This window comes from Dipodomys spectabilis, unplaced genomic scaffold (assembly GCF_019054845.1).
Source record: "Dipodomys spectabilis isolate Male_0828 unplaced genomic scaffold, ASM1905484v1 ptg000002l, whole genome shotgun sequence".
NCBI classification, from domain to species: domain Eukaryota; kingdom Metazoa; phylum Chordata; class Mammalia; order Rodentia; family Heteromyidae; genus Dipodomys; species Dipodomys spectabilis.
In genome coordinates this window covers 13392785-13536963 of record NW_024870679.1, presented here as the reverse complement: position 1 = coordinate 13536963, position 144179 = coordinate 13392785, and the positions used below count along the sequence as shown (strand labels likewise).

Below are 144179 nucleotides of genomic sequence, written 5' to 3'. Positions count from 1 at the left end.
AAAATGAATCCATGAAAGTCTGAACTCATGCTTAAACAACCTACAATATAGCAGAGTCAAGGAACAGGAATATATGTGTGTGTGTGTGTGTGTGTGTGTGTGTGTGTGTATGTGAGTGTGTGTATGCACACACATATACACATATATGTATATCTCTCTTGTTCTAATCATTTATGCATTCAAGAATAAGAGAGGTGATAAAAGACAAACTCCAGCATATTGAAACTTTAAAGAGTTTGAGTAGACAGCTATTCATAAATCAGGCAGTTTCTAGTGAGAAAGTAATTGACGGATTCCAACACAGGGGTGAAAAGGGGAAGCTTTAATAGGGTGATCATTTTCATAAAGCAAAGAAAATACTTGATGGTTAAAGTAGAGCAGTGATCTATTTGGATTATTCTAGTGGAAACCCCTTAGTTAAAACTCGGTTGATTACCACTGGCTTCTCTTTGATTTCCTTTTCAGAGTCTTCTGCCCTCTACCCTGATTTGAGCTACGCTTGCTTACCTGGGAATCCAGGGGCCAGAGATGGCTCCGTCTAATGCCTTCCCACATCATTATTTTAACACTACAATGAAGGAAACATTTTCCTTTTTTCTCTGTTCTATAGGGAAAAGAAAAAAAAATAGACTCTGGGAACAAGCTTAAATGAAGATGGAAGGCTAAAGAGCTTCATCTCTGTCTCTTGTACTTCTGTTTTCCCAACTGAATTCCCTCACTTCTCAGATCCCATCGCTCCGTGGGCCTACCTCTAAGGAATACCATCACTGAGAGAGTGTCAGGTCAGGTCTGGCATTACTTCATTGGGTGACTGTTGCATGATGGCATATGAAGAATGAAGTCTCACTGATTGGTAAATGTGGCATCTTGAGCTGGTCTCACCTTTCCTGACACCGTCCCCCAACTTCATGTCATACCTGATTTGAAAAACAAATTCCAACTTTAGGAGTCTTGAACTTGGACTTGTAGTAGACCTTTGGGGACTGTCTCATCCAGAGATCCTCACACTCCGTTGTGCATAATAATTGCTAGGCTGCTTTTTGAAAATGCAAATTTTTGTGAGTCTTACTCTCAGAAATTTTGATTAGATCCATCTAGGTGGAGACTGGGGAACGTGCATTTGTAATAAGGGCTCCAGGAATATGACTTTTTAAGAAGGCTTCTCAGGAGAGGTTGTTTGCATTCTTTGAGAATCCCTGTCTAGTCAAAACCTTGAGTGCCCCATATGCCTTTGAATGTTAATAATCTGTTGTCTTGGTCAAATTAAAAGTATTAGACCTATTAGTGGCAGCACAAGTTGAGAAAAATAAGAATAAGTCCACTCAACTATTTTTAAACTGTGGGAATGTGGGAACACAAATTATTTATACACCGTTTTCTGTGCCAGAATTGGGCCTTGAATTTGGGGCCTAGGCATTTTTCCTTTGCTTTGGCATTCAAAGCTATTGCCTTAACAATTCAGCCACACTTCCATTTCTGGTTGGGAGTGGGGGTTCTGGTTAATTGGAGATAAACATCTCACTGCCATTTCTGCCCAGGCAGGCTTTGAACCAGGGTCCTCAAATCTCAGCCTTTTGAGTTAAGCTTGTCAGGGTGAGACACCAGCTGCCAGCTGATGAAATGCAAAATTTGAGAGGTTAAGGGGGAGGAACACTGTTGCAAAGTCAAACATGGAAACCTGGCTAAATATCACCAGAGTAAGGTTCACTACGTTCAGCCAAATGTACTCCCCCAAATTAAGACAATCTATAAAGAAATGTTCATTTATTAGCAACTTGTGTTTGACAGTTTATTTCATGTCAGCCTCCAGCTTTCCTTTGCAAGCTTATTTGCATAATGTGTTATTATGTCTAAATGGAAAACTAAATGCCTCCATGTGGTCTTTAAATGACAAGTGCTTGTCAGCTTCATGCAATATTCAGAAGTAATGGATCCAAACACAACAGCACTCACTGAGATGTTAAGGGGGGAAAAAAAAAACTTGTGTATCCTTCCTTGACAAATTTACACTTTGGTACCGAATTGTCAATTAGACATTCCATGTGTTAAACAGTTTAGTTCAACTGTGAAGGAATTTACTGTAGCTTTACTCTGCTGTGTTTCTAAGTAATTACAATTCACATTACGATTTCTTTTATTATTTCTAAGCAGTTCCGTGAATAATCTCCAAATGACCTTGACAAGATATCTCCAACAATTTCTGTTTAATTATTTTAGAATACATGGAACTTCATGATGGTGTTTTGAAGGACCCTGGGGAAAAAAAAGCCACGGTGGGAAGGAGAAATTATTTTAGTCTCATACTTGACGCTTCACAATCAGCAAAAGGGTGTGAATTTGGGGTATTGAACAAGAACCACACTATTTTCAAGGGGCGTTTGCTGCATCATGTTTTCTCCTGCATATTATTTAAAGGGAGTCTCATTTTGGCATGTTGACTTAATATCCACGTTTAAGTTGGCGTCAACAAACTGAACAGAGGAAACAACTTTGTCCCCAGAGCTCTTTGCAATCATTTGCTCTCAAAGGGCCTTTTCAATTGAGAAGTAACAAAGCAGAGAATGTAGTCCCAAATTAGACATTTATACTGCCTTCCCAACTCCAGGCTCTACTCCGACCCTTCCACTTGGAAGCTGTTTGAAGTTTAAGTCTGAAGTCCTGGTTGGTCCTCAGTAGGGTGGATCCTGGAAGATCTGTGTAGAAGAAGGACATGAAAAGGTTACAGAGGCCTAAGACCTCTGTTTTGGGAAGCCTCAGACCTTCCACCAAGATAGAGAAGGGAGACAAGATAGGACTGAGCACCAAGGAAACGAAAGAAGAGACAACCTGTTTTAATCTATGCACATCAGTCAGACGCCCTCCACACACTGAATGGCCAGGAAAAAAAAAAATGAGAGGACTGCCAGTGTGAGCGATTTCCCCAGTGCATCCCTCAAGATACAGAGGAGATAGGACTTTGAGTGATGAGAGCCGGTACACCAAGTCAGATGGTGGGAAATGTGCTTTTAGGGATGTGTGACCCCAAGCCTGACCCTAGAGAGTGATGATGTATTCAGGAGGTTTTGTTTGGAAGGGCTGGAGACTGGTGATGGATGGAAAATGAGTGGGCAGACGCTGACCTCAGAATAACAAGGAGGACCCAGTGAACCCAGATAATGGCCTATTGATGTGAGCTCCTGAGAGATCTCAGAATGTGGGCACAGAGAAGGAATTCAAAACAGTGTGATGGAAAGTAAGCCTTGGAGAATCTCATTTATAAAGAAGGAAAATAACTGATCTAGAACTATGGAAACTATGAAATGCATAGATGAGACGGGCTAGCCTCACTCCCTCATTTTATCGACAACAAAAGAAAGGCCCATAAATGTGAGTTATGCAATAATTTACTCAGCTGTTTACTGCCAGAACTAGACTTGGATTTAGATCCTATGGCATTTAGTCATGGTTTCTTTTATTGTGTCTTGGGAAAAAAAATCAGCTTTTCTAGATCCTCTCCAGGGTTTTTAGTAATAAACTACACTTGGTGGATAGATAACAAATATAATCCTACCTTATTTGTTGTCCAATAGAGTCTTTGCAGTTTATTCTTTCTTGTTACTTTCACTAATATTTATAATACTATTATAATCATAGTATCATCCAGAAAAATATTATAGACTGAATGGTGGAGAAATTGCTTTTTGGTAAATCCTATGAAGTTCTTGTGATTAGAGTACATAGATGCGCCCTTCTTCCTTTCACTGAACAAGAATGTAACATTCATATGCTTAAAATTTACCTAGTAAACAAGTCTCTGTTGCTTAGCATCTATTCCAGATTTCATTCAATAAAATATATTTTTATTACTCAGTAGGTACTAAGCATTGTTCCAGAAAATAGAGGTACAGATATGAATAAAACCCAGTACAGCCAGGCACCAGTGGCTCACACTGTAATCCTAACAACTCAGGAAGCTGAGATCTGAGGAGCATGGTTCAACTCCAACTTGGGCAAAAAATGTCCATGCAACTCTTATCTTCAATAAACTGCTCAGAAAAACCTGGAAGCAACACTGTGGCTCAAGTGATAGAGTACAAAGAGGCTCAGGGACAGCATCCTAGGCCCTGAGTTCAAGCCTTAGGATGAGCAAAAACAAAAACAAAAAACAGATACAGCCCTGCATCCATACCACTTGTACTCAAGGAAGAGACAGTGACTACACCAAATAATTGATAATATCATTGTAGAAGAGGGAAGTGCTGTTCAGGAAAATAAGGGCAACTAGATGTGGGAGCAGTAATCTCATCTAGAATCATCACCAATTTGGGCCACATGTCTGGGTGAACTCATTGTAAAACATAAACAGCTAACTAACACTGCTGTATTTCCTTCTATGTGACAATATACCAGTTCTGCTGATAACAATAATAGTTTTATTAAAAAATAGCAGGACACAGTAAAGCCACCAGCAAAACTATGATTATTGAAGCATTATTCACCAGAGCCAAAGTATGGCATTAGCCCAGCTGACCATCAATGGACAACTTGATCAAGAAAATGTGGTATATCTACATAATGGGATTTTACACATCCATTAGAAAGAAAGAATGTACCATTTGTAAAGAACTGGAAAGATTTGGAAAAAAATTATGTCAAGTGAAGTAGGTCAGGCCCAGAGAGACATGTAGAAGCTTATATGTAGAAGCTAGATTTGGCTTACAAATTCATAAGTAAATCTGTTGGGTAGTTTGCAGGTATATACAAATGTATCAAGTGAAATATGATAGACTCAAGAGAGAACTCAAATAGTATAATTCTTTAGAAAGCTAAAAACCAAAATTCAGCAAAATAAAGCAGGTATTTGAAAGGGGTGGAGTGAGGTCAAGGGAAAAGAATTAAGTGAATGAAGAAGATAAGAAAGGGTAATTTTTCGTTGCTTTGTATGTTCCTCCCCCACAGGAAAACCCTGTTTTCACTGTATTTGATGTCAGTGCCCTGCATCTTGTATATATAATTCTCTAATTTGGGGAGGGAAAGGGAAAAAACAAAATGCTTAAATAGGGATACAGGTTGACCCATTGTAACAATGAGATGTACAAGACATTATGTTGAAAAACAAACTATACAATTTAGGCACGGGTTGCGGGGGGCGGGGGGGTGTAGTTGTGAAGGTGGGACGGAAGGGATGGTAGGGGAAAAACAAAGGAGGCAACAATGCTTGATAGGAAATGTACTCATTACCTTGCTCATGTAACTGTAACCCCTCTGTACAGCACTTTTACCATTTTAAAAAAAACGTAAAAAAGAAGGGGGTAAATGCAGACAAGAATCTAATATATATCCTACAAAATTAAGAAGCGCGAGGAAAGCATTCATTCACCTACCCTTTTCCCCTTCATCCCTTCCTCCCCCCCCCCATCCTTTTGAGTACCCAGTTCCTGGTGTTTGTTTTGTTTTGGGTTGGTTTTTTGTTTTAAAGATCACATCTATCTTGATGACACTTAGTACTATGCTTGGAAGATATAAATAGGTAGAAAATATCTGAATGCATCAACAAGTGAACAAGGCATGACACACCTTCCATAGAAGTATTTCATGACTTACTTTAATCCTTACAGTTGACTTGTTGCTATATTGTGTTAATGACAAAGGTTAAATTCATAAAACATCAAATTTACCAGTTTAAAGTCAGCCTATCCGTGGCCTCTAGTATATTCACAACTTTGTACAACCACCATGTATATAGTTTGAAATCCTGTGCCATTATTCCCTGTTATGATTTGTTGTTGGTGGTGGTGGTGGTTGTGGAGCTTGAACTCAGAGCCTGGGCACTGTCCCTGAGCTTTTTCACTCTATCACTTGAGCCACAGTGCCACTTCCAATTTTCTCGTGGTTAATTGGAAATAAAAGTCTCACAGACTTTTCTGCCCAGGCTGGATTTGAACTGTGATCTTCAAATCTCAGCCTCCTGAGTAGCTAAGATTACAGGTATGAACCACCAGGGCCCAGCTTAAATGTTCCCCAAAGGCTCATGTTCTGTGAAAGACTTAACCCAAGTTGATGATGCTATTGAGGGCTAGGTCTCTCACCCTAGCAAACTAGCTCATTAAGGCTGCAACCCTGAAGGGGATCTTGGGCCTTTCACTCTCTTCTCCAGATGACCATAGAATGAAACCATGACACCTGAGCCATAATAAACCTTTCTACTTTATAAGTTATTTTGGGCATTTTGTCATAAAGATAGAAAGCTGAATAGCATCCTTCCCATTTGTGCTCCTATTCAACTTCTCAACCTCTCATATTTTTACCTATTTTAGGTATTTCACAAATGGAAATATACAGTATGTGACCTTTGCTCTCTTCTTATATGTAGCATGTTTTCAAGTTTCAATACTTTGTTCCCTTTTAAGGCCAAAGAGATCCCTTGTGTTTAGCTATCGTAGAGCATCTATCCATTCATCTACTGATGGGCACTTGGTGTATAGCTTCCTTTTGGCTTTTATGAACAGGTAATTGTAGGTCAAGGCGTATTTGAATCTTATTTCATTTACTTGGGGGTATCATGTTAGCTAATACATCTCATCCCTGTGACAGAATACTTGACATAAACACTTTACAGAAGGAAGAATTTGTGCTGTTGTTGGTTTCAAAGATTAGCATCCTCTCCTGGTTGGCAGGGTGTGGGGAAGTTGAGCAGCTCACATCATGACAACTAGAAAGAAGAGAGAGAGGAAGACTGTGCACTACAGAGCTTTTTCCCTTTCCTTCTCTTGTTCCAGCCAGGTCCCCAGACTGCGTGATGATGTTCCCTGCTCCCAAATTCAGAGTCCAGTTTCTCTCTTAGCTAATTCTTTCTAGAAGCATCCTCTCAGATACACCATTGGTGTGCTTTACTAATGTCCTACACACTTCTCATTCCAACCAAGTTGATAATCAAGATTAATAAGACCAAGTATGTACTTAGGAATGGATTTGCTAGGTCCTGTGGTAGTTTTATGTTCAACTGTTGAGCAACCCATCAGTAATATTCTTGTTAATGGAACAACAAAAAAGAAAAACTTGCGTACTGAAGCTTACCTAAATTTTTGCTATTACCCATTTTTTAATGACAATTTTAAAACAAAGAAACAAAAACCAAAAAAAAGTACAGAGTGAATGAATCTGAGGCAAAATGTTTACGTAAGCCATTGCCGCCTTCTCATGAGAAGTTGTTCTACCGTTTATAATGCATTTATTTCAACTTAGTACTCTTAAATCCAACCACAGCCCCATTAAATCTTTCTCTGATTGTGGAGTTAAGTTCTCATGTTATTTATATGTGTTTTTGCTATCTCACTAGCATGTAAGATTTTTAGCAGCAGTGATTTTTCCTCTTCATTGAAGTGTACCAAGATCTAGAGATTGGTGAGCAGATAGTAAGTGTTCAATAAATATCCATGCTCTCTGTGTTATGAAACACAAGCTCCTTGTGCTTATTAAAGAACTTCAGACACCAACAAACAGCTGTTGGCATGAATGGAACATGTGTCTTTAAAGGGAAAGGAAAGGAAACTAACATGTCTATGTGGGTGAGGGTATACTCTATATGCAGCCAAAGAGACACCACAATCCACTCTCGGCCAGCTTAGTCACCCACGTTGTTCCTAGTCTTCTTCACCAATGAGTTACCAAGTTTGGAAACTTCCATATTTGGTTGAAAAAAGAAAATGATGGAGGCTGCTATTCTCGAAAGTGACAGTGATTTATATGTGTCGCTCCCCAGGTTTCAAAGAGAAAATGAACCCCAGGTTGTCTGATAATAACAGAAATAAAAAGGCTTTCTAAGGCATCTGTACATAAGCTCCCAGCCAGATTTAATTACCTGGAGAGATAGCAATCAGTCTGCTTCTTAAGGTAAGAGAAAAGTGAAAGGTAACAGAAAATTGTGTAAATACTGCCATTCGTTGTTGTAATCTATTGTAAAAACTGGGGTGAGAACAAATACAATTCTTCACCCTTGCTAGGCACCCCTCTGGGGGAATAATTACGCCTGGAGGTATTGGTTACACCCTTCAGGGCATTTGGGGTAGATTTCAGTGGTTGATAAGGTCCAGCGGTATTAAAATGAAGCAGGACCCTCAAGACAGCTTGGTGGGGGGCAATTATGACCCATTACTGTGTGAATCACACACTGTGATTAAACTCGTAGGAGGCACTCAGCAGCCACACTTGTTGTGAAAGGGCCTTGATTAGCATTTGTACTATGCATTTTGGTAATCAGAAATCATTATAGAGAATGTGATATTAAATGAAGGAATATGGCAACCTCCCATGCATTAAATAGGCTAATTTTTAAAAAGAAATGACTTTGTATCTGCTGCAAATAACATCATTTCTTTTCCTGCAAAGCATTAACACTTGGTCAGAGGCTCCATGCTCTGGTTCTGTAAGTAATGCCTCAATGATCATTTGGTTTGAAGAGCAGACATGCCACTCTGCATGGTATAGAGGTTGTGTTTGCTTAAATGTTGAGTTCTCTTTATGTGTGTGTGTCTGTCTGTCTGTGTGTCTGTGTGTCTGTGTGTCTGTGTGTGTCTTGAGTCGCATAGAGAGTTAAACAATGAATTAAAGTAGCCTGAGACAGAAACAGCAAGAAGTTTTAAATTCTTAAATCATTCTAACAAATTAGGTCAAGATTCAAAAAGGCTTCTGACAGAGGCATCAGAAATATTTTTCATTATATAAAATATTAACAGGGATGAAAGCTACTGATATAATATTTTTGGCATATTTTGACACCACCTATTGTCATTTCGAGAGACTTGAATCTACCTATCATATTAAAGTTTTAAACAATTGTACCAAACCATTCTGTGTATGAATTTTTAAAAGCTTTTTCACATTTTTGCAAGAAAATACACTCTGTGAAGTCCTTTGAGTAGTCAAATCTCCTGCCTGCAAGTATTCGATTCCATTTGTTTTAATTATATAGATTATTTTGTGAAAGGTTTAGGGGAAAAGGGCATTCTCAAGAACTGAATAGGACAAACTCTTCATTCACTCAAAAGAAACTTTAAATACTTCATTGTTAGCAAGTATAATTTGAACTAATTATTAAATGACCATTTACTCATTATTTTATGTCATATGATTAAAGGAACTTTTAATGTGGACTATAATGTTAGCAAATTAATTGACTTAAGTCTTCATTGCCGCCTTTTAATACCTTTTTGTGGCACTCATTTGGATTGATTAACCAAAGAGCTAATGCTGGCCATAAAGTAATTATCACTTATTTCAAAGTGCATTAGGCAATAGCTAAATAAGGAAAAGTATTAGCATTTATTATAATAAGATCAAAATATGATGATTATCCAACATTTTCCTTTACTTTGTTTTAACTGATAATAGTCTGTAATTATTCTGTGGATAGTGTAAATGAATTTAGTGTTGTACACTTAAACTTTAATAATTTGTGTTTTCCCTGCAAACAGTTGTCCTGATCCATGATTCTACATTACTTTAAGACATTTTCTTGTGTTCTATTCATGTTATTTCATGTAGAATAAAATGTTGGCAGCACAGTCTTGAGGTATGCTAATTATGAGAAAAAAAAAGTAAGCATAGGAAGGGAAAAGATAACAACTATTGAAGCTTCAACGTCTGCCCTTACATATATTCTTAAACATTATTATAACAATCCAACATATGATTACATTTTCAAAGCCAAAATGTGCACTGTGTGTGAAAATGCAACATGAACCATATGAATACGATGATGTCACCAACTATGACATCACCCCCTCCATCTTCAACCTTAGCTCCCATGGGAATCCTGTCAACATGAATCCAATAAGGGATGTCACTTTGGCCTCACAATGACAATATTAAATATAAAAAGTTTATCATGGGGGCAAAAGCCTAACCAATAGAGGAAAACACTAAACCAAGTTTTACTCACAGAGTACTTGACCTAGCTAGCGTTATTAGATAATAGAGGTCTCACAGATGATGGATATTTAGGTTAAAATCTTTGGCTGAGGTTTCAAGGAGAAATGTATAGAGATGTGAAATTGTCTGTTAATTTGTGTGAAAAAGAGCTTGAAGAGATTACTTGGTGTTCTTAAGGTAAACAAGAAGGCAAACTCATACAAGCATTGAGTCTGGGTTAAACTAGGAGAGGATCTTTCAAAGTCCATACAGTTTGATCACCTGATGAGAGAGATACTTGGTGATGGAGCTCTCCCCAGCCTCTGGGGCAGGGAGATACAATCAACATTTACTTATTGAGACCGTATGGGTACTATAAATTTACCCCCAAATAAGTAAATGTTTTACCTTCAAAGAGGTTGCAGTCTAGTTGGTGAACCACAAAGTATATATTCTAGAAATCATTACCTCTTGATCTAGACCAGCATTCTATCCATTCCAACACTGTGCTAAGTGCTTGTGCCGAGATTAATTCCTTTACATTTACTCAGTTCTAGGGTGGAGCTAAGCTTTAAAATCCTAAACTTGCTTCTATTCCAGATGGTAAGAGTACATCTCTAAGCCAATCTGTAATAAATTTGTTAGCCCCTTTCCTTTAAAGCACTAATTGTTCTCAGCTAGTTCTTACCACATGCCATGCAGGACCTCATGGGAAAAACATTAGGGTGGTTAGGAGGCAGAAAAATGTTTAGACCAGGATCTTTTAGTGAAAACAACCACAGAGTCACACATGGTGGCACACAATTGTAATCCCTAGCATGGGAAGCTGAGGCAGGAGGATGGCTGTTCAAAGCCAGCCTGAAGTACATAGCAAGACCCTTTCTCAATATGAGGAAGGAAAGGGAGAAAGACTGGCAGCAGGACACGCAAACAAGTTTCGGCAGGCTCCAAATGATAGAGGGTGCTCTAGTTGTCCAGTACCACTGCCCAGGATGAGTGAAGCAGAGGAACGCTGGTTCCTGTAGTGTGTGGGCCTGGTGAAGGAGTATGTCTCAGGCCTGGTTAGTTTGTATCTCAAAGCCATGCTCCCGGCTGAGATACTTGCTCTCTCTGGGAACCCAATAGCCCCAGCAAAGGCAGTTTTGCCCATCCAGAAAGACTGCTCTTGTTTTCTTTTTTTTTCTTTAAAATGCTAATTAACTAGGTAGATAGATGATGGATTTGTTTGAAGTTAATCTAAGTAGTACATAGAGATTATGTGAAGATACATAATATAATAAGTATTTTAAAATTACATATTCACACACATATATGAAAATAGCCTAATGTGTGAACATAGATATGTGTATGTATACTGTATTGAACAAGATATCTTGAAGCATTCTTTTCTCCAAACAATACTGACAAGCCTTCAGCTGGTCATTGAAATCATGTAATGAATGAACTCATTTTCAGTGACAAGAAACTGGGTGATTTTAAGTTCATCCCTCTGTTGAAACGTTATGAACATTTTCTAATTAGGCTTTATTTACATTTGCCTTACTTTATAAATGTCCATCTTTCATTCCGCCTATTACTGCTGTGACCTCGGATGGAGTCAGGCAAAGGAGAGCATAACTTCTCCCATGGGGGAGAGGGGAGAGGACCCAAGGCCAGGACAGGGCTCAGCATACCATCTTGCCTGATAACCCTCCATTTTCCTTATTGAGACCAGTTCTGTCAAAGCTGTCACTGTTCAAGCGTGACAGAACATGACCTCCACAAAACTCAAGAGAATTCAAGACAAATTGAAATTTCAGGTAATTTATTTCAAGTTAGAAATGTAACAAAAAGCCCTTTCATGATAAAGAAGTTCTCACAGAGAATCATAGACATTAATCTTCTAAGGCTCAAGTGAACCAAAAGTGTTATTCTCCTAAAATACAATATTCACTTTTGTGAAAATGGTAGATGCAGAAATCATCCAAACTTCAATTATTGCAAATATACTCACTAATGGAATAACTATGAGAGCCAATGTCCTGGACTAGGTATTGTATAATATAGAAGCTTACTTAAGTCATGGTCTTTATATTACAATATCTGAAGTCTTGAAAGGCCCAAGTAGACAAGATAAAATGATCTACAGGTTCCTCAACCTAGAAAAATCATGAGTCCCTGCTCAGTTCCATTACCCCTTACTCTACTTCTCTTCCACAAAAACTCCAACTCAGTTTCCAAAATTCTCTTCTTTCATAACCCCAGTTCTTCCACAGTCTCACCTTACTTGGTGAAACTTTCTCTTCAAGCCATGTGTGCACATGTTTCTTTCAAAGAACTCACTGTGTAATGACAGACATTATACTCCTCCAATGAGAACATGAGCTCTGCAAGTCACAGTGACTCTTTGCATGAATATGCAAATCCTCCTGCAACCCAGTTACCTTCCAGCTCCTTTCCCCTTTGGGAGCTCATAACCACTGGTGAATCAATGACCACTCCTATTAGCCAATGAGCCCCATGGAACTGCAGAAGGACCATTTCATTTGACCAGAGGACTGGATCTCACTCTTGGGTGTATTCTGCTTATGTATTGCTGGTATTTTGTTTACACCTCAGATTTTCCTATTTCTAAGCACTGGCCGGAGTGTGTTTGCTGGCCAAGTGGAGAAGAACATGCCAGCTACCCACCAAAATTTGCATCTGGAACAAAGCTGAAGCAAAAATGACTTCTGACAACTGGAAGGAGTTCATGCTCAAAGAGGCAATTTTCAGATACCTTCAGTGTTTAAATGATTCACATAGCTAGAATAGACAAACAACAACAACCAAAAAAAAATATTGGAGACTCCACCAAGGCACTTAGGCTTACAGATTCAAGCCAAAAGAATTAAAGTATTCAAATCTCAACCATTGTTGGCTTGACAACCTGTCAATCCCAATGCTTGGGCTATTCATTGAACAGCTTGTGTTCTATATGGTTACCAGGGAGACTGAATGCCATGTAAATCTTCCAAATCCCTCTGTTGAAAGACTTGATCCTACCTTCTCTGTTCCCCCAACAAAATAAAATCTGAATGGTGGATGTCAAGTAGCTATCTCCCAACAAGCTGTTGATTTTTAATGTCTCAACGTATAAGACAGAAGTGTCCTTTTTTATTGAGAATCTCACCCGTAGTTTAGATTTTGATGTCTTGTAAAATAGAGTGATTTCCTTAGAATTAAAACAATCTGACTTTTCTCATTTGACAGAAGTTTCTTGTAAAATATCTTTAAAGAAACACACTGATACATTTCTGGTAATTCGGTTAAATGTATAAATTTTAAATGTTTAACTTAAAAATAAAATGACTTAGCTAGTAGAACCATTCATTTCCTTCACTCTGGATTAAAAAGGACAGTTTTGTGTTGCTCTGCCTAGTGTCTTTAATTGTCAGTCAACACTTTCTCCAGGGATCTAAGCAACTGCTATTTTTAGTGTGAAAGATTTGTAATTTTTTTCCTCTATAATAAAAAAAATTCACATATACACCAATGAGAAATGCCATATTGGTGAACAACTCAGCTTTACTAGCTGGAGAATTCTGGTCCTAAAAACAGTTTAAACAAATGGTTTGTAGGAGGGTATGTTTACCCTCAATTATGTTAATATCAGAATGCTAAGACATTTCCCTCATAATTCACCAGAAACCTATTTCCTATGCTTATAGTTAAACCTCCTAAAATACATTTTATTTCAACCTACAGGAAGACCCCATATCTGCAATTGTACTTACCATGATCAACCAAAATCAGTAATAAATGACAAAATAGAGAAATCAACAATTCACAAGGTTTAAATTGCTCACCATCCTTAGTCACATGGTAATTCTCAACCTAATTCCCCTCACCTGTGCATGAATCATCTCCCTTTTTTAAGCATCTGTGCTGTACATGCTACCCACCATTAGTCACGCCACTGCCATCTTGGTTATCTGATCAATGGTTACTTGCTGGTTGAAATGACCCTAACAAAGTAGACTAAGGGCCTCTGTCCGTTACTTCCCTTTACCACTTAGGATTTTACTTTTCATACCATCACAAGAAGGGAGATTGCAGTGTGCTAAGGTATTTTAAGAGAGAGACTATAAAGTTATGTATGTATAGAAAAAAAAAACCATAGCTTCCATTGGGTTTGGTACTATCCACACTTTCAGGCATTCTTTGGAGGTCTTAGAATGTGTCTTCCACAAATTAAAGGATGTTGGAAGGATATCTCTCCATCATTTATATGTTCAGTATCATTTATATCTAGTATCATTTATTTGTTTTTACATTTTTCTTCTTGTAAAACTCAGAATATGTCTCCATTCTAGTTGCATAGGTACCAGTGAACAAGTCCACATGACTTGTCCTTTTCAGATATTTCAGATTATACCTTTTGATTCAAACTTTTCTTACCTTTGAAGTAGTCTGTGTGTTTCTCTGTTTCACAGTCTCTATCGTTGATGACCTCATAAATATTGACCTTAGCCCTTTTCAGTTTCCTTTCTTTACTTCTCCCCACATAGGATATTCTTAATCATATTCAGTTCCCATTCTTCCCTGCCTTGACTCTGATAACCCAGCAGTGTTTGGACTCCTATTTATTCTTCACTCTGTAAATATTCCTTGTGCTTTCTTGGCTGCTCATAAGATCGAAGTCCAGAACTTGACCACCATTTATCTCAGCTTCTGTTCTCTTCCTAAATATGCTTCTGAAAAATGACTCTGGAGTTCCAAATCAAAAAATGAGGAATTTCAGACTGAAATAATGTAGGTATAGGTATATGATGACTTTCCTCCTGTGTCTCTATTGAAAAATAAATAAATACTTCATGACCTACACAGTAAGTCTTTTCAAAGTTCATTTGCAAGTTTACTTTTCCCTATGTGGGTGAGCTGAGCACTCTGTACAGAATTTGTGATCCTTTTATCACACTCTTTCTCTGGACCATTTACAGATATGTCCAATAAGTTCCAAACCCAATCTTCAGGAAGTTTAATAACTTACATGGCTCCTAGTTTCTTTTTAGACAGGCAATCGTGGCAACATTCAGCGAACTTTATTTGATATTTAATTGATTTTCTTGATCACGTGAACACCTTCACTAAGATACTCTAAACTCACTACACGTGCCCACTTCCCTGACAAACGAGACCAAAAATTCTTACCCACAGGAAGCATAAATGATACAATCTTGGGGTCTCCAGGTTTGTTGTCTCAATCCCACAAGAATTGAAGGAAAGGACACAAGAAGATAAGGCTGAGAGCTTTATTACAAGAGCCAAAGTGAAAGTAATAGACTCCTCCAAAGACACACAAAACTTATTTGAAAGTAGTAGTGAGGCATCAGGTGAAACTGAGGAAATTACTCTTAGCTGGACTCCCAAACTGTAGACTGAGAGGGTCAAATTATGCCCTATGAGCTTTCATTCACCTGCTTCCTGGTGAAGAGGAAGACGGGGAATGGGAGGAGAGGGAGAGTTCAGACTTCCTGGTAGAAGAGAATGAGAACTGGGGCCTGGAAATTGGAAATCAGTATAGTCCACTAGAGGCTAGTGGGGTCCCTTTTTCATAGTCCCTTTGGCCAGTCTCAGTTGGCTATGTCATCGGGTTGAGTCACAAGACGCCCTAATCCCAATGGGAGGAAGTTCCTATCCCCTGTGTGAGTCTGCTGCAGAGTCACCAAGATCTGTGCTGTCTCAGGAAGAGGAGGTGAGTCACCTCCATGGGGTCACTGTCTCCCTCTCTGCCTACATAGTGCTAAATCTCCCTCACATGCGGGCTTGGGCATCCACTGATTTAACTAACTGCTTTGCACGGTAAGAACTGTTCACAGAGGTGGAGATCCTAGAATTCTGGAAACTCCAACAAAGAATTGAATGAGCATACATGCACACACACACACACAGAGGTAATGTGGCCAAGCAAGGAGTTTCAGAGAGAAAGAGCCAGAGAGCCAGAGACTGAGAAACATTTACTGTTCCCCATTCAGGAAAAGGGATTTAGTCTAAAATTGGCAGCTGTTATTTGCCTGCTTTATTCTTTATGGTGGGGGCCAGTAATACATGCGATCCTATGGCAACCCCTAACCTTTAGGCAGTGGTTTTGGGTAGCTTTTTTAAATTAAAGTATTGAAATTATAGAGATATCTCTGGGCCTACCCACAACACAAGAACCAAAGGTGAGCGTTAAGGTTCCTTTGCTCAGATAAGCTTTTCTACTTAACAGCTCTACTCTTTGTCAAATTGAAAGAAGAGGTTAAGGTAAGAATACCAGTCCTTTTTACATCTCTTAGACTTGGTAACTTAGCATTTACATGAAGTGGAACTATGCTCTTTAGTAGCTTCCAGATTTCAACTTCTGAGTGGGGCTCTTTTTATCGGTATCAAAAATAATAAGATCTCCATTCTCCTTACCTATCAGCCCTGTTCTATTTTCCCTCAAAATAACTTTGGTTATGGGGAAGGAGGAGGGATCCACTGGGTATCTCCTAGGTAGTGACTAGGAAAGAGAGTGAGTTTCACAATTCTTTTTTTTAAATTTTATTGTAAAGATGTTATACAGAGGGGCTACACAGTTAAACAAATAAGGCAATGAGTATGTTTTTTTGTCAAACATTGTCAGAATTATTTCTGTATAGCTAACCTGCCTCACTCTCAGGGGCCTTTGTGTGCTCCCACCTGACCCCTGACCTCTCTATCACTACTGAACACTCACGAGGCAGAAATTATGATTCATTCACTTTTTCAATCTGCATTGCATTTCTGATACATCTTTGGTATTTAATAAATTTTTAAGGTAGAAAGAAAGAAGGAATGGACCAAAAGCATGTATAGATGCTGTACACTGATTTGTCTGTTTTCCTGTAAGGAAAAGATCAGGAGAGGCTTTAACTCGTATTTTATTTCATTTACTTGAAGCCAGTGGCCTAAAAGACTAAAGTCATGGTTCAAAGCCTGGAGGCAAGAATCTATCTCTGTACAAGTCCTTACATTTTTATCCAGAGAGTTACAGATAACCTTTGATTAGAAGATATGACCTTGTATAATAGAAAGGGCATGTGCTTTTACAGAAACCCATTAATGGCTAGTCTACCTCTGCAGGTGTCCTGTGAATCCAGAATATATGGGACACTCGGATATGCATAAAAAAGTAAAGAGCTGGAGAAACTTACTTAGCTTGTTTTTCTCCAGAATTTCTCTCTGGAAAAATACTGTCATCCTTTGGAAAGAATCCACTCATATATAAATAATTGTTTACATATTAAGGAATGTGAGGATATTACAAACTAGATGATAAAAAAAAATTACCAGCTTCATCAGAAAGAGGAAACTGTAAACACTCGGACTCTGGTTTAAATGGGAGTCTGGGACTTCAAGGCTAGGAAGAAAAGGTGGGTACTCTTATTAGAGCATCTTTCTCCTCATGGCTTTCTTCCCTCCCTCCTTCCCTGAAATCTCCCACCTTCTCTGTTAAACAGATTTTGGTGGTATAGATGGAGAACACAGTTAGAATGGTCCAGACTTCTGTTCAAATCTTAATTTGTAGAAAAAGGGCTTAATTTTTCCAAGCAGGGAAAGCTCTGTGAACTGGAAGCCCCAGTGGGAGAAAAGAAAAAAAGGAGCTCCTCATTCAAAAATTAAGGAGTTTTAGTAAAGCTAGAGGAAGTGTGTGAAGGGGTGAAGGGAGGTCTCTTCTAAGTCTACTGAGGGTAAGGCCCTGATGCCTTGTATTCTTTGTTCACGTTCCATTCCTAGAACAAATACCTGAAATATTAACATAGGAAAGGTTTATTTAGCTCACCGGTAGGTTTGAACATTTCAGTCATGGTCAATTGAGCTCATCACTTTGTGCCTGTAATGGCATGGAACATCCTGGACAGAGTGTGTGGCAAAAGAGGGTCACCTTAGGGTTAAGATATTAAAAAGTGGAAAAGGCCAGGATTCCACAATCCCATGGGAGGAATGCCCACATGACTTTACAACTTCCCACAATCCCATTGGAAGAATGTCCACAATGACCTAAGAACTTCCTGGAGGCTTCACCTCACCTAAGGAGAGGCAGCACTCACCTAAACACCAAGTCTATAACGCCCCAGCTTTGGAAGAACACTTCAGATCTAAACTGTAGCACCTTGTCTCTAGATTTCTGATTCCTCATGCAAATCTTGTAAGGAAATAGCTCTACCACAAGGCTCTTGTGAAGGTTACCTGAATGAGGAGGTGAGAAGTGCTTCCAACTCTCTAAGTATTCAGTAACTTGTAGTTCCCTTCTTTCCCTCTACTCTCCTTCTTTTCCTTTTTTCTCACATCCTTTATTATAATAGAGCTAATATGTTAAACACACCTCTGCTATTCATTAAATTAACTGTCAAAGAAACAAATATAATGTACATGTGGATAATGTTAGAGATAATTTTCTATAATAACGAAGATGGTACAGGATGATTGAAACCCATGAATTATCTCAGATCACCTTCTAAGCCATAACATAAAACTCTCTCCATCAATTACTTTTTAATGAGAATTAATAGGAATCAATTTTTCTCATGCCATATTTTACAATTACACATATAATGCTTGAATTAGAATGAAGATCTTTTCTTAGCTCAAGCCCATATACATCAGGGCACTGTGTTTTAGTTATCTTAAAATTCATGGCACAGTCACAAATGTCATCTCTTTTCTGTATGCTTTTAACAAACTATATATTGTAGGAATTTGTTTTATTTTTATAGTCAGTTCAGACAATAGCAGATATACCCTGCCTGCCAAGTGTTCTGTGTATAGAACTTAAATTTGTTTTTTTAAAATAATTTTTCCTGGAAATATGGAGAAAAATGCCAGTGTCTGTTATGTAAATTAAATGCCAGCCTTGGGCAGCTCTGAGTTATGGGTCATTCACATTATACAGTCAAATGTTTTACTTTCTCTTAACTAGCATGAATTCCCTCTAGAGTCAGGAAAAGAATCACTCACAATCACATTTGAAATACAGAAAATGGAAAGAATGTGCCTGCCATCTAGTTATGTCAGAAAAGAACATATATTTGGCAAACATTCCAAATGATAGCTTCACATCAGTCTGCTAATGTCTTTGTTTTAATTATCAGAAAGGTTGATCATGTTTTTATTCTTAAGTGTGTTACAACATAGAATTAAATCTTAAAGCAACAAGAATATATCCAATACATGAACATGTCCATTTCTGTTTATAGCAGCTCATATCTGAAAGATTAACTCTCTTAGCTTCATAAAACTTAACATTTAGATTTATGTATATATTATAGTGTAGTCTATGTATCATTAATATTACATATGTTATAGGTTAGCATAACTATATGAATTATATAACTATATCACAGATGTTATATGTTATATAACTACATTGTGAATGTATAAATATTTAATAAATGTATGTGTTTCCAAGAAAAATGAAAATTCTTTGATATTTATCTTGCTATTGCTTCTTGGTCTAAGTGACCCCAAACGTCAGTATTTTGTTCTCCTCTGGTGTTATTATAGAATGAAGCTTTTCCCAGTAACCTCATCACAAGCAGAATGAGTGGCACAAGGGCTTTTCTGCACTACACAACTATGAATGCAATCACTTCACTCTGTGTAACTTAAAATAAGGATAACGATCCCTGTTCTGCCTATGAATGTTGTGAGCAGGATCAATGGGGATAGCGTGCAGGAAAGCTGTCTTCAAGCTCTAAAGCTTTTTACAAGTGTGTGGAATGCAGGTGGAGAATGATATTGCCACTCCTAAGTATTGTCAAACACACTTATTAAACGCATGGTTGCTCAGAAGACTGTGTGAGGTATAAAGTGCTGTACAACAGGTGCACCAACAGTATCTATGCAAACAAGGGACTGTGCATTCCTAGTAAGACATAACAATCCTTCATCAAACACACAGCAATGTCCAGTTATATATGTTAAGAACTGAAAAAATTCGTTTTACTTAACATGTAGAGCTACTATTCTACTTTTCTTGAGAACTACTTAATTTAATAATCTTATTTTGACAGATGACTGTTAGTTGGGCTCCAGTGGCTCATGCCTATTATCCTAGCTACTCAGAAGGCTGAGAGGTAAGGATTGCAGTTCAAAGCCAGCCTGGACAGAAGGTCTGTGAGACTTTTAACTCCAATTAACCAACAAAAAAGCCAGACATGAAGCTATTACTCAAGTAGTAGAGCAATAGCCTTAGGTACAAAAGCTTAGGGACAATGTGCAGGACTGAGTTCAAGTCTCAAGACTGGCACACACACACACACACACACCCATACACACACACAAAGGTCACTGTTATGCAACAAATACCTTGATTTTCTAATATTTCTAAGTGTCCTATGTTGTTCTTTCATAAAAAACAACTTAGAAATATGTGTCCATACAATGTACATTTTGTTTTAAACTTCTATTTCCTTTCTTTTATCACCACCCCATTTTAAACTTTTTAATTGGGTGCCAGGTGCTGATGGCTAAAACCTGTAATCCTAGCTACTCAAGAGGCTGAGGATTACAGTTCAAAGCAAAGTCTGTGAAACTCTTATCTCCATCAAAAAAAAATGAAGTGGAGCTGTGACTCAAGAGGTAGAACACTAGCCTTTAGCACAAGACTTAGGGACAGCGCCCAGGCTCTCAGTTCAAGCCCCAGGACCAGCAAACAACAACAAAAACTCTTTATAATTAGAAATATTAGTTTAAGGATTTTGAAATATCTCCCAGACCTTCACCAAAGTTTTAAGTCATTTGTCTGAAAATATTAAAATATTAGTATTTTACTATTATTGAGAAATGTCTCTCTACCTATACACATACTTACATAAATATATATGTACATATACTTGCTATGTTGCTGCTTGTGTGACTTTTCTTGAAATTGTTTTGCTCTTTAAAAATAGTAAAAATGTTGAATTTTATCATATACTACATTTTCTTCTCTGAATGGTGCTTTGGCATTTTGTGATCAAGATGGTCTAAATGTACAAGAAAATTACAGCCATTTTCATGCTATATTTGAGTTTCAGGTCATGCTTAACGTTTTCCTACAGAAGTTTGCATTTTACCAGAAAGCACATTTTTTTAAGTTTTCAACCTCACCTACTTCCAATGACTAATTAGAAGACATAGATGTGTTCTTGTGATATTCTTGATGATATAACTGAACACATGAAAAAGTATTCCTGAATTTGGCAACAGAAATGATATATAATCTGTTTATTGGACAAAATAAAACAACATTCTCAGGTTAATGTATCTGGAATATAAAAAAAAGACCTTGAGCAAATTACCAAAAGGCCCAGAGTTCAAGCCCCGAGATAAAAAAAAAAAAAGATTCAGAAGAGAAATCAAGGTGTGGCAAGTGTTTTGTAAGCACGAAAGGGGACAGAAGATTTGAAAGGTGATAGAGGTCGCCGCTGGAGGTAAGTTCAGGAAAATAGACACCAAAATTATCATTTTGTTTAGTGAGATTAAAGTTAAAACTGAAAGTTTTGACATAGAAGCGCTGTCGCACTCATTTATTGTCCTTTTCTTTCATCTTAATAATCAAACTACTTTAGAATGTAAAGCTCTAGTCCTTTTTCTTTTGTTTTAAAGCATACGGTACTTGACGTTTGAAAATCATACCATTATTTTTCTCTAAACATTCCTCTTAAAATTCAAAGCATCCTTTTCCAACGGGCAGTATTTATTGCTCTAGTGTCTTTATTCAGTGGAATTTTTGTCGAAGTGTCTTGGCACCTTGGAAGTATAATTGGCTTGCAATTTCAATTGCTTCTTTCTGTATAGTAAGCTCCTCAAGAGGTCCAATAAGGAATAAGGATGTAATCTCTAAATATTTTTTTCTCTGAAAAGTGTTCTTTAAAATTCTACATCCTTCTTGTAAATAAAAGGTGAAAGTAATGACGTAAGAAAACTGTATGCTTGTGGTATAGAAGGCAAGGATCAGTTCCTGGATGAATATTCAATGTACCAGATTATAGACATAGGTGCAGCCACCATCACAGCAAATGGACTGCAACTACATCCTTTGAATTACTGAAGCAGTAGCTTGAATCTATTCCATAGATCAGATGTATTGCTTTCCCTCACGCGAAGGATGAGAATTCAGTTCTGCTTGGCACACTCCAGTGCAGAAGACCTGGAGGGCATGCACCATGCTGAGAAACATCAGCTAGGAATTCCAAACTCCTTGCTACCCATGAAAATGAATGAAGAAATACTGTGTTTTTGATGTGTTGCATCCCAAAGATTTTGCTTGAGGCCTAAAGGAAAGAAACTATGGTGCTCAGGCATGAAGAAGCTTGTTTGCTACCTTATAGAGCATAGAAAGGAGCAAAGGGCTGTGTGCCTTCTTATCCCAGAAATATTTACTATCTTAAAAGTGATCTGCAGCTTAAGTAATAGAGATTCCCACATAGAAAATACATTAGTGCACTGGGCCCTTCTTTTCAGCAGATGTTCTGAAAAGCAAAACAGCCAAAGGATTTGCTATTCAAATTGAGTGTGAAATGGATTTTTCATGCAAAAGACTGAAGTTAAATTTAACCATAAGCAATAGTCTACACTAATTTTGCAAGATAGTAGGCTTCTGAGAAAACATTTCCACTAGTGACCAAATACACTACACTCAGAAGTTGGATTTTATTCTTTGACTAAGTCACAATAGTTGCAGTTAAATCCGTGAGATAGTGCTTTTGGTCAAGTCTGATAAATGGTTATTCTTCAAGGTTAAATCAGTGTGGATTTGATCAAAAGGGCGACATAGTCGGGCACTGGTGCCTCACACCTGTAATCCTAGCTACTCAGGAGGCTGAGCTCTGAGGATCATGGTTCAAAGCCAGCCCAGGCAGGAAAGTCCATGAGACTTATCTCCAATTAACCACCAGAAAAAATGGAAGTTGTGCTGCGGCTCAAAGTAGTAACGTGCTGGCCTTCAGCAAAAGAGCTTGGGAACCGCACCCAGTCTTTGAGTTCAAACCCTATGATTAACGAAACTAAAAAGAAGGAAGACAACCTGCCTCCTGCTTATTGGTTTCTTATTCTCAAACCTGATTGAGCAGGACTGTAATTGCACCAGTTCTGTGCACATCCCCCCCCCTACACCCTTTCTGCTTCCCTGTAGCAACAGAAATCACAAAGTTTCCCACATTTGTTAAATAATTTTGCTTCTAGACAAAGGAAATGTGATATGAAAGTTGTGCATGTATGTACATGCACACATATTAATCACATAATTTCTTCTAGAGCTCATGTCTGACATTCTGACCTCTGTTTTCCAAATTAAATATGAAGTTCAAAATAGAATCTGTATTTAAGAACCAATGATTGGGATTCTCCCAGAGAAAGTGAGAAAAGTATTCATTGGAAAAGTCCGCAGTAATAAAAAAGGGCAAGCCACCCCTGCTTTCACTATATTTGATGTCAGTATAACATGTGGAGGAGACGGGGACAAACAAGTCGTTTAAGGATTCAGGTGGACCTGTTGCAACAATGAGAAGTACAAAATGTCATGTCAAAACCAGCTTTACAATGTCGGTGGGGGGGGGAGGGGGGGTATGATTGGGTGGGAGGGAGGGGGGAGGCTGGGAAGGGAGGTGAAGGGTAAACAAAGGAGGAGGATGCAATGCTTGGTAAGAAATGTATGCATTATCCTGCCCATGTAATTGTAACCCCTCTGTACAGTATGTTCTCAAATAAAATAAAATAAAATTTAAAAAAAAAATAAATAAATAAATAAAAATAAAAAAAAAAAATAAAAAAGGGCAAGCCACTGTGGTTTCTCCTGCTTCCTTTTCACTAATTAATATTTGAGACCTACACACGAGAGAGTATCACAAGGTATTTATGAGATGTGAAAACTGAAGTTACCGTATTATAACTCTATTATAACTCATAAACTTAAGAACTTCATCAATATGATGCATCCACCTGTGTACCTCTTTCCAGTACCATGTCTAGATTTTTCTCCTGCTCCAAGAGGTAACCGTTATTCTGAAGTTTATATCTATCCATTCCTTGATTCCTCACTCTAAGATTTTTATTGCAGGTTTTATTTCCTTCTCCTCTTTCTCCTATTCTTCCTCCTCTTTCTCCTCCTCCTCTTCCTCCCCCTCCTTCCTCCCCCCTTCCTCCCTCCTCTCTTCCCCTCTTTTCCTCTTCTCTCCCTCTCTTCCCTTCTCTCCTCTTCCTTCTCTTTCTTCTCTCTCTTCCTCTCTCCTTCCTCATTCTCTCTCTCTGTCTCTCTCTCTGTCTCTCTCTCTCGTCATTTTTTTTTGCTGGTCATGGGGCCTGAATTCTGGGCCTGGGCACTGTCCCTCAGCTCTCCAGCTCAAGGCTAGTGCTCTACCACTTGAGCCACACTGCCACTTACGGCTTTTTCTGCTTATGTGGTACTAAGGAATCGAACCAGGGCCTCATGCATGCAAGGCAAGCACTGAGCCACCTTTCCCACTTCCCTCCTTCTCTTTTGTTTTTTTCTAAATACAAGTTTGGTAGTACTGAGATCCTGCCTCATGTTTACTTTAAATGAATGTGCTCTGCATTTGGGAACCTAGGTGGAGAGATAGTGTCCATATTGGACAGTTTTTATCTTGAATTGAATTTAAATCCTGATTACCATTTGAGACTTTTATGGATAATTTAACTTCCTCATCTTTCATATATATATACATATATTCATATATGAGCATATTTATATGTATAGTCACAAGAGTGATGCATTATTAAATATCACAATACATTAATATCTAACTTTCTGCCAGGCACATAGAAGGCACTAAAGTGTTCAGGGAATATAAAGATGAAAGAATGAACAAGCGTGAGCATTAGAGGCAACCAAAATATGTTCAAAGCAAAGATGGTACATAAATGTGTGAACCAAGAGTGAGAAAGTACCTAGGTTGTGCAGGTGTAATGAGGAGAGGACCCCAGGTTCCCATATCTTATCTTATACCCAGGTGGTGGTCTCACACTGCACAGCCTAGTAGCTCCCTGTACATCATTGTCACCTGGGGACCAAGAATGGCCTGGTGTGTGTGAAGACAATGGAATGATTTCCATTGCTTCCACCTTGTGTGCCTACTGCCTGCCATGTACAACCCCCAGTTGAGAATGGAAAGGAAAACACTGATGCACAGACTCGGTCCTTTTGCTTAGGAATCTTAAACTTTCACCTGGTCTTTAGGACCGTTTCTCCACACAGCTGCTTACTTGGACAGCCGAGGCCAAAGGTCTTCACCATCACAATGTGTATGTTTCTCCAAAACAGATCTATATTTGATGTTCTTTTCTATTTTTGTTTTAATTTTTATCTACTCTTTACCTAGAACTTTGCTGTATTTTTTAATTTTTCTATCTAAAGCCCGATTCCCTAAAACCAAGATATCCTGAGCAGCGTGTCTCTGCCCCATTCCCATTTTCCCACTTCCTAGGAGTTTAATTGAATTAATTGGTATAATACAACTAAACTAATTTTATCCATGTTGCCCATAGCCTTAGTACAATGAAATCTTCCTCTGCTGTGTCATTAAGTCAAGTAAGTTATGAACACTCAGACAGAACATAAAGCTGTTGTTTTAAAGACAAGATTTACTGGGGGGAAAAAATATATTGGCTATATCCTACCGGGTTTTGACTTAGGAAGTAAACCTTGAAAAAGATGGACCATTCTGGCCTCTTTTTTTTTTTAATTCTCTTTGAAACTTGGTCTTATTTACATTGTTCACTGCTGCTGCCAGATTCTGAGTGTAGGTTTGCTACCAATCTGGCCTGGTTTCCTCTTCTGCCTGAATGATTTTATTTAATTTTGCCTTAATGACATCATGGGGGAAAAAAAGTCATACCACCCTGGCAGTTTCACATAACATTTGTCAATTTTCTCATCACTCCTAGGCCACTCTGATATACAGAGCAGGATTCATGTAACCTACCAAAATAATACCAGAAATAATCAACAGACACATTGGTGCCATATGATAAATAATATATATAACTTGTAAAGTTCCAGTCTTTGGGGGCATGCTATGCTTTACTCAGATTGGCTAGAAACAAACAGCCCTACTCTGGCTTTCCTGGGCCCACTGTGGCATGCTTTCTTTGGTACCATTCTAGAATTTTCAATTTTTATATGCCAGTTTCATCTCCAGTCTTTCTAGAACCACAGACAACTTTCTGATCTATTGGTGATTCTCAGTTGTATGCTTCATTCTCTTGATGACTATGATACCCATCAGGAAAAATTCTGTACCTACAAGGAAGGGATGAAACAAACCCCTTTTCTTTTCTAAGAAATGTTGTATCGCATCTCTGCTCAATAGCATGCTTCAACGGATTCTATGCTCTTGAAAGGAGAAAAGCAAAAGTTACTCTCTGACTGGGGGATTCTAGATCATACATACCAGTTAAAATGAAAAGGAAACATTTCTGAAAGTGGTTTAGGGAAATGGGATCTTATTTGATGTAACTATAAATTTAGAATCAGGAAGTCTTGTTGCATCTCTATAATGCCATCCAAGATTAACATTCATTTTATCTTTCTGCTGTGTATTATTATTAAATTAATTTGCTTTATTATTATTATAAAGGTGATCACAATTACATGCTCCAAGTAAGAAGTACATTTTCTTTCATACAGTATCTTCTATTACCTCATTCCCTCCCAGCCCTTCCCTCCCATCTCCACCCATGCTTGTATATAGTTCATTTCATCAAGTCCAATGAGCTCCACTTTTAGCAGGTAACTTTTGTTCTCACATTTATAAAATAATCGTGGTGCTTCTATCCATGACATCTGTGTCTCAAATAAGAAGCAAGCAGGAGAGACATGTACCATTTTCTCCCAGAATTTCTACTTGGACTTTCTTTCCTTTTAGATCTCTGTTTGCATTTTCTATTGACCAAAATTGTGTCTTCTGGTGAATCCAGCCTGCAAACATTTTGGGAAATCAAATATTTTAATGTTCTAGCTCTTAAAATAGAAAAATAAAAACAAATTTTACAGCTCTATTATCCCTTCCAATGAGGTTAAATCAGGGAATTTTCCTAAAAGTTACAGGAAGTGATATTCATGAAATGTATATACTGCTATGTAAATTTGCTACATTTGATTTTGGTTTTGTCTAGGGCCCCTAAGGCATTATTAAGTACAAACATTTCACATAATGACTTTCCTAATGATCATATTGCAGGGTTAAAAGTGTGGAAAATGAGTAGGAGAAAATAAAATGGATGGGATAATAGGAAAAGAAGCTCGTTTTGCAAAGGAAGAAGAAGGGAATAGTAAGTTAACTAGCATCCTCAGTGCTTGTTCTCAAAATCAAAGTCAACTCACACTTAATCTCATCTTCTCAGGATGCTACCAGCATATCGTGGGGAGAGAGAAAAATCCAGATGTTTCATTACTTCAATTGCAACACATACATAATATTTGTCAATGGGAAAATGAAATTACTGCTTTTATAATAGTAAATAAGAGTTCATAAGAGTATGAGATCACAAACATAATAAGAAAAAAAAAAGAAATAAAACGATAACATGATGTTTTCTCCTTTTTCCCCATCCAAGGAATTTAAAACAACTAATTGATTTTAATACATGCAGAAAAATGTGCTAATATCATATATATAGAAAGAGAGAAATTACAGCATATCAAAGATCCTGTGCTTATTATTATTCATTTTTCTCTCTTTCTCTCTTTTTTTTTTTTTTTTTGGTCTGTTGTGGGGCTTGAATGCTGGTCCTGGGTGCTGTCCCTGAGCTCTTCAGCTCAAGGTGAGCACTCTACCACTTGAGCCACAGCGCTACTTTTGGTTTTCTGGTGGTTCATTGGAGATAAGAGTCTCATGGACTTTTCTGCCCAGGCTGGCTTTGAACCACTATCCGTAGATCTCAGCCTCCTGAGTAGCTAAGATTACAGGCATGAGCCACTAGTGCTTGGCTCATTTTTTCTCATTTATCTTTTCTTGTGCCTGTACCAAACTCAGGACCTTACCCTTTTCCTGGGTCACTTCACTCATGGCTAGAGCTTTACCACTTGAGACACACTTGTAATCTGCCATTTTGCTGGTTATTGAAGATAGAGTCTCATGGACTTTTTCTGCCCAGGCTGGCTTTAAACCTTGATTCTCAGATTTTAGACCCCTGGGTAGCTAGGATTACAGACAAGAGCTACAAACACACAGCCCAACACTTCATTTATACCTGAATTCAATTTTTTGGTTTTTTTACACACACACAACACACAAACACAAATCCAAGTCACCTTACATTTCTTATAGTATTTCAATAAAATACATATACATTTTAAAAACAAATATGTAGATTTCTAAATAAAAGATACTAAATACTAGATCAAATAGTTAAAGAAATGTTTTCAAATTATTCTCTTTAATTCTTACATTGTTTTAAAACTTAGACAAAAATGACAAAAACATATTCTAGCATCTAGTTCCTTCCTTTGTCTTGGTTTATATCCTCACACATTAAAATATACATATTGTTTGCATATACTTTTTATGCAACCTTGAAATAGTTAGAAAAATAGTCTTTGTTTTCTGTTCAAGGTTCATATCTTCACCATCTCTTCTCAATACTATATTAATATTTTTCATTATCACTTTCTTTTTCTTTCTTTTTTTTTTTTTTTGGTTGTAGTACTGGGGCTTGTACCCAGGCTTGCTAGGCAAGCTGTCAATCACTAAGCCCAACTCTTAGCACTTTAGTTTATATTTTGTTTTTGAGATAGAGTCTTACTAACTTTATCCTGTCTAGCCAGAAACTCATAAGGGTCTTGCCTCTACCTCTCTTCTAGCTAAGAGTACAAGCCTGCTTTATTATGCTTGACCCTTCCACTTTCAATAACATTTTCAAAATTCACTTGTAATATTTGTACATAGACCACTGATTCCACAACTGCAAATACACTTTCACTGTGCTATTTTAAGCTTATAATATTGCTTACATTATAGCTAGATTCTTAGTGTCTAATATTTTCTCACAGTAGGATAGTCACATTTTAAATTCATTTATTCCTCAGGCTTTTGGGGTTTTGAATACCTGCTATACAAGTACCTGGTGTTATGACTGACTACTTTCGCTCTTCTCTGTGACTCCTGTTGGACCATAAGAATAGAGTCTGGCTGAGTGCCAGTGGCTTATACTTATAATCCTAACTACTTGGAGGCTGAGATCAGAGGATCAGGATTAAAAGCCAACCCAAGCAGAGAAGTCTATGAGATCCCAACTAACCATGAGAAGTCCAAATAACCACACACACACACACACACACACACACACACACACACACACCTTTATTCCTATAGACTTGGAAGGCTGAGAGAAGAACTTAGCAACACCTAACAACTTAGCAAAATCATATCTCAAAATAAAGTAAAATGTTAGGTCAGTGGTAGTGCCCTTGGGAAATGGGTGAAAAACTATGGTTTTTAATCCCTGGTAGTGCAAAATTCAAAAGTGAGCCTCAGATCTCAGCCTCTCGAATGGACAAGAACAAGCCAAACCTCAAAAAAGTAGGAAGGAAGAAATAATAAATGACAGGAAGAAATGAGATGGAAATGAAAGAAAGAAAAAGAAAGAAAGTAAGGAGAAAGAAAGAAAGAAAAAAAGAAAGAAAGAAAGAAAGAAAGAAGGAAGGAAGGAAGGAAAGAAAGAGAGAAAGAAAAGAAAGAAAGGAAAGAAAGAAAGAGAGAAAGGAAAGAAAGAAAGAGAGAAGAAAAGAAAAAAAGGAAAGAAAGAAAGAAGGAGAAACAGGGCTGGGAACGTGGCTCAGTGGTAGAGCGCTTGCCTTGCATGCTCGAGGCCCTGGGTTCGATTCCTCAGCACCACATAAGCAAAAAGAAAAAAGCCGGAAGTGGCGCTGTGGCTCAAGTGGTAGTGCGCTAGCCTTGAGCTGCAGAGCTGAGGGACAGTGCCCAGGCCCCGAGTTCAGGCCCCACAACCGGACCCCCAAAAAAAAAGAAAAGAAAAGAAAAGAAAGAAGGAGAAACAGAATCAGCTGGGCATCAATGGCTCACGCCTATAATCCTAACTACTCAGGAGGCTGAGATCTGAGGATCACAGTTCAAAGCCAGCCTGGGCAGGAAAGTCTGTGAGACTCTTATCTCCAATGAACCACCAGAAAACCAGAAATGGTGCTGTGACTCAAGTGGGAGAGGGCTAGCCTTGAGCTGAAAAGCTCAGGGACAGCACCCAGGCCCAGAGTTCAAGTCCCACGACCAATCCCCCCCCCCCAAAAAAAGACTAAACAGAGCTCCCTTATGATCCATCAATCCCAATCCTGGGCATTTACCCAAATGATCACAAACAAGGCCACATTAAAGCTAAAAGCACAACTATGTTCATTGCATCATTATTTACCATAACTAAGAGATGGAACCAACCCAGATGCCCCTCAGTAGAATGAATGTGTGTGTGTGTGTGTGTGTGTGTGTGTGTGTGTGTGTGTGTGTGTGTGTGTGTGTAGATCTACACAATGGAATTCTATGCTTCCATTAGAAAGATTGATACTGCCTCATTCGTAAGGAAATGGAAAGACTTGAAAGAAAATTATATTAAGCGAAGCAAGCCAGACCCAAAGAAACATAGGCTCCATGGTTTCCCTCATTTGTAATAATTAGTATATGTCTAGGATAGTCCTAGCAGAGGATCACAAGAGCTCAAGTTTAACTGATTTGAGGAAGGGAAGGGAAATCACAGAAAATGTGGGACAAAGGGAGAACCAAAACAAAAGTGATACTCACTAGACACTATGTCGGAAATGAACTTTACAACTTGAGGGGAGGGGAGTCAGGGGGAAAGGAACATGGGAAAGAATAAGGAAGGGGGTAACACTGAAAAGAAATGCAGTAGCTGCGGGTGCTGGTGGCTCACACCTGTAATTCTAGCTACTCAGGAGGATGAGATCTGAAGATCATGGTTCAAAGCCAGCCTACTCAGGAAAATCCATGCATCTCTTACCTCTGATTAACCACCTGAAAACTGGAAATGGTGTTGTGGCTCAAAGTGGTATAGCACTAACCTTGAGCAGAAGAGCTCAGGGGCAGCACTCAGGCTCTGAGTTCAAGCCCCATGGCCAACAAAAAAGAGAAACAAAAGAAATGTACTCATTACCTTACTTATACAACTGTAACTCCTCTGAAGGGATATGAATTATCTGTCATCAGAAAGCCTTCCAGGTCAATTAACTTCTAATATCACCTTCTGCCTCATATAGTTTGTGGGAATCCTATTTTATAAACACCCATCAATGTTATCACACACTGTGAACTTGAATCTTGTCTTATTTCTAACTTGCTTTGCAATCTTTTCTCCCCTGACTTTTCTTCCCTGGATAAAAAAAAATGCATATTCACATCATACAATTTCTCCCTAGGATGCTATTAGGATTAAGTAATCTATGTATGTAGAATATCCTGGGAAACTCAGGGAAGAGATATTATATAAGATTATTGTATCATGCTAAAGTTTCAAAGCTGACTTTACACGGAAATGTATGTTTTTAAGGTAGAGATCTTAATTACTTGTTTTCTGTACTGGGACTACAATCTAAAATAATTATAGTTGTTTTGCTTTCTTTTTAAAAAGACTATTTTTCCTGAACCACCCAATGCCACTAAATTTCATGGTTAAAATGATAGCCCTAGGAACCAAAAGCCATATGTAACAAATGCAATGGGGGATGGGCATAATGGCACAGTGGATTGGGCTCTGGACTTTTTAAATTATATACTGGCACTATCAGAGATACATTATTGTTCTGGAGTTTGCTTATCTACATAAAGAACCAAACTTAAACTTAAAGCAAATGAATGAAGTAACATCTGTGGAGAGAAAAAAAAATAAGGCAACAACTTAAATGAGTGGGCAAAACTCTGAATGTCTCAATGAGAGCCTTAAATTTTCTTTTGTTTGCTCCACCTAGTTGAAAGCAATAAGAAGCCATCATCCACCTTGTATGTATTCATTCCTAGCACTATAATTGTCCAACCACTTAAATATTTCTAATATGTACCAGCAAGCAATGACAGTGTCAAATTCCCCCAAAGTATAGAATCTATGATGTTAGGATTCAATTCCTTTTCCTACTGACTCTCTCATGCATATATATTTAAAACCTACTTCTAATAGCAGAATTATTTGAACTCATACAACCCATCATCTTTTATTCTCAAAGCATTTTGCTAATAATTGATAACCTATGAAATTTGTCTCTGCTCTAGGTATTACTAGTTCTCTTTCAACATCACATTCCTGATGTAAGTCTTGTCTACTTGTGCTAAAATACCTGATTAGAGGAATTAGGTGTAAAACTGGAAGCCGGAAACAAGGTTATGGTGGGTGGGTGGTGATTCTGGGTTATGTATGTGTGTGTGTGTGTGTGTGTGTGTGTGTGTGTGTGTGTGTGTGTGTGTGTGTATAGAGAGAGAGAGAGAGAGAGATTCAACTATGGCTCCAACAGAGATCAAGTATGAAGAATGACTCTACAAGACAGCAGTACCCATGCATTCAATGACACTCAACACACATACATCTGGCTAAGAATAGAACACTGCTCTAAAACTGCCCTAATTTCTACCTTTCCATAACTTAACCTGCAGTTGATTTGGTTTTTCTTAATCCAGTGTTTTTAGTTACTTTCACTTAAGAAGTCGTTCAAAATGACCATCAATTTGTCGAAAATGGTCAAAGTATATATCATAATAATCTTGGTGTGTTGGCATCAAGGGCAATGTGTTAGTTTTTTTCACTATAGTAAGTATGTGAGGGTAGTCATGGTTTAGGAAGATTCAGTCTATAATTGATTGTCCGTATTCTTACCTCAGACCTCTTTTATTCCACTCAGAGTCATTATGGCCTAATCACCAAAGGCTCCATTCTTAGTACCATGACCTCAAAGGTGCAGGGGTTGGTATCAATGTACAATTGAAGGTTGGGGTGAGATCACAGTTCTTCAGACCATAGCAAGTTTCCATACCCCTCTCATCACCCATGTAGTCATTACACGTTTCTTTTTTAAAATTTAGTTTAATTTTGTTGTAAAGGTGATGTACTGAGGGGTTACAGTTACATAAGAAAGGTAATGAGTACATATCTTGTTGAACATTGGCACCCCCTCTCCCTCATTTTACTACAATTATCCCCCCCCCCAATACCCCCTCCAAGTAGTAAAGTTCACTTCCAACCCAGTGTCTTGTGAGTATAGCTGTTGTATTGGTTCACCCTTTGTCCTTGTTTCAGCATTTTGTTATTCCCCTTACCTTCCCCAACTCAGATAAATGTATATGCAAGATACAGGGTACCAGAATCAAAAACAGTGAATACAGGGGATAAGCCAAAGGGTGGGGGAAAGAACTTCATACAGTACATTAAAAGCAACAACAAGCCAGGCCCCAGTGGTTCACAACTGTAATTCTAGCTACTCAGGAGGCTGAGAGCTCAGGATCACAGTTCAAAGCCAGCCTGGGCAGGAAAGTCCATGAGATTCTTAACTCCAATGAACCACCATAAAACTGGAAGTGGCTCTGTGGCTTAAGTGTAGAGTTCTCACCTTGAGTTGAGATGCTCAGGGACAGTGCCCAGGCCCAGAGTTAAAGCCTCATGACCAACCAAAAATCATAAACAAAAACAAAAATCAACAACAACATTAAAAATCCTGTTGTTTCTATATCTTGGAGTTCATTTCTTTTATATATTTTTTTTAATTGTGAAAATACCGTACAAAGGGGTTACAATTACATGGGCAAGATAACGAGTACATTGCTTATCAAGCATTGTTGCCTCCTCTTTTGTTTCCTCTTCCCATCCCTTCCCATACCCCCATCACCCTACTCGATCCTCCCCCACCCCACCAAAGTTGTAAAGTTCGTTTTTCAACATATCGACTTGTACATCTCATTGTTGCGATGGATCCACCTGTATCCCTAGTTAAACAATTTGTTTTTTCCTTCGCCTCCACAAATTATACCAACATCAAATACAGTGAAAGCATGGGTTATATCATGGGGGAGGGACATACAAAGCAGCAAATAAATAATCTTATAAATATGTTAGAAACAATTGCATGAAAGAAAAAAATATTTGAATACTTATCTTGGGGTTCATTTCCTTAACATCAACTTATCTGACCATTTCTGCTTGTCTCAGACATATACTAGTTATTGCAAATAAGGGAAACCATGGGACCTATGTTTCTTTTTTTTTCTTTTTTTTATTGTGAAAATACTGTACAGAGGGGTTACAATTACATGGGCAAGACAATGAGTACATTTCTTATCAAGCATTGTAGCCTCCTCCTTTGTTTCCCCTTCCCATCCCATCCTCCCCCTACTCCCCCACCCAGCCCTCCTCCCCCGGCCCTACCAAAGTTGTACAGTTCATTTTCGACATACAACTTGTATGTCTCATTGTTGCCATGGGTCCCCCTGTATCCCTATTTAAACGATTTGTTTTTTCCCTTCCCCTCCACAAATTATACCCACATCAAATACAGTGAAAGCAGGGTTATACTGTGGGGGAGGGACATACAAAGCAACAAAGAAATAATCTTATAAATGTGTTAGAAACAATCGCATGAAAGAAAAAAACATTTGAATACATATCTTAGGGTTCGTTTCCCTAACATCAACTTATCTGACCTTTTCTGCTTGACTCAGACATATACTAGCTATTGCAAATAAGGGAAACCATGGGACCTATGTTTCTTTGAGCCTGGCTTACTTCACTTTATATATTTTTTTTCCAAGTTTTTCCATTTCCTAACAAATGGGGCAATGTCATTCTTTCTGATGGAGACATAGAATTCCATTGTGTATATATACCACATTTTCTTGATCCACTCATCTACTGAGGGACATCTGGATTGGTTCCATATCTTAGCTATGGTAAATAATGCTGCAATAAACATAGTCATGATGGTAGCTTTAGTATGGTCTTGTTTGTGATCATTTTGGTAAATGACCAAAAGTGGGATTGCTGGGTCATAGGGGAGCTCTATGTAGAGTCTTTTGAGGAACCTCCATACAACTTTCCAAAGTGGTTGAACAAGTTTACACTCCCACCAACAATGCAGTAAGGTTCCCTTCTGTCCACATCCCCTCCAGCATCTGTGGTTATTGGAGTTCTTGATTCTAGCCATTCTAACTGGGGTGAGGTGGTATCTCAATGTTGTTTTGATTTGCATATCTTTTATGGCTAGGGAGGTGGAGCATTCTTCTTTTGGAGTTCATTTCAATTACCATCATCTTATATGGTCATATGTAGATAGCTATTGAGCTCTTGTGATCCTCTGCTAGGACTATCCTAGACATATACTAATTATTACAAATGAGGGAAGCCATGGAGCCTATGTTGCTTTGGGTCTGGCTTACTTCACTTAATATACTCTGGTTTCTCTTCATATCTTACACATGTTTCTTGAACACCTTTCTGGTAGTTTGATACATAGAGAAATATTTCTGACTAAAACCTAGTTTTCGAAGAGTTTACCTTCCATTCTCTAAGAACATTCTATCATCACTCATTGAGCATCTAGAAATTGCCTCTTTATACTTACTTCTACTTCTGTTCTCTCTCCATTTACAATTGTTCCTTATGCAGCAGAGGGTAGCATGCTTAATAGTGAGGAATACTATCTAACATATTGCTCCTTAATCACTTTTATTTCTTAATTTTCCTCATGGCCTTTGTGGCTATCTAAAATATTCTTATGGGTTCATTTGCCTACTATATGGGGTGACTGGGTATGTGTGGTGTTGGAAATCTAATCCATAGCTTCATACATGGTAGGTAAGTGCTGTAGCACTGAACTATGTGCTCAGACCCTCCTTACCTTTTTTATTACTGCTCTTTCTTACTAGATAATAAACTTTATAATGGTGGGGACTTGGTCTTTTTCATTTCAGTATTTTCAACTTCTTAAGTAGAACCTGACACATAGTATAGAATTAAATGTTTGTAGAGTGCCTATATTACCAAGGATGTCACAATATACAGTATGAAAAAAGAACTTAAACTAGGTACAGGTTAATTTCTCCAGGAAGTGCTCATGCAGATATTAAGTATGCAGAGTAAAAGAAGCTATGCGGGGAAGCAAGGCTATTTTCAAAGGGATTGTCTATAGAGTATGAGCCATGGTGGTCATTTACCTTTACTTGCCCCATATACTGCATGGTTTACACCATTCTTATTCCAAAATTACAATAAAGTGTTACCATATAAAGAAAATGAGAACTCCCCTCAGAAATATCTATAATTCTTAATATAAAGAAAGAAAGCAGAAACCAGAGTAAATATGGACCTTTGGAACGAAGAGATAGAGAAAGCAACTCCTTCCAAGGGAAATATTCTAGATGAAACAAACTGCTTATTTCTTCCAGTGAGAATAAATTAACTTGCTTCCCTACATTGATTCCATGTAAGATCCATTATGATATAAAAATAAATAAATTCCAAAAAGTATAGCAAGAAGATAAATGCTTTAAAAACAACCAAGTAGTTAACAAACACCAAGAACTTATCCATGTGGTCCATAATTATTAAGAGCTCATGAAAGAAAGGGGGAAGAGAAGGAAAGCAGCAAGGGAAGAAAAGAAATATCAGGAAGAAGGAAGAAAATTGAGACAATATATTTATTAACAGAAAAAATATTAGGCAATGATAGAACAAATTAAAGCATGAGTTTATATTGAAAAAGCTTAGACTGTAGAAGGATGAAAAATATTACTTTTTTAAAAAAGTGCATGGAGCCAGGCACCTGACACCTGTCATCCTAGCTACTCAGGTGGCTGAGATCTGAGGATTTCTGCTCAAAGCCAGCCCAAGCAAGAACCTCATGAGACCCTGAAAGTGGCTCTGTGGCTCAAGTGGAACAGTGCTCACCTTGAGCTGAAGAGCTCAGGGACAGCACCCAGGCCCAGAGTTCAAGCCCCACGACTGACAAAAAAAAAGTACATGAAGGAAAATTCACAAAATATAAAAATTCTTGAGTCCAGGGGGAAAAAATACTGAAGTAGAAAAAGTAGAAGCCCTTCCCTGCCCCACCACCAAAAAGTAAGAGTTACACTAACTCAAGTATTAGAAAAAAAGAGAAGGCTTTAAAAAAGTTTAAAATCAAAAACGTAACATCTAAATCTAATCAAGATTTGAATGCATGCAACAATTTTTGTTTAGAAAACTTTTGAAATATGTATGCCACAGAATCTGGTAGTGGGCTAGTCAGCTTTCTGTCATTGTGACAAAAAAATACCTGAGATAAACTACTTACAAAGAGGGAAGATTAGTTTTGCTTTCATAGCTTCAAAGTGCTAAAGGATGTAAAAAAGTGAGAAATCAAGAAACAGAAACAGTCTTTGAAATTATAAGAACCCCTACAGTCATCAATATAGTAGAGTGGGGAAGGAAAAAAGAGGAAGAATTACTCAGTAATATGATGGTACACACTTTTAATTTGAACAAAGATCCAGCCAATATTATGGAAATTTTAAAGTAATGATCTATCCGTGGAACTCACCAAAGATTGTTGTAGAGGAGGCGGGAGGAGAGAGTGGTTAAGAAGAGAAACATGGATGAGGTGAATTTGATCGAAGTACAATATATACAACTTGTAAATATCACACTCAAACCTCTTTAGACCATTAATGTGTGCTCATATAAAAATATTGATGAGCTGAATTCTAGTGGGAATGCCAGTAATCCTAGTTATTCAGGAGATGGAGATCCAAAGAATCAAAGTTCAAGGACAACTCAGATAAAAAGCCTGTGATTCCCAATTCCCACAATAATCAGCACACAACAAAATGATCAGCCTGAGAGAGGTGTGACTCAAGTGGTAAAGCACCAGCCAAGCAAGAGTGATACAGAATTCAAACCCTTCTATCAAAAAACATATATCATATACTTAAAGACAACCTTCAGAACTATTTAAAATATAATGTATCATATTAGTTAACAAAAACCCCAATAGCAATGTAAAATAATAAAAGTTGATATGAGAATTATGAAAACCTTGATATTATGTTGACACTATATGGTTAACAAACAGTGAATCTGATTGAAATGAGTGTGAATTACTGGTCTGTCTGTCCTATTCCACTGTTCTATTTGTGTGCTTATTCACTAGGACATTGTCTTGATTACCAGAGCTTTCCGGTGCGTCTTGAAGACAAAGAGTATCAATATCCCAATTTTATTTTTTCTCCAATATTTTGTCAGCATTTTTTGCCCCTACTAAAAAGAAAAAACAACATTAGAATCTATTTGTCAATACATACAAAAATCATTCAGTGGCATTTGATTGGAAATGCATTGCATATACAAGGTCAAGTTTTAGCAGTCTGGATGTTCTTCAATAATAAGTAGGGTATATCCCAATAAACACATCATCATACATTGAAAACATTGTAAGTGAAAACATATCTAATGTATCTAACTTCAAATATCAGAGCTTATCATAAAAAGTACATCGTACAGTATTGTTTATGCCTGTAACTGAGTGGCTACCCGGGACTTCCAGCTCACTACTGATAGTAACATCATGAGAGAGTACCATCAAAGCCAGAAGTGAATGCCATATGCCTGCAAGCATTGTACTCAAGGTGGTAAGGGAAGAAGAGACTCCTACAGAATATCATAAGCCCAGAGAAAGATCGACATTCAAAAGGGAAAGTGTGATTTCTATTCAATATACATCATTTCAGAGCCATTCTAAAATTGAAAAATGTAAGTTTGAACCATCATAAATTGAGGATCATCTGTGTTAGCACTTCCTGTCCATGAAAAATGAAATCATTTTCTAGTCATTTGGTTTTTCTGTGGTTTTGTTCAAAAGAACATTAGTTTTTTTGGATGGATTTTGTACATATCTCTTTTAAGAAAATACCTGAGTGTTTCATTTTAGGGGATAATATCATGTGTTCAATTTCAAATTCCATTTAAGTTTTGGACTTTTTTCTGTACTGGTTGGATAGGCTCTCTCACTTGCCAGGGAAGTCTGCAACTTGAGCCATGCCTCCAGTCCTAAATCTGTTTCTTCATTGTGAATTTATAGGAACGTGATTGACTGTAAACATTACCATTATATTTTAAAACATTACTATAATTATTCATTAGTTCCAATGTTTTGTTATTTAATTTTCCACATAAATAAGCATGTAATTAACAAAAAAGATAAAAGTCTTCTTTTCTGATAAGTATACTTTCTAAAATGCCTTTTCATGTCTGATTGCATTAGCTAGAATTTCTAGTACAATGAGGGCATGAGAGGAGACATAGTTACTTTAAACATGATCTTAGTGAGTTTCTTACTGTTAAGTACAGAATTTGCTTTAGGTTTTCTGTAGGCATTCTTAATCAATTTGAAAGAAGTTCTCTCTCATTTACTAATAATTTTGGTTATGAACAGGTGGTAGATTTTGTCAAATTCTTTTCCTACATGCATCTATTGATATGACCACATAATTTTTCTTCTGCTGTCAATGTGGATATTACATTAGTTATTATATATATATATATATATATATATATATACAGAGAGAGAGAGAGAGAGAGAGGTATTCAGCTTGCACTTTGGAACTTTTTTTTAGGATTAGGAAGGCAGCTAAACAACGTGAGCCCAAAATAGAAATTGAGCTAGGCTTGCATGCCATTCAAGGCTCCTAGGTTAGGAGAAAGGGGCTGAACACAGAACAAGAAAAACATCAAGAGAAATATGACCTACTTCTCATTTGGCCCATTGTAATCCCTGCTTTTGAAAGGCTTCTAAATGTGAACTGAGGTTGTAGAATATGAAGGCCAATCAGCTAAATCTAGGTGAGACTGCCATATGTCTCAGAATCTAAGAAGTATGTTTTCGCCAATCTAAAATACGTTAAAGATGTCTTAATGGTGATTTATGCTTGATTTGTGAAGTTCAAGGCAAAGTTTATGTCAAAAGATCTATAAAACTACACACTTTTAACTAGTCAGGGAATGAATTTTGTCAAAAAAGCAGCATTTCTTATATCTGAAAATTCTCAAATATATGCTTATATATCACTTAATTTCTGCAGTTACCCAATGATTCTAACCTTAACTAGACCCACAACAGCCCTTCAAATGTAAAAACTATCTTTTTTGTTCATAATTTTATATAAAATATATTTCATAAAGTTTTTGCTGTTATTTTATTGTCATAAACATGAAAATAATTTGAAATAGAATAAGTTACCTTGAAATAGAATGAGTAACCTGCAAAAAAGTAGCATAAATTACAGTAAATACTGTAAATAAGCTTACAAAACAGAGAAAACATTCAAAGTCATTACAATTATGTACCTGCAATAATGCAAGAACATCAAAAAAAAAGATAAAAAGCTCTTAATATGAACCATCAAGGGACACTACTGAGAATCTGTAAGACAAACTAGAATAAAATTGCTGGGAATTATCAGAAAAAAAAAAGAAACAAATGGAGAGGAACCATGGTGAAGAATCTCTAAGATAGCTAGGTTCCAGTGGCTCACTCCTGTAATCCTAGGTACTCACCAGATTGAGATTATAGTTCAAAGCCATTGCTGGTAGGAAAGTCATGAGACTCATCTCAGCATAAAAAAAAAAGGTAGGAAGTGGAGCTGTGGCTCATGTGGTAAAGTACTAGACTTGAGCAAAAAAAGCTCAGCGACAGCACCCAGGCCCTGAGTTCAAGCCCTAGGAGAGACAGACAGACAGACAGACAGACAGACACACACACACACACACACACACACACACACACACACACACACACACACACACAATCTCTAATGTAACAAATTCCCAGGTTCTAGCCATATCAAGGTCTTCTACAAGAATAAGGTTGATTCCTTAGTCCAACAGAATGTCCTCTACACACTCTACAAGCAAGACTATATTGTCTCACCTACCCACTTCATTGCCTTTGCTTGCCATGAAAGAGTAGGGTCCAGATATCAGGGAAATAGAGCAAATGGAAGGAAATTAAGGCATAAGGTAAACCATATGAACTCCAAAGGTTACTCCCCAAGGTAAGTGCTGAGTTAAAATATGATAATCAGTAGTTCACTGTAGTAGTAGTTCCCTGGCTTTAAATATTTTTAACATTTTTTATTATTATCTTTAAGTAGTTGTAAAAGAAGCTCCTATTCTACAAAACAGTTTATGAATACAAGGTGTCTGACAACATTGTCACCCATTGCTCCGAACCCATCCCTTCTCTCACTTTTCTTTTCCTGGCTTTAAATTGAATGAGAATATAAACTCCCTAAGGGGAGGTATTTCTTTTTTTCAGACGTTGTTCACTGTTATATCCCAAGCACCAAGTATATTACCTGACACAGAGTAGACACACACACACACACACACGCACACACACACACACACACACACACACACACACACACACACAGAGTACAGGTAGATTCTCTTTCCCCAGGGTAAATCAGTGAGCAGAACCCCTTTCTCCAGGACACTGTGAGACCCTAGAACTCTGTTTAACCTATCTTTGCAGATCTAGTACCCAGCTTACTGACTGAGACCTTGATGGTATTGGTTGAGTTAGTTGATGCTTTACAAGTAGAACTACTAAAAATAAATAACCTTGTATTCCACTTCAGAAATAATGAATTAGAAGCTATCATAGGGTCTCATGTGTATAGCTTTTGTTTATCAAGTGTCCTGAAAACTCTTTCAGCCAGCTAGGAGAAAAGAGAATATAATTCATTTTTCTAAAGAATCCTCACGGAGCTGATGTAGTTCTTCAGGCAGAGTGTGACCTGGGGCAGTATTGCCCAGACCTCAAAAGTCAAGTTTTTCAGAGCTACCGCTTTGCCCTGTAACTCACAGCAATGTTATGTATGTTTTACAACTACTTTGAAATAATTTTATATTTTCATAAGGGTTATAAAGACAGTACAGGGAGGTAGGTGCTGGTGGCTCACATCTATAACCCTAGCTACTCAGGAGGCTAAGATCTGAGGAGCCAGTTCAAAGCCAACTCATAAAGACAAGTCTGAGAGACTGTTCTCTCCAAGTTACACACACAAAAGGGGGAGCTGTGGCTCAAGTAGAAGAGTGCCAGCCTTGGGCATAAAAGCAAGGGAGAGCAGAAGGCTCTGGCTTCAAGCCCCAGATTCTCCCAGGTTCAAGTCTTCATACACACACACACACACACACACACACACACGTAAGACAGAGAATCTGCACTACTTCTCACCAGTTTAATGTTGACATCCTTCATAAGTAATCAGGGTATGTTTGTCAAAACTTTGGAATTAACATTGATACAACACTGTTAACTAAGGTACTATTTCACCAAGCTGTTCACTAAAATGCTTTTTTTTCTGTTCCAGTACCCAACCTAGGATGCCCATTGAATCATCATGGTTTCTTAGTCTACTGTGGCCTGTGAGTGTCTCAGTCTTTGTGTCTTCTTATGATCTTGACTGATAGGTATTTCCAAAGAGTCATGGCCAAGTTTTCATTTTTATGAACTGTCCATCACTTTGAATATGTCTATTGTATCATGCTTAGGCTGAGTTTATAGGTCTTTAGGAAGCGTATCCCCCAGTGGTAGTATGCACTTGTCCGTTAAGGTTTGATATTTTGAATGATATTGCTAGTCTATAATTCAATGCTGACATTTCACATCACATGCTGCACTTATCAAAACTTATGCCAAATATAGTTGAAATACTTCATTCACATGTATGAAAATAGAGTAATGAAAGTCATTAAAAATAGTTTAAAAATGGAAAGTAGGAAAGAATAAGAGTGGGTGAATTTGATCAAAGCACATTATATGCCTGTTTGGAAATATAACGAAACCTCTCTGTATGCAATTAGTATATGTTAATAAGAAGAGGGAGAGAAAAAAAAAAACAAATGGTAGGTTACATTTAGAAACCCTGATCTATAGTTCATTTGTTTACTTGAACAAATGAATGCTTCCTCTAACTATACAGATATAGGCGCTAGGAGCTAGTCTGGAATGAAGAGGTCAAAGACCAAAATTAAAAGATGGGTGAAAACATCTCCTGTTTTGGCCCTTCAGATTCTGATTCTAGTCGCTATTGAAGTAAAAGAAAAGGATAATTGACTCTTTGATCAGCAGATACCCATTTTTTTATTGTGTGGTCATGGAGGATGATATTTGGTAAAACACTCGACACATGGTAACAGTAGTAAATATTTGTTAAATAACTATTGAAATAAATGGTTCAATAAATGGTCCAGGTCACAAAAGCATATTGCTTGTTACCAATAATAGACTACTAGGCTCTGAGGACAATGAATCTGACCTGGTACATCTGGAAATTTAGATACCATGGTAACATGACTAAAAAAAAAAAAAAAGCTTTAACACTGACAGTTGAAAAGAAACTGCCAGTATGATTTTATCAGAGGTTATGTGAAGAATAAAACCTAGAAATTAAGTTGAGGCATATATTCTAAGTTCATTCTCACTTTCTTTATGAACCAAAAAGCGGATTCTAGATAAACAATGAGTTTGTTTCCAGTATTTTAATTATGCATGTATATTTAACAACCTTAAATCAGGGCATTTGTTTCCAACATTATGAACTATGCATTATGAGCTGTGCTGACAAGAATTTCCTTTCTGTGTCCAAACTGAACTGCTGTATGTGCTCTTGGTCCAATCTGATTTTCATTATTTTTAAGGACTTGACTTACAGAAATCCAAAATTGTACGTATAACTGAAGAAGCAGTTTCTCTATTTCGGAAATAATTTCTCCTTTAAAAAAATGTCCCTGGCTTAAAGAAAATTTGGAAGAAGGTTTTCTCTTTGAAAAAACTCAGATGATTGAAGAGATTTCACCTTCAAAGAGTTTCACTCCAAAAGGAGCCCCCTTTGAGAATTTTAAGCATTGCATGGGAAATGTATTCTTTGAAGATTCTCATGTTAAAAAAAAAAAAAAAAACAGTTGCATGACTTGGGTATCCTCTTTGAAGTTCTTTTAAAAAAACAATATTTAAAGGATTTCCCTCTTTGAATGTTTTCATAATACTGAAGGCTGCTTTTCTGGAAAAAAATGTTATTCTTTATTCAAGAGGTTTGCTTCTTCTTTTCCTCCTTTATTACTATATCTTGGATTATTTTGGGGTAATAAGAGAAATTGAAGCTGATAGTTTGTGAGGACTTCCCCTAAATTAGGATTTTTCTAACTAAGATTGGTTTTCTCGGCCTCTCCCTATGTCAGATTAGACCGAGAGATATTATAAAAATTATCAATTCATATAAGTAACAAATACAGAAATGGGTCATCACAGAGGTTGTCTGAGAATTGGAAGTATCTGGTGAGTTCCTTTAGAATATTATAAGTGGATTATTGATAACAGAGAGCTTCTCAATGAATAATATCATCACATCCCTAAAGCAGATATTGTGCATTATTTCATGATTGCGCTTAGCTTAATGTTTTTGACACGCATCAAGCTATATCATAGTTCACAATTTCACTCCTTTTTAGGGCTCACCTATGTGTTTTACCACAGCATCTTATTACAGTGCTAGTATAAGAACTCCTTAAATGTTTACATATAGCCTCTCAAGTTTGATCCCAGCTCTTTTCAGGCTAGCACCCAACTCTGTCTTTGCCAAATTCCCTAGAGATGCTTTCCAAAGCTTTCTTCTCAACACCTGCCTTGCACTGGATCATTGCTTATACAGTCAATAAACAATTGCAGGGTCGGTCTGCTAAGATGAGTGGAATTCTTTTTTTAAATGTAATAGTCACTGAAATATCATTGGCCACTTACTTCAGAGGGATGTTTGATGATTGTACATTTCCAGCTCCAGTCAAGCAGTTTTAGGCCATTCTCCATCTGTCTAGGATGGATGGATGCTGAGGAGATGCTCAATGTAAATATCAAATCATTGAGGTTTGAGTTTCAAAGAGCAAAGTGATACATTTGAAAGACCAGAGGAAGGTAACTAACGGAGATGTGTTGTCTTTTCTGTTTCTTTTTTTAATCCTACTTTCCACATGCACAGAGATACTACAAGATCTCTTTTGTTTGTGTGCAAGATGAAGGACTATGATACACTGTACCTTGCCTGTCATGGCATTTATGGCTTCTGATGGTGTTGGTTTCACCCATTTCCTCTACCCTAGGCTACACTCTACATGAAGATATGTATGCTTTTTTAAAACGCAATTCTGTAGCAGGAATCTAGACCTCATACAAATTCAGGCCTATCACATGTGTGTTGTTTAAGTTAATAAAGGGAGCACCTGGCTAGACAAATGTAGTGGTGTCTTTGCTTTGCCCCAGCTTTGCCTCGTTGCTAATCTAGAAGTAAATAACTGTGCAGTGCCCCAGCACTGAGCAGTCCTTCTGACTTCATCCTACCAGAGATTAGTTCGTGAGTGGAAATATGATCTAGGCTTGGCTAGGTCAGAATTACTTTAGGACCTTTCCTGGAGCTTTCAAGAGAAAGGAATCCTCTTCTTTTTGAATCTCCAGTTGCTGAACTCTGAGTGAGACTGCCAACCTTGAACTTCAAAAGATTCCCACAAATGAAGCCAACACGGAGAGAGCAACTGCCAGAAAGAATGGAAGAGGGAGACCAGCTGACAGATTTCGAATCCCTCAGTGCCACTCGGCTTGACCTTGTCCATCTTTATATTCACCAGCTTTATGATAATAAATACTTTTATGCCAAATAAACACATTCTCTTTCATTATTCACACCTTTGAATTGTCTATCATTTGCAAAGAAGAGTCCTGCTTGAGAAAGCAAGCTTAAAATACATGGCCCATTTGAAAACAACTATTTGTAAAATTTTCTGATATACAGATAATGAAGTCTCAAGCTGTTGTTTTTCTGATGGGGATGAGACTTATTGATTGATTGATCAATTGATTGATTACTGGTTTTATGGCTTGAACTCAGAACTTCCAACTCATGTCTGGAGGATGCAGACTACAAATACATGGTTTGGAGCTACAGCAGTCATTTTGCTATGCTGAGGAAAACTGAGTCAACACATAGAGACAATTCAACTGCTAAAGTCAAAGACAGGTCCAGTCTGTTTCCTAATCAAATCTCCTAATCACCTCTGAACTTTGTAGGTTCATGCATCAATATGTTTCTTTTAATTGCTGAAGCCATCTGAGCTACATTTTCTTAATGGGTGGGTTTGGAAGTATTCTATCATAATGTCTCAATCAAAGTAAAAGTCAGTCAACTAATGAGACAAGACAAATTCCGGACAAAACACTTTAATTTGTTAAAATATCTTTTTTGAGGAGCCCAACCACCTAGTAGAATATGGAACATAATTGTAGCCCAACACATGTTGATTAAATTGGAAATGAGCCTTATTCTTAATAATAGGTATCATTTTAACCAGTTATGGCAGGCTGTACTAAGGGCTTTACATGCATTTTCATTAAATCTTCACAATTATAGTCTATTATTAATCTTTATTTTACACAGGAAGAGACTAACCAGTCAAAAATATTCTGATTTGGGAACACTTTTGTTCCATTTTTAAGCTCCAATGTGCCACTTATAAAAAGGTTTTCATGTTCCGAATCCTGGGTAAAGAATAGGAGCTCAATTGTCTACATACTGAGATCATTGAGAAGCGGGAAGTTAAGGGAAAGACTGTGCTATCCAGGAAGTCCTCAGGGATGTTGGTGGGGACCCATTACCAATCAAATCCCTGTGCATCCTCTAACTCTTCTCTACAAGAGCAGTGAGTATGAGGTGATGAGGTAAGAAGAAACAAGAGCGAGAGTGGAACATGTATGGCCTAACATTAATGACATAAACGAAGAACAGTCTATCCTAAAATGCAATATGGAAACCCCACTAGGAGCCTCTTACAGCTGAGATGTCTGTTCTGCCACTTGAATATGACATGTTTTTTTGATCCCGTTTCTGATCTAATCTAGCATTACTTACCGGCTTTGTTGTATGGTTTTTTTCCCCCACCTGCCAGATATTCATGTGTTGGATAGGAAATGATAAGACAAAGTACTAAACATTACTAGAGAATAGAAATGGAGATTCAGACTGTGGTAGATCAAGCAATATCCCATTCACATACAAATGTATATGCATGTGTACTGGAACTTGTCCTTTAAATATACGTTGTTTTACACGACAAAGGGCCTTCTCAAATTTGACTATTCAGTATCTTAAGATGAAAAGATCATCTTGGATCTTTTTTTCTTTTATACTGACCTTAATAAGGTCAGTATAAAAGAAAGGCAGGAGGGCCAGAGAAGTACAGAAAATGTAGACTGAAGCAGAGATTGATGTTCTTTGAAAACCAGGAAGGAGCCACAAGCCAAGGAATGCAGATACCTCCTAGAAGCTAGAAAACACAAGGAACCCTATTGTCTCCAAAAGAAACACTACTTTTCTTTTTTTTTTAATTTTTATTTATTTTTTATTGTGAAAATACTATACAGAGGGGCTACAATTACATGGGCAAGATAATGAGTACATTTCTTATCAAGCATTGTAGCCTCCTCCTTTGTTTCCCTTCCCATCCCTTCCCAGCCTCCCCCCCCGCCCCCCCCCCCCCACGAAACACTACTTTTCTAACAGCTTCATTTTAGCCTTCAAGACTTATTTTAGATTTTCAAGCTCCAGAACCAAAGGATAATCAATTTGTTGTTTTAGGCCACTAAATTTGCAAGAAGCCACTGAGTCTGCGATAATTTGCTACAGCTGCTAAAACTATCTAAAAGTATGACAGCTAATGTCAATGGTCATAAATGGGCAGGGCAGTAAATATATGTCTTGACCTAATAAAATCTTATCTGAGACTTCTACCATCATACACAAAAAAAGTAGAACTCAAAGAAAGGAAAAGTAGATTTATTTAAGAAATTAATTAGTGCATAATAATTGTACAAAAAGATTTCATCATAGTATTTCATACATGTATATAGTGTACTTTAATTGCATTAACCCCTTCTATTTGTATCTTTTTTCCATATCTCCTTCCCATCTAATTTTTAGAAAAGTCTTCAGTGAATTTCAACATCCCATCTTCCTAACTAGACACATAGCGTGAGGGTTTGTGGGTGGGTTGAGTTGATTTTCATTCAGTAGTACTGGGATTGAGCTCAGGGCCTTGCACTTCTTAGGCAGGAACTCTCCTGTTGAGTCATACCCCAGTTTTTCAAACACAGTACTTACTGAAGCTGTTTAAAGTTACTACGTCCACTTTTTTCAAGTGTGTTTTATCCGACGTGTTGCTTTATAAAAACAACACAAGCACTTATTCTTCTTCTTATGTTTATGGATCATTTAGATAGGTCTACAGATCTTGTCATGATTGTATGTTCTTTTGTTTTGTTTTGTTTTTCTAGTCCTGGGGCTTGAACTCAGAGCCTGTCCCTAAGCTTCTTTTGCTCAAGACTAGCTCTCTACTACTTGAGCCACAGAGCCACTTCAGGCTTTTCCAGAGTAGTTTACTGGATATGAATCACGGACTTTTCTGCCCAGGCTGGCTTTCAAACTGTGATGCTCATATCTCAGCCTGCTGAGTACCTAAGATCATAGGCATAAGCCACCAGTGCCCAGCTTTGGCTTTTCTCCTGTATTTGTGATCACCTAGGGGGCTAACTGGTCTATCATATCCTCCATTTACCTATCAGTTGGTTAACTGCTTACAGGCCGAGCTTGGAAGAATACAACTGGTCTATTACCATTTGGTAGGCTATCCTACTCCTATTCAGAGGACAGTGCTAGTGAGTATTTCAAGAGGGGAGTTTTGCGCAAGGCCCATCACTTCTGCTGAATTCTGTTGGCCAACACTGGTCACAAGAAAAGTACAGATTTGAAAGAGCCTGTAACTGACTGAGTCTTGAAGGAAGGTGTTGCCAAGTTACATTAGAAAGAGCATGGAGGGCTGGGAATGTGGCTTAGTGGTAGAGTGCTTGCCTAGCATGCATGAAGCCCTGGATTCTATTTCTCAGTACCACATAAATAGAAAGAGCCGGAAATGGCGTTGTGGCTCAAGTGGTAGAGGATTAGCCTTGAGCTAATGTTTGAGCTCAAGGGCAGTGCCCAGGCCCTGAGTTCAAACCACAGAACCAGAAAAAAATGACAAAAACAAAAAGAATGCTAGTGTGGCTTACGTGACTAGGGTACCTGCTTAGCAAGAATTCCTGAGTTCAGTCCTCAATACTGCAAAATACAAAACAAAACAAACAGTTCCATGCATTTGAACAGAGAAGGGAGTATTTGCCTCTCTTACTATTAAAATTAGCAATTTTACTTAGAAAATAAAATAGCCTTTAAGATATAATATTTTTAACGGCATTTCAATCAATACTAACAACTTTTGTCTCTTTTCCTTCTGAACCTATGTGTAATTTTACATTTAAAGAATGTTTCTGTCAGACAGGATAGAGTTGTTTCTAAATGCTACCCAGGATGGTACTGGTCTGCTTCTGATTTGCACTGTTTAGATCATTAATATTTAATGTAGGTATTGATATAATTGGGTTTAAGTCTACTACCTTTGTTTTCCTTGTCATTTCATCTAGAGTGGTGCTGTAGATTTTTCAGTAAGCATAATGGCTTATTACAATTTCCCCTAAAATAATATTACATCACATAATATAAGAACAATGTGGTTCTTTTTCCCTTCATTCTCTTACATCTCATGTTATTGTTTGTAAGATAGATCCTACATATGCTATTTATAATTTTCCTTGCAACATTAGAGAAAAATTTTGTACTGAAAATAATAGAGATACAAAAGCTAACATTAACCACTTTTTATTTTAGACAATAACAGATTGTTGTCAATTTCTATTTGAAAGAGTTGATTATCTTTTGTAAAAGTTAAAAAATGAAAATGTTTTAAAAAAATACAGCTGAGATAGGCGCTGGTGGCTCATGCTTGTTGTCCTAGCGATTCAAGAGGCTGAGATCTGAGGATCGTGGTTCAAAGCCAGCCTGGGCAGGAAAGTCTGTGATACTATTATCTAATTAACCACCAGAAAGCCAGAAGTGGTGCTGTGGCTCAAGTAGTAGAGTGCTCGATTTGAGCTGAAGAGCTCAGGGACAGCTCCCAGGCCCAGAGTTCAAGCCCCCAACCAACAACAACAAAAAAAAAATACAGCTTTGATTTTGCTGTTCCTACACTCTTCTCCCTTTACAAAAACTCAGTTTCCCATGTAGTATAATTTTCCTCTCATTTACAGTGCAGATCCGCTGGCAACATTCAACAGCTTTGTTCATTAGAAAAATAATTTCTTATTTCTTAATTTGGGGAAGAAGTTTTTCTGAATATGGAAGTCTACTTTGACAGGTTTATTTTTTTTTTCAACACTTTTAAGATGTCTTTGTAACATTAGAAGGAACTGAAAACTGGATGTCGTATCAGTAAAGGCCCAGCTAGGAGAGAAACCATACCAACTATTTTATCAGAGAGAATTGAGTATAAAGAGTTGCTGGAAATTGAAGGATTAACATGGTAAAAAGAGAATGCTGAGGTCTAACATTCCTGTTAGCTGGAGCTAACAACTACAGGAAGTTTTTGACTCTCCATCTCAACAAATGACTGAGTGTGGCAGCATGCATCTGTTGTCTCTTGCACAGGGGGCAGCCCATGACTGGAATAAACGCCTGTCATTCCAGCTGCTCAGGGAACTGCAAACAATAAGATCACAGAATAGATTGAGACCCTATCTCAATAAAATATTCAAAACAACAAGAGCAGAAGATGTCATTGTCTTCTGATCTTTTTTAAATTTGATTTTATTATGAGAGGTCTGTAATCATTCTTACCTTTATTTCCTTTGGCTGCTTTTAAGAATTTTTTTTTAATTTTCATCACTGGTTATTCTCAATCTGATTATAATGTAGCTTTATATGTTTTTTTTTGTGTGTGTTTATTGTGTTTACTGTTACTTGAATTCTTGGGCCTGTGGGCTTATAGTTTCCAAATCTTCAGTGAGATATTTTCTTTTTTTTTTTTTTTAATTTTTTTGGGGGTCCAGTTGTGGGGCCTAAACTTTGGGCCTGGGCGCTGTCCCTCAGCTCTTCAGCTCAAGGCTAGCGCTCTACTACTTGAGCCACAGTGCCACTTCCGGCTTTTTTCTTTTTGCTTATGTGGTGTTGAGGAATCAAACCCAGGGCCTCAGGCATGCAAAGCAAGCGCTCTACCACTGAGCCACCTTCCCAGCCCTTCAGTGAGATATTTTCTTTCCTTCTGACATGTGTAAATACTACTAAGCCCATCCAGTTTTCATGTTAGAAATTGTGGGTCTCAGCTCTAGAAGTTTCATGCTAGTCTTCAAAATCTTAGTTACATATATTGTATAATACTGTTTAGCAAAATAACAATATTTTTTGCAGTGCTAGGACTGAAGCCAGAGCCTGATGCATATTAAGCAAGTGCTCTTTAACATTGAAGTATATCTCCAGGCCTATAACAACCTTTGTTATTTTGTGAGGTTGTGTGTGTGTGTGTGTGTGTGTGTGTGTGTGTGTGTGTGTGCTCATTTCACATTGTCCCCTTGCCCATATTTTGCCAGTCCTGTATTGTTTCATATGCAATATATAAAAACATTTACTTGTTTACATTTTGTCAACATTTCCAAGTTTTTTTTGTTTTTTTATCTTTTTATTTTATAAAGGTACACAGGTAAATCAGATCCTAGTTGCTTGTAATCTGGAGACAGATTGTACAGTAAGAAAAGAGGAGAGTCAGATAGGCCAGATCAATCCAGGAGTCTTTACCACGGTCAACTGCCTCCATTACTTAGCAGGAAAGTTCCAGTCTCCCCCACTGTCCACTGCAGCTGTGTGAGCTGAGAACACGGAGTTCACAACACAGAAATATGTTCCGTTTGAGAGATGGAGGTAAATGACAGTAATCTTAGAAGAAGAAGAAGAAAAAAATAGAGAACTGTCTGCTTGTTCCCTGGGGCCATTATTATTGCTCAATGACCTTAGACTAACTCCACATGAGCCAAGTGCCCAGACTGTGCTGAATGTTACTGCATCCAGTGCTCATGCAGGCTCTTGCCCATTGTTTCCTAACCCAAGTGGTATCCACTTAATTAATATTCTTTAAACTCTTTATGCACCGTAAATGCTTAGATACTATATACAATGTGTTGCTAGACTTTTGCTTACAGTAAGGTTGAAAGTTTGTAATTATGAAATTCACAGTTGGTGTGTTGAGCCTTCACCAGGTGAATAGACTCCTGTGGTGACTTTGTTACCAGAAAACAAAAAAGCAAACGTACAATAAAACCACAAATTAAAAAGTCAACTTGCCAATGGCCATTAACTCCAAAGATAACAGTTTGCAGAGAAAATTGTTCATGGCTACGAAAAAACTGATTTAATATACTTTGTAGTGCAATTTAAAATACTGGTTTATAATGTGAATAAAATGTTGTTTCTATCCTCAAGTAACTAACAGATATCTGTGGCTATGATGTGGGGGGGGGAGTACAAATGAGATAATTAGAGAATACTCAATAAGAAGAGTGAGAGAAAGCCAAGAAGTAGTGCTGCAATACAAAGGGAAAGACTTTTAGGTTAAGCTGGCACACTGATTCTAATAAGGTGAGCACAAATTAATTAGAAAAGGGTATATATGTGGTATTGTGGTATGTATGGGAATTTGGCAAGTTCTTAAACAGATATAAACAAGGACACTAAATAAGAAATGGTATGATGGGAGAAGGAACTGCTGCTCCCATTCTATTCGAAGACTGAGAGTCAACACTAGGTGCAATTGTACACTATGTTCACTAGATCTCACCTACTGTGAGGACAAGCCATAAAAGGATTTTAAGAAAATTTAAACAAACCTGTATTTTATATCCAATGGAGTTAATATGGGCAAGAATAAAGGTAAGAAGAGCCAAAGATTAATATAGTAATTGGGTAAAGAGATGATACCTACTCTAAAACAAAGAAAGACAATAGAAGAGGAAGAGTAATGGATAGAGTAAGAAGAGAAAGAGTAATGGATAGAGTAAGAAGATAGATGATACAGTATCAAGAAATAGAAGGATATTCCCTTCTTTTAAGAAGAAAGGAGAGTAAATGTTTTGTATAGATTAATAGGTAAGGGACCTGAAAGTTAAGACAGCTTATACCTTATGGCTTCAAATAAACAAGTGAAGAATTTGATAAGATTTGTAAAGTGATTTAGAGTGGTAGTTCCTATTTTAATACAGGAACTGGAGGCACAGTGAATGATGAATCAAGCCCCCACAAGTGGACAGTATCAGAAAGGCCCCCCTCCTCTACTACAGCTTCTCAGGCTAGAACACAAACAAATCCCTCTCTGCCTCACCTGGCTGTCTCCCATGCCTTACCCTTAGGAAGCATTCAACAAATAAACATTTTGAGGCGTCCCTCTCAGGGACGCTTGCTACCTTTTATAAGAGAAATTGAAGAGTAAGAGTGACTAGATCTCTGACCTTTCATTGCCTCTGAATCAACAACTCAAAGTATAGCTCAGTACTGTCATTTTCATAGAACAAGGGCATGACATTTTCAAACATCTGAATACTGATAGCACAAGAGAATTTTCTGAGAAAGGCTGTATAACTAGATACATATGTGTCCTTGGTAACTGCTATATAATCCAGTGGCTAGGCTATAAAATAACAGCATTGTCATAACAACCCTATGTCAAAAACCATAGTGATCTGTTCTTATAGAAAAGTACTAGCTCTCAGATTTCTTTCGGCTGGTAATTATCGTAGCTATCCAGCTAATGCTGGATTAACTGATAAGCAGGCCAGAATTGTGCTTATGATTCCAACAAATCAAGGCTACTACTTTGTTTTCAATGAAACTCTTTCAAATAGTCACTACAGGAAAATGTGTTGGACAGGGTTTAGAGGTATTTGGATATAGGATTACATTTGAGCTACAAATCTTACTTTTGTGAGCAATTATATCTTCATATCTTATTTTGTTGCCTCTACTGATGGATATTGCCCAACACACATGCATAGGAATATTGTGTTCTAAATGAAGAGGTATAGCGCTGGGTTAAGTTGTCACTGTTAGTCAGCTCTCTGTTACTGTGACAAGATGTCTAAGATCAAACATCTTAAAAGGGGAAATATTTATTTGGCTTATGGTTCCACAGGTTCCAGTTCATGGTTGTTTGGCTCTGTTGGTTTGGAACTGTGGGGAGACAGAATATGGCTGGAGGGTGTAGTAGAGCACAGATGCTCATCTCGTGGTGGTTGGAAAGGAAACAAAGAGAAAGGCCAGTGTCCTACTATCTGCTTTAAAGGCATGGCACCAATGACCTAACTTCCTTGCATAAAGCCCTACCGTCTAATGGTTCTATTAATTCCCAATAGTGTTACCATGGAGGCCCGGATTTCAACCCATGGACCTTTAGGGGTCCCTCCAGACCCAACGTAGCAGTCACTGAGGAGGAAAAGAGAAAATATCTCGAGTTCATTTGACAACAGCAGAAAAATATTTGCCTGTTTTACCTTACTCATTCCAGTATCCAGTGGTAAACAACTCAAACTTTCAAACAAACCAAAAGGTTGACTAATAGAAGTCTTTAAGGGATTGACTTAATGGATAATTATTCACAAATAACTCATAATTAGCATAACATTTGTGTGGAAGTTACTACTTCCAACATACTTGAAGGCATTGAAAGTTTATAGTCTACATTATTCCAGACATTTTGCAAGTCAATCATACCGGCTTAAGCTAAGAAGTAGTTTGATAAATGTTATCCTTATTGAAGTCTGGTTCAACTTTAGAAATTCTAAATTATCATAAAATAAGAATATTTTAGAGTGTAAAAATATTTTATTATGGCTTCTTTTTTGATTATCAAAAGAATCTTTATTAAACAGAAAGGCTATAGTTACATAAGTCAGGCAAAGAGAACATTTCCTTTTGGTTAATGTCACTCCTTCCCTAACTCTTAGCTATTTTTTTCCTCCCATCCCACCCACAAGTTGTACAATTCATTTTCAACATAGTATCCAATGAGTACCGTTGCTGCATTTGTTTACCCTTTGTCCCTCCATTTCTGTGTGCCTCTTATACTCCTAAAAACATATTGACAAAGAAACAAAACAAAAAGAAAACAAAAACAGCAACAAAGAAAAAAACCTCTTGTTTCTATTACCTGTAATTCATTTTGATGAACATTATTCTGTATGATCAGATGCACATACACATTGTGCCATTCTGTTCCTATCCTAAGAGTATCCTCTTTTGGTGTCATTATGTGTAATGTCCAGGGATCCGTATTATTGTGTCCTAGTGTATTTTAGATCTAGTTTCTACATATGAAAAGAAATGTGTCATTTGTCTCTCTCAGGTTGGTACTCATCACTTAACATGATTTGTTCTAGGTTCATCCATTTCCCTGCAAATGGCATAATAGTATTCTCTCTACTGGCTTTGTAAAATTCCATTGTGAATAGATACCACATTTTAAAAATCCATTTTAGGGTATCTGGGTGGTTTCCACAACTTGGCTATTGTGAATAGTGTAGCAATGAATATGGCTGTGCAAATGTCTTTATGTTATCCTGACTTGTGATATTCAGGGTAGATGCTCAGGAGTGGTATGCCTGGGTAGTAGGAAGACCAATGTTTAGTTTTTTGAGGGACTTCCAGACTGCGGTCCAGAGTGATTCCACCAACAGTGCAATAGGATTCCTTTTTCCTCAAATCCATGCCAATATTTGTTTTCTGAATTCAAGTTGTTGGCCACTCCAACTGGGATTAGATGGAATCTCAGGGTTGTTTTCATTTGCATTTCTTTTATGGCCAGAAATGATGAGCATTTCCTTTACCATTCTTACCTCTTCCTCTGAGAAGCCTCTCCTTATCTTCTTTGCCCGTTTAGTGATTGGTTTATTAGCTTTTGGAGGTGTTAGTTTCTTAAGCTCCTTGTATATTTTGGATAGTAGGCCTTTGTCTGAAATATTGCTTTTAAAGATCTTCTCCCAGTCTGTTGGCTCTATTTCTAGTTTATTAACTATGCTCTTCTCTGTGTAGAAACTTTTTAGTTTGATGCAAGTCTCTCTCATTTGTCAAGTCTCTCTCCTATCTGTGTGCCTCAGGGACTCTTTTCAAAAAATTTCCACCTAGGCCTATGAGTTCTGGTGTTTCTCCTACTCTCTTTTAAAGTAGTTTCAAAGTTTCAGGTCTCACAGCTAAATTGTTTAAGACTTTTAAGGTTGAACGAATGCTGGTACTCAAACTTTTCCATGAAATGGAAAAAGAAGAATCAATTCCAAACTCATTTTGTGAAGCCAGCATCACTCTGATCCCCAAACCAGGTAGGGAACCAATGAAAACAGAGAACTGTAGACTAATCTCTCTCATGAACTCTGATGCGAACCTCTTCAATAAAATACTAGCTAAGAGAATTCAGCAAGTAATCAAAAAGATCATACCTTAGGATCAAGTGGGTTCATCCCAGAGATGTAAGATTGATTTAACATACATTAGTCTATAAATATAATAAGTCACATTCATTGAACCAAGAACAAGAACCACATGATCATCTCAATAGATGCAGAAAAAGCTTTTGACAACATCCAACATCCATTCATGTTAAAATCTGTGGAAAAGGTAGGAAAAGAAAGAACATACAACAAAAATAATAAAGGCTGTTATATGACAGATCAACAGCCAAAATCATACTGAACAATGAAAAATTTAAACCATTTCTTCTAAAATCAGAAACAAGGCAAGGATTCCTACTTTCTCCACTCTTTAATTTAGTTCTGGAATTCCTAGCCAGAGCAATAAGGCAAGAAAAAAATATAAAAGGATTCACATAGGGAAAGAACAAGTTAAAACATCCCTATTTGCAGAGGACATACTCTTATATTTAAAGGACCAAAAAGACTCCATCCTCAAGCTATTAGGTTATTGATAACTTTGGCAAAGTAACTGGATACAGAATTAACCCCCCTCCCAAATCAGTAGCCATTCTGTATACCAACAGTGCAGAAGCAGAAAGCGAAATCAGGAAAGCAATAGCATTCACAATAGCCTCAGATAGATAGATAGATAGATAGATAGATAGATAGATAGATAGATAGATAGATAGATAGATAGATAGATAGATAGATAGATATGAATAAACCTAACCAAAGAAGCAAAGGACCTTTATAGCAAAAACTATAAAAGTTTGAAGAAAGATTTCAAAGATGATATCAGGAAATAGAAAGACCTTCCATATTCATGGATAGATAGAATTAATATTGTAAAACTGGCTATACTGTCAAAAATGGTGTATTAATGTAATGCAATCCCCATCAAGTTCTTTAGCAAAGTACTGAAAACAATCCAAAAATTCAAATGAAACAACAAAAGACCTAGAATAACCAAAATAATTATAGGCCAAAAATATAATGATGGTGATATCACAATCCCAGACCTGAAGGTCTACTACAGAGCTATAATAACAAAACCAACTTGGTATTGGCACAAAAATGGAGCCACAAATCAATGGAACAGATTAGAAGATCTGGAAATAAAACCATATACTTACAGTTATCTGATATTTGAAAAGGGAGCCAGATATACACATGGAAGAAAGATAGCTTCTTCAACAATTGGTGTTGGGGAAACTCGGCATCCTTAGGCAGAAAATTCAAAGTGGATCTCTGTTTGTTGCCAGGCACAAATATCAACTCAAAGTGGATCTAAATTTTCTTAAATATTCTTCTGATAATTATTTTTTTTTAGTGTGTGTGTGTGTGTGTTTAGGGAAGGAAAGCAGGTGTTTCTGCACCTGGTGAAGTAAAAGTTCAAAGATAACTGATAAAATCATAAATTATAAACACATTATCTGAAAATATGCTGCCTAGGCCCAGAGTTCAAGCCCCACGATTGACCCCCCCCCCCAAAAAAAAAGTTGCCAGGGTCCTTTGAATAAATAATACATTTGTGTCTCCAACAGACATAAATTATATGTTTACTGATTTACTTGTACATCAATTCCTGGGTTTAAGGAAATGCTATCTTTCTATAACTTTAGTTACTAGTTTCTAGATTGCCAGACAATATCTAGATTACCAGAAACTTTGGGAATAATTGCTCTGATTAACTTATCCCTGGAGCTGGCAACCAAGTGCCAAACCTATCTAAATTGCATGGGTGCTCCATCAGGAGATAGCAGAATGAATGTTAGCCTGCCAATCATAATCTGCCTCACAATTATCCTGATAGAAGTATTGTTTGCTTAGTATTGATTCTAACTCAATGTAACCAGCATGCAAAATTTGAGTAGAACACAATGAGTCTATATTATCCTAAAGTGAGTACTTTAATTTGATTAATAAAGCCTAAGGTTTAATGTGCTCTGGGTTAATGTTTCATGATTTCTTTATCAAGCCATGAATCTCTTTATGCGTACAGAAGCTATGCAGCTGAATTTCTTTAGTCTTAAATGAAAAGCTTTATATTTGTGTCATATTCCTTTCAATATTTTGAATGCTGATGCTATTTTCCCAATATAAGTTAGCTTCTGTCATTTGCAAATATGGTTAGCATACTTTATTGTAAATATTAAATAAGAACCCAAATCATATTTCTTTCCCTTTCTAGAAAGGATATTTTATTTCTAAAGTTGAACATGGGTCTGTGGGTGAGGAAATCATGTATTAGAGTAAAAGTGTTTTAACAGACACATTTATTACTAAACAATTAATAGAGAACCAAATTAGAACTATTTTTAGCTCTGCTTTCTCAGTTCTTCATTGCAGTTGTAAAGGGTCCAAATTCCTCTGGAGACTAGGAATATTAAAAGATTTGAAAAGGCTAATGGCTTTCTTTTGTTATGTGGTTCCTTTCTTTGTCAAGGTATCAGAGGATTTAGTTTGAGAGTTTCTGTGTCAGCTTAAATGTCTGTTCCCTTAAACTACACTATTTTTGTTAGCAAAGCACTTGTCCTTAGTTTTCATTTGCATAAAGCTACATACATTATGATGTCCATTTTGAACCTCAGTTTGTGGTTTAGAATATTCTAAGGTAAGATGTTTCCTTTATATTAACTTTTGTCCCCATCTTTACTTTCCTGAGAATTTCTTAACTTTTCTCATTCCATTCCTAGTTTAGGTTTTTTTTTGTGTGTTCATTCTAAAAACTGCTGATCTTCTCAAAGCATTGTGTTCTCTTCCAAGAATCATCTTTATTATGTGCACAATATAAGGACAGCCAGCTATGCCAAGGGTTTATTCCCCCCCCCCCCAGTAAACATGCAGATAAGCAGTTACTACTGCTGAATACAAAAGAGCCCTCAGTGCTAAAATAGCCCTTTGCTCCAGCCATCTAATCCCTTCTTCTTTTTTAATGTAAAACTTTATTTTTATCTAAGTTAAACATGCACATGCCTTAAAAAAGATGATTTTGGAGGATTTATCACGGAAGAAACAAACTCCAAAAGTATACTATTTTGTCTCATTCTTCCTCATCCTCAGCTACCACATCCCCAAAACAAACACCTCCAAAAATCTTTCCCTATACACCTAGTATTTATGTCCAAGTCTGTGTTCTATGCTGCTCTGCTATTTCTCCCCTATCAATTTAGACATTTTGTGTTGATTTCCTACTTTGGGAGATGAAATTTTAAATTTCATTCCTACATACACACACACAAACACACACACACACTTCTCTAACATCTTACAAAATTGTTTTACAACCTTAACTTTATTAATAATTAGAATTTATATTAGTATGTTGACTTTTGTTTTCTGGTGACTACAGATGATTAAACTAAGGCCTTTCACTTAAGCCACTTGAGAGACACCTCAACATCTTTGCTTTTAATTTGTTTGTTTGTTTTTTAGATAGGATCTCATACTTTGCTAAGGTTGACCTGGGACTCCAATCCTCCTGTCTATCTCTTAAGTAGCTGGGATCAGAGATGTGCACTACCACAACTGGCCCTAGATAAAACTATTCTTAGCAACTGGGCCACATAGTATATTAGACATATACTTACATATACACACACATTTATATACATATACAGATACACATATATACATACATATACATATACATATCTATTGCAGTAGGAAGACTGGGTCTAAGTAACATCGCCTTGTTCTCACAGACATCCTGGTGCCTAGCTAGGTGATGGGGGCTTTTCATCCAACTTCAAAGCCCTAAAGGTGAGACAAGCCATCCTTTGAAGTGCAGATGCCTAGCTCAGTCAGTAGAGCTAGGAGGGCTCTGTTGTAGAGGATATACAGACACATCATGTTCTTTAAAAGGATGTACAAGTATATTATGTTGTTGAGACCCAGAGAGAAAAGCCTTGCTCCTGGTGCCTTTGTTTATGCTGTGGCTTTGTCACCACCCAAACATGTGGCTTTTGTCTTTAAAAGCTTTGTGCAGGTACTGTGTGAAGTTTCAGGTCTTTGAAACAATAGTCCACCTGCAGGTACTGGCTTTCTAATAAACACTTGGGATTCCATCTCTCAAAATGGGGCTTCTCTATTTCCCATGGCTGGATTTACCTTACAAATATGGTTACAACCCGTGTGTGTGTGTGTGTGTGTGTGTGTGTGTGTGTGTGTGTGTGTGTGTAAGGGAGGGGGGGACTTTTATTTTCGCCAGACCTAGGATTTGAACTCAGGGCCTAGGTGCTATCCCTGAGTGTTAACACTCAAGGTTAGCACTCTACTACTTGAGCCACAGCTCGACTTCTGGCTTTCCTGGTGCTTAAATGGAGAAAAGAATCTCATGGACTTTGCTTCCTAGGCTGGCTTTGAACTGTGATCCTCAAATCTCAGCCTTGTAGGTAGCTAGAATTACAGGTGTGAACTATTGGTGCCTGGCTAGGATCATATTTTATGGCATTTTTTGTTATTCCAGAATTACTTAAAAAAATGGTACTTGTGTTTTTGATTCTTTTCCTATGTTTGCCAACAGCACTAAAAATCTCTGCTTAATATATTCAGACTTTTAAAAATCTGTCTCACATTCCTTTTTTTTCTTTTAAGAAATATCATTCCTGACTTGGGGGAAAAAAACTATCTTAAGTGAAGTAAGCTAGTCCCAAAGAAACATAGGTTGCATGTTTTCCCTCATTTGTTGTAACTAGATTGTGTCTACTAATGTACAAGTAAACACACTGGATCATAAAAGTGATACATTACACTTGGACATGATAAATTATACAGAATTCTATAAACATTCACATAGTGAGACCAAAGGAAAGCATTCTTTTTTTTCATGGGCCTGAACTCTGGGCCTGGGCACTGTCCCTCAGCAATTCTACCATTTGAGCCACAGCGCCACTTCCGGCTTTTTTTTTCTGATTGTGTGGTGCTGAGGAATCGAACCCAGGGCCTCAGGCATGCAAGGCAAGTGCTCTACCACTGAGCCACCTTCCCAGCCCAAGGAAGGTATTCTTAAGAGTGGATCACAAAGGCACAGTAGCTATGTGTATATGATCATATAAAACGATGTTTTGGAAGTGAACTCTAAGAAATGGAAACAAGAGGATTTTTTGTTACTTTTTTTCTTTCGTTGTTGTTTTTGATTTCTATACCTTTTGTCTTATACGTAAGCTTATGTGTTTTGGGGAGGGGAAGGAGGAGCCCAGAAATGGTGGGACAAAGGGTGAACAAATGTAGCAATGATACATGATAAATGAATTATACAATTTGTGGGGGAGGGGACTGGGTGGGAAAAACTGGGAGAAAATGAGGGAAGAGGTGACACTGTTCAAAAAGAAATGTACTCCTTACCTGATTTATGTAACTGTTACCCCTCTGTACATTACCTTTACAAGAAAGAAATGAAAAAGAAATTCCTGAAGCCCTGTGGTCTCTTATTCCATTGGACCCTTCAGGCCTGTTATATAACTGTACTTTAAAGTCTTTTTTCTGAACATCCAATTGCCTTCTCTTCTCCATCAATATGTGGGACCTCTAGCTTCCTGGATCCTGAATATTCTTGATCATGGGGGTTATCTCATCCATAGATTCCAAAGAAAGACTTTCATGTGAAAAAAATTTTTGAAATTTAATATAACTTGAAGTATCCTTATTCTGTCTATGGTACTGATAAGCAAGAAAAGGAATCCTTTTACTCAGACTCAGATGTATCTTAGGGAGGGTGTGTTGTCAAGTGAAAGAAAAGTAGCTTAGTATTTTTTTTTTCACCTTGAATTCCTTTTCAGTAGGGCTGAGGATAGCAGTTACTTTTGTGTGTGATTTTACAATTTTATTCAGATGATGCATCCACTGTTCTATTTGGCCCTTGGCTTTGACTTTTGAATTTTGTAGGAATTCCTTCTATATTAAGAAATTCCTGCTCTTTCTCTTTCAACCAGGAACTGCTAATAGTTTCTCCAAGGGCTCAAGACCCATGTAGCGTAATATGGTCACATCCTTTTTCTTTTCTTTTCTTCTTTCTTTCTTTCTTCCTTCCTTTCTTCCTTTCTTTCTTTCTTCCTTTTTTCCTTTCTTTCATCCCAGTCCTGGAGCTTGTACTCTGGGACTGGGAGCTGTTCCTGAGCTTCTTTTGCTCCAGGCTAGTGCTCTACTACTTGAGCCACAGTGCCACTTCTGGCTTTTTCTGAGTAGTTTATTGGAGATGAAGTCTCACAGACTCCTGCCCAAACCTGCTACAAACCATGATCCTCAGATTGTAGCCTCCCAAGTAGGTAGCATTACAGGTGTGAGTAGCCAGCACATGGCTATTGGTCACATCTTTTAAAATTAAAAATGTTTTATGCCAATAGTTTAATAGTATTTGTTCAGTAAGTACATTCAAACACATGGAAACTGATTTATAAGACAGATATTCATTATGGAATGGCTTGTTAAAAAGCAAGATTAGAGGCAACCTAAATGCTCACCAACCTAGTCTAGGTAAATAAATTATAATTTACTTGGTGGACTATTGCATAGCCATATAGAAAGACTGAAGCCACTCTAAGTGTACTAATAAGGAAAGATTTCTAAGATACAGATATTTAAGTTGCAAAATAAATGGCCTATCATTGCAAAAAAGGTACTTATTTCTTTGAATAAAAGCACAATATGTACATAATGAAAATACATGTTAGGACATCTCTGAAGGAACATGCAATAAACTGACAAGATGGATTGTTCCTTTTTTAAAATTTAATTATTTTTTATTATCTTTTAAGTAGTTGTAAAAAGCAGTTTCAATTCAACGTGTCAGTTTGTGAGTATAATGCATCTTGATAAATGTTTCTTGAAGATCAAATTCAGTAGTGGGGTAGTAGGAATACAAGGTACATGCTTTTTCTTTTAGTAACAGCTTTATTGGCATATAATTCACATGCCCTGAAATTCATGAGTACTAATGAGGTGTTTAATTCAATGTCGAGTACATTTATAAGATGCATAATGCTCATCGCATTCTAGCTTTGAACCACGTGCATCATCTTCAAAATGACTCTGTCCATTTACATTGCTTCCTCTTGCCCCTACCAGCCCCTTACTACTGCTTACCTACTTTGTAGCTTATACATTTGCCTTTTCTAGATAGTTTTTTCATTGGACTGTATATTATTTGAATTTCTTTTTCTCCAGTTTGAATTTCTAGTCACCTACTTGAAAATTAAAATGGGATCTAGTTGATCCTTTTGCTATTCCTTGGTCTCATAAGTAGCAACCGCATCATGAAAAAGTTAAATGAAACCTCTAGTACGATAAGCAGATAAGATGGAGCTAGAAGTGGAATTAAATCAAGCATTATGAACATGATCTCATTTCCTACTTTTATTGTATCAATGGACCTCATTTTCCTTTAGTATACACTGAATTTTACATTTAATCATTGTTCACATAAGTGTAAATCTCTGTAAAAGGTCAAAACATTTACCATTCAGACAGGAAAGAACACATCATTATGCTGAAAGTAAGAAGATATGGGTATGTAACGAATACTGTGTAGGCACATCACCTTTTTATGCCTTCTCTTGTCAGGAATCTTGTCATGTATACAAAAGTTGACTGTCCTCTAATGTTGAGATTAACAATCTCACAGTTAACTCATAAAATCATACAAATTTAGATTTGGATGGGGCTTTACAAATTTATCTATGACATTTTCCCCAGATTTATTTCTCTAGATACCAGCCAATCTAATTACTTTAGTGACATATTTAACCGTGGGGAAAAAAAGTCTCTATATAGATTTATTTATATGAATATCTTTGGCTATTAAAAATCCAAGGAGCAAATTTGTGTCCTGTTCTTCTCCAATGACTAATAATGTAATAACAGGAATAAGAGAGACGATGAAACACCTATTATTAAGCATTAGGTATTTACTGTAGCCAGTTGTTGAACTGAGAAGTTTCTCTTTACACACTAAATCATTTAGAATTTATGATCATCTAGAAAGAAGGCTCTATGTTGTTTCCTTTCTGGTATGGATACTTCTTCCTGTGGAGGACAGAGAACACATCTAAGGTCCTGTCGCTATCAAATGAAAGAGTTAAATGTGAACCCAGGTTTTATGCAGTATAGTTTTATGATACACCTATCCACAGGGAATAAGTTCCAAGCCCCTCTTGTCCCAGCAGATGCCTAAAACTATAGATAGTTCCAACATCCCCATATACACTAAAAAACTAATAAAAATCAAAGAACTGTGAGAACCACTATAATGAAAGTTACATGAATGTGCACTGCCTCAAAACATCTGATATTTTTGCCTTGTTTACAAAGAATTGCTTTAATTTGGTATATCTAAATTGTCAGCATTACTGCTCTTATATTTTGAGAGCTTTATTGAGTAATAAAGGTTACCTGAACACACAATGAGATACTGTGATGAATGAACTGGTTAACTGGAGAATAGCTTATATAGCCTAGATATTCCAGAGAGAGATGATTGGAATTAAATGTCTAGGGTGAAAGAGAAAAAGAATGGTAAAGATTGTACTATGGTTTACTCAGAATGGAGGGCAATTTAAAACTTACTGTTTACTTCTAAGTTTTCCATTTAACATTTTAAGATCATATTTGGCCTGGACTAACAAACTACTGATGAATGAGGAAGGGAGCCTACCTCTGTCTATGGCTGTATTCATCGCATTCCAGACTCAAGTTGTATTTTGTCCTAGCATTGAATACTTTAGTTCATCTCATTTTTTTAATCTCTTATTTTCCCGCCTTGACTTGTAAATAATGCCCTTAACTCTTTTCTACAGTGTTTGCTAAAATAAGCAAATATATGTTTGCTCTCCTGTGCTTTCGTAGGAGAAAAAAAAAACAGTGAGTTTTCAGGACAACTATACTTTCTTTTGCCATGGGGATGGAAAAAATTGTTTCCTCCAGTAGAATAATTTGTCTTTGCCAAGATAAAGCAAAACGCCGAATAATATTGATTGAACCACAGTGTGTAAAGTAGGGGATTAATACTGTATGTAGTTTCTGCCCTTCGGGAGCTTACATTTTAATTGTTGAGCCCAAACTAGTATTTAATATAGTGAAGTTCCAATTAGGGGAGAAGCAGTTTCCCTAGAAGAGATACTGGAAAACTAGAGTCGGTATTCAAATGAACAGAAAATCGTATGGGATATTTATTTCCCAAGACTTCTGGAGTGGATTGGGAGTGGGGCTGAAGAATGAAGGTGGGGAGAGATGGCAGCGGTGTCATCCACTGAGCAAATTTCTCCAGCAAGTGCCAATCCAAACTGGTCGAGCCTCTACTAGAAACACTATCGTACTATTAAAAAAAATACTACAGGAAAATGTCTACTTCACTATTAAAATTGCTATCTTGGTACAGAGGGCAAAATGAGTTCATTTGCATGGTCCATTGTGATGATTTTTACCCTCCCCAATCAAAGGTCCCCTAATCCTATCCCCATTTTCTTTCACAGCTCGGTAACTATCTGCAGCTTTTGTTCAGCACAAACTCTTAACCCCTCCCTCCACTGTATCCAGAGTTCCCTTCCCCTCCCCCCATAACAGGTGCACACAAATGACCAACTGAAATGAGAACCAGGAGGGCTCCCACTTAGCCTGATCAAGTCCCAAGTTTGCAAGCAGAACCCTTGTTCCAGTCTGAGATGTGGCCCTTGCTTTCCGAAAGTACTACTTTTTACTCATCAGCCGGCCTGGCTCCATGGGGCAAGCCTTTTGCAGGGGAGACCATGAGAAAGGGCCTGGGAGACCGTCTAACAAAGCAATTCTCTACCCCAAGGCACCCCCAGGCCTGCTACATAGGTCAAGGGTTACACAGGTGGGACTAGCTAAGGAGGAAGTAGGGTTGCTTGGGCGCAATCATTGTCAGCCGAGGGCTTGGGACAGGCCGGGGAGGAGGCTCTGTTAGGTAGCCCAGGAAGAGGAGGGGGGTGAGCGCTGGCCCTCCCCTCCGCGGCCCCGCCCCTCCGCGGCCCCGCCCCTCGCAGCGGCCCCGCCCCTCGCAGCGGCCCCGCCCCCGCCCGGCCCCGCCCCGCGGCCCGGCCGCTCAGCTCCCGCGGCCCGGCGCCCGCGCGCTCGGCTCTTTCCGCCGCCGCCGCTGCCCCGCGCGCCCCGGCACCTTCGGCAATTTCCGTCGGGGCCGGGCCGCCATTTTCTCGCCGCTCGTGTGGCTCGCTGGCTGCGTGGCTCGGTTCTGGGGAAGAGAGAAGCTTTGTCCGGCTCGGCAATGGACGGGTACGTGTGCGCGCCGGGGTGGAGAGGGCCGTGCGGCCGGAGGCGTGAGGGGGCCGGGGCCCGGGGGATGCGGGGGTCCGGGGCCGGGGGGGGGGGGCGCCGCGGCCCCTCCCAGGGCCGGGCTGCCGTTACCCCACCCCCGCCCGGCGCGCACACCCCTCCCCGCGCTCCCGGGCGCGGAGGCCGCGGCGGGGCTGGGGGGGGGGGCGCCGCCGGGTGTGTGTGTGGGGGGAGGACCGCACCCGAGGAGGGGGGATCCCCCAATCCAGGGCCCGCGTCGAGGGGTGCGCGGGGCCCCGGGGCGGGGGCGCGGGAAGGGGGGGCCGAGCAGGCCGGGGTGGCGCGTTGAGGGGAGGGGGTGCGGCGGGTGTGTGTGGTGGTGGGGGGGACCCCGGCCGCCCCCCCTCCCCGTGTCCCCCGGCGGGGCGGGCTCGGGGAGCCGCGCGCGGGTGGCGGGAGCCCCGGGGAGAGCCGGCCGAGGGCAGCCGCCGGCGCCCCCCGCCTTTGTTGTCCTCCGACTGGCTCCCGGGGCGGGAGGCCGCACCGAGGCCCTCTCTCTCGTGAATTCACGTATTTATCTTATTTGGCTTCTTTTTCCAAAGGAATTAATTGGGGTGGGGGGGAGGGGAGGGGAAGGTGGGCCCTAAGACCAGGCCCCGCTCGGCTCTCCAGGCCCCCCCCCCGAGATTTAATCGGCCTCCGCTCCCCCCACCCCCCCTCCCCCGCCCCCCCCCACTCCCCCCCACCCCCCAATAATAAAACGAAGTGGTTGAGGGCGACATCAGTCACACGGGGCCCAGGCTGACCGCCGAGGCCGGGCCCGGAGCCCCCCCCCCCCCCCCCCACCGGGGTCGACGGCGGCCCTCTTTATTTATTTTTTGGTGTTTTTTCCTTGTCTACTTTGGTCAGTTTCGAGGGGGAGGGGGGAGGGGAGGAGGGGAGGACACCCCCCTCCAAAAGAACCCAAAGGCAGAAGCGAGGTGCGTCTTTTGAGAGCCGAGGGTGGGGGGGGGGGTGCTGGTCGGATGCTGAGGGAGGTAGCACGCAGGCCAAGGAAGAGGTGTGGACCAGCCACGGGCGCCCCACCGAAGAACTGACTGTTTATCTCACTGTCAGAAACGGGGGGGGGGGCTGTGGGGAGCACTTGAGGACAGAATGACAGCTCTACTATGGGTATTAAGGAAGAAGAAGAAGAAGAAGAAAACCCACACCAGGTCCCTTTAACCAAGCACAGCTGTTCAACTCAGTCATGTCCAAAGTTAAAATCCGAATTTATTTTGGCCAAACCCAGAGGGTTTGGTGGTGTTTACAAAAGATACTGAGTAAAAGTTTTAACAGACCGAAGAAATCATCCTAGAACACTATCTTGAGAGATTGGGTGTTCCAGATGAAAACATAGGAGTTTGGAATCTCTTCATCAAGATCAACAGAGGAAACTGATCGACTTGAGCTTCCCATCCTGTTCTCTTACCCCTAGATTTCATTTAGAGTACTAAAGAACTGAGATATTAAATTGGTTACCTAGCATACTAGAATGGTAGGAATGCTATTACAATGTTTTGGGTAAAATCATTGAAAGTAAAAACGTTAAAATATTCTTAAAGATTACCATGCGTTCCCCAACTTTGCTGTAGTGTTTGAAAGTTACTTGTAGTAAACCAAGGTGATTAAAAAAAGTACAAAGAAGTAACCACTGTGTCTGGAAGTTTTATGAATGATGACTCTGGAAACGAGTCAAGCACTGATCATTAGAAGGAGGTTAAAACTTTTGTTTTTGTGTTTTTTCTTTACAGAATAGTCACTGAGGTCGCTGTTGGTGTGAAGGTAGGAGGTTATGTTTGAACATAATATTACTGCTTATTACTGCTTCAGTGCTAGAAAGAGTAAAGATACAGTCACACAGCCTGCCTTAGGGTACTAAAAATGTATCAATTAACAAGGATTGTTGAATATGTCATAGTGCAAGAGTTCAGTTAAATAGCTAAGGAAGTGTTGTAGCTAACAAAACCTGTGCATGAAATATTTTAGTTTGTAAAATTAGAAAATCAACCATACTGTAAACTTCTAGAACTGACAGCCTACAAGAATAACATTTTAAAGTCACAGCAGTGCTCAATGCATGTTTTGTATTCATTACTCATGAATACAAAATTATGTCATTATTTTCTCAAGGGAAGCAATGGTTTTAAGTAGATATATTTTTATTAAGTTTTGTAATTTTATTAATCTAAATTTTTACTCTTCTATTTTAAGAAAATGAAAATGTTTTGTTAGCAGTACACATTAAAATGTTTCTGACCCTAAAAGAAAAAAGGTTAGACAATGTAGATTCGTGTCAGAAGGTGAAGAGTTTTATTTATTAGGTCAGCCTTCCTCACTTTTTTGCCAAGGGAAACTCATCTTTTAAACTTTAGTTCTTAACACTTAACATCTTTCATTTCTTTGAATACCTTTTAATGTCCTGATGCAGGTTTTTTCTTTTGTTTGTAAGCTTGTGGGTTCTTTCTGCCTATTAGAGCATGGTTCTTGTCTTTCACCTTTTTTTTTTTTTTTTTTTTGGCAGTATAGGGCCTTGAACTCAGGGCCTGGAGCTTTGAGTGTTCTCTACTAGACCCATGTTTCCACTCCTGCTTTGTGCTAATTACTTGGAGATGTCCATCAGAAGACTTTCCTGCCCAGGCTGGGTTCATCCCCATCTGAGATCTTTTGGATCTCAGCCTCCTGAGTAGATAGGATATCAGGTGTTTGGCTTTTTAATTTCCAGAGCATGGCACAACAATAGGATTTCCTGTCCCTTTACCTACTTCTTTACCTGCTCTCCTCCCAAATGTGAATAGTCTTGGGATTGCTATGTACTTAGTCCAGAGAGGTTGACAGGTTGGCATGTTTTTAAAAATTCTTAAATTGCATCTATAATATGATAATTGTTTCTAGACTGGCGTTCTACCACTTGAGCACTGCCTCTAGCCTATAGTTCCTTAGAATAGTTTTGGTGATATTTTTCTCCTGCTCAGTAGTGACCTCGACCCTTCTCTGTGTCTTCATATTTAGGTTTATTTTTTGAGTGTAGATGTGGGGCATAATAAGCTTCTGGGGAAGGACATGTTGGCATTAACATTTCAGATTGCGACAGTTACGGTATTTGAAACAGTAGGTATTTGAAATAGTAGCTTTCTTTTATGAGTTCTGTAAAAGAAGAAATGTTGAAAACTTCTGCAAAACAAAAACTCAAAAGCTTGAGCTGTCTAGTATTAGCAGATGGGAAGAGTTTATAGACAAGAAATGGGTCCATATACGAGGGGTTGGTTTTACCAGTTTTCTACCTTTGTAGTTCTGGTATAAAAAAAAATAAGTGATACAGAAATATTACCATTAAAGATTTTCTTAATATAAAAGTTGAGGGCTGGGAAGGTGGCTCAGTGATAGAGTGCTTGCCTTGCCTGCATGAGGCCCTGGGTTCGATTCCTCAGCACCATATAAGCAGAAAAAGCTGGAAGTGGCGCTGTGGCTCAAGTGGCTGAGCACTAGCCTTGAGCTGAAGAGCTGAGGGACAGCGCCCAGGCCCAGAGTTTAGGCCCCACAACCAACAACAACAACAAAAAAGTTTGAATAGTAGTCTTTTTGTGTATAGTGTTTTTAGGATAATGGTCAAAATCTTTTACTTTGGTGTCAGACTTTTGTGTACAAGTACTTAAGTTATGTTAAAAATGAAAAGGTCATTTTAAGTAAGTAGTACATGTGTTTGTGAAAAAATTTATGTGAAACATATTTCTCTTGACTTCCAGTTACATTTTTAGGTTTAATTTAAATTTTTAATTTTTTTTGAAATTAAAGTTATCTTACTCCACTAGGCATATTTTTTCTTATTTCTGCATGTTTGTATCAATAGTCTGTTCTTTTTTGTTGCTCAGTAATATTACACTCTGGCGTATAGCAATATTGAACTCTTCATGGACATTTGTGTTTTCATATTGAAGCTGTTATAAGTAGTTCCTGTATGTCTTTGTATGGGCATATGCTTTTATTTCTTGTGGGACTTACTGTTAAGAATGGTTGTATCATATGGTAAGCATATGTTTAACTTTTTAACTTTTTGAAAATTGCAGAGTTTTCCACAGTGATAGTACCATTTTATACTGCCATTAGCAGGGTGTGAGATTTCTAGTTTCTCCCCATTCTGTCAGCCCCTATTGTGTTTTGTTAGTCAGACTTTTTGGGAGATATGACGTGTTATAGTTGTAACTAGTGGGAGTAGTCCTAAGGTTTGAACTCAGGACCCTTTGCATGCTAGGCAAATGTTTTACCACTTGAGTCATGCCCCCAGTCCTACACACTTGGTTATTTTTCATATAGGATATCTTATTTGTGCCCTGGCTAGCTTGGGTCCTGACCTCTTTATACTGTGTTGACAGCCACTTGCCATCACATCCAGCTTTTACTGGTCAAAATGAGTCTCCTTGGGTTTCCCCTAGCTTCTGTTCTCCTTATCTCTGTTAGGACAATAACAGGCTGGAACTACCACACTTGGCTAGTTGTAGTTTTATTTTCTGTGTGTGTGTGTGTGTGTGTGTGTGTGTGTGTGTGTGTGTGTGTGTGTGTGTGTGTGTGTGTGTGTGTGTGTGTGTGTGTGTGTGTGTGTGTGTGTGTGTGTGTGTGTGTATAAAATGATGAACCTCGTCTGAGGTGCATTTTGACAAAGTTATTGTCTTCATTTTGTTGTTGTTGGTCCTGGGGCTTGAACTCAGGACCTGGGTGCTGTCTGAGATTTTTTTGTACTCAGGGTCAGTGCTCTATCACTTGAGCTGCAATTCCCATTTCCGGCTTTTTTGGTGGTTAATGGAGAGAAGAGTGTGGGACTTTACTGTCTGTGGACTAACTTTAAACCATGATCCTCAGATCTCTGCCTTATGAGTAGGTAGGATTACAGGTGTGAACCACCAGTACCTGGCTAGTTTATAATCTTTTGCTAAACATCTGTTTAAATCTACTCACTTCTTTTTGGTTGGTTTTTCATAGTAAGGCTTCTATCCTTAGATTCATCTTATTTCATATCTCTTGATGTTACTATAAGTGATAGATACTTTTAGAAATTTAACTACAATAGTGGTAGTATTTAGAAATACAAATAGTTTTTGAATATTTTTAAATATGCAAAATCTTTTTAGACATAGCATTTTAAAAATTTGATCGTATTTTCAAACTGTTTATGTCCTGTTGTCTTTAGACAGTTTTCTCCCTTTTCTATTTAAGTACCATTTTTCTCTTCTCTATGACAGTAGTAAGATGCTGAATAGAAGTGGTAAGATTGGGAATCTTTACCTCATTCCTCACATTAGGGAGAGCACTCATTGGTACTATTTTTAGTTTATCTTCTTCAACCGTGATTTGTGATTTATACCAAACAAAAAGTTAAGGGAGGAATGTTATTCTAATAGTGTGCAATGTCTGAGGCTTCCACATGTTCATAATCATTTCATTGCTGTACATTCTCTCTCTTTTTTAAATTTTTAGTTTGTTGTGGGGCTTGAACTCAGGGTCTGGGCACTGTCCGTGAGCTCTTTTGCTCAAGGCTAGTGCTCTACCACTTTGAACAACAGTGCTACTTGCAGTTTCCTGGTGATTAATTAGAGATCCTCATGGCCTTTCCTGTTGGGGCTGGCTTTGAGCTGTAATCCTCAGATCTCAGCCTCCTGAGTAGCTAGGCATGAGCCACCGGTGCCCAGCTCTACAGTCTTTTTATTAGAGAGCCAAAAGAGACTTTTAGGAAGACATTATCTACTTGGAGATGTAAAAAAATCTCATGATTTTATTTAAGTGCCATGAAGCTATGAGAAGTTGCTTCTGGATGATAGGATATGAGTAGGTTCCATTATTAAAGTAGTAGTCTTAATCCCTGTGCTTTCTAGATAGGTTTGGAGATTAGAAGAACAGAGAGGTACATGAAGGAATGGCAGAAGTTGTGTGGATTAACTGGTATAAATTTATAGTCACTGCACAGTGAGTCAAATAATTTGTTATTGTTTTTCTGTAAGAATACTGATCAACAGATGTTTATTATGCACAAACTGCACCTAGCAAAACAAGTTACAACAACAACAAAACACAATTATTGTGTCTTCTAATGGAAGAACTAGTACCAAAAGTAGAAAAAGAATTTGGTCAAGTTTCTAGTTCTGACTGTTGAATTTATATTGGAGAATATACTGTATTACAATTAGAGTATAATCAGTAAGTGTGGCTGTGGTCAGGTCTGCAGAATCAATACCAGTAACCAGTAAGAGACAGTTAAACCAAACAAAATGAGAGAGAACTTGTAGACTAAAAGATAATTCAAGAGGCAGAGTCAACCTATCCAGCGTGTAGTTTTTATTAGACCCTGATTCCTTCCACTTTAAAAAATTCTTATAAAAATACTATAACTTTTATTTGAACATTTGATAATAAGTTTTTGGTTTAAAGTATTATGGTTGTATATGTTTTTTAAAAAGAACACTTTTTATATCAGTTCTAAGACTTACACATAGGAAGTAATATGCATTTCTGGAATTTATCACAACAGGAAGAGAAAAATGGACAGTGCTGTTATAATTTTTAGCTATGTGTTTTTGATAGCACTAATAATTGATACTATCATGTTAAAGATTCATGATAGTGTTATGAAAGGATTATTGTTCAAAGTCTCCTATGTTAACTTTTAGTGTTGCTGTTTTTAAAGTCAAAACAATTGTAATCAGTATGCCTAAATACTCATATCCATTACCAAAAATATGCCTAAAACTAATTCCATTCTTTTGTTCACTTTAAGTCAATCTTGAGTTCCATATTTTTTGATAAAATATATTTGAATTTCAGGATAAGTTAAGGATGATAGCTTTGGTGTCAAGTTGTGGCTTTTACAATTCTCCTTTTTATTAAAAAATTATTATAAAAGTTGTAGTGCATACAAAAGGAGAGGAAAAGTTGTTGTAATATACTCCTTTCTGTTGAGAATATTTTAGCATATCTTATGTTGCTTTATATCATCTCGAGATAACTTAGTATATATCTCTAAGTAATAAAATCTCCCTAGTGAAAATGACAGTGACATTGATATTATTGTTGTAATTAATAAAATTTAAAAATTACTTAGTATTCAAAATGATTTTTGCCTTTTATGTCAGGAACCAAGGAAAGTTAATGATTTGGTTGACATCTCTCTTAAGTCTCTCTCAATCATAAATCACTTTATCCTACCCTGTTTTCTTGTTTTTTCTTTGTTAGGGGAACTGAGTAGTCTACCCAATATTCACTTTCCTGCATTCTGCTGATCGTACTTCATTTTATGTTCTTCTGTATGTCCTCCAAATTTGTAGTTAAATGAGGCTTTGTGAAGTACGGGTTTAAGTTTTAGCAATATTTTGCGTATATTCCCATATGAATTCTTGGTTTACCACTGCTAAGGAACAGAATGTCTAGTTTTCTCTGTGATAACATTTATCAGTAGGTTGAGGTATTGTCAGCTTGATGGATTTATTACAGAATACTCCCATCCTCCTTTCAAACCAAATAGTTTTTTTTAATACGTTTTTATTGGGAAAATACTGTACAGAGGAGTTAATAAAGTTACATGAGCAAGGTAATGAGTACATTTTTCTTTTTTTTTGGGTCCGGTCATGGGGCCTGAACTCTGGGCTTGGGCGCTGTCCCTCAGCTCTTCAGCTCAAGGCTAGCGTTCTACCGCTTGAGCCACAGCGCCACTTCCGGCTTTTTTCTTTTCTGCTTATGTGGTACTGAGGAATCGAACCCAGGGCCTCAGGCTTCCAAGGCAAGTGCTCTGAGCCACCTTCCCAGCCCCAATAAGTACATTTTTATTGAGCATTGTTGCTGCCTCCTTTGTTTTTCCCCTACCACCCCTTCCCTCCCACTTCCACAAGTACACTTCCCTCCTTTGCCCCTCTCCCTCCTCCCCAACTAAATTGTAAAGTTTGTTGTTCAACAGTGTCTTTACATCTCATTGTTACAGTGGGTCAACCTCTATAAATAGTTTTTAGTAGTGAGTGATTGCATAATGATCTTATTGGTTATTCTAAAAAATGGTAGTTTTCCTTTTCATATATTAGGTGAATTTCTCTATTAGCTGTTAAGAACTTCATGAACTATTTGGTAACAATGAAGTGCCTTTTTATAAGAAAAAAGCAGGGTAGATTTTCTAAACTATATTCCTGATGAACAGCCTCCATTGTAGCTTTTCCTTTATTATTGTATCATTGTGAAAGGTTCTAACACTAAATTGCCTAAATTGTTTCATCTTGATCTTGGTGGACCTTGGAATACTAGTAATGTTGAAGCAATTATACTTTCTTGATCTAGAGCTTTAATAAACTATTTTTGTATTTCTTTTTTTTTTTTGTCGGTCGTGGCGCTTGAACTCTGGGCCTGGGCGCTGTCCCTCAGCTCTTCAGCTCAAGGCGAGCACAGCGCCACTTCTGGTTTTCTGGTGGTTTATTGGAGATAGGAGTCTCACGGTCTCTCCTGCCCGGGCTGGCTTTGAACCGCGATTCTCAGATCTCAGCCTCCTGAGTAGCTAGGATTACAGGCGTGAGCCACCAGCGCCCGGCTAATAAACTATTTTTGGAAAAGTACTGGTTCCATATTGTGAGTTCCTTTGAAACCATGATAATGGGGGGGGGGGTTTCTAAAGTGCTAGGTTGTTATATTCCAAGACCCTTCCAGTTGATACAGTTAGCATTTAAAAAAAAAAAGCAGAAATCAATTATATTCCTGTTACTTCCAATAATACTTCAGGTTATACATTTTTTTGCCTATTTGATTTTATATTTGAGTTTTTGTACACTAAAAAGATCTTTTAAAAAATGCTGTTTTTTAAGCATTTTTTAAAAAAGTAATGTTAATATTATACTAACATTGTTATTAGTAGTCACTTTTATCTTTAGTTTATTCCGCAAAGCAAATATTGTGCAATTGCTGTGTGTTCATGTATTAAAATAAATCTAGCATGGGGTGGAGATGCAAGGATACAGTTGAGACTAAACTAGATAAAAATAGTTAATAGTAAGACTGAAAATAAAAAAGTAAGCTGGGTGTGGTAGCAGAGGCAAAGGTAGGCTAATCATGGTTCCAGCCCTGAACATAAACTAGATCCTTGCTGAAAAGTACACTCGCTAAAGCATAGAGGGCTGAGGTTATGGCCCAAGTACAAGGCCCTGAGTTCAGAACCCAGTACAACCAAAGGAAGAAGGACATCTTTGGTTTTAGCAGATGGTTTGAGTTGTTGCACTTTTTAGGTGTTTTAACTTGTAATGAAAATTTCCAAAGTCAAGATTGTAAAGTAAGTACATTTAGAGAAGTCTGCCAGACCACTGCTGTGTAATCTATTCTGTGTTTCTTTCTCCTCTATTTTCATAATCCTGGGTTTATCTTATCAGTATGTTCTTCCCATCTTCTTCTGTGTGGCTAACACAATATGTCCAGTCTTGACTTCCTTTCACCTAATGATACACATCTTGGAAGTCACTGTTTCACTTTTCCTTCCTTAAGGCTTAGTAGTCTGGTAGACTGTTTGCCCACATCACCATTGCTCTACTACAGGTTACATGGTAGTAGTGCATACTCACTTTTGCCAGTGTATTTTAAAAGCCAGTATTTCTTTAGAAAAGCTCCTGCATGTGGAATTCTGCTGGACCAGCAGGTAAATACACATTGCTGTATCTGTTTTTTGTTTTGTTTTGTTTAAGTGTAGAAATTACATTTTGCTATCTAGAAAGAATCCCACAGTCTGCCCAACAGAGTGTATTTGGAGTTTTGATAGACTTGATAGGTAAGTGGAGGGCATCCAAATGTAGTTTGGATTTGTCTTGCCAGAAGTAAGATTGAACAGATTTTGAACAGATTTTCAGTTTAAAGGTAATATTTACTTACTGTATTGAGAACTTTGCATGTTTTCTTTTTTAAAATAGAGTAACTAGCCTTAATTTTTGTATGTTTCTATTTGAGGTGTAGCTGTTGAGTGAAACATTTTCATGCACTGCTTTTAAGAAGTAAGCTATATAAAATGAAGAGAGGACAGTACTAATCTTTTTTACCAGTATTTAAAACATGTAAGTTCGAGTGGTTGCAGAATTGTATGCAATTTAAGGATAGTTTATTTTGGAGTGAGAGAGAACTTATATTTATTAAAATTGATGTTTGAATTTTGTTACTAATTTTTAAAATGTTAACCAGGGTTATCTGGCCAGAGAGATTATGATCCATATTTCCTTCTGTGTAATATTCCTATTCTAAAAATAATGCTGCTTTGTGTTGTTTTAAATATGTTGTTTTAAGCTTTTATAAGTAGATGACCAGAATATGAGAAAAATTCGTTGATTAGCTTTTTAGGTCTTATATCTCTTGGTCAATGAAGATCATTAAGTAAAGCAGCTACATTTAGGGATAGCTTAGTTGTAGAATAATGCCCTGTTGTAGTACATACGAGATTCCCCCCCCCCCCCCCCCCCCCGTGGTGTTTTTGAACACAGGATCTCACTTTTGCTCATCTTGCTTGCATGGCTGGTGCTCTACCTCCCTGCCTCCAAACACAACCTGCTTGTTCACTGGTTGTTTTGGAGGTGAAGTCTCTTGGACTATTCTGCCTGAGTTGGCTTCAAGCCACTGTCCCTGCTTTTCAGCCTCCTGAGCCATAGGCACCTATCCAAAAGCCATATTTATATATGCAGTGTCTTAAGTTCCTTAAGTTATCCTTATTCCCTCTGTTATGTGAACTGCTTATGAAAGTACTCTTCTGGACCTTTCTTTTGGTTGGTGGTTATTTGGGTTATAAAATTTTTTAACTTTAAAGCTACCGTGATCTTTCTGTGTTGTTACTGGTGTATGTGTGGCAGAATTTTTGAGTGTGTATATCTAAGGATATTTTTATTGCTGGGGATGGTTAAGAGTACAGAATGTCACAGGATAGTAGATTGATTTCCTAGAATATCAGTCTAATTTATGTCTCACTAATTAGTGCATGGGTGTTGTAGATTGTTGCAAGAACTGTAAGTATTTAATTTGTTACTTTTTGTTAAATCTAGTATTACAATTTCTCTAGTCTTTGCATTTTCCTGATACCAGTGAGATAGACCATTTTATCTTCATTTATGTTTCTTTTTTGCAAAATCATATGAAATGCTTGCGTGTATCTTGCTTGGTAAAATTTTGTATTTTTTAACTGATTTTGTAGTTTTATTGAAGTATATATTATGTTTACTGATTTTCTGTTGGCTATTTTTGCTGGCAATATTTTCTTTCCAGTTGTAGATAGCCTTCTCACTGCTTAATGTTGTGGAGTTTGTTTTTTTTTTTTTTTTTTTGGTTGGTCATGGGACCTGAACTCTGGGCTTGGGTACTGTCCCTCAGCTCTTCAGCTCAAGGCTAGTGCTCTAGCACTTGAGCCATAGCGTCACTTCAGGCTTTTTCTGCTTATGTGGTGCTGAGGAATCAAACCCAGGGCCTCAGGGCCTCATGCATGCGAGGCAAGTGCTCTACCATTGAGCCCCACCTCTTAATGCTGTCTTTTGATGAGATGTATTTTGCAGTATGGACTTTTAGTAGTATATGTTCCATTTACATCTTATTCCTTACACATTTGAAGTTTTCCTGTTTTGGATTCTTTTTGATTGACTGTTGCTTTGAAAACAGTTAGAAAAGCAAACTTTTTCCTATCAAGCCACAGTGGACACAGATGAGCTCTTTGACTACATACTAAAATAGTATCATCTTTGAGATTTCAAGGATTTTAGGAGTTTCCTAGGAAATGGAGATGAAACTACACACACACACACACACACACACACACACACACAATAAACCTTAATAGATGTTAGGTTTTCAATGTTATTGATAGAACAGAAGTTTATTTTCTCATAAACGGGTCCTGTAGGAATAGGAAAATGGTCATATCAGGCCAGTGTCTTTCATCTTGTATTACTAATCACTAAGCTTTTGTTCTTTGGTGTAAGGTCCAATGACGATGATTTCTTCCTTCCCCTTCTCCCCTCCCCCCATTTTTTTGTTTTGTTTTTGTTTTTTGTCGGTCATGGGCCTTGAACTCTGGCCCTAGGCGCTGTCCCTGAGCTCTTCAACTCAAGGCTAGCACTCTACCACTTAAGCCATAGCACTGCCTCTGGTTTTCTGGTTTTATTGGAGATAAAGAGTCTCATGGACTTTCCTGCCCAGGCTGGCTTTGAACTGCAATCCTCAAATCTCAACCACTTCAGTAGCTAGGATTACAGGTGTAAGCCACTGGCCGCCCAGCTTTTCCCTTTTTTTTTTTTTTATTAGCTTTGGAGTATATTTTTATTAGTTGTATGAGTTACATGCAAAATTGTTGTATTAACAGGTATGAAATAATTTAATAGCAATTACATATACAAAGTTTGAAAGAACACTTTGCTGTGATTATAAATTTATTTAAGGGAGATGCTATCCTAGCTTTTAATAAGTAGCACTCAGTATTCCTCTTTACCTCCAGCTTTATGAATTTATTTTTCCTCAGTAACTTGATAGGTGTCTTTGCCACTATGTCTTTCTGCCATGATTTCTTAGTCTGACATCTTGAGAAGAGGAAGTTTTGGCCAGACCTTAGTAGGAAACCTAGCAGAATCCAACGATTCTTGTCAGTCTCAGCCTCGAGTTCTTAGTTATCTTGCTGGCAGCTCAAGAGTGTGTGGCCAAGGAGTGATAAATGTTTGTGGGATTGAACAGAAGAATATCAGTCACTATGAGTAGAAAAGCACTAACTTTAATTTGAAATTATTGCCAGTAGGTACTAATGTACTTTTGTACTCACCTTTTCTAAAAAATATTTTTATTGTAAAATATTCTATAGAGGGGTTACAGTTACATGAGTAAGGTACATTTCCTATTGAGCATTGTTACCCCTCCTTTATTTTTCCCCTACTATGTACTTTTTTTTTTAAAAAAAGCTTCATTCTTCCTCTGATTGATAGTACATTGTGTCATCTTCTATATTTCCCAAATTGTTTCTGTGGGATGTGAGACTTTTTTATGGACATTAATACACCATAGAAGTTTCTGAGTTCAGACTTAACAAGACATCTAAGCCAATCTTAACGTTTAGTTTCTCTTTTTAGTGACTAAGATAAATCAGTAACTATCTTGTATGAATTAAATTATTAAAAGAGTAAATATTTTTAGTGGAGTTTTCCATCCTGCATTTAAGTACTAATAATTTGATTTGGTTTCAACAGTCACTAATGTAGAATAGCTGTCGATCATTATTGAATCATTCGTTTTAAGTTAAACAACTAGGTTAGGATTTCATGTAAAATTGCTCTATTGGCAGATATATGAAGTCACCTTAAAAATTGACTACATATACAAAATTTTTTAAAAAGACTTTGCTATGGGTAAAGATTCATTTCAGGGAGGAGATCTTTTAAGCATCCTGCTTAGAGTAAGTCAAAATTAAGAGACTATACTTAGTTGACCTAATATTTTCCACCAATTACCTTCCACCAACCAATAGTGCTTTAGGCTAGGAACCAGGTCTACCAGATGGGCCTTGAAACACCACAGTGTTAGTTAATAAGTATGTTTGGATATTATACCTGATTGACACTTGGGAGTAGGATAGTGCACACTACTGGTATGGACCAAGTACCTGTAATCATTCTCCATACAACATTAATGATAAGGACAATCACATAGGTGTTATCTCTGTTTTACAAAGAAAACTTAAATGTTTAGAATGGTTAGATACAGTTAACATTGGTGATAGATGGAAGCTGAGCTTCAGAGCTCATTTTCTACCATCTTATTGGAAACATAGAAGATTCAAAGAGCATTTTTTTATTGTTGTTAGTGAGCCTATAATGTATATCAGTGGTTCTTAAGTTTTAGTATCAGAAGCACCCAGAAGTCTTGACAAAATTGGCTTGCTGAGCCCTAGCCTCAGGTTTTCTTTTTTTAGTAGGTATAAGACTGACCTAGAAACTTTGTACTGTCAAATGTCCAGGTCTAATATTGATCTGAGGAACTATACTTGAAAAAATATCTAAGTATCTAGTCCCACATACAAATGTCTTTATTAAACCTAACTATGCCATGGCAGGTCTTCTGAGCCTTGATTAGAAATTAGACAGTATAAAAATGGTAGGTTGTAGTGTGAACCTTTTTTTCTTCTACTTTGTATTTCACTAAGTTTCTGAAACTAAGGAGTAGAAGATGTTAAAAACCTTTTTAAAGATTTAAATCTTAAAAATATGCTTTTAACATGTTTATATGTTATGATATAGCTTAGAAGTTTGAATTGCCATAAGTTTTGCAGTTAATTGGAGTTTTCTTGGATATTTTCTCATTTTTTGATAAGTGATTTTTATACATTCTTTTCATTTTTAAGTTACATTTAACTTATAAGTTCATTTCATGAGCTAGTATTATTTTTAATATTAATACCCATGTTTGTAAGTACATTATTAAAGTAGGCCAAACAGTTGCTTTAGCTAGTCCAAAATTAGTCTGAACACACTTTTATAACTGAAAACATTTTTAAAGTAGTTTAAACATCACTGATGCCTTGTGCCTGTGGCTCACACCTGTAATATGTAACTCAGGAGGCTGAGATATGAATATGTGGTTTGAAGCCAGCCCTGAGAGAGCTGCTCTTGAGCAGCTAGGATTACAGGTGTAAGCCACCAGTGTCCAGCTTTGTTTGTATTTTAGTTAAGTACCAATCTTGAGTAAAAAAAACAAGTGTCAGGCCCTAAATTCAAGCCCATTAGCACTGGCATAAAAACAAAATTACATATAACCATCACTGGTAAGTTAGAACAACTGTACAGTTTTTAAACAAGAATTTAAAACCTTTCCTTAAGGATTTTAAGACATAATTCCATCTATGGTTTTTCAGAAATACTCTGTGTAGATTTGGCTTCGGCTTTCAATGTTCTAGTAACTGACATACATATATATGCCTTCAAGTTTTGATGGATAAATTCAACTTTCCAGTATACTTTTCTTTTTGGGGGGGGGAGGGGTCAGTTGTGGGGCTTGAACTCTGGGCCTGGGTGCTGTCCCTCAGCTCTTCAGCTCAAGGCAAGCACTCTACTATGTGAGCCACAGTACCACTTCCAGTTTTCTGAGTGGTTTATTGGAGATAAGAGTCTCACGGACTTTTCCTGCCCAGATCTCAGCCTCCTGAGTAGCTAGGATTACAGGCATGAGCCATGGGTGCCCGGCTATCTAATTTTCTATAAAGACCCAGTTTATCTGAATGGATAAAGAGCTCTTTGGAAAGGAACAGACTACTTATAAGAAGGTCTAGATACTGTGTTTTTGTAAATAGCTTTAATAAACAGTTTTTGATTATGAGGCTTAGTCACTTTTCTTAACTGTGCTGGCACTTAAATGAAAAGAAAAAAAGGGCATTTTAAACAACAAAAAAGGGACGAGAGCAATGAAGTTAATTTCTTAATTTTAGGAATTAAAAATTTTAACCGGTAGTGAAATTTCGGGCAGGTTTCTTTTAGGAATACTAGAAAAGTTATTGTTAAGTAACACCTTGATGTTAATATTTTTTTAATTTAAAGCTATGCTGATTGTTTTGTTTTGTAGAGAGGATCTGACGAACTACTCTCAGGCAGTGTTCTCAGTAGTCCCAACTCTAATATGAGTGGCATGGTAGTTACAGGTAAGTAACTCCTTAACAGGCTATCATTTGCCATTTTATGCAGCAGACTATTATACTAGAATAGTTTTTATGTTTTAAGAGATATGTTAAAACTTTTAGAGTAAAAGTAAGTGTATTATGTTCTAGATGGAAAAAGAACACCTCACATTGGTGGCCATTAGACAAATAGCTTTTGTAGTATGATTGCTTAAGGAATTTTGTGTGCGTGGTGCTGAGGATGGATCTCAAGGTCTTACATATGCTAGACAATCCAGTTTACCACTAAGCTATAAATCTCCCCTAAATAATTTTTTCTTTTTTGTACTGGTTGTAGGGCTAGAACTCAGAACCTGGGCACAGTTCCTGAGCTGCTTTTGCTGAAGATTAGCATTACAGTTAATGGAGCCACAGCACAATTCTGGCACCATTCTGAGTAGTTTATTGGAGACAGATGTCTCATAGACTTAACTGCTCGGGCTGGCTTTGAACTATAATACTCAGTTCTCAGCCTCTTGAACAGCTAGGATTACAGGTGTAAGCCACCAGTGTCCAGCTTTGTTTGTATTTTAGTTGGTATAGAAATTATATGCATTTATGGTGTTAAAGTATGACATTTTGATAGATTTATGCAATATGTAATGCTTAGGTCAGGGTACTTGGCACATTTATCAACCTAGACTTTACATTTATCATTTCATGCTGCAAACACATTGAAAAAGACACTGTTTTTCTTTATGAGATGTGATCTCACTTTTGCCCAGTTGACCTTAAACTCCCAAGTCTCCTGTGGGAAAATTATTCATTTTTCTGTTTCAAGTTTTTAAATCACAAAAATATTCATTTTATATCTCTCATATATTTTTCTTTTGCCTTTTGCTTTTGTGTGTCATTTGCTTTTAAGTTTTTCTTTATACCAAAGCCTCAAAGTCTACATTTTAAACAATAAAGTCTACAAAGTTGCTTTTCTTTCTTTATCTTTTTCTTTGCTCCATTTTATTTTCATTATTTCCTTAGTTACTCACTGAAAAATTTAAAATGATTGATATTTAGAGTTAGTTTTTCTTTTTTAAAATAATTTTTATTGAGATTGTGAATATATAAATTTCACAATATTGTGGGAGAGTGATACTTACAGTCACATATACATTTTAACTTTCACAAGGCAAATTGTCATTATCATGGTCTATAAAGTTTGTGAATTCTATAGGCTTTGACAATACAGCCATTTCTTCCACATTGAGTGATATGTACATTTCTTTCCTTTAGTGTAAGCTGTTCCCTTTCTAGAGTTTTCTTAAATGTTTCAAATACCTTGTTGTTTTAATGTCTATTGGTACACAAATGAAGTTTTTAGGTTTTACTCTTAGGGTTGAAAAGTAAAAATTCTGAATCTTTGTTACTGAGTGAATTATAACCATATAACCATATACATTGATCTGAAACTCATGTTTTGTTTTGTTTTTTTCTTTTCCTATATACTGTTGTGAGTTACTTGGCTTGAGGAATGTATTAAGCAGTAAAAAGATCATATAAGGCTAGAAGACATTGATTTCTTTAATGTAAGCATTGCTTGTGTCAAGGTGTAGGCACATTAATCCATACTTGCACATTCCTGACAATTCAGTTAATCAAAAATTATAACAAGATGTATTTACAGTGTTTACAAAACTGCAGGCCGTGCTTTTTTTTGTTTAAGTATTTGTATATAAACCAGTGATCAGATAGACTCAAATGTCTGTAACTGTTCTCTATCAGTTTTGTTTTTCAAACAAAATACAGTGATTGATACTTGAGATATTTTCAAAATATCTGAATACTTTGAAATACAGGCCTCTGGGTGAGTAACTGCTAACAGCCTTGGCCATTTACCACTCTCCCTGCAAAATCCTCAAACTATAACAAACATCTCAAGCATCCAGGATTTGTAGGGAAGTTTCCTGGAGAATAGGAAATCATACAGAGATTTTGGGGGAGGGCAGAAGTTGGTTTAGGGATTTGCTGCTTTCAGAATTTTGTGTGATGGGTAGGTTACATGGATGTAGGTTGAGTATTTGCAAGATCTGTCAGAAATTACACATCGATCTAAAAGATGTTTCATATGGTTGAGCAGTGCTCTTGAGACTTCAGAGTTCTGTTAAGTCCATTTTGAAAACATCTTGCACTCAGTTTAGAACACAGAAATCTCAGAATTCAAATAAAAAAGTACATATTTTGTTGCTGTTGGCAAAACAGAATAGCTCTTAAAGAAGACTAAGGAAGATGATCTTCCTCGATCTTCTATATCGGTCCATAGTTCCAGGTCAAAATCACATCATAATCACATCATATAATGGGGCAAGTGTAACCTATAAACTGGAGAACAGAAACTCAATAGAAGCAGACTTTTACTGTCATATATGTTGGAATTAGAAAAGGAGACTGTAAATATTTTCAAGCTATAAAGGAAAAGATTGAAATAATGAGTGAACAGATGGAGGGAGGTTTTAAGAGATAAAGAACTATAAAGACAGCATATAGAAATACTCTAATCCCCAAACACAATATTTAAAGTAAAACATGTTCAGTAAAATGGAGACAACAGAAGAATGGTTAGTCTGCCAGAAAAACAAATCAACGTATGGGACAGGTAAGCAGTCTACTATATATGTAGTTGCTAGAGAACGAATAGAGACAATGGAAAAAGTAAAGTGCATATATATGTACATGTGTGTGTCATGCATACATATGTATACTGTATAAAATATTGTAATATGTATACATGTGTAATATATATTATCATGTATAATTGGATAAAACAATAGACAGCTGATAGCAAGAATTGATTATCATAATAGATCTTCAGTATGATCATAATACTGAGTGAAGGCAAACATGAGGGAAATAAGTCTCCTGATCATTACCTTTCTGCTTTGGGATTTCTCACAGCTTTTAGCACAGGAGAGTCAATCCCCAGAGTCCCTAGAGGTCTCAGTGAACTAAACAAACACATAAAGATTCAAAGGGAATCAAACACCTGTGACTTGTGGATAGCTGTCCGGTAGAAAGGAAGTCATTCAGAGATTTAGGTCAAGGACAAAGGCAGAATTTGGTGTGGGGATTCATTTTCTTCAGAATTTGGATTAATGGCTTAAAATATTTGAAACTGATTACCAAAAACTTGTAAAAAATATATAGGCAGACTATCACTATATAATAATAAGATTAATAAACTCCCCCTATAGAATACATTTAAAAAACACAGGCACATGTTTTAAAAAATATTTAAAACTATAAATAGCAAACCCTTTAAAATAAGTGATGATCTTTAGATTAGGCATCTATTTCTAGTAGTACTGCACTACTAGAAATAAAAGCTATCTTTTCAGACTGAATTGAATAGCAGATAAAATCCCTGTCTTGTTCGATTTTGTTTAATGTATAAAATATAAATATAAAACTTTGTATTATGGGTTTAGAATGTGTTCATGGCAATAGGTAAGATAAATAGAATTTTATAATGGTAAAGTTTAAAAAACTTTTCGTGGTACTGGGATTGGAACTTTTTGCTTAATTGGATTTCTACCTCTATCCCTCCCGTTTTATTTATTGATTTCAAAAATAGGGTCTTGCTTCTTGTCCATGCATGTGCCTAACCCTCCCTCGGCATCCTTCCAGCTTTCTATTGCTGGGATTACAGGTCCACACCTTTGCATCCCACTTGGCATATTAGAGATGGAATCCTGGCTGTGCTGGTCTAGAACCATGATCCTACTGTTCTTAGCCACCAGCACCAGACTATACAGTTCAGACACACACACATACACATATGTATGTGTATTGTATGTATGCATTACATCTGTGCATTATATAAATATATATTTCTATGTATAATGTTTGAACTTAGTTAAGGCCTTGTATTTGCCGGCAGGCATTCTGCCATTTGAACCACATTCCAGCCCTTTTTGCTTTGGTTATTTTTGAAATAGGGTCTTTCTACATTATATCCAGACTGAACCAGGATCATGCATATCTGGGGTAATAGATGTGTATCACCAAGCCCAGGTTTTTGTTTTTTTCTTTCCATGCTGGTTAGTGGGGCTTGAACTCAGGGTCTAGGGGTATTATCCCTGAGTTTTTCCCCTGAAGGCTGGCGGTCTACCACTTGGGCTATCACTACACTTTAGGCTTTTTTTTTTTTTTGGTAGTTAATTGGAGATGAGATTCTCATGGACTTGCCTGTCCAGGCTGGCTTAAACCACAATCCTCAGATCTCAACCTTCTGAACAGCTAGGATTATAGGTGAAGCCACCAAGCACCCTGCTCAAACCCAGTTTGTATTGGTTGAAATGAAATGGATTCTTGTTCTGCTAAGTAGTAGAATCCTATAGGTATTATATATGGCAAGCTTTCATATTTTACATGAAGTAATACAGAATTGATTCTTAACATACAAATATTCTGGTAACTCAGAAGTTGGATATTGAAATCTCACCTGATCTCTAAACATGAAGGCTAAAGGAAGTGTACCTAAAAGCCTACAAATGTAATAAAAATTGAAGTCCGATATTGTGATATTTTCAGCATTTCTCTTTTTCCTCTACATTGCTTTAGTGATTCTTTTGTATTTTAAATAGATTTTAAGATTTATATTCTGCTTGTCATACAAGACAATTGTAGCTTGCTTCCCAAATAATAGGATACAATAGGGAATTTGAACAAATGATCTAGCGTATTAGAATTAATTTTCATACAGCTCTGCTTGTATATTACCTATATCATGTTTCTTTGATTTTTTACTTTTGATGCAGCTTTGGAATGAAAGCAACTAAGTTTGTTGATTGAAATATGTTAGCTTACGTAAAACTCGAGTAAAATAATAAGACAAGTTTGACAAGTTCATGAGAGATTTTGTTGTACTGTGTTATTAATAACCACAAAATATTTGGGTAGGTTACATGGCAAGATTAACAATTTAGCAATTAACAAGAGACTCTTTGTTGCAGATAAGCTGTACTATGAATTGATTGCATAATCATTTTTATAGCATTGCCTTGTTTCATACTACTATTGAATATGACACTTTCAAATTAAAAGAAATAACTTCGCAGTAAAATTATGGCTTCTAATTATTGCCAACCCAGTTTTTCACACTTCTTTATACAGTGGCCCCTACTTGTGGCCCATTTTGTTTTCTGTGGCTCCGGTTGCCTTGATAGCTGCCTTCTATGAAATGAAAGATTCCTGAAATAGATTTGAGGCTTGTGCTTTTTGGGGAGGAAAGTGGGGAGGAAGCACACTTGGGACGCAAGTGCTAAAGCACTTCAACTGTGCCTCAGTCCCTTTGCTCATGCTTGCCTCAGGCTGTGGTATTCCTGTCTTCCCAGTAGCTGGGATTAGAGGCATGTACTTACATATCCAGCCTCAAAAATTCGTAAGTTTTAAGTTTTATCTGGTGTGATAAAATCTCTTGATGTCCCAGTTCATCTCTCTGGGGATAAAAATCAGCCCCTTTATCCAGTGTATCCATACTGTTGAAGTTATACCTGGTAGATACTTGCTGACTTAGTTAGTAGATTGACTCTCATGGGATCACATTCCAAAATAGCCCTGACTGTACTTAATAATGGCTTCAGTGCATACAGTTTTATTTCAGTATAGTTACAATTGTTCTATATTACCATCGTTCTAATACCTTACTGTGCTTATTAAACTTTACCACAGGTATGTATGTGTATGTGAGAAAGCATAGTATATGGAGAATGTGGCACTATCCCTGATACCTTACGTACACTGGAGAATTGGGGATGGATTCTGCTTGCTAAAAGAGGACTTTTACGGTTTGCATAGTAAGATTTCATTGCAATGCAGTTGGGCTCCTTTAGTCATTGGATAGTTTATAAATTCATTTTTGGCCCTTTTGCTAATGTTTGATTTTTGCCTGTGTTTTCAGAAATGTTGATGTAATAATCTTAAGTTAATTTTATGGCTTTATTCTTTTGAAAACCCAGATTTTGAACTTTTAGTAACTCAAATTTACTTACCTTTGATATTTTGTGGGTATATGTGTGTGCATGTGCACACATGCACTGGTCTTGGGACTTGAATTGAGGACTTGAGTTTTTTTTCTCGAGGCTAGTCCTCTACCATAGCTCAACTTGTGGCATTTTGCCGGTTAATTGGAGTTAAGAGTCTCATGGACTTTTCTGCCTAGGCTGGCTTTGAACTACAATGCTCAGATCTTAGCTTCCTAAAGCAAGGAATAATATAGCCTGAACCACTGATGTCTTGCTTTTACTGTGTTTTAAAGTTATTTTAAGTCTCATAAGTTGTACAAAAATGAGGAAAATTAATATACTTTATGTATTAATGTATTGTACAAAATAATGTATTAATACGTAAAGACTATATTTAAATACCTTTCAGCCAATGGTAATGACAGTAAGAAATTTAAAGGAGAAGATAAAATGGATGGTGCTCCTTCTCGTGTACTTCATATTCGAAAATTGCCTGGTGAAGTGACAGAAACCGAAGTCATTGCTTTAGGCTTACCTTTTGGTAAGGTAACCAACATCCTTATGCTGAAAGGAAAAAACCAGGTATGCTGATACAATGCTAAACCCTAAACTATAGCATGTATGAGGTCACTGTTACCTCATTAAGGGTTACTTTTATGGCAAAATGTGAGGAAGTGTTATTCTTTTAAGTTTTTCTGGCAGATGTGTTTAGAAAACTATAGTGACCAAAACAAATCTGCATAGTTTTAAAGTTTTATCTGGTAAATTCATTTTTAAGACTAATTTTGAAGAGTTGTTAGATGGTAGAAAATACATGTGGTTCTATTTTACGAGATACTGCAAATCAGTAGGGGTGCTAGTACATCTATTCTTAGGGTTTTTCCCATGATAATATTTATCTGGAATTAGCAGATTAGTCATTAAATTTGAGTATCCAGTGGTATAACAAGCATGAGAGCTCAGAAGTATTAAGTTTGAATTTTTGTTATATAATTTTTGGTGATAATATTTGGAGGAATTTATGAAATTTAACATTTTCTTGAATATAATTAATCTGAAACTTAATTTCTTTGTCTATGTTATGACTTTAAAAAATTAGATACCTTAATATTCTCTGGGTAAGAAGAATAATGCTCTGATGCTACAGAATTTTTATTTTTTGTAGCTTTTATTTATTTGAAAGATTGGTGACGTGTGGAAAATCATAAGTGGAATGATGCAGTAGTACTTACTGTTTTCTTCTGTGATTATCTTTATTTGTATTCTTCAACTTCAATAGGAGATTTCTAATTTCACTTATTAGAACTCGCCCTGGGCACTATCCCTGAGCTCTTCTGCTTAAGGGCAATGATCTACCACTTTGGGCCACAGCACCACAGCTCCATTTCCTGGTTTTCTGGTGGTTGATTGGAGATATGAGTCTTACAAGACTTTCCTGCCTGAACTGGCTTTGAACCCTGATTCTAGATCTCAGCCTTCTAAGTAGCTAGGATTACAGGCGTGAGCCACCAGTGCCTGGCTTACTACAACATTTTAATGTAATTTAAGATTATATTCTAGATAATTCTTTTTTTTAATTAGCTGAATAGATCACACAGGTCTTTGAAGTTAATTAATACTATTAACTTTTTGCTGTGTTTATATTCCAGGCATTTTTGGAACTGGCAACAGAGGAAGCGGCTATTACCATGGTTAATTACTATTCTGCTGTGACACCTCATCTTCGTAACCAACCAATTTATATCCAATACTCTAATCACAAAGAATTAAAGACAGATAATACATTAAACCAAGTATGTATGAATGAGTACAGAAATAAAGTGCCCTAGAACATATTAAGAATCTTATAATGCATTACCAGAAAATCAAATTCTTAACTATTCAAAAGATGCTTTTATCAGCCTCTTGTTATATTAAGATTTTTACCCATGTATCCCTAAAGTATTACATTCATTTACAAAAACTTGGTGTACTTTATTAGTTTAATGTTCCAAATTAACATTAGAGGAATTAATTTAGAGATTTTGTAAGGAACTAAAAATGGTGTAGAAACTAGAACTGGAGGATGTAAATTACCAGTAGAGCACAAATCCACATGGACCAGTACCTAATAACAAAACAAAAAATCATGATATAAAATGAATATTGTGGTACTACCCATTGTCCTCATTACTCTGGGGACTAAAGCAGGAGTTCAAGAACATTTTGATCACCATAGAATATCCCTTTTTAAAATAAAAGAAAAAAAATTAGAAGAAAATTTGATTCTTTTAAGGCAAGGGTTTATGGTGGTAGTAATTTAATGATCGGGGGTGGGGGGGTAAGTAGATGTGAGTGGTATGAAGAGAGAAGATTAACTTAGCTGTTGTGTAATTACCTAGAGATTCTCTTCATCTTTTATTTTTCACTCTGGTTAATGTCATATCTTAATTGGAAATACCTTAATATTCACAAGAAACACTAATGTATTTTATAGCTGACATTAGATACAATAAAACATGAAATTTTCTTCCTGTTATATTGAAATTTTCCTGAACATAGTAATTTCTGTCCTGAAAATTTAAGTTTCAGAAGTTAGTATTAGTATGAAAAAAGACACTTTTTTCTTTTTTTTTCTTTGAAAAAGACACATTTTTAATCATTGTATTTATCTGTAACAGTTATATTAGATATTTCTAATAAACTTAACAGTCTTGTTGCCATGTCCCTCTATTGTGGAGCAAATTAACCTTTTTATATTCTCTAAAAGTTTGTTACAAACATTTTTATGATTAATAGTTCTGTAAAACTGTAGGTTTTTGTTTTCTTTATTTTTGATTTTTGCCAGTCCTGGGGCTTGAACTCGGGGCCTGGGCTCTGTCCTTGATAGAGGCTAGCGCTCTATCACTTGAGCCCCACTTCTGGCTTTTTCTGAGTAGTTTATTGGAGATGAGTTTCACAGACTCACGCCCATGCTAGCTTCCAGCCATGATTCTCAGACCTCAGCTTCCTGAGTAGCTAGGATTACAGGCATGAGCTACCAGTTCAAGCTTATAGCTTATTTTTTGAAGAGTAAGTTATATTGTCTTATCTTTGCTTGCTCAGGTTTGGTCCTAGCTTGCATACCTGCTTTAGAAAAATACAGATAGAATACTTGAATTGCAGCAAGGTAGTGTAATGTAAAAGTGTAAGTGGAAATAATAGGTGTGCGTTTAAACTACTTATCTTTTATTTTCAGCGTGCTCAAGCCGTTCTTCAAGCTGTGACAGCTGTTCAGACAGCAAATACTCCTCTTAGTGGCACCACAGTTAGCGAGAGCGCAGTGACTCCAGCCCAGAGTCCAGTACTTAGAATAATTATTGACAATATGTACTACCCTGTAACACTTGATGTTCTCCACCAAGTAAGTTTAATTTAATTTGCATGGTTACGTGTAGAGTGAAGAAATAATAAGCAGATGATATTTTATTTTAATGTTTCAACAGATATTTTCTAAGTTTGGTGCTGTACTGAAGATAATCACATTCACAAAAAATAACCAGTTTCAAGCTTTGCTTCAGTATGGTGATCCAGTAAATGCCCAGCAAGCAAAACTAGTAAGTTTAGAGCTTCCTCCGAGATGGTGGCTGTTACTCTGATTGACGCATGGTATTAATACTGGTACAACTTACACATACAGAATTTTGTATCATTAAAATATTGTGCCTTAGTGGTAGAGTGCATGCATAGGGCCCTGGTTCTATTCCTTGGTACCACATAAAAATAAAGTTAATTTAAAAAAAACTTTAAAAACCCTTGATATTGAGGTAAAAATGCTTGTTTTTAAGAATAATTACATCTGGAATTATTTGTAACAGGCTTACAGTTAATTTGTTCTAACTTTGTGCATGTATTATACAGTGTACTTATAAGATTTTAACTAGTTTAAGTTTATAAGCTAGTAAACTTACTTTGAAATTTATAATCTAAAATTTTATTTTTGAGATAGGTTTTTATTGCTATATATCAATATTGTAGTTCAAGTGTAAGGTAGCCTATAGTTTAACTATATTAAAAGAGGTAAAATGTTCCCCTGTCATTACTATTATTGAAAATTATACACACATTTGCTTTCAACTGTCTAAATCTTTTTGTATCTTAGTTTTACTTTTACTTTTCCTTGAAGCCATTAAAAAAATCATCAACTCATTATGATGAAATGGTTAAGGCACATATATTATTTACTTTTGTATTACCTCTTTTTCTTCATTTCATTCTTTTACTTTTAGACTATTGATCTCTAGTGCTTTCTCCAGATTGTGATTATTTTGATTGTTAAATCACTGAATTTCCACCCTCAGTACTCATTTGGGGAATAAAAATAAGCAGTTTAAGAGTACAGTAGTAGTAGTAATAGCATAATTGTGTAATAGTTACAGAGTACTTTGAATCTTTTCTGACCCTTACTCTATGGTGTACAGAGAACAGGTTTGTGTTGTACCTTTGTTACAGAAGGATGCTAAGACTTAAAAAGAAACACAGTTTGGAAGACATACTGTTTTGGTCTGCCTTTCAGATAATCTATTTTACTAGTATTATTGCTGTTCATTAGTTCTCAGATTGTATAATTTGATATTATTGACAAGTTGAACATCTTTTCGCACTCATTTTTTCCACAGAGTACCAAGAATGATCTCAATAAAGTCATATTACTTCAGTTCCCCGTGCACCCTTCAAGACATGCTGTTTGTTGTTAGGAGAAAGTCTAGCTATTCAGATGGCTTACAAGATTAAATCACTTCCTTACTTGCCTCTCTAGTCTCATTTCCCTCTTTAGGCTCTCTTGAAGTTTTTTGTCTCATTTCTAACTTCTTTTTCAAGTATCTCTTCTTAGAGAAATCTTCCTTACTGTTTCAACCATGTTATAGCTTTATAATTGTTTGTTAAAGGTATGTTATTCTCTAAGACTATTTTATATATTATAATTTGTATTTATATTGCAGATACCATGTCTGCTTTGTTCTACATTTACTGAACACTGACATTTAGTATGATAATCTGAAGTCACAGTTACTAGCCTTTCTTATAGAAAGCAAGTGATCTCACATTAATGAAAGAAAATATCTTAATACTTTTGAAAATTTTTCTTGATGTTTATTTGCTGTGTCATATATTGGTAAAAGATAGATGCTTTCCTTTGGCTTTTTAATATGGCTTTTAAATTTTTGAGGAAAAAAATTGATGAAGTTTTTCAGATTTATAAATAGCAAAATATGTGTTATAACCCCTTTCCACATGGGAAAAGGAAACAAGTCTTTTTTGCCTCTTTTTTTTTTTGTCAGTTATAGGGCTTGTCTTTTTTGCTTTTGTTAGTAGAAATGTTAGCTTTCTGTAAGACTTTGGATAATGACACTGGCTTTTAGAAATCTTTGCATATGGTATTTTAGCCTACCAGTCAGTTGTTTTTATTATTAATTCCTTTCAGGATTTTTCTACAACAGTAAAAAGAAAAATAAGGTAAAAATATTTGTATCAGTAAGTTCATATCACTTTCTTCATTTTCTTCTTACAGAATATCAATTGCTTTATGCAAATTTTTGAGAGACCTAATGGAATTTTGCTTTCTTACTCTAATTTTATTTTGTATTTTATTTTATCTTTTTGTGCCAGTCCTGGGGCTAGAGCTCAGGATCTGGGTGCCTTCCTGGAGCTTTTTTTTTTTTTTTTTGCTCAGAGCTAGTGTACTACCATTTGGGTCACATCTTCATTTTGAGCTTTTTGGTGATTAATTGGAGATTGAAAAAAAAAAAAATCTCAGACTTTCCTGCTCAGGCAGGCTTCAAACAAAGATCCTTAGATCTCAAGTCTCTTGGCTAGAATTACAGTCATAGGCCACTGGCAACTGACTAAATTTATTTTTAATTATCTTCAAATAAGTTGAACCAGAGGGGTTCTAATTCAACATGTCAATTTATATGAATAACTTTTTCTTGTTTCCCCTCCCCCCATGACTGGCACTCAAAAATCATTTATCTGATGTTTGCTTTTGCTCACTGGCTGGTGCTCTATCATGTGAGCCACACCTTCATTTTGATCAGTATGTCACCCCTTCCTATCTACCTGAACCCCAACCCTGTCCCCTCATGTTTTCTAGTTCCATTTTCACATATGTACCTTGCGTATTATGTCTTCGTTATTTCTCTCTCCATTAGTCTAAACTTCCACTGAAGCTCTACCTCCCTCATAGAAGACATGTTTCAACTTTCTGCCTTTCATTTTGTAAAAGTGTCTGTTATTGTTGAGGGGTTATACCATGGAAACTCACCCTGCATACATACTTCCTACTTTCTTGGGGAAACATTTTCTTTGACATCTTAATTCTGTTTTTTTTAGCATTTAGAACTAATGCATTCCATATGCATATGGATGAAAGTGTGGTAAAAACAGTTTTAGGAAATTCCTGAATAATCTACCTATGTGAACTTTTATGTTGTAAATAACTGGTCTGGAGTAGTTTATTAGTATTCTTAATTTTATGTTTTCAATATAACGCGCCTGCAAAAACACATTATGTAAGTAAATGGTAAAAATTAAGATAAATTATGACTTATTTTTAATCTACATGCAGTTATTCATTTGTGTTGTGTTTTGTGTTAACATCTTGACTGAATTTTTATTTCAGATTTTCTATGAAAACTTTCTTACTACTTTTGTTTTCTTTTTTGGTTACTGTCTAAATTTTTACAGTAAGGTACATTTGAAAGGTCCTGTGAATTATCTTGAGCTTTTCCTCTCAGAAATCTGTGCTGCAGCAAGATGACTACATTTCTGATTGATGTACCCCAAGACTAGTTTTTGCTATTATTTCCTGGGTTTTATAAATACAAGGGCTTGAAGTTAACTTTCATAACTTTTTATATGATTTTTGTTCTTGCCTTATTTGTGGTCATCTTACTTCAGCCCACTATTAAAAATGCCTAGATCCTGTTTCCATGCATTCTAAACTCCCTTTTTTTTGCTTTCCTCTGTTTGCTTACAATTTCAGTTTATATCTTATTGGTTATTTCTCAAGATTGTATACATTTTGTATAGTAGTATATTTCATACCTACATAAAAATGTAAATTGCTTCTAGAGAACTTTGTAACAATTGGAAAACTTACTGTGACTAGTTTAGCAGTCTACCTCAGTATTACTTAGAAATAGCTTTTAAATGACTTTATTTCAGATCTAGTAATTTCTAAAAGTACTGTTAGAATTAACCTAGAATTCTCCTTTTACAAGGTATTTTCTCTTTGGTAAAACTGAGTTTCTGTGTGATCCTTTATATGATCTTATAACACACCCTGAGAAAGCATGGCAACCTTTAATCATTCTTGTTTTCCAGATTGAGGAAGGAAGAGTTAGAGCTCTACAATGGGCTCTAAGACTGGCCTAATTGATTCTAGGTTTCAAACTCTACACCTGACACTTTCTAAAATTCTAGCAGTTTTTTGAATACCATTGGGTTTGCCGATTTAATCAGCGTATTCTAGTTAAATTTGACTATTTTGTTTTAAGATAGTAGTTTTTGCCTGATTATGGGGAATTGTTGTACCTTATAATGATAAATTTATTTGGTTTGAGACAACCTCCTACAGTGTGGCATCCACCAGTACTTTACCTTATCAAAATCAGTTCATATATCCATTGCCATGCAGCAATAAGTATTACTGTGTAATAAAGTTAATTTTATTGCCCTAATTAGTAGAGAGCTTTCCAAATTCACATGCAACTCACTAATTTGAAGAATATGACGTCAAATACATTGGTGTCTAGTTTGCACATTCCTATTCTGGCAGAACTTACACATGTGTGACTTAACTAATTTTTTAAAGCTACTTGCGCTTTTTTTAAGGTTATAAAAGTGTCAGTATTGATGATGCCATGGTTATACTTTGGATCAGTTTTTATTTAAAGAAGATAATCCTTGATGGCAACTCCATCTCCAGGAGGACCAACCCTGTATACATGTGAACCTTGAATCGTTTACTCTTTTTGCTAATTCTTATTCTGTATTTAAAATGGTTGATATGCTTTATTCACTTTTACAGGCCCTAGATGGTCAAAACATTTATAATGCTTGCTGTACACTAAGGATTGATTTTTCCAAACTTGTGAATTTGAATGTAAAATACAACAATGATAAAAGTAGGGATTATACCCGACCTGACCTTCCATCTGGAGATGGACAGCCTGCCCTGGACCCAGCCATTGCTGCAGCGTTTGCCAAGGAAACATCCCTTTTAGGTATGACTTTTACTATTTCCTGTTGTGCTAAATGGGAAATTGCCCATAATTCCAGTAAGTATAATGAATCTTTTTTTTCTTTTACCACCTCACCTTTTTTCCCATACCATTTTCCCAAAACAGAAGAAAAATCTAATGAAAAAATACTATTAAGTTTGTAAGGAAGTACTTTGTGCTTTAAGTTCATATTACACTGTTGTGTCTATGTTTAAATCTTACGTAAAATATATAGTAAGAATGGGCATGTGTTATTGTGTTATTTTTCAAAGTATATTGTACCCTCTTAAATCAGAAAAGTTTTCTACAAAAATGCTTTCCTATTCCTTTGCTTTTTGCCTTATTTACTGTGTACTACAGTGGAGTGTGAGAAGCCTGATACAGGATAATTGATGGAGTCATGATGAAGAGTAAAACAAAATAAAGTTCTTGGCTTTGAAAGGAGTATGAGGAAATTGACTCATAGGTTCAGGTAGAATTTTAACAGTGTCTTTGTGCTTAATGTGTTTTTCTTTTTAAATTTGTTTTCTGATGTTTATAAGATTAAAGTAGGGTATCTATGTGGATTCCAGTTGTAATGGTAGAAAAACTAGCTCTTATTGTTGAGTCTATGTCCATCATTTTTAAATAGTTAAGTGAAGTGGTATTAGGGAGAAAAAAATTCTTTACTGACAGAACTTGTCTTATAGAAGAAAAAGAATCAACATTTTTGTAGCTGCTGTGAGATCTTATATATTCTGCTAAAGCACTTGGTTGGGTACATTATCAGATTTTTAAAATACTGATGATGGCAAGATTTTTCAGTTTCTGAGGTTCAGAATTTCAAGCAGTTATTGAGGAAACATTTTGAAGGATAAGATGCCAAGAAATTCTAGTGTTTAGCATCAAACATGGACTGTACAAAATAATAATTAGTTAATTGTATCTTACACATTTTGGGTATTTGCTCATTTGGTAGTATTTGTTTAGATCCTAATTGAAGACATACTTAAAACTTACCTGGGGGCTGGGAAGGTGGCTCAGTGGTAGAGTGCTTGCCTTGCATGCATGAGGCCCTAGGTGCGATTCATCAGCACCACATAAGCAGGAAAAAAAAGCCGGAAGTGGCGCTGTGGCTCAAATGGGTAGAGGATTAGCCTTGAGCTGAAGAACTGAGGGACAGTGCCCAGGCCCAGAGTTCAGGCCCTACGACCAGACCCCAAAAAAACAAAAACAAAAAAACTTAACCTGGATTCTTCTCCCAGAGCTTTCCTCATTTTAGCTTGCTTTATCATGTTACTCTTAGTTTTTCCAGGGTATTATTGAGTTTTTGTTTCTGGTTTTGTGTTGTTGTTGTTGTTTTACTGTAACTGGGGTTTGAACTGAGAGCTTCACACCTTTAACCACTCAAGTCACATCCTCAACCCTTGCTCCAGTTCTTAGTTTATTGTCATTCATTCTCTTCCGTACTGAACTCTTTGTTGTCTGTGTCTGTGTGTTTTGTCTGCATTTCTACCTGTTGAGAAAAAGGAAAACCTTTTCTGGTAAAAATATGGTGAATTCACTTTGCTAAATGACTTCACATTCCACATCTAATGTCTATTTTTTTGTTTGTTTAAATTTTTTATCTTAAAACGTTAAGTAGTTTTGAAAATAGGTGAAATAACTTTTAAAAATCGAACAATAGGCTCTAATTTTTATATTTATGAGAACCACTCATTTGACACATTTCACTTATAAGGCAATGATTTTTAAAAAATTAATTTGATGCATGTTAGGATCTTTATGGGGAAACATTTAATGCTTTCTTTTTGTGTTTGTTGGATAGAGTCTTGTTTTGTAGCAAGGCTGGTCTCAGTACATCTTTCAGCTTAATCTTCTAAGCCTTGGGATTACAGGTGTCCATCGTAAAGCTTTTCTTTTTAAAATGGTCTTCAGCTATTCTGCAGGGGTGAGGAGACTTTTCTACCCAGGGCCAATGGGTATACTAACATCATTCTAGGGCCATAAAATTATCCGTGCAAACAGATGGGGCTCAGCAAACTAAGAAGCATACAGGTCTGTGCAGTCTTGTGCCAAATGATCTTGCTTATAGACCATACATATATGTATATACACACACACATACATAAAGCTTGCCGGCTGGATAAGCTTTTCCTTTCCCCCACCCCAATATTGGGGCATCAAGTATTGCACTAGTAATATATGCTTTTTGGGAATAAGAACTAACTCTTCTATGCCTCTTTGACCTTAATGATATTTAATCAGATAGCTTTCATAGACCTTTGGGATTCATTTCTTGGTTCATTTTCTTTAGAACCTAAGAAATAACCTCAAAGATTTAGTAAGAATATAAATACAGTGATACTCTACTACTGCCAAAAATTGAGGGACGTGTAGTTAACTGTGCATTAAAAAATATTTAGCCCATTGACTGAAATTCATTGCTTGTTAGAGTCAGTATTACAGACTTTATGTTGAACAGTAAAGTTTGGGTTTATGTGGGCTTAAAACAAAAAATCCTCATTGCCAGTTTATTCTATAGATGGAACCAGTGTACACTTATTTGTTTATTTGTGCCAATCTTGAGACTTTAACTCAGGGCCTGGGCACTGTCCTGGAGTTTTTGTATTCTCTACCACTTGAAGTTATACTTTACTTCTGGATTTTTTACTGGTTAATTGGAGATGAGAATCTCATGAACTTTCCTGCCTGGGTAGCTTTGAACCATGATCCTTAGATCTCAGCTTCCTGAGTACCTAGGATTATAGGTATGAGCCTCTGGCACCCAGCTTGAACAGTAAGTTTTTAAAATAATTTATACATGGGTTCTGTATTTTCTGAAATGCCTAGTGATCACAGGTGTCTGAGAAAAACGTTAATTTATTCAAAGAGAGGCAGAACACTTAGTAATTATTTTAAAATCTGATCTCTAAGTAGGTAATCATGAACCTGACAAACCATTAGACATTCACATTTTCTATTTCAATGACAAAGTTAGCCGAAAAATTATAAATTATATTGTTATAATCATATTTGGTCATGTTAATAAGCACAGCTAATTTATTAAGGAGTGGGTCACTTTTTAGAAAATTGCAGTTTTTGTAATCATGTAGTTTGAAAACTAAGGTCTTAGAACTTAGTACTATTTTAATTTGAATAAAATAATAGCTATTCTTTTTTTAAAAATTAAATTTTAGTTTTTTTATTGTACAGGTGATTTACAAATAGCTATTCTTAGTCTTTGCAAAGACAAACTTTTTTGTGTATATATTTTTTATTGTAAAAATACTGTACCAGAGGGGTTACAGTTACATGAGTAAGGTAATGAGTACATTTCCTATTGAGTCTTGTTACCTTCTCCTTTGTTTTTCCCCTACCATCCCTTTCCTCCCTACCTCTGAACTCCTACCCTGCCTCCTGAAGTTGTAAAGTTCATTTTCAACATAGTGAAAGACAAACTTTTATAGATAAGCTGTTGTCTTGCATTATGAAAGATATTTAAATTACAGTTTCTTCCAAGGTTATAGTGTGGTTATCATGCCAGAGATGACTGAGGAAATGTTAATAGTGAGAGAATGCTTCTAACCACGTATTTTAAATTGTATCTTCCAACATCCAAAATCTGACTCACCCTTACTGTCTCCTTTTCCTCTTTTGTAATGGAGATAATGGTAATAATTCCCATCATCTTAGGCTAATGTGAGAATAAATGTATAATATATGCAAAGGAGCACATATAATGAATGCTTGCCACCTATTGACAAGTGTGGTTTTAGGGCTAGATTAAGTAGTAGACTTGGTGATTATAGTTGGCGGGGTCAAAAGTATAATGGGAAATGTTGAGATTGAGAAAATACATATGCTTTTTAGTGTGTTACTGATTTTAAAAAGGGAGGACTTTGAAGTTAGTTGAAAAACATTGAGATTTCTGATACAGATTCTGTAAATTGCTGAATACAAGATGATAGATAGTAGGATAAGAAAATACTTTGTAAAAATTTTAGAGAGGTATGTGTATTTCTGTGTTTTCACTCTAACACTTGTCATACGCAGATGACACCATATAGTATGATACTAAATTTACATAAGCCCAGAATTATAGTCTGTAAAGGCAGACAAGGAGTGTATGAACAGAGGGAGGGAGTAGAATGAGAGCTGGTCACCATAACAGCCAGAAGTGGTTCACTGGTTGGTTGGGAGTAGGAAGACCAATGCAGTTGTCAGGAAAGAGGAGTTAAACGTTAGAGATGAATTGCTGTAAGATAGCAGTAGGGCTAGTGTGGGGGGAGGATGTATCAAGAGAAGTTGTTAAAATGAATTGGTCTAAAAACCATGGAAGAAGTGTTTACATATGTGGCCAGTTTGGGTCAGTGACAATAGTAAAAGAAGAAATGAAGACAGATGCTTGAAGTTTAGGTAATGTTCCAGTGACTATTTTGGTGAGCAAAGAGCTGTAGTGTGATTAAATGGCATCAGCATGAAAGTTGTCCTTGATGTTGGTCAAACAGCAGCCTTTACATAAAGTTGGATGGTGAAATAGTGAGCAAAAATTCACCTTTTCTGCTCGCTGGGGAGAAGAGGAAGAGGAGGGTGTTAGAGAAATTTCAGGTTTTTTTTGTTTTTACTTTAGTGGAATACTAGGAACTGAACTTGAGGACCTTTAAAAGCATTAACACTTGAGCCTCAAACCTCTAGGTCTCCCCCCTTTTCCTTCCTCCCTTCCTCCCCTCGCCTCCCCTGCCCTCCCCTTCCCTTCCCTTCCTTCCTTCCTTTCTTTCCTTTCTTTCTTAAGTTTCCTTTCTTATCTTTCTTTTCTTTGTAGTGGAGCCTGAGCTCAGGGCCTAGGCACTGCCCCTGGGCTCTTTTTTTTACTCAAGGCTACTTTGAGCCACAGCTCTACTTCACAGTTATCTGATAGTTAATTAGAGATTAAAGTCTTACAGACTTTCCTGCCCAGGCTGGCTTTGAACCACCATCCTTAGATCTCAGCTTCTTTTGAGTAGCTAGGATTACAGGTGTGAGCAACCAGTACCTGGCTTGGTTTGTTGTTAAGGTAAATCTCACACCAACTTTGCCAGGACTGTCTCAGACATTTATTCTGTCTCTGCTTCCTTTGCATCTGGGATTATAGGAGTGTGCTATCTATCACCCTTTAAATCTAAAAGCAAGCTTTTAAAAAACGTTTGTCAAGGACAGTTGAATGGTTGTTCAGTGATAACTGTGCATAGCATGCATGAGGTGCTGGGCTTGATAAGCAGATCTTCAAAAAATAAATTCATAAATAAGGTTTAAGAAGAATTGTGGCTGTTAATGAAGAAGAGATAGATAATGGATTCCAACAAACCATGGAGGAATTGAAGGGAATGTTAAATATGAATGGTCAAGAAGGGATTGTTTCAAGAAAGATCAGTAATTGCGATTCTTTTCAAGTGTTTTTTTTTTCAAATTAGGACATTCTCCCCCCCCCCCCCCCCATGCCATCTTTATGAATGGAAATTGGAGAGAGAAAATATTCAAAGGAAGGGGCAGCTTTAAAAACCAGAGTAATTTTTTATGGTTAAGTGTGTTCTTAGGAAACATGATGAGTAAACAGAATGTGGAATCTTGGAACAACGTGCAAGCTAAGGACATGTAAATGGAGTTAATATAGCAGTATTGGTTGATTATTTGCAGCAACTATGCTAAACTAAGGGACAGTGATATTGGGGAATGATGGTTTGAGATGCCCACCTTAAATATAAAATCAAGTAAAATTTATAAATGGTTGAAATGAACAATATTTGAAATGTTCAAGACTAGGGTGCCTATATTACTGGATCTCTGTCGAGTCAGTATACACATACACCTGGTGTGTCCATTATCACTTTCAGTAGAAGGTGAGTCAGAAATAGAGTAAAAGAGCTAATGTGAAATATTTCCAAAATATCTGAGTGGTCCAGCTGATAAAGATAATTTCTTTTCTTTTCTTTTTTTCTTTTCTCCTTCCCTTTCCCTTTCCCTTTCCCTTTTCTCTTTTCCTTTCCCTTTCCCTTCCCCTTCCCCTTCCCCTTCCCCTTCCCCTTCCCCTTTCCTCTTCCCCTTCCCCTTTCCCTTTCCCTTTCCCCTTCCCCTTCCCCTTCCCCCTTCCCCTTCCCCTTCCCCTTTCCCTTCCCCCTTCCCCTTCCCCTTTCCTCTTCCCCTTTCCTCTTCCCCTTCCCCTTCCCCTTTCCCTTTCCCCTTCCCCTTCCCCTTCCCCTTCCCCTTCCCCTTCCCCTTCCCCTTCCCCCTTCCCCTTTCCCCTTCCCCTTCCCCTTCCCCTTCCCCTTCCCCTTCCCCTTTCCCTTTCCCTTTCCCCTTCCCCTTTCCCCTTCCCCCTTCCCCTTCCCCTTCCCCCTTCCCCTTTCCCCTTCCCCTTCCCCTTCCCCTTCCCCTTCCCCTTCCCCTTCCCCTTTCCCCTTTCCTTTCCTTCCCTTCCCTTTTTCCTTCCCTTCCCTTTCCTTTCCTTTCCTTCCCTTCCCTTCCCTTTCCTTCTTCCTTCCCTTTCCTTTCCTTTTTCTGTCTGTCTGTCTGTCTGTCTGTCTGTCTCTCTCTCTCTCTCTCTCTCTGTCGTGGGGCTTGAATTCTGGGCCTGGGCACTGTCCCTGAGCTCTTCAGCTTAAAGCAAGTGCTCTACCACTTGTGCCACAGCACCACTTTGGGTTTTCTGGATGGTTTATTGGAGATAGTCTCAGGGACTTTCCTGCCCAGGCTGGCTTTGAACTGCAATCCTCAGATCTCAGCCTCCTGAGTAGCTGGTATTTCAGGCATGAGCCACCAGTGCCCGGGTGCTGAAGATCATTTCTTATTTAAAACAAAACAAAACAAAAAACCATGTGGCACCTTCCCCTCCTCTCCCTCCCTTCAGTATATGGCAGTTTACAAAGCTTTTTTGCTTTAACCTTTACACCATCCCAGTAGTCGAACAGGCATAATTATTATTACTATTTTTCCTCCTCATACATAAATGCTGTTTTTCAGCATAACTATTGCTTCAGTGATGGTTTGGATGTGTTTTGCCTCACAAGGTTCATGTGTTTGAAACTTGGCCCATGAGTGGATGTTGTGTACTGAAGGAATTGTTGTACTGAGGGTTGTTGTGAAGATTGTTGTAAGATTGGGACTGGCCTCACCCCTCACACTGTTTTTCTGTCTCCCCATGTGACTTCTCACTCTTACATGCAGTACTACCCTGATGCCATTTGCTATCTTGTAATGCAGAAGCCAAACAGATGGGGCATTTGCCTGCCTTAGATTTCAGTCTCTAAACTTAGCTTAAACAAACTGTTTTCTTTTAAGACCCCAAATTCAGGTATTTTATTAACAGTAATAGAAAATGGACTCTTGTACTTAGCTAAATTGGAAGTAATGTATATATTCAACATGTCCAATGCTATATCTTTTACAGTAACATTAATTTAGAAAATACAATGTAAAATTCTTTTGTAGAATTTATTGATTTAGAATAAAATAGTACATCAGGTATTTTGTAAGTTCTCCTATTTTTATTGTTTTATCTAAATCTGAAGACTTGTGTATTAGTATACACCATACATGAAAATTTCTGTTTTAAGTAAGATATTTCTTTATGGAATTTACTTTAAAATTGAAATGAGTTGGTAAATGAAACAATTATCCATGAGGGGATTTTTTTTTTTAAAACTTAGGTGGTAAACTGCCATGCTCAACAGTTCATTGGGCTTCTTTCTTATATATCTGTTGGAGATTTTCTAAAGTGAAAAGTAAGTCAAAAAAAAGAGGAAAAGGAAAGGGTCACCCTAAGATTTTCTCTGGATAAAAAGCTTTAGAATATACTCATTCCGAACATTACTCCACTGATGGAATTCTCAAAGGACGAAAACTGAATTAAGAAGAGATTGGAGACAAGACTTTTAAGCAAAAAAATTTAGGAACATGAACAAACTGCCAGTGAAGGTCATACTAGTTTCTATAAAACAATCTAAAACTTGACTGAAGAGTAAAATGTCTGAAACTAAAGGTAACAACAGCTCCTGAAATACACAAGAAGGCTGGAAAGGAAGAAGAGGGGATTAAATGGGAACTTGCACAATTCTGGGAGCCTTTTCTACCCAGGTAGGTCATTAGGTTAGCATCATAAGTTGGGTACTTGAGCCTTTATCGTAGGAGAGTCTTTAGAACATAATTTCCTTTATGAACTGATGCTTATTGGTAAATGGTATAAGTATTTAAAAGATGAAAGTATCTGAATTCATTGATAATTGAAGTAAGAAAGAGGTGCACCAAGACAAAAAGGAATTCTCAAATGGTACAGTGGTGTGGAAAGAACAAGAGGAATATGGAAAGTGACAGTAGAAGAAAGAAAAAGTTCCCAGCAAATTGAGAAGGAAGTCTTAATAATTAGTGTAACAATTTCTTGTTCATTTTTCTATGAGTATTTGACAAGCTACTGTGTTTCCACTGGACTGTGGAATTAAAAGAGGCAAACATAGTTTACTAGGGATTTCTTAGGATTATTTTCATGAATTCAGTGTTAGGTGATTTGTCTCTAGGAGTGAAAGGAATAACTATTCCTTAGGACTATTTCATAAGCAATGACTGATTTCAAGAGTGAGTTTCTCAAGAAAAAAAAAACACTGTAGAAAAAGGATGGAGTGAAGATGGTATTTTTTTTATATTAAACTTCACTATAAACTTTTGGAAGTGAATTTTTCAAGTCTCTGACTTGGAAACCTATTCATGCTTTGTTTGCTTTTCAGTAGGAAAGTATGAAGTGCGTTGCATATTTTTTTTAACATGACACAGGTATGTATTGTAGTTCAAGTAATTAATGACTGTGTTGAAATCAGTTCCTCTCTACTGTACACCAGCAGTGAACACTAAGAATCAACTTTCAGGAACCGTTTGGTCACCCACAAGCCACACAGCCATCGTGCTTAAATTGGTTTTTGTAAACGACTTGTGTGTGTTTCGTAAAATATGCTTTATTTTAAAATTAGGGCTTCCTGTTGCAGCTGTTCCAGGAGCTCTGAGTCCTTTGGCTATTCCAAATGCTGCTGCAGCAGCTGCTGCAGCTGCGGCTGGCCGAGTGGGTATGCCTGGAGTCTCAGCCGGTGGCAATACAGTCCTGTTGGTTAGCAATTTAAATGAAGAGGTTAGTAAAATAATATTCTAATCTTTATTCTTGAACTCCATTTCATTTGTGAAAGTTTTTCATGTTTATTTTGTTTTGCTCTTGCCTTTTCTTTTTATGTACATTCATTAGCCAAAGCATTTTGTGTTTCTACTTCTGAATAAAATCTATGTACTTGTATAGGTAATATCTTTTCCTTAGACAGTCATATCTCTATGTAAATATTTTAAAACTGATGACCTATTTTTCCTAAGAAAAATATGGTGAAGTACCATAGTTTGGCTTTTTATCTTTTTGTTGTTTTAAAGGCAAATATGATATTTGCAAATTTTAACTGTAAAATAATTTTGCTCTTTGCCTTTTCTAATTATTTGCTTGTTCATTTCATGCTTATATGTCATTGCATTTTATTTAAATCTTATTTTATGTGAACTACTCTAATACATTTTTCTTTGAAGGTTCTTCCAAAGATCTTGGCGAGGCACTCTTCCAGTCTCTCTTAGTAATTTTTTCTTTGCAGTTATTAGTCATTGTCTTCTAAAAAATATTTTTCAACTTTATCCCCTTCCCTGTTCTTGTTAAATAAAATTGCTGTTATTTTCTTTAGTTGTATATTTTATGTCCAGTATATTTTATTTTGATTGCTATAAAAGCTGGTATGAAATGTGGGAAGCTTTATGTATCAGTTTATGATGTCTAATTTGGATACTTGTTTCATTTTGGATTGGCCTCTGTTAATAATGAGCATTAAACTTACCATTTAATACTGTTATCACTCATAGTTCTGCATGCTAAACCGTTTGAATCAGAGTGCCTTTGTTTTCATTTTTTAAGACTTTTGCCTGCATTTCATAACCAGCCATGCTTAAGCAGTTAAAGTTCAAAGTTTAAAATTCCAATGCATGCTTTCCTTCCCTATGTTGATGAAATGCTGTAATTTACTCTTTGATGTAGATGTACTTTACCCATATTTGTCTTGGATGACTACATTTTACTCAGTTTTTCTTGTACAGTACATAAACCAACCATTTTCTGACCAAATTCCTGCATTTCCTATGTACTGACCTATATTTTATTTTTTTTTTGTTCCCCAATTCCTTATTTTTTTCTTCTGCATTGCTGTTTCCCTTCCCCATTTCATCCTTTTCCCTGTGTGTTCACCTCCCCTTTCCTTGTCTTTTCCCAAATGCCCATTCCCTTCCCTGTCTTATCCTTTATTTTCCTTGTCCTTGTCTTCATTCCCTGTCTCCATTCCCTATGTTCATGCTTCTGTGCTTGAACAAATGTTCCTCGGACCAACTTGCCCCAATTAACCGCCTTGAACCATGATCCATGACCACCTCACCATTCTGCGGGAACCACCCTTCGTTATGGATGATCTGTTCATCTCCGCTCTTCCTCGACTCTTCTCTCTTCTTGTCTTACGCTGCTTGCTCTTCTCTCCTTCTAAAGATGGTTACGCCCCAAAGTCTGTTTACCCTCTTCGGTATGTTATTGTTAGCACTATACTTTTATTATTGATTTGATTTTGGTTTCACCTTAATTCTTATTTGTAGCTAGCACTTTGGCTTAAAGTTGAATAGTAAATCTTTTGCTATTTTCCTTTGCTATTTAAAACTCTCCATAGACACAAAATTTGTTTTAATGCATGCTGATTTATTTTGCATGGTTTTTAATTTAATATCATTCACATAGCTTTGAGGGTTTATCAAAAATTATTCTTTTCAAAGTTCACTGTTCAAAATCTTGATCTTCTTTATTCATTTGTGAGAATGGTGAGATTGAATGAGTGATCATGTTGATGTCTGAATGTTTCATTGATATGTCAGAAACATAATTTTAGCTGGCTTGCCATAAAATTAATTACATTTTTGGATTACCTCTCTGTGACTCCAACAAAGGTGTTTATGGAGATGTGCAGCGCGTGAAGATTTTGTACAATAAGAAAGACAGTGCTCTCATACAGATGGCTGATGGGAACCAATCACAGCTTGGTAAGAATTAATGCAAGTTGTCTAAGCAGTGTTCGTTTTCAGTTCTACTTTAGTGTAAATAGTGACTTCATTGTGTCAGTAGGAAATAATTTCTTTTTTAATCTCCGGGGCACAAAATAATTTCTATATTTTAAATTTTGTATTTTCATGTGAATAATTGCGCATGATGAATCTGTTTGTATTTTTTTCCTACTGGTAGCTCCAAAATTGCAGTTCACATAGAATTATATCTTAATATCGAAACTTCTTGCTGCTTTTCATTTACTAGCTATGCCCTTTTTTAGGAACTGCCTGCTAAAATACAGTTTATGGTGTTTCAGTTCCTCTAAACTAGGTGTTTGACCATACTCAGTAATGGAGATCACATGGAAATGTATTTCAGATAGATAGCAAGTTCTTGATAAACCCGTACCAGTTGTTATTCTCTTTTGGAGAGCTTAAAATAGACTGTAGTCAAGTTACATGTAATATTCCTTTGATAATGATTTTAAATAAAATTATGTTTTATATGACTTAGTACACAAAATCAAGTCATATAAATTTTGAGTACAACTGACTATTCACAATACGATTACCTTGTAAATATCATTAAGTTCTTACAATTTTATTCATGGAGATTGCTGAATGATGTTGCCTCAGACTAATTGTATTCATATGGTTAATTTTGAAATTTATCATTTTGATGTGAGGAATCTGATTTTGATTTTGACATGTGAAATTAACAGATGAGCACGATATACTAGTTATTGCTCTTTGGAGTTAGGAGTGCTTGAATTTCAAACTGGTAATGAGTTTGAATTGATTGTTTCTTGACAGTAAATTTCATAGTGAGGTACAAAACTGCATCTGGCTTTCCAATTTAAAAATGGCAATATGTGTATTAAGTCAGTAAAAGATATATTAAAGTCCTCATTATAGGTGTTTAATGTGTCCTTCACTGTGTGTACTTCTGTGCTTTGCTGAGAGTGGCAGTTATTTGTATATATATACTGTTAGCTGCATTTTGACAGCATTTGGCAGGGCACAGTCAACAAAACATTCTCAAAATGCTTAGTTTTTTTTCCTCACCACCATTTAAAATGTGTATATCGTTACCTTCATATAAATACCAAACATTTTGATTGAGAATTACCTAAGGTAGAGATAAATTGTTCTGGATATTTTGCCCTTTGTTTTAGTTTATGTAAAAAGTATTGTAAGTGATGTTTCATTAGATTATTCTTCTTGGGCTGCCATAACAAAATATTGTGTGGTTTAAACGGCAAATTCATTTTCTCAAAGTCCCAGATCAGAGTGCTAGCCTTTGGTGAAGGTTCTCTTCTTGGTTTGTAGACTGCCGCCTTCCTTTTCCCTGCATCCTCACATGCAAACCCTGTGAGTGAGAGAGATCAGTTCTTGTTGTAAGGATATCAGTCTTTTGGGATCAGGGCCCCACATTGGGAAGTCATTTAACCTCGGTTACTTAAAAGTCCTGTATTTACATAAGCTCATGTTGGAGAATAGGGCTTAAATATATCAACTTGATGAAGGAGACAAATTTCAGTCGATTATATACTTTGTAAATCATCTGTTCTTTTAGCCTGATTTGTAAATTTTGGACTCTAGTGATACAGTTGTTTTGTAGTGATACAATTTTTCTTATTGCTGCACAGATAGATTTTGCTTTCTTAAAGTGAGTGACTATATGTATTCATACATCATCAAGGCCTTTAAAAGTCCATACAACTCACGCCACACAGCTGAAGGGCTGTGCTCTCTCTAGAGCTTTCATGGAATTGTGTATTGTGTTTTGAAATACTCATTGCTTTAAATTACACACAGATAATGTTTTTATTCCTTTTTTTTTTGGGTCCGGTCATGGGGCCTGAACTCTGGGCCTGGGTGCTGTCCCTCAGCTCTTCAGCTCAAGGCTAGCACTCTACCACTTGAGCCACAGCGCCACTTCCGGCATTTTTCTTTTTGCTTATGTGGTGCTGAGGAATCGAACCCAGGGCCTCAGGCATGCAAGGCAAGCGTTCTACCACTGAGCCACCTTCCCAGCCCCAATGTTTTTATTCTTAAGAAACAGAATAAGAGAAATGCAAGAAGAATTAATATATGCAGCCTATAGTATTTACATGTGAATATCATTGTAAGTTTTAATGGATAGCAAGAAGTTGAAGATATACATTTTAGATTCTTTACACACTCAGTTGGAGTAATAAAACTATCAAAATGAATCCAATGATCAAAACTGATTATTATAGTGAATCCTACAAAGTAAAGAAGTCCAAGGGGAAGAATTAGCTATCAAACTGTTGTTTTAGACTGGAGTTTTAAAATCTGCAGACATTAAAGTGTTTCTTGAATCAACTGTTTACCACAAACCTATTTAATCAATATAGTATTTTAAATTTATATTTTAAAAATAATGTAATTGTGAAACCTTATCCTTAAATAATGTATACTGAAGCCAGATTTAGTGGTGCATACCTGTATCAAAGCCCTTGGGGAGGGAGCTAAGGTAGAGGAATTGAGTTGGAGGCCAACCTTAGCCTACCTAGGGAACCTGAGGCAATCCTGGGCTATATATTAAAAACCCCATCTCCAAAAAAATCAGTGTCCTGATCTCCAAAAATGGAAATAAATGAAATCCACTAACATGCCAAATAATGAATTCCTTTGTGATAAAATAATTGTCTACTAGTTTTTCCAATTTATGTTTTCAAATACTACTTTTAAAAGTACCCCAACTATTCCTAATTTGGTTACCAAATAATTCCCATTTCAAAAGTACACTTACTTGAGTTATTATTCATAACAGACTTTACCTACTTACTGAATTATCTATTGTGTGATTAGTATCAAGACTAGTGTATCCACTATCATAGCAAATAGAAAGGAATAAGTTCATCCATTAAAAGATTTTAAAAGGCTACCCTTATTTTTTATAACTTGTAATGCAATTTCTCTGTTCTCGCCTAAAAAAATAGAATGGAAAGTATTTTATAATTTAGTTGGTTTGGATAACTTGGAGTTGGTTTAAGTGTATGCAAGATATGAGGGAGAGATGACCTATTCCCAAGAATGTTTGTTGTTGTTTTTCTTTCTGTAAGCTTCTATTGAAAAATTAAAAAAAAATGTTAAGTATGTAACAGTACAGTGTTTTTATAGAGTAGTAGTAAATAAGTAAATGGTAGCTAATACTTTTAAAAGGATTGTTCTTTATAGATAGGTTATATTGAGCTAGTTTATTCTGTACAAGTAAGAACAGATTTCTGACTATCAAGAGTTTTGCTATCTTCTGTGTCAGAACGTGTGTATGTAGCTCACATTTCTAATTGTATTAGAAATTTTGAGAGTAAAGATCTGGTTCTGAGTTTTTTGGTCTTCTCCTTTTCTGTTGATAGTTTATCTGGTTTTATTTGTAGTCAATTAAACCTTCAATTTAGCTAACATGTGAGACTTACTAGAAATGTTAGTTTCTATGACTTACGAATAAAAAAGAACTTACAACTTCTATAATGTTGTATTCATTTCATTTAAAAATAGTTCTTGTCTACCTTCATAAATAGCCATGTTAATGTGCAGTGTTCACACTGCTATGTGTTAGGTTCGAGATTGATTCCTGTCACTAGTTTCCTACAGTCTTCAGGGGGAAAGTAATAGACAATAAATAGGAAATTAAAAATATGTATTCTCTCGAGTACTCTGTTGGTATCCTGTCTTGTATCTGTTGAAGTATGAGCTTTTGATAAAGGAAAGGACTTTTTGGAGCAGTAGCTTTAAAGAATGAGTAGTTCAGAAATTTGTTAAAGATAGAAAAGCATCACATAAGGAAAACTAGCCCTTTCTGTTAGGATGTATGTTTTGTGTAGCCAAAGCATATATAGGGCAAAGAGAACAACAGTTGAGGTGTACCCCAAGTTCTGACATGTGTAGAATAGTGTCTTACAACTTTATTCCCAGCTGAGAGTCAGACTGGGAAAGATACATGCTAGGTTAAATAATGAATGATACTTTGCCCTAAGTGTTTTGAAGAGGTAATGACATGGTCAGGTTTGTATTTATGAAGGTCATTTTGCCATGTGTATGAAATGAATGTGTTAGAACCATCTAACAGGAAAGCAAATGAGATCGACTTGAATTATCTTGATTGTTTGAAAGTGGCAGTGAGAAGAGTTCAGACTGACTACTAAATCTTTTTATGGGTAGCTATTGTTCAAGAAGATAGATATTTATACCCTGGATTTTTTTTCTGTGAAAGAAGTTGGCTTTTTGCCCTAATGCCTTTTCGTGTAGATATGAAAATGAGATTTATGTCTTAATAACCAGTGGCTATGGCAAACTTCATGACTGTTTTACTAACTAATAGAGCTGTCCAAGGGAGTTTCTCTGTGGTATTTTCATACATGCAAGTAATGCATCCTGATCAAGTTCACTTACTCTGTCATTCACCCCTTAATACATCTTCACAGGTTTTCATTGTTCTATTTTCATACATTTATATAAAGTAATTTGGTCCTGTTCATCACCCTTTACCCTCTCCACTTAGCCTTGTGGCTCCCAGTGGTCCCCTTCCCCAAAGAGAACCTGTTTTACATTCTTGTCCTTCAGTTTTAAAGACTAGATTTCCACATACATATGATATATATGAGAGAAGACATGATATTTGTCTTTCTCATGTTCATCTGTTTTGCTTAGCATGCTCTTTACATCCATCCATTACATCATATCCTTCTTTGTTTAGAATTGCCTTTAGTTTTAGTAAATTGTATTTATCTGTACACTAAATGAACAAAGGGAAGCTATAGAGAAAACAATCCAAAAATTAATCTGGAACAACAAAAGGTCCCAAATTCTCACAGCAATCTTGAGCAGAAAACATAGTGTGTGGGGGAGGTTATTAACAATAACAAACCTTAAATTCTACTACAGACCTCTAGTAACCAAAACAGCTTGGTACTTGCACACAAACAGTCTGAGGAATAATGAAACAGCTTAGAAGACCCAGAAATATACCCACAGACATACAGCTATCCAATACTACTGGATAGGTACGCCAAAAACAGGCTGGAAAAAAGACAACCTCTTCAGAAAACTGGTTATCCATTGCAGAAAACCGAAACTAGAGCCCTATCTTATCACCTTTACCAGTTAAAAATGGATCAGAGACCATACCATATAAGACCTGAAACCATGAAACTTACAGAAAGAAGTAGGAGAAACACTAGTGTTCCTTGGCAATGGCAGGAATGTTCTGAGTAAAGATCCAGAAGCTCAGCATATCAAAGAAAGACTTGATAAGATAAATGAGGCTGCATCAAACTGTCAAGTTCCTGCATGGCAAAGGCCATAGCCAGCAAGCTAAAAATGATAGCTTATTTCAAATGGGAGTAGATATTTGCCATCTGTACATTAGACACTGGCATAATCAGAATATCATATTAAAGTTGTGATTACTTTAGAGTTGTTAAGAAATTCTAACTTAGCGATATTACTTGTTTTTATAGCCATGAATCATCTTAATGGACAGAAAATGTATGGGAAAATCATTCGTGTTACCCTCTCTAAACATCAGACCGTACAGCTACCTCGAGAGGGCCTTGATGACCAAGGGCTAACAAAAGATTTTGGTAATTCTCCATTGCATCGTTTTAAGAAGCCCGGATCCAAAAATTTTCAAAATATTTTTCCTCCTTCTGCAACCCTTCACCTATCTAATATCCCGTAAGTATTTGAGTTTTGAGTTTATTAAGAATATATGTTGTGGGCTGGGAAGGTGGCTCAATGGTAGAGCACTTGCCTTGCATGCTCGAGGCCCTGGGTTCGATTCCTCAGCACCACATAAGAAAAAAGCCGGAAGTGGCGCTGTGGCTCAAGTGGTAGAGTGCTAGCCTTGAGCTGAAGAGCTGAGGGACAGCACCCAGGCCCAGAGTTCAGGCCCCACGACCGGACCCAAAAAGAAAAAAAAAAATGAATGTATGTTGTATTTTAATATAAAATTTATTGCTAATCTTTATTCTTTTTTTTCCTATCCAATTTTCTTAGTCCTTCAGTAGCAGAAGAGGATCTCCGAACACTGTTTGCTAACACTGGGGGCACTGTGAAAGCATTTAAGTTTTTTCAGTAAGCAAGCTTCCTTGTCTTTAAATTAGTGGCTTAATAGAAATAAAAATGTTCTTCAAGTAATGTGCAGTATTTCTGATTTTAGAAAATTTTAGTTCTGCAGTGAGAAAAGTTCAAGTGTTTGACTTCTTTCTTATGTAGTATCTAATTTCATAATTTTGTTTCAGAAGAGATCACAAAATGGCTCTTCTTCAGATGGCAACAGTGGAAGAAGCTATTCAGGCCTTGATTGATCTTCATAATTACAACCTTGGTGAAAACCACCATCTGAGAGTATCTTTCTCCAAGTCCACAATATAAAGAAGGAAGGGAAGAGGAAGACTGGGGTGAATCACATTGTTTGGTGTCATCACCTGTTGACTGTTCAGAAAAGTGGGGACCAGAGTTTGATTTTTTTTCATGCTGTTATCATTCCTTGGTTATAAAATGAATTGGCTTATGTAAAGGCAGAGTCATTAACTGCTCTATTTCATCTGTTGTATAGGGAAGCCATTTTTATTGTCTGTTTAAAATTTCAGTTTAATTTTGCTTTTTTTTTTTCAACTTAGTTGACATACGTGCCTTACAAAGGAAAACTAGTGTTGCTGTTGTGCATTTACTAGAGAAAACGGAATTGGTTGTCTAGGGCACATTGTTAAATGGAAATTAAAATATGTTTAGGCAGGGGTGTGTAAAAAGGTTAAGTTTTTGTTTCTCCTGCTTGGAACTTCTTTTGGATTATTGGCTTATCACATTTCTTTGTACTTAATCAAATAAGATACTTGATATTGAAAGAATAAAGAGGCATTTTTAGTTTTTACTACCTTAGGCTTTATTGCTTTTTAAACGAAAAACATTGGCCTTTTATATCTCACAATTCTGGTCTAGATTCAGTTCTGAATGTAGGCATTAGTTAAAATTAACACGATGCAGAGTATTAATTTCTTGAGAGGAAGTGATTTCTGTAAGTTTGAACCCTACGTGGACAGCATTGTGGAATCTTAACCTTTTTGTACACACTCTTGTGGGACGTATCACATAACTGTCAGCACTAAGTAATGTCTTGTTTGTGGCTGAATATTTTTCGTAGATGTTTTTGAAGTTGACATGACTTATGTGCATTTAAATATATATTGCCATCCTTAGTTTGTAATTAAGATTTGGAATATGGTTGTGGATTTCTGAGCATGTGCAGACTGGTCTAGCTAGTTCAGGAACTGGTGCATGTATTTTTCGAAGACAAAGAAAGTGTACTGCGAAAATTTGCAGGAAGATTAATTTTGTGGCAGTTTTCTAAAACTGACAACCAGGTGGGACCAAAGTTTATGTGCCTTTAGTCTTAATTTACCTTGCATTGTAATATTCAGTTTTAATAAATCTTCAAAATATTTTGTATTTAGGAATAGATCTGACTTTAATAAAAACATGGCTCAGAATCTACAGGTCAAATTTATTTGAACAGTTCTTGTCAATCTGAATTGTTGATTCTGTTAAATGACCAATACTTTTTGAAATTGATGTACTTAGTTTCAAGATTCATAGATTCTGTTACCTATGTAGACAGAATGGTCATGTATATTTTCTATTAGTTGAGTTTTTACATCTTTAGAAATGTAAAATTCAGTATAGTTTGAAAGCGGCACAATTAAAAATTAATTTTCTAACAAAGTTGGGAGGTTTGATGGTGGTTTAATTTCATCTGTGTGTACTCTGCTTACCTCTGTAGCATGCTCAATAAACACTTCTGTAGCTCTGCACTCACCTTTTCTGTCTTTCTCTGCTGCCTTTTCTCTCTCTTTGTTTTCACTCCACTGTGCTTCTGAATTCATGTTTATTCTCTGCCAGGGTGGGAAAGGAGTAATAATAGTACAATTCTATGGCTTTATACCACAAATAAATCTAGATGCTGTGAAAATACACCAGCTGTTCTTTTTTGTAACGTAAAAGATGGTAACTGCTTTTCAGGAGGACACATATTAAACATTTCCCACCCTGTTTATAATCTACTGCTTTAAAGACATAACTTCTATTGTAGCTTGTTAATTCTCTCTATCTCTTTCGTTGTTGTTGTTTTTCAGTAGATTTTTGCACTAATAGATCTTTTGGATTTTCCATGCTCTCGCTGCAGTTTCATCTCTCATCTTTTGTGTCTGCTAAAGATTTCTTACTAATCTTAACTACTTTGTGAGTTTTATCAAAGAGTATCTGATGTTATTGGAAAGAAAACATCCTATCATGTGCTTTGACAAACCTGGGTGGGAAAATACACATTGAGTGTTTTTTTTTTTAAAGTAATGTGTATTGAACAGGTGAAGGTGTTACTATTACTTCAAAACTGTGATGAGGGTGCTTATAATTCAGAATACTTTTGGACACTGCTTCTTACAAAATACTTCAAAATTGTGCACAATTTTATCCATTTCGTATGACAAGTGACTGAAAATAAGGTATTTAAAATATTTTAATACAATAATTCAGTAACCTCCAAGAAAAGAACATAGTAAAACAATTGATTTGCATTTGCAGGGTAATTTACAATTTCAGAGTAATTTGGAAGTGAGGCAATTATATTTTTCTTTTTAACATTGTAGTACTGGGGCAAGCAGTCCTTTGACTACAAATACATGTTCTTAAAATCAATACCATGCATGGCTAAGGACACACAGCTCGTGTAAGCAGAGTGTTCCTCCATCTCCCATGGTGGTCACCCCTCTTGGAAGTTAGGCTTCCCCTGCTTTTCCATAGTTCCTTGCGGGTGGGGTTGCTTCAAGGGAGAAACAAAGCCTCTGCAGTTGCTGCTGATAGAGAAAGAGTTGCCACTATCCTTGACAAGATGACCAGAAACCAGAGTTCTTAGCCTTAGTGCTAAGGTTGTAGCAGATTTTTTTTTTAATAGGATGCACCAAGACAATGAGAATTTTGACATTCTAGAATTCTTTTACTTTTTTTCTTGGGACTAGGGTTTGCACTCAGAGCTTCCTGCTTAACTAGGTTACATGCTACACTCTTGAGCAACAGCCCTCATTCTTTTTGCTTTATTAGGTAAGTTGTCGTTTTTTCTCAGGTTGGCCTTAGACTCTGATCCTCCTCCCTTCCCTTTCCACAAAGCTGAGTACAGACCTGGCTTGTTTTTTGACTGCCCTCAAATTTTGATTGTTTCACCTCCTGGGTGTCAGAGGTGCACCACCATACCCAACTCTTAAGTTCAGTACACTAACTTACCCATTGGTTTGTAGTAAGTTGTGTGGTAAATGTTGGTAAAGGTCTTCCAGTTTTGAATATTATAGACTACTCTTGAGGAGAACTAGCTAATGCTGAAATAGTCGTAAGTTTCAGCTGCCTTGTTAATAGAAGCAGTTCCTTAAATATTTAGGAAGAAATAATTAGGTTTTTGTGTGACTGTTATTGGAAGAGAAGCACTGTGCTACTTGATCTGCGCCCAATCCACAAAACTCATGTTGACAGGGAATAAGATTTGGAGGTACATTTCTAAGCACCTACTTCTGAAGTCATACAGTTTAATGTTGGCATGTGCCTTCCTGTTTGAAAGCAGCTAAGAAAACTTAATGAACCAAACATGGCAAGGGTGAGGCCCTGAGTTCAGATCCCAGTACCACGAGCAGAACAGGAAAAAAGGTTTGAGCTTGACAGAATAGTTACTTAATTTGTGTGTTCGGAGAGTTGAGTTTGGTATAGTTTCCAGGGGAAATACACATTTCTACGCTTTGGTGTCTATGGAGTTGAAGACCATAAATCGTGTAGGCATGAGGCTCAGTCAGGTAGGTAAGTACAGGAATGCTGTAGTGTGGATCAGCCACAGTAGCGGTGTGGCCTGTATTACTCAGGCCACCCTGCACCACCATTTTCCCTGTTAATCCCAGCTTCTCTGGGCTGAGGTGACAGCTGCACGTACTAGTACAGAGCTGCGCTAGTACGTGCAGCTTTTTATTGATTTAAGTTGGCATCTCAAACTTTCTGTGTAGCCTAGCCTAGAACTGAGGTCCTCCCTGTCTCTGTTGCCCAAGTAGCTGGGATTACAGTTGTGAGCCACCATGCCCAGGAAATTATACTTGTTTTGAAGAGCTGTCACACAAATGAAAAAAAAACTAATATCAATCAGAAAATTAGACTACAATATCAAACTCTGTTTCAATGACCAACTTAATACCAATATTTTTATACTCTAATGAATACTTGGACATACTTCATCATGAAACTTGGTGGCAAATTTTCCTTATGGTAGAGTGCTTCTTGTCTTTGTAGTAGTGCCGATCCTAGTTTGTCACTATTCAGTGTCCTCAAATCCTAGAAACTTGCTACCTAAAATGCAGTCATCAGACCAGGGTGCATTTAGTATCACTTGGAAACTTACTACATCGAATTTCCCATCTCTAACCCGCGGAATTTTACCTCTATTTTGACAAGATGGGCTGGTTACCCATTTATTTGGACAAGAAGGCCAGAGAGAACTGTAGAGCAAGATCGGCTCCAGCCCCCAGTAATTGCAAGTTACTGAAAAACACGTGTTGAAAACTCAGAGGAGTCATTGTAGAACTGGAAAAGATTGCAGATACCTGGTTTTCACCTCTTAGTTTACAGGTAAACAGTTCTAGTGAGGTCAAATGAAATTAAGTGTAATGTTAACAGGTTCTCGAGTTCCCAGGCCACTCTTCCAGTGCATTAGTCTGAAGGAAATACAGGCCTGCTCTTAGTATTAGCAAACATAATACAACAGTTGATAGGTAAGTCACTAATTAAAATAAGTATGGTTTGTTTAGTACTAAACATCAAACTATGTGAATTGACTTAGAATTCTAAGTGACTACAAATTAACACTCTTTAAGCTCTGTCTCATTATGTTGTGTGACATAATGAAATAATACCCTTGGGTCATTTTAGTAAATAGTTTTCACTTAGCACTGTTTGAATGCTTTTCCTCATGCCATTCAGCACAGCTTTATAGCTGAGATGTCCAGTTAAATGCCAAGGCATTTCTGAAGGATGACTGATCCTCCATTATAGCTTTGTCATAAACACAGATTTAGCTGCACCACCCTAGGCTTTCAGGGTCCGTTCCCACTGTTAGCCCTGTGCTTAATATTAGTGTACCAGCAGTTGTGTCACAGTCTTACTACTTAGAGCTACCCATCAGTGGCACTATTTATGTCTCCACTTGTTAAATCATTTTTTTTTTTTTTCAGTCCTGGGCTTAAACTTAAGTCCTGGGCACTGTCTTGAGTTGCTTTTTCTCTACCACTTGAGCCACACCACCACTTCTGGCTTTTCTTTTTATGTGGTACTGAGGAATCGAACACAGGGCTTCATGCATGCTAGGCAAACAATCTACCCCTAAGCTACATTCCCAGCCCTAAATCATTCTCTTTGAAATTAAATTCCTTGTCTCTTAGAAGTCTATTTTTGTGGCCATAGCCAACCTATTCTCCCTCACATCCTTTTTTTTAAATTTTTGGTTTATGAATTGACAAATGGTAGAATATAGTACATGAATGTAACATCTAATTTTTTGTTGCTGTTTTTACTCTGTGTGTATGTGTGTGTGTGTGTGTGTGTGTGTGTGTGTATTTGTGTATGTACTCTCCAGAAACCATGTCATGTATTTTCTCACTAGTGTATTCAATTTAAGTGGAAGGAGATTGTTTGAATAATTATAATAGGTATTGGTGGTTCTCATCTGCAATCTAGCTACTCAGGATGCTGAGATTTGAGGATCACAATTCAAAGTCAGCCCGGCCAGGAAAGTCTGTGAGACTCCATCTCCAAAATAACCACCGAAGAACAGGAGGTATAAGAATGGTAAGAGTGCCAGCTACACAACATAAAGGCCCTGAATTTAAGTCCCAATATTGGAGAAAAAAAAAAAAAAGGTGGTTAAAGGGTTACTTGAAGACTCACAATTCTAAAAGTTGATTCCAAAACTCACCTTGTATTGGTTTCTGGAAATTGTTGTGTAGTTTGTACATCATTGATGATGATTTTGATTGTTAAGCCCTAACGTTTTCCCCATGTCTTTTTTATTTTACAATGTGATAATTTTTGGAAATGCTTATGCCATGTTACAGTATAATTATCTCCATTCAGGCTACTAGTGTAATTCACATTATGAATGGATAGAATAAAATAATGTACCATTGAGCATCAGAACACAAAAAGCACCTTTTAGACTAGTTTTAAGGTGACATGATTACATTTCTTTTTCTGAGGAAACAAGTACTTTGAACCACAAAACCTCTATCTTCTCTGTATCATATACCATAGTGTATATAGTATGATTAAGTTACTACTTCTCCTTTCCATTTCCATTTTGTTTGGGTAAATTGAATTGATTGTATCTGTTTATAAAATTAGCTGCTATAAAGTACCCTAGTACAAGAAGAGGCAAATTTTAGTTGTCAAGATTGTGTGCCATGGTAAAACACCCAGTACTAAGCTTTCACATTCAATGATCTCTACAAATAAGGATTTCTACCAACAAGAAGCCCAACTCATAATTAGACTTTTAGACTTTTAGACTTCAGGCTCACATCTAGTTTTCATCTCTTGGGAGATGAACAAATATTCCTTAACAAATACACCAGTTATATTTTGGCCTAGCTATGGAGGGTGAAACAGCCACCCAACAATTTCTTCCTGTCATAAAGCTTCCTGCTTAGTGTAATATAAATAATACACACAGTGATAGTTTTGTTTGTTTTTTGGCCAGTGTTGGGCCTTGAGCTCAGGGGCTGTGCACTGGTCCTGAGCTTTTTGCTCAAGGCTAGCACTCTACCACTTGAGCCACAGTGCCACTTCTGGCTTTTTCTGTGTATGTGGTACTGAGGAATTAAACCCAGGACCTCATACATGGTAGGCAAGCACTGTACCACTCCACCTTCCCAGCCTAGTGATACTTTTTATGGAGAAGTCACTGCATTGCTATTATGGTTTATACTCAACCTTCAGCTGTTAAAGAATTCTTAGGGCAGATGTTGGTGTACAGTAGTTACTGACACAAATGTAGACAGAATAATTTTGTGTTTTTGAACAAACGATGACTAAGATTATGGCAGTCTAGAGTAGCCAATTTTAGCATGGCTAAGTAAGGAATGAATAAGTAGGTGGCAGAAGTCAGGCTGTTGGTCATACTGACGTGTTCAGTGTGTCCTGAGATCAGTGTATACATAGTAAGGATTTAAACTCAAATTACTGGCAGAATGGATTTAGGAAAATGGAACAGGGTTAAAGAGACAAGACTGAATAGTAATGTTTGTGATAGTATCCCTTTAAAATTGATAGCAGTTTTGTATGCTTAAAAAAAAAAAAAACTAATCCTTAAATATTTTTGAGACTATTGTTTACTTAAACTTACCTGTCCGGGAAATGAAAGCAAAACTAGGTCCTAAATTCTTTTCAAAATATGGCATAATTAAGGCTCACAAAATAATCTTGTACAATACCAGTTAGAATTTAGGACCCAGTTTTGCTTGGTAAGACTGCATTATCCCAGTATCTTAAATGCCAGGGTCAGGATTACTCTAATCCTTGTCTCAGAGACCATGCCATAAATGCAAAGGTGTGTGTTTTAGTAGTAGTGCCTTTATGGTAATTCTGAGAATTTCTATGAAATTTTTAAATGTAAAATTTTACTGAAAAGAGTGTAAATAACTCCTTTATGAAATGTGTTGAGCATTTAGAGTTTTTGAAGCCTTACAGTAAGATTAAATATTACTTGTAAAATTGAAGTAGAATGATACGTGCAATATATTTCTGAGTTCACAATCACACATAAAACCAATTTGTTGATAAAAAATATAGCATACTTTACCATCTGTGCCTCTCAATTCTAACTACTGCAAACATTTTGGATATAAAAGCTATAGGTAATTGAATTTAAGTAATTAAGTTTATCTGAATTCAAGTAAATATGTCTATGGGAATTTTGAATTTTATAAAAGATAAGCAAAATTCCCAAAAATATTTGTGTTACCACCCCCCCTTTGAACCATTGAATTCCTATACTTAATCTAGAACTGTAGAGATCCTTATCAATATTCTCTATATATAAAGTATTTTTCATTTGTGTGTCTTTTATATTAACCATAACTGGAGTGATATGTGGAATTCATAGCTATATAAAAATCAGCTTAGAAACATCAAAAGAACCAAATTTGCACATGTACATTAAATGAGGTGTTGCTGACTAGATGTAATTTAGTTGTCATTTGTGTTTGAGATACCTAAGAAAACCAGAGAACTCCCATTTTAGTTCCATACTTAATACATCTACTGAATAAATATCAGACTTATTCCACATATGGCCTGAAGTCAATATATGTGTCAGAGTTAGTGCATTTTTTGTCTTACCTAATTTTCACTAAATTCTGAACACAATCCACATCTATGAACATACTAGTACACGGAAGTTTTCAGCCTTTTTTCAAAAGTAGAATGTTGAATTATGGGTCAGACACCTAAAGTATTAGTTGCATGTAGATTGTCTGAAGCAAAGGATCAAACATTTTAGATGATAAAACAAGACTTAATGAAAACAAGAAGGAAATAAAATGAGCAAACAAGATTTTCTTCTTGTGTTTGCATTATATCCACCAGTCAGTTTATCATGCAATGGAATTTAGAATTAGGGTGACCACTTTGTCATCCCTGTCCTTTTAAAAGTATTTTTATTTTTTGTGCCATTTCTAGGGCTTGAAATTGGGGCCTGGGTGCTGTCCCTGAGCTTTGTGCTCAAATTGGGGGTGGAGTGGGGAGAGAAGGTATTCATTGAAGATAAAATCATGAACCAGGTGCCCATAATCCTACCTACCCAGGAGTCTGAGATCTGAGGATCTCGGTTCAAAGCTAATCCGAAAAGAAAAGTCCATGAGATTCTTATCTCCAGTTAACCAGCAGAAAACCCGAAGTGAAGCTGTGGCTCATAGTGTTAGAGCACTGACTTGAACAAGAGTTCAAGGAAAGTGCCCAGGCCCTGAGTTCAAGCCCCAGGATGGGCAAAACAACAACAACAAAAAGGAGTCACATGGATTTTCCTACCCAGACTGGCTTCGATCCATAATCCTCAGAGCTTAGCCTTCTGAGGAGCTAGGATTACATCTGTGAGCCATGGGCACCTGGCTTCACATTTATTATGTCTTAATTGTCATGCCTACATCAGGCTCTGGGCTTCAGAGTCAAGTGAGGAAAGAATAAACAAAGCTAATGCTATGGGCTAGTTTCTATTCTTACTGATCAGATTGAGTGAAAGCTTCAGAATCTCTGCCCTGTCTTTCCTAGAAGGGGTGTGTATATGTGAGAAATGATTTCAGTCTTCTACTTCAGCAAGTCTAGCTGATTTTTTCTTTTTTTAATATATTTATTGTAAAGATATTGTACAGAGAGGTTACAGTTACATGAGCAAGATAATGAGTACATTTCCTATCAAGCGTTTTACACCCCCCCCCCTTTGTTTTTCCTCACCATCCCTTTTCCCCTTACTTCCCCAATTACTCCTTCTCCTCTTCCCCCCACAAAAAGTAAAGTTCATTTTAGTGTGTTGTATATCCCATTGTGACAATGGGTCATCCTGTATCATTCCAGCATTTTGTTATTTCCCTTCCCCTCCCCAAATTAGAAAAATGTATATATAAGATGCCAGACACCAGAATCAAATACAGTGACAGCAGGGGTTATACCATGGGGGAAGAACATACAAAGAAAGAAAAAAAAAATCGCATAGTACAAGTAAATTAACAAGAACAGCAAGAAAGATAAACTCTCTTGTGTCCCTATCTTGGGATTCATTTTGCTTAGCATCAGCTTATATAGTCATATGTACGTAGCTTTTGACCTTTTCTGCTTGTCCTAGACATATACTAGTTATTGCAGATAAGGGAAACCATAGGACCTATGTAAAAACCTGAAAAAGGAAATTAAAGCAGAACTAAGGAAGTGGAAAAATTTTCTATGTTCCTGGATTGGGAGGATTAACATCGTGAAAATAGCAATACTGCCAAAGGCTATCTACAAATTCAATGCAATACCTATTATAATCCCAACCTCATTCTTTAAGGAAATAGAAGAAGCAATCCAAAAATTTATATGGAACAATAAAAGACCCAAATAGCAAAAAGAACAGTGCTGGAAGACTATCAATACCAAACTTCAAACTCTACTACAAAAGCCATAATAGAACAGCTTGGAATTGGCACAAGAACAGACCTGAGGACCAGTGGAATAGAACTGAAGACCCAGAAATGAACCCACAGACCTATAGCTACCTAATCTTCAATAAGGGAGCTAAAAAAATAGAATGGAAGAAAGGCAGTTTCTTCAGTAAATGGTGCTGGCAAAATTGGTTAGACACCTGTAGAAAACTTTTTTTTTTGAGTTAGGTTTTTCCCTGTGTTTTTCTCTAAGCAGTCTTACTTTGTGCAGGACATATAGATACTGATATTTTCATCTTCCTCCTGTTCTATCAATTTTCTCTGATTACTAGATTTTGCTTCTTGAGGACTGGAATGGAGTCATATTTTCTATGCTTCAAAAAGCCCAGAAATAGCCAAGCTATTACAAGCTGATGCTTGTAATCCTAGCTACTCAAGAGGCTGAGATTTGAGGATCATGGTTGGAAGCCAACCTGAGCAGGAAAGTCTGTGAGACTTTCTTATCTCCATTGAACTATCAAGAAAGCCAGAAGGGAAGCTGTGGCTCAAGTGGTAAAGCAATAGCCTTAAGCAAAAAGAAGCTTAGGGACAGAGCTCAGGCTCTGAGTTTAAGCTCCAAGACTGGCACAAAAAAATGAGTGAATGAATAAAATAAATGAATAAATAAATGAATAAATGTTAAAGCCCAGCAGCAGCAGAAGATACTTTCAACACAAATGGGTAGTTAAGGACTTTTTTCCTTCTTTGCTCTTTTATGTTTAAAGCACTTTTCCTCCTTTGCTTGTGCACTCCATGTTCAATTCAACACAGTAATTTAGAAAGTAATTTCTGGCAAGGTGCATAATATAATGAAATTCCACCACAGGGAGAAATTTGAATGCTCCATGGAACTACTATATAACTCTAGGCACAGTTTCTTTTTACCTTAGAGACTTTTCAAGAACATAGAAAAGTCTTTTCTCTTTTTTTCCCCCAAAATAATGATGATGATGCATTGTAACTTCTATTGTTCTGCTTTGAAGTTTAAAATATATGCTAATCAGAGAGACTACAACAAATAGGCTTGGGTAGTATATAGTTTTCACTATGTGAAAAAGTGCTTAGTGTATCAATGCTTATTCCATAATGATCAAGACAGATATAACATCAGGAAACTACACAATTCTATATCTGCATACGCTTAGTGTTGATTGAATGAATATATTTATACATATTAACATTTTATTTTACATTGGAATTATCTTTATATTTCCTCATATCTTGTTATATATATCTATATATATATACACACACATAAGTATTTATATTTGGTGAAGTTCTCTCTCCTCTCTTTTTTGCTCCCTCTCTGTTGTGTTTTTCTCATTCTAACAAATGTGTGTCTCTCTTTTATTTTTCCCCCATACTCTCTTTGTTCCATTAAAAATCTCCAAGTTAAATAAGCAATTTTCTAAGATGTCCTTGTCAAGAGACATTATGGAAATTATTTGAATATCATTGCTAAGCCAGGTGAGCCATTTAGAAATGTAAATAATTTGCAATACCATGAATTTAGCTGATGAAGAGCAACCTTAATGCTGATTGATTTATTAGAATCTTTTCCTGATTAGTAATTGCTTCAAAATCTCTTTTCTATGGTTCAGTTTATCATTTTGGTGCCAGCTCCTAATACATAGCTGTAACATTATCCCATCTGTAATAAGCATTCCACATTAGTAGTTACCCTATATTTTTCCAGCCAGTAATAGAGGGCCAGACACCGTATATTTCTTAACAGCTATTGACTGTTCCTACTTCATGCAAGGCTGATAGCATTAATGATCTGATTTATAAATATGTAAAAGCTTTGCAGTGGTCCTATTTAGTATTGTTTTCCCAGGAAGTTCTACTTTTTAAGTATATAACATGGCAACAAAACAATAGCCTAATCATGAACTTTCAGGTTTTCACTCATTCTTTTCTTTTTTTTGGGGGGGGGGGGTGGTCTGGTTGTGGGACTTGAACTCTGGGCCTGGGCGCTGTCCCTCAGCTCTTCAGCTCAGCGCTCTACCACTTGAACCACAGTGCCACTTGCGGCTTTTTTCTTTTTTGCTTCTGTGGTGCTGAGGAATCGAACCCAGGGCCTCATGCATGCAAGGCAAGCACTCTACCACTGAGCCACCTTCCAGCCCCTCACTCATTCTTTAAAATTACTTTAAAAGATATAATCATGACCTTGAGGCATTGTGAACTTGAACTTGAGTTGAAATTCACAAACATGAGTCTCATTTCAAGACGCACTGTCTTAAAGTTGTGTTATCACTGTAATGAAGCTGCTAGAAGTTTCATTTATTCTCGTTAAATCTCAGGAAACCTATTTTATCATAGGAAATCAGTCCGTGCTAAAATACAACATTGACGCTGGAATTCATATTTATTCATATAACTCCTGAGAAATGCCAACCAGTCAATCACAAAAATTTTATTGCCTATCTTATTTATTTTTTAATATAAATTTCAATTTAGCATCCTCTAAGGGTAAGCACTCTGTGTATTGCTACTTTTATCAGGTGTGTATCTTCATTTCTTTAACTACGAAGTACATTGGGAAGTTTGCCATATTCTCCATGTCATGGATTTTGATTGCATAATAATAGTAGGACTTAAGTGCAATATATAGTAACTCTACATCTATGATTATGGCCTATTTTCACTCTTCTATTGAGGAGAGTTAAGAGATAAAGCCAGAATAGCCTGTAATCTAGTATGTGAGATATTGAAGCAAAAGAATCATGAGTTCAGGGCCAGCCTTTGCTACCCAGTGAGTTCAAATGAGAGAAAGAGAAAGAGATTGAGAGAAAGAGAAAGAGGGTGACACTTGAAATTACTTTGATAGCTATAATTAAAACCACAATGATTTACTAATACAAAGTATAAAACTTGCTATATTCCTGAAAATGAGGACAAATCACTAAAATAATAAGTGTAGATCTCGTCTAAAATGTTTCCTAGTGGCTCAAAATCTTATACACCAATATTGTATTGTTCCAAAAATGTCCTTGTGCAAAAAACAAAACTTCATGAGTTTTGTTAATTTCCCAAAAATATAAAATGAAGGGCAACATAGTTGTATAAACCATTTCTGTATAGTGTCCATAAGTTTTACAGTATTCTTATGTCAAGAAATGTAACATGGTTCAAAATTCAGAAAATTAGCCAAGTCCCAGTGGCTCATGCCTATAATCCAAGCTACTCAGGAGGCTGAGTTCTGAAGATCATACTTTGAAGCCAGTTCAAGCAGGAAAGTTCCTGAGACTATTATCTGTAACCACTAAAAATTCTAGAAGTACTTCAAGTGCTAGTCTTGAGCACAAAAACTCAGTGACAGTGCCCCGACTCTTAGTTCAAGCCCCAGGACCAGAAAAATAAAAAAAAACTACACATCACGGTATTGTGAAGCAAATATGATTTCTTTTTTGTGTATCTGTTATTACCAGAGTTCTGGATCAGAGGCCCAAGTATAGGGAACCCAATGTCAGGGCCCCACAATGCCAAATAAAGAGAGAAATGGCAAAGGGCCCTAGAAGAGGAGAATTTATGAGACAGAAGCAACAGGCCAGGAAATGAGGCCAAGTCAGCATACCAGCCCATCTTTGAAAGAGTACAGACATTTAGTTGAGGTTAAAATAGATGAGGAATTGAGGCAGGGGAAAGAGGTGTGGGTAATTAGTACTGGTCCAAATGCAAGCCTAATTGATAATTTGCTCAGTTCTGGTTGTTACAGGTTCCAGAGACGTTGTTAGAGCGATTACTGTCTACTTCTGTGAGATGTGGGCGAACAGCCTGTTTGGTGAGTGAGGCTTTGCTGTTTCTTCCCTTGGGGGTGGTTTCTCATCCCTGGTCATAACAATGTTATGGATCCGTCTTGTTCTTAGAACCAGTTGATTGCAGGAAGAGATAGAAAGAGACTGAAGAGTAAAAGAGAAGATGTGAAATAATAAAAAAAAGGATACCAAGCTTTTTTCTTTAGTACTAGGCTTAAACTCAAGGCCCACAATGTTCAGAATCACTCTGCCACTTGAACCACAGCTTCACTTTCTTTTGCCTTTGTTTTTTTTCAGGGTAGTATCTCTCTTTGTGCTTGAGTTCGCAGGACTTCAATCCTATTAGTGTTTCTTTGCATTACTGTTGATAACAGGCAGTCTTCATACCCTGACATATACCAGTAATGAGCAGGTTGCCTGTCCCCCAAATTGCCACCCAGTGTATGCTTTTAAAGAAAGAAAAATAAACTTCTTTTGCATTGACATACATACTAAAATTCCAGGGTATATCTGTGCCAAGACCCTAGATTTGCTCTTGACAAATACGCAAAATATTACCAACCTACTATGTCCTCTCTGTAATTCCTCTGTTGCTAAACCAGCCATCAAGGCTTGTCTTCTAGGACAGAGGGTCCTTACTGAGTGGATGCTTCATCCTGTCCCTGTTTCCTAAGTCTCACACACAGGATAGAAGAATGAAAGTTCTAAACTACTCCATAGCAGAATTCCATTTATCAATCTATTTCACAAAGTATTCTTTTAATATTCTTTAATAGAAACATATGCTCTTTAGATTGGACTATGCGTTCTTACACATTTCCCGCAAGCATTTTGTGTTTGAGAATCTTTCATTATATGTTAAAAAATTCTGTCTTCATGAAAATTCCTCCTTTTAGCAACTTTTTTTTATTGTTATTGTAAATGTGATCTACAGAGAGCCAGGCACCAGTGGCACTCATGCCTGTAATCCTAGCTACTCAGGAGGCTGAGATCTAAGGATCACACATCAAATCCAGTCTGTAAGATTTATCTCCAATTAACCACCAGAAAACCGGAAGTGGTGCTGTGGCTCAATGGTAGAACACTCACCTTGACCTGAAGAACTGAGGGATAGCACCCAAACCCAGAGTTTAAGTCCCATGACTGACCAAAAAAAAAAAAAAAAAAAAGTTGTGATTCCCTGGTGGGAATATAAGCTTGTTCAATCACTCTGAAAAGCCTTATGGAGGTTCCTCAAAAGACTAAACATAGAGCTCGCCTATGACCCAGCAATTCCACTACTGGGCATTTATCCAATTGACAGAAAGCCAGGCCACATTAAAGCTACAGGTACAACTATGTTCATTGCAACATTGTTTATTGTAGCAACTTTTGATTGACAAGAGTTCCTCCTAGAGTAAAAGTATGACTTTAAATAGATCTTGTACTTAATGAGCCACAGATAATTAGTTAAAACCATTTTAGGATGGCTTGAGTCAGGGCTTGCACATGGTCAAAGTTTGCAGCTACCTGGACACGGGACTACTGATCCCTACTAGGTTGTATGGACATTTCCAGAAGGATTTGCAAGAAATGAGCAATGAGGTTTTGGTTTTATTATCAAAAAAAAAGTACATGGTGATTATTTACTTATTTTTCTTCTTTATTTTTATCTTGTTTCAGAAAGACTGAATATATAGGATATGTAGCATAAACATAGTGAAAGGAAAATAAAAGCAGAGAGGGAACGGGATAGGCACGATAAAAGGATTTGTCATCCATTTACCTAGCTCTACCTCTAACTCTTCTTGGATGTGGAGTTTCATCCTAATTTAACATTATCACAATTTTCTTTTCAAACTGTCCCACTGATTGCTTCAAATTAGTTGTTTCCTTGGCTTTTGCTTGTCATCCTTCTCAGATCAATCATTAATTCTCTGAATTTTCTTTTCTCAACATTCTCTTCTTTTAGTTTCTCCACCCTCCCGAGTGACTTTGGTATCCTTCACTTGGGAACCTATGAGGCATTTAACTCTATTTTCTTTGTTTTAAAAAAGATACATGTGTGTTCATGTAAAAGACACATCATTTGCATGTGTGTCTCTCCTGTTATGAGCTAGTTTGTGCAGTAGGTGTAGATAATGGGGAGCATTAAACACCACAACATATTCTTTTAATGCAAGGGAAGTTATTGATCCCAAACATTTATAGAGAACATTTGCTCTCTGTATTGTATAATGTTAAATGATCATAATAGTTTTAGCATGTCTAACATACTTTATGTCAGATATGTTTGAGAATTCATGTCCAACAAAAATACATTACACACAATAAAGATAGCTAGGTGAAACCACACTTTATTGGTTGTATTGAGCCATTATCTTGTCATGATCCAGTTTCCAAGGTCGAATAATGAGTATCGTGCCTAAGTGATATGATGCTGGTGTACCTATCAGCCTCCTTTTTATTTTTTTTATTTTTTTAATTTCACTGACACCACCCATCCAAGTTGGCCTCCAGCCTGAGCTCATATCTAACTCCTTCAGTTTGAATTTGCAGGAAATCTACCTGTCATCTCCCAACCTTGTTGAGTTACTGAAAGGCCTACTCCATCATGATTCATCATAGCTTTTGTAGAAGGGATGTAGGAGCTAGGTAGGGAGTTAGGACACCTGCTGTCTGAAATTGATGACTTGGATGTTGGTAAGGAATCTTATCCTGGATGGCTAACACTAATGGAATGACTTATGATCCAATGGCCAACAATGACTGGTTCACAGAGCAGGTATCAATTTAGACTAAGAAGAACCAGCATCAGTTTTTTTTTTCTTATTCAGGGACTAAAATTTCTTTCAAGATTACCTTTTCCTCTTTTTTTCCTGCACTTCCTGCTTTAGTTTCTACCATCTAGGAATAGATCATAGCACCCCTTAATCAGCTATAGGAAAAGCAGCCTGACGTTTGCAGAATTTTCAGATTCTCTTTCAGGGCTCTTCATGCTTCATCCTCCTCTACCCCTTGATGACCTTCCCACAGGGGTCACTGAGAGGCAATCACTTCTCTTTCTCAATGTCAAGTAGCGGCCTGGTCTGGTACTTGGGCATCCCAGCCAGTTTGTACCACTAGGAAAGAATGGAGGAGCCTGGGGAACTCTTGAGAGAAGCGCTCCTGAGGAATTTGCTGAAATGCAAATGGAAGCACAGATTGGGAAAGAATGTCCTTTACAATGTTGGGGCTGTAAGGCAGTGGAGATTTCTGGGAGTTAGCTCGTACCTGCTATGCAAGGAAGGCTCTCTTACCTGGGCCCTATATGCAATATGCTGTCTTGCTCTGAAAGCTTCACATTCCCTTTTACATTGCCTGCCATATCTCTGTCTCTTAGGTCTGGGTTTCCTTTTATTTAACATAAAGTATAGAATTTTTCACTTCATCATTTGTTTGCCTTTTATAGGCAATTGTCTCAGGTATTCCAAACAATGATGATGATGATGATGGTGTCATTAATGACAATGGCAACTGAATTTAGTGGATCACCATCTGAGAGCCCTGGCCAGTTCTAGAAGACTGATATATTCTATCATTTCATCTTCATGAATTTCTTCTAGTCAACATTCCTTGCTTTATTGAATAGGAAACTGAAGTCACCCAACCACAGTGGTGTTACCTCTACATGACTGAATGAGGATGGGCTGATCTGAAGCCTGGAGCTGTATACCTTCTTCTATAATGAGTCCCCAGTGTGTCCTCATTTTACAGAATTTCAGATGGTTTTATTTATTTTTGGGGTCAATCCTGGGCTTGAACTCAGGGCTTAGGCATGATCTCAGAGCTCCTTTTACTCAGGGTTAGCACTCTACCACTTGAACCATAGCTTGAACCAGCTTTTTTTTGATGATTAATTGGAGATAAGTGTCTTAGAGACTTTCCTGCCCAGGTTGGCTTTGAACTGTGTTCCTCAGATCCTCTTGATTAGCTAGGATTACAGATGTGAGCAACCAGTGCCTAGGTGCAAACAAGGATTTTGACATTGCTAATCAATGGTGGAGATAGAGATAACCCCCTTTCTATTGTGTATATGCCTTCCCCTTTACTAGAAAGATATGCCATATCTTTCTAACATGGAATACTTCCCTTTCTAAAACAACTTTTTAATTTTTTTTAATGAAACTCAAAATGGAAGCCATCAGAAGCATCTTTGTTTAACCTGCAGGAAGAGATTTTTAGTATTACATTTAGTCAAAGGAGGTCCAGACTTCACAGTCTACCTACTTTTGTCCTTCTACAGCTCACAGAAAACTACTGCATTTCACCAGCTCAATAAGAAGCTGGAGTCTCCTCAATAAGCACCAACGTCTATCTGGCTGTGTCAGTAGATTGGAAATCTCCATTCTCATACTTTGAACACAAACTGCTGTGTCTGCACTTGAGGACTATTTGCTCTATGATACAGATCTTTCCTACCCGTTCTCTTGTCCTGGCCAGTTTGCACCTACAAGTTAAAGCAAAACAACCAGAGTAGAATGTTGAATAGAATCATCTGCACCTTAGTTATGGCTTGGCACAAACAGCTGCTCAGTGAACAACTCTATTTTTAGGGTATTCTAATTCATTCTCAAATATTCTATTTTTTACCATGGTGAGCAATGTGCTGTATCCTGAGCAGGGAAAACAGAATGAATACAAAATACATAGACTAATTTCAGTCCTCTATTCCATGTTTCTTCCTGTTCTCTCTCTGTTGAGTCCTTTAGCTCATGAGTAGAACAACTGTATTTATCCATTGTCATCTTCAGAGCTGATTTGGGTACAGATGTTTTGCTAGTCAGCTCTCTAGTAGTTTGACAAAAACATGGCAGGATTAACTTCTGAGGAGGAAAAGTTTGGCCTAATAGTGTTGGCTCATGACTTCTGGGTTTCTGTTCAGTCCACGGTTGGTGGGTTCTGTCAGTTTCGAGCCTGTGTTGACGATGGATGTGTTGGAGCAGAACTGCTTGCTTTATGGAGTCTGGGAAGCCAAGTGAGAACAAAAGAGTTTGGGCTTTCATTATCTGCTTCAAGGGCACACCCCCAATGATCTAACTTCCTCCCATGAAGTCCCACCTTTTAAACATCCTACCCCTGCCGATAACAACCCTAGCCTAGCAGCAAAGTCCTTAGGACATACCCCCCATCCCCACCCCTTTGGTGAACACTTCCAAACCATGGAAGTCAGTGATTCATTTTTATAGCCCTCCTTGGAACTTTGTAGGTGAAGCCACTGAGATAGAAAAGTCAGGAAATTAAGATACTTGCTAAAAGCTGAGGAGGATGTTTGATGAGCGTAGAGATTAAGAAGGGGCCAGATCTCTGCCGGAGGTTCTGTACTCACTGTTCTCCAGCTCCATGAAAAATACATGCCACTTAAATATTTACATTCTGCTAACAGTAGCAGAAATGATGCCAACAAATGTTAATTAAGCAGCCACAAGATGATTAAAACACTGATGGCCGGGCTTCCCTAGCAAGTGTAAATCTATTAACATTTTCTTACTGACTCTCAGATGTCTCACTGTGGTCTGTCTCCAGGGAACAAAACATTTTTTTCCCCCTTATCAAAGGCGTTTATCTCAGGGGGCATCAACTTTGCCAGTAGACAGTCCCAGGGGTCTGGTGGGGAGTGCATTGGATGCTTACCTAAGGCAGCTGGAAATGGCAGCAGGACTCTGAGAAAGGATTTGTTATGAAGAGCAATACCTGGCTTTGGGTCAGAGGTGAGCCCGGCCACCTATTTCCTGCTATTACCGGCTCCTCTTTGCCCCTTGCTCTTATGAACAAGATACGGCTTCGAGGACAGTTATTTTCCTTTACCCGGCTCTGGCCCCTGATGACACAGGTGGAAGGTGAGCTTACGTTGCCTCTGTGCGTCTCTTCCTCTCCTTCAACACTTTCCCTGGCACAGAGACAGATTCAGGACACAGATTCCTGCCGGAAATTGTTTGCCCAGCCCTCTCCTTCATGTGCCAACAGGTCAATGCTCTCCCCTTTGCCGTCCTGTATGCTTTCCCTGGCAGAAGAACCATGGACAGGATATTTCCTTTGTCCATTAAAACAAATCTTGTAAATGGTTGTAAATGGTGCTGGATGGGTCCCTTTATTTATCAGTGTTTCTCACACTGGGTACTGTGGTTTTTGAAAATGTTTGTCTTTTCTTTCTTTCGTTCTTTCTCTCCTTTTTCTTTCTTTCTTTTTTCTTTCTTTCTTTCTTCCTTTCTTTTTTCCCTTCCTTCCTTCTTTTCTCTTTCTTTCTTTTCTTCCTCCTTTCTTCCTGACTTTCCTTCTCTTTCTACCTCCCTCCCTTCCTCCCTCCCTTTCTTCATCCCTCTCTCCCTCCCTCCCTCCCTCACTTCTTTCTTTCTTTCCTTTCTTTCTCCCTTCTTTCTTCTTTCCTTCTCTTTCTCCCTTCTTTCTATCTTTCCTTCCTTTTCTTCTTCCCTTTCCCCTTCTACCTTCTCTCCCTTCTTTCCTTTGTTTCTTTTCCTTCTTTTGTCCTTCCTTCCTTCCTTTCTTTCCTCCTTTCGCTCACTTTCTCTGTCTTTCTCTCTCTCCATCTTTCTGTCTCTTGTCTGTCTGTCTGTCTGTCTCCCTCTTTCTCTGTTGTTTTTTGAATTTTCTAGGGCCTTTTCCTCATGATATTGTCACTGCCACTGAGAATTTTTATCCATATTTGGGAGATAGACAGCTCTCAGCTAGGTCTTGACTTAAAACTTGGTTTTCTATTATTTCCCAAGACCACAGACACTTGTCTTTAGAGGAAGTGGAACTTTTCTGCCAGGAGATTGTATTCACTAACAAGAATCTAAGAATGTTAAACAAGAATCTAAGAATGTTAAACAAGAATTACTACACTTATTCATGGAAATGTTTTCATGAGTGCTGGGACTCCAAAGCCACAATGCCTGCCTCACAGGAACTCATGAGAGAATGCAGGGCATGGAGGGTCAGCAATGGTCAGCAATGGTCAACACAGCGAGACATGTAGTCCACAGGTGTATCCCTACATAGCCATGCAAGAGCCATACAAATTCAACAACTTAGGTCTACTGGAGGAAGGGATGCTAAAGTCTAGTTGTTCAGGATAGAGAGTAGCATAGGTCTAGGAGTCTGCTACAGCATAAGGCAGTAATCTAAGGAGCAGGTTGAAGCAGAAGGAAGATACAGGATCTGGTGGGCCACTTGCTTAGCAGAGTGAGTTATTGATTCACTTTATCTCACGCTATCATCTTTCTCAACTCTACAACCTTGGTAGTAAGAAAGATAGAACCTAGGATAGCTGTCAGTTGTCTCTCTACACATACCTATCTGGTACTGAGAATTGAATTCGGGGCTTTGTACTTGCTAGCATTTGCTTCACCACTGAACTAAACTGTCACCTTCAATTTCTCCTTGTAGAGCCTTACAGTGGCCGTTTCAGGCACTGAGGTAGAAAGGCTAGAAGGGGTTGGCGTTGGGGATTTAGACATGCAGTCTTTGAGGAGCTGGCAGATGTCATTTGCCACCAGCAGGCTCTAGCATAGTCATGTTCCCAGGCCCTGGTGGGACAATGCTAAACTAAGAGGAGAGACTCAGCATTTTCTGAGAAGTAGAAAACACTTCTAAGCTTCTCAGGGATAGATAAGCTTTTAGATCAGGAAGGACACTTAGAAAGCAATGACTGGCCTTCTGGGCTAGTCTGGAAGGTGCAAATGGACAGATTTCTGTTGCTCCAACACAGATTATGAGTCTTTCTCTGCATGAAGGCTAAACCTATTCATATGTGAATGAAAAACCTGAAGACACCTATGTACTGAATCATGTTGCAAGTAGACAACTTTATCTGAGAGAAAGGAGACCTTTCTTTTCATCAGAGCTGCTTAGCAGCCAAGGTTGTCACTGTTCCTTTATCCCTGGGACAAGATCTGAGAATGGGAATTAGAATCTGAATGACAGCCACCATCTCCCTTGACGTCTCCCTCACACCCAACACTGTAAAATAGAAAGATTAGCTCCAGACACTGCTAAGTGCCACAAACCAGAGACAGAAAGGGAGAGGAAAAAATGGATGCAACCCTCAGATCATTCGTGATGTAGCAAAAGCAACACAACCCCCAAATGATACATCAAAGGAAACACCAAAACACACATTCTTGCCTTTTTCTCTGACAGGTTTCATATCTCAAAGGGTTCATAAGAGAACAGCCGGAGGGACCAGTGTTTAGGATCTATCTTTCCAATAGAGATGGGACTCCTGTTTTATTTTCCACTCAAAGAAAATAAACTTTAGGAGAAGTACTAGATTTTAGAGAGGGAGACTTCTGAGAGTCCGGGTGTGGATGAATTCCTGTCATTCAGGATATGCTCACAGGTGACCAAATGAAGGAAATCATGCAGATTTTATTTTCAGGTTTTTTTTTTTTTAAAGCCAGGGCTGGGAAGGTGGCTCAGTGGTAGAGTGCTTGTCTCGCATGCATGAGGTCCTGGGTTTGATTCCTCAGCACCACATAAGCAGAAAAAACCAGAAGTGGCACTGTAGCTCAAGTGGTAGAGCACTAGCCTTGAGTGAAGAGCTGAGGGACAGCACCCAGACCCAGAGTTCAGGCCCCACGACTGACAAAAAAAAAAGCCAAACTACAAGCGAGTGACCTCAATAAGAACTTAGACCAATGTTCTAAGCTTGATTTGATTAAAAATCAATAAATAAGTGGAGAACTACTTAGAAAAGGAAGCACAATGAACATGTAGCAGCCTTCAACCTTATGAACAGGAAATTATGACTAGGGTATGGCTCTTTGGCTCTATACTGTAGTATCATGAAAACACAGTTAACGTGGGGGATTTAATTTATCCAGGTACATCAACTGTGATGGGTTGGTTTTTTTTTTTTTTTTAGGGCCACAGTTCCAACAATATTGCAAGAACATTCAAAATTCTCAGAACATAGCCTTTCCATCCTGGCTTTAAGTGTAATTAAATTCCTGTGTATTTGCAATATCCTGGGGCCCAATCAACGGAAAGCCATGAACAGCCCAGGAGGCTCTTAGAGAGAAGCCAGCGGCCACATTTGAGTTATTTATTCACTTTATCTCATGCTATCCTCTCTCTCCCTCTCTTTCTCTCAGCTCACCCAACCTTTCCATTAATCTGTTAGCTTGTCTTTACACTCTGTTTGCTTTAAGTTTCTTTTCTCTGGCCCTGGGACTCGATTAAGGGAAATATCTATGCAATTCATCAAAGCCAGAGGAAACTCCAACCAGTCTTTTGAGTTTCAGGTGTAACGTAACCTTTTGCTTTGGCCTTGTACTGATTATCCAGGTCAAGCAGTGCACATAGGCCACTAAAGGTCTCTGCTAGATTTCTATCTGAGCCCAGCTGCCTTGAGAACACAACATGGACTCAGTGTATAGATCGTTTCTAACTTTCCTGACATGAGACCAATGGATGTCCAATTTTTCTCTGCCATGACTCCTATTGAAGCTGGCCTTTATGTATCTCATATTTTTGTGGTTGCACCTAAATTACAGGGTGTGGCCAACTGGGTATCATTTATGTGCCCTTCCTGGCTTTTTACCTCTAAATCCACACTTCCCTTTTTACCTTAAGAGAATCTACTGAGCTGTAAGGGAAATTGAAGCCATTACAGTGAAATGAACTTGATTCTGACCTAATATTTATTTTTTTTAAATCCGTTTTTTGGAATTTGCTACAAGTGACAAATTCATTACAGCATATCACAAGTGATGGAACATCACTAGTGGATTCTCACCCCAGGACTGGATATAGCCTATGGTTTAATCCTACAACACAATTAGTCACTGCACTGAGAGAAATCCAGTCTGAAAAGATCTCTCTGCTTCTAATAACGGCATATTTCAGATAGGGCAGTGTTTTTCTGTGCTTTAGCTAACTGCTTCATGGGTTAAAACAGGTATACATACATACACCCCTCCTCCCCCCCCCCCCCCACACACAAGCTTTGTTGATAGACATCCTAATGTAAGTATCCTAACTCTTGGTTTCTTTCTCCTCCACCTTTCTATAAAAAATCTATACTCATCCAAACATCTGAAGTCAGTTATTAGCATCATAGTAGAAATTTAATGTACTTTGTTGTTGTTGTTTTGGTACCAGTCCTGGGGCTTAAACTCAGGGCCTGAGCACTGTCTCTGAGCTTTTTTGTGCACAAAGCTAGCACTCTACCACTTGAGCTACAGTTCCACTTGTAGCTTTTTGGTGATTAATCAGAGATAAAAGCTTCATAGAGTTACTTGCCCCAGCTGGCTTCGAAACATGATCATCAAATCTCAGCCTCCTGAGTAGCTAGGATTACAGGCATGAGCCACTAGATCTTGGCTTGCACTTTCTATTTTTTATAAAATGTATACTGTCTTCATTTTCTTTTCTTTTTTTTGGATCTTATTTCCACTTTGGAACTGCAAGTGTTTCTAATCATAGATGTAACTTTAAAAACCTACCCCCAAACCAGACTGTTTGACACTGAAATCTAGTGGCAAGATGAATTTCCCTGTTCTGAAATTCATAGAAATAAGGCTGTTGAGAGGAGGAGGGAATAAGGAAATCAATCCTTTGTTGGGAGCTGGTTTATTTTGCAGGTGGACAGCAATTATTCCTTCCTAAATTCTGACCTACAATATGTTTGTTTGTTTTAAGAAATCAACTTAATTTTGTTCTTGGGTGTCCATTCTTCCACTGTGACAGAACTCACTCCTTAAGGGGCCCATTGCACTAGTAACTTAAAAATCACCCTTCTTTACAAGAGGACCAGTTAGGTAAATATACAAGGGAATTGTACTCATCCATTAGAAAGAAAAAGATTATGTCATTTGCAGTGCTATGGATGGACCTAGAACAAATCCTGTTAAGTGAAGGAAGCCAAGCTCAGAGGGACAAATGGTACATGTTTTCTCTCATATGTGAAAGCTAGGTTTAAATTCCAACTGGACATAAAAACCTATACAGGACTTGGTCATTCACACACAGGCTCAATGAGGCTACCTTATGGGAGGAACCCAAAAGTATAACTTCTCTGAATATTTAAAATATTATTTATCAAAACAAACTCCAGGAAATGGAAACATGGTTCTTTTCTGTTGTTGTTGTTTATTTTTGCTTTTCTTTCTCCTGGGGGGTGGGGTGGTGGTCATAAAATTGGGTTCAGAAAAGGAAGGAAGAGGGGTGAACAAATGCAATCATGCTACTCAGTCTACACTATGTAGAAAATGACTTATGTAATTTGTGAGCAGGAATGAGAGGAGAAACATGGGAGACAGTAAAGGAAGGGGTGACATTGTCCAAAAAAAGAAATGTACTCATTACTGACCTAGGAAATGAAAGCCTATCTTTGGTACAACACATTAATAGTATTAAAAGTATGTATACATAAAGAACAATTAGGCTGAGCGCTGATGCCTCATGCTTGTAATCTTAGCTACACAGGAGACTGAGATCTGAGGGTCATGATTTAATGCCCAAGGCAGAAAGGTCCATGAGACTCTTTTACCTCCAATTAACCAGCAAAATGCCAGAAGTGGGGTTGTAGCTGATGAGTAGAGTGCAAGCCTTGTGCAAAAATGCCAAGTGAGAGAACATGAGACCTTGAGTTCAAGCCCTAGTCTACACACATGTACACACACACACACACACACACACACACACACACACACATTAGCCAATTTCCAAGACTAAGTTTTTCAGTTTAGAGTTCTTATAAATTAGACAATAAACCATACATCGTCACAATAACTCTCTGCAGGAATTCTTTGATAATTCTGTCTACACTCTTTCCCAGTTAAGTACACATGGTAGGCAACTAATCAGGGTTTTGTTTTTTAATTAAAAATTAGGGCTTGATACTGAGGGGAAAAAAAATCCCATTGACTAATCTAACTGCTTAGGCATTTAAATTTAGTTTAAAACAAACCATACCCCTGATTAGGTATTTGCTACATTTCAATTTCTTTAATTTGAAAAGTCAAACTGAGGATAATCACTGTCATTTAGAATAAAAGGGTCTAAAAATTACCACACACATTGGTGGAGAAGAAAGACACACTTGGAATATGAAGCAGTTCCGTACCCATGTTTCCCTGCGGGTGTTGTTACTCAAGCTGCAGACCCGTGTTACCATACAGAATCAAGGTAGAGCCCACAAAGGACGGCGCTGGCCGAGGTGCAAAACCCGTTCTCTCCTCAGTGTGGTGATGGGCACCTTCTCTCACTTCACCATAGAAGTCAAGAGGACCCCAAAGTCACTAAAGGCATGATTCCTGTTCTTAATGTACCAGGGAGCCTCCCAAGGTAACACTCACTCATTGCCTTTGTCCTAGTTGGTATGGGGCTGCTTCGGAAAACAACAAAAATAAGAACAAACAGACCACAGAGTAGGTGTCTTAAATGCAGACCATTCATTATAATTCTGGGTGTTGGAGGGCTGAGATCAGAAGGGGTTCTGGTCAGGGTTGTCTTCTGGCTTGTAGATAAATGGCCCCCTTCTTGATGTGTCCTCACCTGGCCAATAGAGGGCCCTCTGGGGTCTTTACCTTTCCTTGTTAGGGCCCTTGATCTCATCATAAGCCTCACCCTTGAGATCGCTTATCCTAAACTACCTCCCAAAGCCCGCCCTTCCTGTCACCATCCCATTTGGGTTAGAGATTCCTCACGTCAATCAGGGCTGGATTTAAACAGTCACTTAAAAAGTCACTTAAAAAGCTTTGGAAGTATTCCCACCTTGAGTTAGAAACCTGCCTGTCTCTCACCCTTCACCGGATGGGCAAAATGTAAGTTATTTCAATGTGCTCTGTGTTTCCTGATGAATTTTTATTTTTTTATCTCCTCCCTTAGTTTTATTCTGAAGAGTAACTCTTCCTCCACCCTGGCCATTGTGGCTGTTTTCCTCCCCTTCTTCCACCCTGTGGCTTTCCTTCATTCAATCGGTGAGGGCTTTTGTGCTTTGTTGATCGACTCAGAAAGAGCAGAAAACAAAAGACAGGAAGTCCATCCCTGACTTCTGGTTTTTAAATGCCATAGGCTCCCAGCATAAGACAGCCCTTGCTTTTGAGAAAATAATGAAGAATACAAGCAGCTTTTGCTCTACCACAGATGTAAGCAGCTGAGATGAGTTTTCAATTTGTTCAGGAAGGAGGAACTGGAGGAGAGTTGAAGAATGAGAACTTGGTGTGTGGGAGAGAGCTGGGAGGAAGAGGTAGGGCCTAGAGAGGTATGCATGATTCCCAGGCATGGGCGATTAGGTCTCCCTGCAAAGGAGGTATGGTCCCAGAGAGGCGATGGATGGGCTGTCCATCCAAGCAGAGTTGCCTGCAACTCTAGGTTATAGTCTCCAGTGTAGGGCATTCTAACATCTCAGAAAGATCTCATGGGGGAAAAAAAATGCCATGAGATGTTAGCACCATGGTATCCCAACACACCCTAGTGGGAAGAAAGTTGCTTTTGTAATGTGAAAGATGCCTGAGTATGAACTTCCTGGAGCACCCTGGGGAGTTGGTGGGATGATGGAGGTGGTGGTAGATGACATCTCTTCATCCCAGTACCTTCTTAAACAGAACTTCGGCATTGAAAACATCATCAGAGCATGAGTGCACCTCAAATGGACTGAGTTCATCCAGGTGGAAGAATGGACACACAAAATAGAAATTAAAACAAAATAATAAGACCAAACAAAAATAATATGTTGTAGGTCAGAATCTGGAGGCAGAGATTCAAACCCATAGAGGTGTTTCTGCCTTCATTGAAGTGTCATTCTTATGGCTCATCTGGCAGAGTTGGGAGCTCCCTCTTTGTGAACAGTGTAATCTTCTTCATAAAGTGAGTACAAGTACAATGATGGCATGTTTACAAAAGCTGATTCAGCATAGCACCTGAATACTTCAGTACTCTGTGGATTTTATTCCTATTTCTCCCTCTCACCTCCGTGTATACTCTGTTCTGTACAAAGCCCACACTTGAATGTACTGAGTCAAACCCTGATTTCCCATCCAGTTAATAGGAAAGACTATCACCTGCAAGATGCGACTACTTGTAAAAATATCTGTATTTGTAGAGTGGTACGAAATCTATCACAACAGTTGCTGCTCAGGAGAAAGACATCGCTTATATGAATAGCCTGACTTCCTAAAACCTGAATTGCAGGGAACAAGAAAGTGTGTTTGACAAAGACATCAGATGCTCTCATTTGGAATTTTGAGATCAGTCCCCTCCCATCTGAGCCATCAAAACTTTTGGCTCTCATTCCAGCTTAGCTAGCGTTCAATGTTGCACATGTATCTAAACACAGGAATCCAAATATCTATCACAATTCTTGGTGGCATTTGGTTTCCATTTGAAAAAATGCTTCGAGAAGGCACAGAGAAATACAGACCCGCGCTACAGTAGGTGACAAGATGACGGGAAGCGAGAGTCCTTTCTCTGTAAGAGAAAGGAAAGGAGACCGCAGGAAGTGCCACTTCCCAGCTCCTTCCCCTTCCTGGCTCAGAGTCTCAGGCCACCTCCCCTTCTCAGCCTCCACAGGATATTGGACTTCTTGAAGAGCTCTCTGGCTGTGGTTTGGCAGCAGTGAGGCAGATGACACCAGCATCACTAATCAGATACCTGGTAAGTGTCTTTATCTGCATGAGGTAGAAAATTAATTGGAGAACAGACCTACCATGAAGGTGTGAAACAACTCAGAGGGAGTGACTGGATGTACACCAAGCTTAGGCTAGAATAAAAGAAGTTCTGTAAATTAATTGTGAGAGAAGAATGAAGAGAAATGTTCTGTTGGATCCAGCGGTCCTTCTCTTCTTCCTGTCCCCAGACCCACTTTCCTCCCACCCTTTCCTACCCTCAGTCGACATCATGAAGGGAACAGCATTGTGAGGAAGCCAGAGTCCAGAGAACATTTTCCCAAGAAGGACATCTGTAAAAATCCCCAAACCTTCCTGACTATGGGAGCAGATATGAGGAAGGGAAGGGAAGGAATTCTTGTGAGAAGTTCTATAGCCAGAGAAGTAGCAATAGAAGGGCTCTTCATGAGGCTTTGGGGGTCAGGTAAAGATAGCAAAATATGTAGGAGAGTGGTGTTTTCTCCCACTGAAGTGAGCCCTGTAATTAGGACTGAGGTTGGCGGGGTGCTGGTGGCTTATGCCTGTAATCCTAGCTACTGAGGAAGTTGAGATCTGAGGATCGAGGTTCAAAGCCAGCCCAGGCAGGAAAGTCCATGAGACTCTTATTTCCAATAAACCTCCAGAAAACTGGAAGTGGTGCAATGGCTCAAGTGGTAGAGTGCTAACCTTGAGCTCAAGAGCTGAGGGACAGCGCCGAAGCCCAGAGTTCAAGCCCCACAACAACGACAGTGACCACCACTACCACCACCAGCAACAAAAAACAATGAGGTAACAGGAAAAATGGCAGAGTAGCTTTTTTTTTGGGGGGGGGGGAGCAGAAATGCTGCAAGTGTATTAGAACACACTGAGGCATAGAGAGCCCAAATCTATAGATTCACATCCATTGGCTTAATAGATGTGTGTGTGTGTGTGTGTGTGTGTGTGTGTGTGACTGTAAAGACAAGGTTTCTCACTCATGGCATTATGGGTAAGGGGGCTGTCCTGAACCAGTGGATGATGTTTAACAGCATTCCTGATCTCCATGAACAAATTTAGTATCCTCCTTCCTCACGCTTTGAAGACCAAAATGTTTGTAAATATGCCCAAATATTCCCTTGGAGCACAACTGGTCCTGCCCGAGACACACTGTACTACAGAGTAGATTAGAAAAAAAACCCACTGATTTTCTTTTCCTTTTTAAAATGATCTTTAAGTAGTGGTACCAAGGAGTTGCCATTTAATGAAGCAGTTTATGGATAGAATATATCTTGATCCCTGTCACCCCTTTCAACATTCTCAGCCATCCCTCCTCTACCCACCCCTTCCCTTGTGCTTCCTAATTTTGTAGGATACACATCCATTGGATTCTTGATTGCATTCTCCTCCTCTTCTCCTCTTCATTTGCCTACCCCTTTCCCCTTGACTTCACCTCTTTTGAGTACCAGCTTCCTGTTGTCTTTATTTTGCTGAACTTTTGATTTTGCTTTGCTAAGGGATTACACTATTTGAGATCTCCTTGAATCTATTGTATTTCAGTTAATAGAGTGTATATCCTTGGAAAAAAATCCTATTAAGTAAGTTAGGTCCAGGGAGACAAGGGATGCATCCCTTCTCTTATATGTAGAGGCTAGATTTTGCTTATAAACTTATAAGTAAGGGGCTGGGAAGGTGGCTCAGTGGTAGAGCGCTTGCCTCACATGCATGAGGCCCTGGGTTCGATTTCTCAGCACCACATAAGCAGAAAAAGCCAGAAGTGGTTTTGTGGCTCAAGCAGTAGAGCACTAGTCTTGAGCTGAAGAGCTGAGGGACAGTGCCCAGGCCCAGAGTTCAGGCTCCCTGACTGGCCAAAAACAACAACAACAAAAAAAACCTTATAAGTAAATATGTTAGATAGTATACAACTCTTTCCATTTCTTTACAAATGGTACAATATCATTCTTTCTAATGGATGAGTAAAATTATATTGTAAATTT

At 37.5% G+C, this 144179-nt stretch overlaps 1 protein-coding gene across 4 annotated transcripts; it reads left to right on the top strand.

Annotated features, from left to right (window-relative positions):
• The first annotated feature begins 66366 nt into the window (after positions 1 to 66366).
• Ptbp2 (polypyrimidine tract binding protein 2) lies at positions 66367 to 115308 on the top strand. 4 transcript variants are annotated; one of them, XM_042676036.1, is made up of 14 exons: positions 66367 to 66547; positions 68341 to 68371; positions 82160 to 82235; positions 88617 to 88789; positions 89857 to 90000; positions 91425 to 91589; positions 91672 to 91782; positions 96258 to 96453; positions 105441 to 105580; positions 107012 to 107045; positions 107461 to 107553; positions 113046 to 113262; positions 113584 to 113661; positions 113832 to 115308. In XM_042676036.1, the coding sequence occupies exons 1-14, from the start codon at positions 66540 to 66542 to the stop codon at positions 113959 to 113961; spliced, it is 1596 nt and encodes a 531-aa protein (XP_042531970.1). In that variant the 5' UTR covers positions 66367 to 66539; the 3' UTR covers positions 113962 to 115308. The 4 variants fall into 4 exon arrangements, with proteins under 4 accessions (XP_042531970.1, XP_042531962.1, XP_042531953.1 ...); XM_042676028.1 differs by having other exon boundaries at positions 113829 to 115308; XM_042676019.1 differs by having other exon boundaries at positions 66455 to 66547; positions 105426 to 105580.
• The last annotated feature ends 28871 nt before the right edge of the window (positions 115309 to 144179 follow it).

Bases quoted from the DNA above. Each gene is read 5' to 3' on its own strand.
- Ptbp2 (XM_042676012.1), top strand. The intron at 91,590-91,671 runs GTAAGTTTAATT...ATGTTTCAACAG, and splicing joins CACTTGATGTTCTCCACCAA to ATATTTTCTAAGTTTGGTGC. The intron at 107,554-113,045 runs GTAAGAATTAAT...TTGTTTTTATAG, and splicing joins TGGGAACCAATCACAGCTTG to CCATGAATCATCTTAATGGA.